Source organism: Aquila chrysaetos, chromosome Z, assembly GCF_900496995.4.
Source record: "Aquila chrysaetos chrysaetos chromosome Z, bAquChr1.4, whole genome shotgun sequence".
NCBI classification, from domain to species: Eukaryota; Metazoa; Chordata; class Aves; order Accipitriformes; family Accipitridae; genus Aquila; species Aquila chrysaetos.
The window spans coordinates 64574185-64718363 of NC_044030.1; the positions used below are offsets into that span (position 1 = coordinate 64574185).

At 39.1% G+C, this 144179-nt stretch overlaps 1 protein-coding gene and 1 long non-coding RNA gene across 7 annotated transcripts; one reads left to right on the forward strand and one right to left on the reverse strand.

Moving 5' to 3' along the window:
* Positions 1-7519: 7519 nt before the first annotated feature.
* On the reverse strand, positions 7520-92883 carry RNF180 (ring finger protein 180). 5 transcript variants are annotated; one of them, XM_030003994.2, is made up of 8 exons: positions 92148-92883; positions 85601-85748; positions 83225-83320; positions 78697-79647; positions 32149-32374; positions 27318-27443; positions 10594-10742; positions 7520-7869 (listed from the first exon to the last, which is right to left on the reverse strand). In XM_030003994.2, exons 2-8 carry the CDS (start codon positions 85700-85702, stop codon positions 7618-7620), a joined length of 1902 nt encoding a protein of 633 aa, XP_029859854.1. In that variant the 5' UTR covers positions 85703-85748; positions 92148-92883; the 3' UTR covers positions 7520-7617. The 5 variants fall into 5 exon arrangements, with proteins under 5 accessions (XP_029859854.1, XP_029859855.1, XP_029859853.1 ...); XM_030003995.1 differs by having other exon boundaries at positions 85601-85736; positions 92148-92187; XM_030003993.2 differs by lacking the exon at positions 92148-92883 and adding an exon at positions 86330-86974.
* LOC115336643 lies at positions 92821-104005 on the forward strand. 2 transcript variants are annotated; one of them, XR_005931551.1, is made up of 3 exons: positions 92821-92936; positions 96095-96216; positions 101573-104005. It is a non-coding gene; the product is annotated as an uncharacterized LOC115336643 (long non-coding RNA). The 2 variants fall into 2 exon arrangements; XR_003921854.1 differs by having other exon boundaries at positions 102334-104005.
* Positions 104006-144179: the final 40174 nt, after the last annotated feature.

Sequence of the window (144179 nt, forward strand, 5' to 3'; positions counted from 1 at the left end):
TGAAGCAACTTACTATCATCTGCACTATTGCAAGGTTTAGACATTTTCTCCTTTTCCTGCTGAGGGTACTTAGCTAAGCAGTATGTGGAGGCTAGTGGGAATCTTCCAGAAATCTCCTTACCAGTGGGTCACAGACAAATCCTGAAAAACTTTTAAAACTTCCTGTAAAGCAGTACATGCTAAACCAGCTTTTTTTTTAAGTCAATAAAGAATTTACTTAGTATCTACACAAGCCATGCATGTATAATTTGGCTGTCCTTTGATTTAAATTCTGATAATGGTAATGTAGTTACTGTTGCCAAAATATGTGTTAATCTGTTGGATTAACACTGTAATGCTTGCATTTAGATATCATCTTGTGCTTGTAAAACTGCCCTTCACTAGCGAAGCTCTAAGTGTCTTGCTCATTAAGCATTGTTGCTGCTGGACTCTGCATGGAAAATGGAAGTTCTGAAGAACTTGTTGTTAGAGATTAAAAATAATGGGAATTTGACCTGTAAATCACTCTGAAAATAAGGCACTTTAGGAATCACAGATAAGGAAAGATAAGGGTATCTCATGCTATTGTTACCATTACACTATATTCCTGTCTTAAGCAGAATTAAAGAAAAATACCAGTACAGCTTGGTAATTTAATGCCATTATGTCATTTTTTGTAGTTTAGAATTTAAGTCACAGTGTAGATGACAAATAACAATGAGTTTGGGAGCCTAGGTGAGTATAATACAAAACTATAAGACAATTTTGCAGGTCATGCAATTGCTGTTCATGTAAAATTGCACTATATGTATTGGAAAAATCATGACCATACAGCTAATTACTAACTTCTATGTTCATTTAATTCACAAGTCTTTAAAAAGATAAAAAGTGGGGTCCAGTTCTTTAAGATGGAACCAGATAGGGCTATAAATTGCCTGTAACATTAATTTCTTGAAACATTCGCTGCTTGATAAGATATAAAAGAAAATTAGCATATTCTTCCTCTCCTGATGTCTAATTCAAATTATTTCAGAACTAGTTTAACTTCTGACAGCTGAAATGCATACATTAGCTAGCTAGAGCCATCTGCAAGGCAAACACATTCTTACCTCATATGTTTCTAATCGGAATGTGTTGTCTTTCAGGCACCATCAGATGCCATGCTATGACTGGTAATGAATTCTGGAGTCATGTACATCCCCAAGGATTTATAATCTGCATGGATTAAGGACAGGTTTATGTGAATTTCAGTTATTTTCACACTTTGACTGTGAGTCTAAACAGTATTTCTTGGGTAGCAACCTAATTATACGAAGAGTTAATACTCCCAAACCAGAGATTATTTTAGGGAGATTGGGATTACACAGGATTCTTTGAAGTATTATTTTTCACTTTTCATTGAACAGGATGGTCATCTAGATTTTTATATCAATATCTAACATCCTTTATTTTATACAGGTAATACAGTGAGGTTACAGGAGATTTCCCTTGTGCTCAGTCTGAATTTCATTTTCCAGCTCAGAAACAGAGTACATTACATGATTAGCGTTTTAATAGTCTTTTTTTTTTTTTAATGACAGAGTAAAAAGGATTTTAAATAATTAATTTTTAATGCTTACATCAATATCAAATGACTTACCATGATCTTTTTATTGGTGGCATTTACTTTTTCTGCTTCATCGTCTTGTTTGAGGATAAAAGACTATGTGTGGAGTACATTTTAAGTGATTGCCTGATTACATTTTAATGCCTTACCGGAAATGTAGAAATATTTCAAATGAATGTTGAAAATGTTTGATGGAAAATGAAACAGATTAAGTTAAAACGATATCTAGTGAAAAGTCAGAATATAATTACTGCAGTTTTCTCATCCTAAAACCAAACTGCAAATTTAAAGAAGCCATCACTAATACAGTATCGTAGTGATACGTATCACTTGTATAACATCAATCTAGAAACCATGGGAACACTTTTATTTGCAAATTAGTATTGAGATGTTGAGGGTGTGAAGCTGAAGAAGTCTTTCCAAATTTTATAAAGTAGAACGGACATTAAAAAACGTGGCTGAGGGAAGGCAGCATTGCTGATGGGTGCCAGAGGAGTATCCGGTTAGTATATGCAGCAGTACTGAGGCCCAGAATATCTTTCAAACTCAACAAATACTTAGATAAGTACACACAGAATACTGATTGCTGCTACAATATTAAAGGAAGTGCTAACAGGTATATTTGAAATTTCAACTAATCCTGTGGGGCTTTTTTCAGTAGTAACATTTTTCATGTATCATGAGCAATCCTGAATGAAGGAGCATGCTTTCCTGTCCAAGGATTAATGTGTAAAGGCCTTATGCCTCTGAGAGCCCTCAGGAAACCAGGTCCAGGCAGGCTAAGCCAGGACCTTGAGGGCTTTCATCTTCACAGGTACGACGAGCAAATAGGTACATAACCCACACTTCTGACCCTGTTCTCATTTTCCACCAGCCTTGAACAAAGCTGAGGGAATAGTCAGCTGTTTTCTAGGCAGTGGTCAGTAAAATAGCTTTGTGCTGTTAACACTGACCTTCGTTTTTCTAGGCCAGGCTGAAAGGCATCCAGTACCTGCTACTGCTACCCAGTACTGCTATCCAGCAGTGGCTGCTTTGCTGTCCTTTGCTTATCTGCTACTTTACACCTTCATGTTTGGTTTCTTGCAAGAACCAACCATGCCCTGGCTCCTGGAATTCTTTATAGAGAACTTCTATACAGGGACCCAGAAGTCACTTTGAAAAGATCTTGGGGTTTTGTTTATATCTAGTGCTAGGAATTGTTTTGTGCACTTCTTTGGCAGGGTATATATTTTCCTTCTGTTTATGTTTGCCACAATTTTCATTAAAGGCTGTAAAATACAATAGGTCACAGATTCTTACCTGGGTACAAGTTCAGAGTTTCAGGGGGGATATGTCATGCCTCAGCTGACATCAACTGATTGAAATGGAAGAGCAGCCCCAAAGGGCAAAAAGTAATGAAAAATAATAGCACATCATCTTGTCCCCTTTGGGTAGAGTTCAGCAGTCACAGGTCAAGCAAAAGACCTTAAGAAAACTGGCAATATTCAAGAATGTTTTAATGAAGAAGAAAAGGAAAATCAACATCTGCCATCAGATGCCCTGGATAACTCCCAAGGCCTTGCATGGGACACCTGTGCATTAGAGGACAAAAGCTGACCCTAAAGTGCAAGTGCAGACTGTGTATCCAAATATGTAGAGAGTGCCCTGAGCAGCACTCGAAGGGCAAGGAAAGCCATTTGGTCTCCTACATAACTCTGTCCTGCTGAGGGTGAGCTCTGAGCTTTTTGTTCTACAGTGTCAAACTGCTGACTTGACCAGAAGCATTTCTCAGATCAAATTTGTCAGCTTATTCAGCACATTTTCTCCAGTGTGTATCAGAGATGAAGTTTGTCCTGCAGGATCTGTCTGTAGTAAAATAATTTTAGTGAAATCACAATACGAAATTACACATACCTTCAGTCTTCTTTTAGGAACATTATTTTTTTTAAAAATAAGAAATCACTCTGAAAAAATATAATCAAGTGAAAAGTGAAATTTTGTAAATTAAATATTACATTTTACAGTTAAACTTCCACAGCATAACACTGGAAAGTACTTTCAAATAGGATTACATTTTAATGCCTTACCGGAAAGGTAGAAATATTTCAACTGGAGAAAATGTTTCATGGAAAATTAAATAGATTATTATTAAGTTATTTTTAACTTAAATTATTTTCAACTAAGTTATTTTATTAAGTTCATTTTGACAGTATATATTTTCTGGGATTACATCACAGCAACAAAGAAATTGTAATATGTCTAAGACACTGGAGGTTTAGTTTGCTTTCAGTCATAGGGTAATCAAATATAAGTAAATATAAAATTTGAACTTGGTTGTGCCTCAAGAAATTCTGAAAACTCATTTCAGAAATTCCATCTGAACATGTTTTACAATAATGGAAAAAGTTTGTAACACAAAAATCCAGTTGCAGATACGTATGAGAAACTAAGTATTTACAATGATGGCTTCCATTGATTCTGCTGGGATCTGGATCACTACTGAAGTCCATCATAAATAGGTGTATTTAAGGTTTACCAGGCTTTGCCTTTCAATGCAAGAAATCCTAAAGAACCTATTTTGAAGAATGGTGATCGTCAGTTGTGCATCAGGTCCCTTTAGAAGGAAAGCCTCATGGGAATGCCAAACTGAGGCACCCAAAATTAGGAGGTGCTTTTGGAAATTTGAATTCAAACCTTCACCTACAAAAAGTCAGATTTCAGACTTTAAAATATTGTTTTGGGTTTCTGTGGCAGGGTTTTTGGTAGTGGGGGAGGGGCTGCAGGGGTGGCTCCTGTGAGAACCTGCTAGAAGCTTCCCTGGCTCCAAGCCAGATCTGCCGCTGGCCAGGGCCAAGCCCATCAGCGACAGCGGTAGTGCCTCTGGGAGAATGTATTTAAGAAGGGGAACCTGCAGTGGGGGAGGAGAATGGAATGTGAGAGAAACCCCTCTGCAGACAGCGAGGTCAGTGAGGAAGGAGGGGAGGAGGAGCGGGGCAGGAGGGGATGCCCCTGCAGCCCGTGGTGAGACGGCAGGCTGTCCCCCCCAGCCCATGGAGGGGAGCGGGGAGCAGATGCGCACCTGCAGCCTGGGGAGGACCCCACGCCGGAGGTGGGGGATGACCCTGAAGGTGGTTGTGACTCCATGGGAAAGTCTGTGCTGGAGCAGTCTGTGCCTGAAGGACTGCAGCCCACGGAAAGGACCCACGCTGGAGCAGTTTGTGGAGAACTGCAGCCTGTGGGAAGGACCCATGTTAGAGAAGTTTGTGAAGGACTGTCTCCCGTGGGAGGAACCCCATTCTGGAGCAGGGGAAGAGTGAGGAGTCCTCCCCCTGAGGAGGAAGGAGCGGCAGAGACAATGTGTGGCGAGCTGATCCCAACCCCCATCCCCTGTTCCCCTGCGCTGCTGACGGGAGGAGGTAGAGAGAACCGGGAGTGGAGTTGAGCCGGGAAGGTGGGAGGGGTGGGGCGAAGGTGTTTTAGGGTTTGGTTTTACATCTCATTACCCTTGTTTTGATTTGATTGGTAGTAAATGAAATTGATTTTGTTTTTTCCCCAAGTTGAGTATGCCTTTTGCCTGTGACCATAACTGGTGGTATTCCTCACTTTCCTTGTCTCAACCCATAAGCTTTTCTTTATATGTTCTCCTCATCCCACTGGGGCTGCAGGGGGGGAGTGAGCGAGTGGCTGTGTGGTGTTTTGTTACCGGCTGGGCTTAAACCACGACAAATTTAAATAATAATAGAAAGTTTAAATAATGTATTCTAAATATCTATTCCTGACAGTAAGATGACTTATACTGGAATAATACAACTAGATTTCTCGTGGTTCTTTTCTTGGTACTCTTCTGAACTTTACCATTAAAGGACTGCAACAACCACATATTATATTTCAGTAAGTAGGAGGAAAGATAACCCCTTCAAGTTTGAACTGGTACTCAAAAAGAGATCAGTTGTATTGACTCAAGAAACAAGTGAGAGAAAAAAAAATTATAATGAATTGTTCCAGCCAGAGAATTACAGATATGTGTAGAAAAGATCAGAAATGAACATAAATGTGGGCCAAGTTCTTCTAGCATTGTGTTATTAAGGGAAACCTTAATAGTTCTACTCAGAATTTCCTGCTTTATTTGCCCATTATTGAAGGATCCACTTTTTCTAGTCCTCAACCTGGTAAGTCTGGTGCGATGACTTCACAGAATCACTCGTATGAGAGATGCTCCAGTCCCTTAATCATCTTAGTGGGTCTTTGCTGGACCCTCTCTAGTAGCTCTGGATCTCTGTTGTACAGGGGAGTTCAGAAGTGGACATAGCACTCAAGGTGTGGCCTCACCAGCGCTGAGTGGAGGGGAAGGATCACCCCCCTTGACCTGCTGGCCACACTCTGCCTAACGCAGCCCAGGATACCATTAGCCTTCTTGATGCCAGGGTGCACTGCTGGCTCATATTCAACTTGGTGTCCACCAAGACCCCCAGGTTCTTTTCTGCAGAGCTGCTTTCCAGCTGGGTGAACCCCAGTATGTATTAGGGCAGGGGTCTGTTCCGAGGTGCACTACTTTGCACTTCTTGTTGAACTGCGTGAGGTTCCTTTCAGTCCATTTCTCCAGGCTGTTGAGGTCCCACTGGATGGCAGCACAACCCTCTGGTGTATCAGCCACTCCTCCCAGTTTTGTCCTCTGCAACCTGGGGAGGGTACACTCTACCCAATCATCAAGATCACTAATGAAGATAATGAACAGGACAGGACCCAGCTTTGTGTACCCAGGGATACACCACTAGTTATTTGCCTCCAGGTAGACTTTGTGCCACTGATCAAAACCCTCTGAGCTTGGCTGTTCAGCCAGTTTTAAATCCACCTCACTGTCTATTACTGTCTGTCTTAGTACTTTCTGCTAAATAAAGGGTATCTCTAAGGAGAGCTTGTTGTCTTGCTCCACATCTAGCCCAGAGCAATCCACAGCCTATCTTGCCTCCTTTGTCTCAGCATCTGCCTGGATGCGGGGCTGAACACCAGCAGAATGCTCTTGATGTCCTACCTTTGTCTTTCCCGTCTGCCTATGACTCCCCCTGTACAGACTTGGAATTCCCCAGAGGGGACTGTGCGTCCCACAGTTATGAAGTGGTCAGGATTGCCAAGGACAAACAAGCTGAAAACACATCAACAAAAGCAACACTACACAGCATCAAGAGAGTTACTTGTCACATGATAGCTACAATAGCTACTCTTCCTCCCAGAGGTTCATGTTGTCAGCACTACTTTCCTCTAAAAATGACAAGATAAACCTAAGCTCTGCTTCATCATCCTTTTCCATCTCAATATCAGTAACTGTGGTAATGTTGTTGTTGACATACAGTAAATATTTCAGGGGTGTATGCAGTGTACTGGTAAAGGCTTAACTTGGATCTCAGTTTCTGTGGGCAGGTACACAGCTGTGGAAGAATCTGTTGTGCTTCACAGTGGTGGCTCCCTGTACAGCTATTGCTTGGGAATTTTTTTATAAATTGTGTGAGAAAAGCAAGATGACTGGACCTTTGGCAGGTAGGAGAGCTACAAGCATACTCACTGCTAGGCAACAAACTCGTACACTTCTGAGTGTGCACAAAGTCCCTTTGCCTGTCAAAGCCAAACTTAGTATTGTCCTGGATTTCTGCTGCCTTCAACAGTTAATTGGTCTGGACTAACAGTACCAGCACTGAGTATTGTTCATTGTCAGAATGTGTTAAGATCCACAACTTGCCCCAGGGTGATTTCTGACAAAAGCTGACCATTTCCAGGAAAGTACTGAAACAAACAAAAGGCTGCTAGTATGAAAAGTTAATAATAGTAGTAAAAAATTCAACAAACCCTAGCTGCACCCTAAGCAGAAACATAATAGACAGGATAACAAACAAGGCATTGATTGAAAAAAATATTAAAATTTAGTACCACCAAGAAAAATCTAGTGAAATGACTGCAAAATACTACAAACAACTCAAATTTTATTGCAAACATTTTAATACTATTGTAGATAAGAAAGACAATCTTGCAGAGCAGGATCAGTTTAACCAGAAAATTGCTTACAAAGGACCCGCTCTTGCTCCCACAGTTATCAACAGCATTTTACAGGCAGACTTCAAGGAAAAACCAAATTTGAGCCTTTGAATTGTTACTGTATTTTTACAAAAGTATGTATCCCCAAAAAAGCAATAAAGGACAAAGAAAAGTACCTCTACTCTATGCGTTTTAGATGTTTTCCTACGGAGGATGTCTCTCAGAGTTGCAACAGTCTTCATTATGTACATTTGTAATCTTTTAAAACTAATTGTCCCCTGGAATTAATAACAACCAATAAGAAGAAAAACAATATAGCCCAAGAAACAGTTTATTGTTTAGGCCTTGAAGAAAGGTAGAGTTACACAGTTAGAAATGTCATACAAAATTGTCACTCCTACTAAATTTAAGAAAATGCAGCCACCCTCAGTCATCAATTCTTGCTGTAAATGTACAAAAGAGGCCAATATTACCTTGGATTTTTTACCCTCCTTTGTTGCATTTTTCAGAATAAGACCACGGTAACATGCTATTAAAAATGATGTAAGTAACTCTTTCTTATATAAATAGTATCTATATTATGTTTCTTATGTCTCAATATATTTTGGAATATTTATTTAAGGATATTGCTCTATCAGATACCCTGGTAAAATAATTTTAAATTACATTATTACGGGAATTTCAGATTATGTCAGCAAAGTTAAAGTAATTTTTTGATGATATCTTTTTATTTTAGTATTTTCTGAGACTGAAAGGTAGAAGCAATTTTGTCTTAACAGGTTGATCAGTCCCTCTCATTGCTGAGATAGGAGCAGTAAATTAATAAGATTACAGAGACAAAAATTGCAGTTAGAACCTATTTCTGGCATAGATAAGAAAAATGTTTAAAATTATTGGTAATGTTTGAGCATACAGACCTACACATCTGCATGTAGTAAACATGAGCCTATGACCTAAAAACCCTAGCTTTTAAAAGACTTGTTCGTATCAATATAGAGAGGGAAATTCACCAAGTGCTTTACTACAACCTTAAAGCTTTTAAAACGTTATGCCTAATGCCACCAGTAATAGAGCCAATCACCTTTAGGTAGAGACAAAGTAACTACATATACTGTAATTACAGCAAATGCATCTCTGTTGCAACCATGAGGTTGGTTATGGTGAATTTCAATTATTATAGCTCCTTAAATTTGCATAAAGATGGCAAAAGTTATTTAGTCCAATCAATGTAGTTAGACTTGTAACTTTTAATTCTACACATATATTCTCAAAGAGATTATTTTATGCAGCCTGTAAGAAAACTAAATATTAGTAGATGATTTACTGCTGTTTTTCAGATTAAGTGAAAGTTTCTGGTCCTGATCACTTTATAGCCTATAACAGACTGACCATGCTGGCCCTACTCCAGTAAAGAAGCACAAGCACACGCTTAATAAAACCCTGAATCCATTCCATTCCATTCCACCACATTTGGCAGATGGCACCTTCCACAACACATTTCTCCTTGTTCTCTGCTAGAACAGGGGAGTACACCACCTACTGAAAAACCACAGGTCTCCCACACAAATCCTGATACCAGAGGGACTACATACATATACTCACATACTTTTCTAGATGAAACCACAGTGTACTTTGCAGGGTCATGCCCTTAGAAATAAAACTTCCTTGTACCTTCCTGAAAAGTAAGCCTCTGAACTACCTTGTACCATTCTTCAGCACCTGATTCCCACAATAGTTTCTAATATCCTTCTTATAATTTAATAGAAGCTCTTTCACTTTAATTTGAAAATACCATGTAAAGCAGCATGTATGGAATGATCGCTGAACTGGCTGCAGTTTGGTACTGTAACTCAGCAATCTATATATAGAATAACTATAAAGTGCTTTAGAATTGTTTCATATGAAAGGTGCAAATAAATACTGTGTCCTCTTATGTGATCCCCCCGGAGACACATAGTCCTCGTGAGCCCACACTTGAGAGTATCCCCAAATTGTTACACCAATTTAATAATGACACTGTTTTCTTACACTGGAGAATGCTTCTATCTCCAGTATTTTCTGGGGTTAGTGTCTCACAGTGTCATAGCCAGCAGGCCTGCTGCTTGCCCTCCATTAGCTGTCTTGCTGGATGCAAACACACTCATCTGGATGGGTAAAGAAAGGTACAGTGCTACTCTGGGAATCTGCACAAAAATGGTCCCTTTAATGTGCAGAAGTTGGGGTTATTAGTTGGTTCATTCTGATTGCCATTTGCTGAAAAGATGAACTGTCAGCACACTGTGCAGTATCATTTCTCTTTTTGGTTAATAGGCTCAAAATTTCAGGCACTGAGTACAGCACATCTCCACAGTAGAATGCTGACAGGTCTATCAATTGTCAGAATTTTCCAGGATTTGGATTATACCATTGAAATAGCTCTGATGAATGTCTATATAATGCATGGTGCAGCACTGCAGTGCTTATAATCTCCCATTCCCCAAAGATCTCACTATAAATGGGAGGCATCTTTATTGCTTTTGTATATGAGGAGTCGAAGCACCAATGAGTGAGCAAAGTGTATCAACATAGACTCGAACCCCAAAATGACTCTGTGGGTCATATTCTGTTGTAGTACACAGAACTCCCCTAAGAACAAGCAGTATTCTATATTTCTAGAGAGTAATTATTTTATACATTAGGGGTAAATCCTGTTCCTACCAAAATCAAGGCAGAACCCGCACTGAATGAAGTATGATCTGGATTTCACATTGTATTTGGAACCAAACTCAAGTACTTTGTTACACACAGCAGAAGTATCAAATAGCCTCACAGCATGCTTGATGCAGTCTATTACAATTATGAATGATAAATGCAGTATCAAACAAACATTTTGCCTTCTTCAAGTTTTTTCTATTCACATTATTGTGGTTCGTGTAACTGCTGTTTTCTTTAACTGTGATTACTACAGACTAAAAAGGGAAAAAGAAATAACAAAGAAAACAGAACACAATAAATCCAATTACCCAGTTCACTGAATAAATGTAGATTATCACCATATCCATATCAAACCGCCATCCACGGCTATCATCCTCAAAGTCCATGTAGTCCATCCTGTGAGCAGCATGTGGGAAATGCCTCCTGGTTACAGTATCTGAGCGTCTTTGAAAACCTGCTGAAAAACAGACTAAGAGATAAAACTTTATAAAAGCAACCAGATCCACTAAAAAAAAAAAAAAAGTTAACCCTCCTTCCTCCAGTTATTTACAGGACAAATGGAAGCAGGAAATCTAACACCTCACTGCTAGGTTTCCTCACTTTGTTGGACAAGCAGCTCTCTGTGGACTTGATTTTGAAAGATTTAAGAGATAGCTCTGTCTTCCATGTCTGGAAAATAATATGTTTGTTTGTTTGGATTTGGCACTCTCTACTATAGTAAAGTAATGCTATCTGCTTATGTTATCCAGACCTATTAAACACCTCTCCTTTGGTGCCTTCTTCCACTGAATTTGATTCAGTGATCTAGAAGTGAAAGGCTCCATATACTGCAATTAATCTCTTGAGTAATTAATCTCTGGATTCCCTAAGTCTACTCATCTGAATTCTTCAGTAACAGACACATCTGTACATGTACACACATAGTTCAACAGCACAAATACATCTGAATTCCTATTTCTAGTATTTGAATTTTTTTTCAAAACACTCTTCTAAATAAATCCTGCTTGCTTTAGTATTATGTCTCTATATGATACATACCACGTTAAAATCCAATTTTTAAACTACTGTTTGTATGCTGATAATATGTTAAAAATATATAGGCAGATGCAAACACAGCCTTTCAAGTGGAAGTAAAAATCCTGTGACTCCAAGAATGGCCTGAGTGTGGGGTCCTGCCAAAAGGTCCTTCTTCTTCATTCCTCCCCTGACTTCACTATGTAGTAAGAGAAGTATTATAGGAGCATAGCTCTTGCATATGTCAAGATATGAGGTTAGAGAAGTGTCTGTGCAGCTGTGTTAGACAGCAGGTTATGGCACAGAAAGGAGGCTGGGGGCTGTGCTGCAAAGGCAGATCTGTCCCATTCTGATGAAGGACAAGGAGGGAATGCAGTCATACGGGTCTGGATTTTCATTCTGTTTTCAGGGAACTCTCAATCTTTACGACACATTCCTTGATTTTGGAAAACAGGTCTTTGCTGAGCTGCCCACAGTCTTCGCCTCTGCACTGACATCATCGCTTTTGGAGTCTCAAGGTGGGTAGGTAATGTACCCTTCAGTGTGCACCACCGCACACCAGTGTGCCTCAGTGTGCGTTCCTCAGTTTTAATCTACTACCATGCTGCCTTCTAATCCAGCTTAATTAAGCCTCCTTGAAGTTCCTCAGTCTTCTGTTTTTGACTAATATAAATAATAGTGTATTGGTGTTCATTTTAACATTCTTGGCCCTTATTCAAGGTAATTAAGAAATATATTTTTTTAAAGTGTCCTAATACAGAACTCTGCTGGAATTTCAATATTATTACTTTTCAGTGGTGGATATTGGCTGTTTCTTTGTATATTTTTTCTGAATTAATATTTTGCCCAGAACTTCTATAGCACAACTGCTTCCATGCCTTCCAAAGAAAAGTATTTTCTCTCTTTGGTATCCTTTCTAAGATGGTTCATCAGAGACCTTTTGACTCCAAATTACACAGGTAAACTGGTCCTCCTGTATTTGTTTAATGACTGCTTTATTTAGAAATTTGCCTAGACTACTGAGACACAGAAATACTTCCTTTGGAGAATCACTCATGCTTAGACATCATGACATCATTGCATTTCTTTTTAGGTTTTTATTTTTAATGACAATTTGGATCTGTTTGTCATGTACAGATACTAAGTTTCTAGATCTCTATACATCAGAATCTCTCTAACATTATTTATCTTATTTTGGAGACTATACATGAAACCTTCATGCTAGTCAAGAGAGTAATGAAGTTTTATGATGGTTTTCAGTGACTCCAAGTGGGCCAAGATTTGCCCCACAGCTAAATATGCTACACTCGCTCTAGGAAAAAAAAGTAAAAAATTCCAGGGATTTACTTTTAAAAAGTTTTAGATTGTAATACCAGAAAATTTTATGCAAGTGCATGAGCTAAACATCTGCTTAAAGATGCTGAAGATCTGTTTAAAGTGTGATATGGACCTCCTTGTTCTTTATGTTATGCTTTAGAGTATGTTAATTTAAAATTATGTTAATTTAAAACAGTATCTTTGATTACTGAAAAATAACATTAGTAATTCAGTAACAACATTTTGAAAAATGTTAGTCGTCTTTAAGTATCTTTCTGCCAAGATGTAATTTACTTGAAAAATGCTCATTTAAAAACTTACCCTAATTTCAAACCTGTATTTTCCCTTATTTCTTTTCTAACACTTTTAAAACATTACTGTCAAATAGAAACCTACATTTATGTTGTTATGTTCTACTTTTTAAATTTAATTTGCAATTGCATTAAATTTTACCACTAATGATACATCATCCACTTTGCCTTTTACACATGAATTTTAGTGTATATTATCCTCTCTGGAGTGACTTAGTCAAGACTGCTACTTGTGCTTTCTTTTTATTTATTTCTATACTTAAAGTAAATACAACACAAAATCCTAGAGGCTATTTTTGGATCAACAGGGATAATCAAGGAATTATGGAAACATGTAGCTACTTTAGTTTTGACTTGGTAGTTCTCACCTGCTAAAGGATTTGGACAAATATTATCCTTCATTTGTATGTCTGTGCAACTCACCTTAAGCAAACCTGCATTGAGTTTATCACAGATTATATTTTGCAATGGAATAATTCTACATTCAAGAACAGCAGTTTCAGTATAGGAAACTGGCTGTTCTCTAATTCTTCTTCCTATAGAAAACCACAGAAAAATTGTTGGTGCTGTATTAAAGGTATGTATACAATCAGGAACTGCTTACTATACACCATGCATAATCCCTGTGGCTTCCCTCAGTATGAGTAAAGTTATTGAAAGTTGACAGGCACTTATGTGGAATAGATTTCAATTCCATTGCTGAAATAGTCTGTTTTTTACCATCTGTAAATTGATTAAGCTTCAGCTGAAAATATCAATAGTACAACTATTATGTAAACTGAATTCTAGGACTTAACAGAGGCTAACAAAGAACAAGAACTGTTTCTTTTCCGTGAAGTATATTACCAAATAAACCTTGTGTACAGTACTGAAACCAAGGATCAGACTTAGAAACCTTGTATGATCATGCACAAAGGTTACTGTAGACTCTATCATCGATACTATGACTACTGTCTTTAATAAATTCTGACATGAAAAATACCTTCAGATGTCTCTCTCTCCAGCTAGAGTGGAAATAAGCCATGTTTCTGCATCTGATTCTAGCCATCTGCAGATAAAAACTGAGAGCTGTAGTGTTCCTCAAAAACTGTACAGCAACATGGAGTAGGGGCTTGAATTATGAAACAGAAGAGCCAAGGGAGCTTCAAATCACTTCTAATGTATTTGCTTCTTTTTTAAAAAGAAACCCTATCTTATCTGATGAATGCAGTCCCTAAATGACTTCTACATGGGCATGTATTTGTTAAAACATGTATTTTACTTAACTTTTTTTGTGCGTGCCTGTGTTGCTATACTCTGAACAAGAACTTCCACTCAGCCACATGAATATGCATGCACAATGCCAGCAGAGTCTGGCAGACTGTTAGTGGAAACCTGCTACTAGATAACAAAAACACTGTTGTGTGCAAATCACACTTTTATACCCACTAAAGCGTGCAAATCAAAAAGGACTTTCACCAGAGCATCAAGAGGCACATCTGTTGCATGTGTCCCTGCCAAAGTTTTTGCAACCTCCTATTGAGGTATTAACAACACTTAAAATAAGACTACAAACAATTTAAAATATTCTCCCAATTTTATAAATTGACTGACCTAATTTTGCTATGACTAAAGAATGTAAGATGGAAAATTTTACTCTAAAAATGTGCCCAAATGAATAATATGCAAGCTATTATAACCATTTACATTTTAAGTGCTCATGTAAAATTAAATTACCTAAGAACAAGTGTTATTAGCTAATCAGATGTACCGAGGTCATTTTGACACAGTCTCTTCTTTCTGATTATGAGCTGCAGCAGATAGATAGAGCTACTGAAAGACTGTAAGAAAAAAGCCAAGTACAGGCTGACACCTTCCCATACATGCCCTTGCCGCAACCAGCAGCTTAGGACCCCAGTGCTTTGGAAGCTGTGCTCAGAATAATGTGTTAAAATGGTATTAATAGGATTTTCTTTTCTTACATGTGTATGTGCATACTTTTGAACAAGATCTCATATTGCCTTCACTTACTTTGCTTTGTGTCCTTTGGTGGAATAGTCTTAGAGCAAGTAAATTGATTTCCTTTCAGGTGAAACTAAACCAGATTATGAGTTCTAAGAGCTCTGATGTGTTCCAGTAATATGCTTCAATCACTAATGGGCAGCCCTTGGTATTTGAAGTAAGTTGCCCCTGTTCCCTAAATGCAAATGTGGACATCTGGCCCTCTGTGTCAAATGTTTTGATCTATCTGTTATGGCTGATATAAATGCTAATGCAAGAATGCCTCAGAGAGGCAGCGAACAATCTTTCCTAAAACATCTTTACGCTATTCATAATTTTACAGGCCTCTTGTATCTGTCTTCTGTAAGATCCTTTCCAAATGAAAAACTTGTGAATTTCCTTTGTACAGAAAAGCTTCCATGCTTCAGATCATCCTTTCCACATTATGCTTCACCCTGCTTTATCCTTCTTTGAGATGATGTAATCTAAAATTATATGCAAAACTGGAGATGTGGGATCACCACAAATCTAGAAAATGACATAATGTTTTCCATTTTGTTATGATCCTAATAATTCCTGCTTACCTTTTGACTATGGCTGTGCATTGAATGTTTTCAGAAAACTAATCACAGTATTACCCAGTTCTCTTTTCTTAAGTGGCAATAGCTAATTTACAGCTCATCATAGTGAATATTATGTATTATGGAGATTGCATAGCCTCTGTGGGCAACTGCTCACCACTTAACTATCCTCACAGTGAAAGTGTTTTTCTTACTTGCTGTCTGAACCTCTCATATCCATTATCACTCATCCTCCTGCCATGCACCACTGTGAACAGCTAATCTGTCCTCTTGGTGGTCTCCTTATAGGTATGGTAAGGCTGCCTGGAGATCCTCCCCAAAGCCTACCCTTCTCCAGACTGAACAAGCCAGCTCCCTCAGCCCCTCCTCACAGGGCAGGTGCACCAGGCCCCTGAGCACCCTGATGTCCCTCTGCTAAACCTGCTCCAATTTACTGCCATCTTTCATGTATTGGGGGGGAAGGGGGGGTGCAAAACTGCAGTATTTTAGATATGCTCTGCTGACTAGCAGAGGATAAAAACCTCCCTCATCTACTGCTGTTCATAGATCACGCTCCTGTTCATAAAGCCCAGGATGCTGTTGGCCTTCATTGCTGCCAGGGCACATGGCCAGTTCATGTGCAGCTTGCCTTCCAGGATGCCCAAGTCCTTTCCAGAGGGCTGCACCCCAGGCTGTCAGTGCCCAACCTGTCTCATTGCCAGGGGCTCTTCCTTCCCAGGTGCAGGACTCAGCATTTGTCCTTGTTGAATTTCACAAATTTCCTTTCAGCACATTTCTCCAACGCATCTAGGTCTCTCTGAATGGCAGCGCTGCTGGTGAGTCTATCAAGCAGTCCTCCAATCTGTTGTCCTCTGCAGACCTGACGAGAGTGCATTCTCTTGCCTCCTCAAGGTCACAGATCAAGAGAACTGTTAGCTGTCAAGTTCATATTTACTATCATCAGTGAACTGAATAATTTAGTATCACTAATAAACTTTTTCAGGTGTATAAGCATCACTTCTCCAAACCACATATGAATGTTCTGAACTACGCAGACTGCTCTGGGATTCCAACAACAATCCAATGTAGTTTGCTAGATGCTATTTTACATCGTATTTTTCATCTTCTACCTTGGTCTGGTTTTCTTTTTACGTGCCCTACTGAAAGGGACTTATCTGCTGAAGCACCTGCTTTACTGTTTCAGCCCATTTCTCCAGTCTGTCTTGATCTCTCTGAATAGAAGCCCTGTCAGTGAGTCTACCAGCCGGTCCTCCAATTTGTGTCATTTGCAGACCTGATGACAATGTGGAGAAATGGGCCAAAATTTCCCAGCATTCTGTACTTTTTTCAAGGATACAGTGTTTTTATGCTGCCTTCACAAACAAGGTCTCATCCCAAACTTCTTGCATAAACACTAGCCTTCTCCCATATGCACATCACGCAGCATCATACTCTGGTTATGCTAATATAATAGCTAAATTGCAGGATTTCCCAGTTAAAATGAGCTATGAGATCTGTATTTCCAACAAAGAAAAAAGCATATATTGCTTGAGAGGTTTATGAGAGGATGGCACTTATCCTGTGTGAATGCCTGCAAGCATGTCCCATTGACTCCAGATCCCATGTCCCAAGCTCTCAGTCTCAAGCCCTCCACCAAACTCAAGTCCCCAAAGTGTCCAGTTCCTTCCCCAAACCAAGGCCACTCAACCCAACCACCATCCTTCTCAGATCCAGAGTTTCAGCTTTTCTCTTCCTCCTGCATGAAAAGCTTGAACCTCCCTACCCTCCTGCCTCAGATATTGCAGCTCCACACATCTATTGTCTCAGAAGTCAAAATCTCATTTTTTTTCTGGAGAGAGCCCTCAAATTCCAAACTCCTCTTGCCCCAGGATGCACACCAGAATCTCCAGCTTTCCTATGGTAAAACTTCTACCATCACCTTTAAAGGCCTTTCTCATTGCAAAGTCCAATCATCTTCCCAAACCTCCCTCGCTATCCTACTCCTACCTTCCTCTCACCTTCTCTCTGCTCTCTTTGAATATTTCTCCACTCTTGCCCTTGTGATTTCTCCTGTGGGCTCCCACTGGCTGCTAGCACCTTATAACCATGTGACAAAACTTATATGATGGCCTAAACATCTCTCCATTCCTTTTCCATCACCAAAATCCAAGTCCTACTTTCTGCTAGCAGTTGGGCTTTAGAAAACCTGGATGTAAAGTGTACTTAAACTGGACATAATCCTTACCTGAAACCATTTTTATATTCACTATGATGTCTGTCTTACTAGCTGTAAGACTTTTGCAGGGCTTTTGGTTTAAATGTAGAAATCTGTGACAGTCCCAGAAAGGTAAACTGTGTGTAAGTAGTTATTTGCACATGTATAAAATGTGATTTATTGAACTCACTGTGCATACAATACAGTGTCCTTCTGTACAGGAACAAATCAGCAGCATGCAGGCAATTTAGCAGGGAATACACAGTAACTGCTTTTCAAGATGTCGAAGAACATTCTCTACAAAGGGTCTAGAAAAGCAACCGATTACTGTGAAAATCTGAAAACGCCATGTCCTGAAGTGTTTCATATAGGACGCAAGATGTGTTTGCTCAAGGGGCACTCCTTTTTATAAGGCAGAATGGTTAGGAACCACTGTTCCCCACTCCTACAGCAAGCTTTTTGTTTTGTGACTTTCATAAGGCATTTGACATAAGAAAAAGAACAGCATGCTACAGACAAAACTATGCAGAAATCCCCAAATGTGGTAATGCCACTAACTGACATACACTTCATCTGTTGAAGCAAAATATTTATAAAAACTGCAGTCCTACAGAATCAACCACCAGGTAAATAATGCTTTTTGCTGATAGGTATCAGCCTAACTATTGGCACTTACATCTCTACTCTCTTAAAACTTTATAAATCCTACATGGATCTGGGAAGAGAATATACACAAATGAATCAGAAATCACTTAGCAATTATAAGAAGAAAAAAAACCCCAAAATAATTCATAGAAGTTCCTGCAGCAGTTACAGTTCTTACAAATATTTATTTCATATTGCTCTAACTTTACATATTATTTTCAAGATTACGAATATGATGATCTATTCCTTTTTTTTTTTTTTTTTTAGCTATTCTCTGACTTTTTCTACAGGGATACATAACCAAATTAAACTCAGGATTTAAGGCTATATAGTACACATCAATACATAAAAGCTGTACTTGAATTCAGCATTTCTTTGGGCTGTTTATTGTTAATCACTGCAATTAGCACCTTCAGGACAGAGAGGAGGCAACTTCTCATTTGAAGTTTTTTTCCTCTGTGAAATAGTGTAAATTTCATTCAATCATCATTACAAATATTTACACATGACAAAGAGATCTGACAGTTTTACTATGGATAGGAAATGAAGATGAGATTTTTTTCCCCATTCAAATACAGCTTACTGGATTTCAGTGAGGTTTATTTATAATTGAAGTTTTTTGCCTGTTCCTACCACTAGTTTGAATTCTAAGACATAAATATATGTCTGCCATAAATTAACAATGACATTCTGAATATTAAGTAAATAACCAAACAAAAGTGTGTGAAGGCAGTTACCTCTCACTATTTTATAGATTACTAATTCAGCTTTTACTGATTAAAACACAAACCATAAAGCTAGCTAGTATATCTTATCAAAGAACCAGGTTATTGGAAAAGAAAACAACAGAAACCCCTAAAAATGAATGGCAAAATCCATAAAGCTACATTAAATACATGCATACACATTTTACATTGAGTATTTTGCATAACTAACATTTTCCCTGATTTATTAAATATGAAATCTATTTACCAATTTTATGAGACATATTCAACTACTACTGTGCCCAGCCCCTCTCATAAATTCAAAGCAAAAAGAGAACAACTCATTTTTTCTATCTTGGGCTGTTTATTTCCCTGGAAGTAAAAGACTCAAGAAGAAAGAGGACTGTGGGAGGGCAGAATGAGCTTAGAAAACATACTCTGTCCAAACATCTGTGATTATTTTATAATTATCAATACTCATAAATACAAACTAATTGGCTAGTTTAAGTGCGGGGATGCATACTAAACCAGGAGTAATTAATCTCACATTTCACAAAGTAAAAGTCATTTGACTGTGGAAGCCATGAAGGAATTTTGACAGCCAGTCTGCAAGCAGGGTTTTTTTAAGTAACCAAGTGAATTATTTGTTTGCTTTTTCTTTCTTCCCCTAAACCATAACACACTAAGTATCAAACAGGCAGTACATCATGTAACAGCTTTTCAAAATTATTTATAGCAAAACCTACTCTCCTACTTTAAAACCACTTTATTTCAAAATTCAATTAAGGGTGATGAAATAAAAATAATATACAGTAATTGTAATGCATGTCCTTGTTTTTCAGACTGCAAACTAGCTTTGTGAATAAATGAAACATTGGTTTCTTTAACTGCCCTCCCCTTTACCACACCTGTTCTGACTGCAATCCATATAGTCTTGATGACTGATACTGAGAAATGAAGCTGCATGGTCTCCTTGAGAGAGCATATCATGGATCTAAATGCACAATTTGCACACATTCTAGACCATAAAATGTCTTCCTTTAATTTTAAAGGTAAGTTTTCTACATGTATATTGATGACATACATATTATAGTTACAGTAATTTTCATGCATTTGCCTTTAAGATGGGGATTTGTAATCACTTTTGTTCACATCTGCATGTAGATAAACTGTATCTTAACAGTGAATTTAACTTGTGGACAACTTCTCTCCTTGCCATGACAGTGCACACAACAACAACCAGGAAATCTCAAACAGCAACCGGAAGTATTTAACTTTTTGTGGTATGTGCATCAATAATCTATATGAAAAATTAATTTTAAAAAGTATTCAGAATATTCTGACTCTGTGAATTTTCTTATTATTTTTTAATCTATTTTCCATTTATCTTCCACTGTCTCTTCACTGTATCTCTTACTTACCATGGTCGTGAACCCTATTCATCAACACCTTCTTCTGTTGTTCCTACTTTTTATCACTGAACATTTCTACAAACCATGTTGCAAGTTTATGTTTTCTTTACATTTGTCATCTCCTCAGCTGATCAAATACTGTATTTCAGCTGTCAGCAACTCTTCCTAAATTATCGTCATAAAAGCCTTCACCCTTTTGTATCATATTGCTGTAATGGCATCACCTCCCTCTAGCTTCATTTTTCCCTACCATTCCTCCCTAACTGCTTACATCTCTTCAGGTTCCATTTATTCGGACTACTACCGTACAAAATATGTAGAGGCAAAGCTATTGATATTTATAGGTAGGCTTAACATAATAGCTCAGGATGACTGAATAAGTATAAAATAGCATTAAAAAGGATCTCATACCGATGCTTGTCTCTAGTGTGAATTCTACTTAGCATACTGCTCAATTCTCTTTAGATGCTTATTTCTTGACTTGCATGATTGCTAGATTTTGTTAAAAAAGTACTAATTTAATACTAAAGATCATTTAACAAAAACTTTGCAGAGTTTTGTTATACACTGCTGTCGACAAGCCTTTCAGTGCTTAAGGCTTTAATGTTTTAAGCCAATTTTAGTGGAACACTGTAAGATAACAGAGTAATGCAAATACTTTCTTAAAAATAAATTCATGAATTGGCTCTACTTGTCTTAAGACAGGGTCAGTCTGACAGGAAAGGTCAGAGGGAACACGCAAGATAGGCATGCCAGGGCCTCACCACACCCCTCTGTAAGACAAGGCTGTGTATATTGACACAAAGCATTTAGTTTATTTGCAAATCTAGCTGTCTGGCAACATGCCTCCTTTAATTCCTTCAGAGAAACTGGTGAATGACCTATCTTGGAGCCATGCCATTTTCTTCGAACAAATTCATATTCAGCTTTAGCTAATGTCAACCCCAGAAATTCCTACTTCCCATCTGAGCAAACAAAAGAAATATTAATTCCTCTGGAGAATGAAAAATACAAAGCACAAGAACATATCTTGACAAAGCTGGCATAGTTTTTCTGAACTGAAAAATTTCTGATGCTGACAGTACTTAACCAGTTTTTAGGAAGCTAACCAAGGTTTTAGGCAAAGAGCTGTCTGAAAAGCCTTCATATATGTTCAACAGAAAACTAAAAATAAATTTTCACAAAGAGAACTTACTTAAAAGGTTATCAAGAAAGAAACTATTTAAAATAATAATAAAAAATGTTTACACACTGTTAAAAAGTCCTTCCTTTAATCCTTCATTAAATGTGTAATGGTGGTTATCTCTGAATTTTTCTGACACAATTTCAAACATCCATCTTTATCTACTCAGCTAAGATATTCAACAAAAATCACCTGACTTTACTCTGCTGATTGTTCATCTCTTGCTTCTTTGCAAAGGTATGCTTAATCTGGCTCCGATCTAATAAAAATAAAATCACCTTTTCTTGCTTATTATTCTCACATGTCACTTTGAGTGCTTTCATGCTTCCTCTTCTGGCCTTCATCAGATTCAAATTTTAGCTTTTGTCTTCACTTTTAAGGGTCTCCAAAACTCTGCCTTGCCAAAAAAAATGTTGCCTCACTTTTTATAATTATGCTATGCAAGTACCATATTCCTCCAGAAATCTTAGCAGTTTCCTACCCAGTAAGTGCTCTAGGATGAAACTGAACTCACATTCATGTCCAAACTTTGGAATGGCATGATCTATCTGTGTCACTGGTACAGATCCATGAAACGGAAATCATGGGCACATTAGGTAGCACAAACAATGTACGTGTTCATCCTACTTTATTCTCTATTAACTCATTGATAGTGATGAAGCCACCTGATATCTCTACAGTCTATTCTCAGCCAAAAATTCTTCATTATTCTTACAGTAAATGGGATTTCTATGAAGTGTTGAATCAAAGGACTGAACACCAGGCAAACTTAATTTTCAAGGTAAGATTTGATTACACCAGCAGAGTTGAGACTCTTTAAGGGCTACTTCAGTACAATCTGCTCTCCTGTGCTGTGCATTTCAGTGCTAAATGGATTGGGGGAGTATGCTGGGGAAGCATGTCTGACCTAACCTTTACTAAACATCATTAGTTCACAGCTAATTAGGAATATAACCAATTTTACTGGTCATTGCTCAGTGGCCACAATCTATCCTTGTGCCATTCTATTTGGCATAGCTGGCAAGGATCATTCCCCACTTCCACTAAAATGCATAGAAAGATACTTGCTAACTCCTGCCAGTGATAAAGACAGAAGGCATCATTGCTTCCACCTGTTCACAGAGACCTGTCATAACATGAACTAGTCTCAGCAGAATCTTACACAACACATAAAAAATTAAGACCAAGAGATATTTTATGCTCTAAACAAATTCTGTGATGAAAGACTACAACTTCAAAAAGCTAGTAATTTGAAGTTTACCTAGGGTGGTTTAACTAGGATTATGTATTGTTCTCAATTGTCTTTAGAGGGCAAATAATAGATATTTATGTAATCTTATTTGATAAATACATGAACTCCTTTTATGATGCCTAAATTAAAACTGTCATGGAAGACACCACTGTCATCAAATTGTAGGATATCTCATAAGAACAGGCATACTAAGAGTAGACTAAAGGTCTTCCTATCCTATCATTCTTTCTCTGACACAGTCAAACAATGAGGAATTCGTGAATGGTGAGGAAAGAACCTAAGAACAGGGCAAGCATATTGCAGTACTTTCCTGGTATTCTCTCTCAGCTCGCAGGCACTTGCAGTTCAAGGATCTCTGCAGGCAAATGTGGTATCTTTGAGTTTAATACACTTTACTCCATTTTTCTTCCAAGAATCTGCCATAATTTGAACCCATGCTCTGGGATAATGATAATTTCATTTAATGTCCTCTAGTTCTTTTATTATGGTGAATAACAGCAGCCCCTTCACTTCTGCCATGGCTCTCATGATTTTAATTACATCTATCATTCTCCCTCTTTAGTCATCTCTTGTTTTGGCTGAAGCATTCTAGTCTATTTACTTATTCCTCATCAGGAAGTAATTTAAAACTGACATTCTTATGACATTCTTATTTATCTTCTCTGGACCCTTCCAGTTTACTACCTCCTTTTGTGATGAAAGGAAAACAATGTAAACATTACTGAAGATCACTCAGTACCATGACAGTCTTATGCCACTCCTTGCACTTGGCTTTCATTTTTATCATCCTGAATATTTCAGTACTGCAAGGAAATGTTATAACCTCCATTTCTAGCAACAAATATGCTAGATAGTACAAACTGTACCATATACCCATCTAGGACCAGAGTGCTAATGTCCCTCCAATGAGAAAGATGAATCATTTATTTCCATCCTTTGTTTGCTATCTTTTAACAACCTATTAATGGATGAGAGGCCTTTCCTTCTTATCCTGAACACAGCTACATTTTTTCAAGCACCTTCAGAAAACGACCTTCTTAAAAGACTTTTGGAATCTGTAAGCTGCAGGGTGAAAAGCACAATACCTCTAACTCCCCTACAAGTTCATTTGGGTCCCTGCAGTACAGCTGGGGGACCATGGCTGCATAAGAGTTCTAAAACGTTCTTAGTTCGTCTTACCAGCCAGTATGAACGCTTGGTTCCCTAAGCAGAACTAAACATGCCAATCTAACATCCATTCAGGGACATGTCAAGAAATATATGGGGAAAGGCTACAGTATGCTTTTTAGCCATGCCCATTCTATCACAATCCTTGCTGTTGCATAATTATAGCTATCAATATTCCTGGTACAGCAGTCTTATAATATCACTGTTAAATGGAAACAAGCAATCCTGATGACACATACAGATTAGATAGAATTTGATTCCCTTCAATGCACTGATGAACCAACAGAGGTGACTGAGCAACCATAATTTCTGAGAGGTATATCACTCTCCTACAACAGGCTAGCTCTGGATGCAGTCTTCAGGACTGGGAAAAGGCTATGAAATATCTTTTCCAATGGGACTGTGGCTCTGAAGAAGTCACTAAAGAATAGCCTCTGCAAAACAGCTTAAAAGATAAAGCTATTGATACTTACAGAATGCTTTGTACTAACACTGTTGGCAAAACAGCAGGGACAGAGAGTGGCAGTGCTAACAGGGCTGAAGCTTAAGACATCTCTGTGGCACTGACCTTTGTACTTTAAAGTTCCCCTTCCATTTTTTTTTTTTCTTTCAGATTCATTTCTGCTTGGTGAAGTGCCAAAGTGAAGGCTTGAAGGCTAGTCGGAGCACAGCTGCTCTGTGGAACCCAAAATGGAACCTTGGAATCAAGAAATCAGTCTTGTGTTTCTTACCAGTGAGCTGCTGGAGCTGAAAGGACTTGTGGGGAAGGAAAATGGGTGCAAGTGTTAGGGTCCAAGTGCTGACAAATCAGCAAAATGACAAAGTTGCCATCAGTGCAGCTGACCTAAGACACATTCAAACATCAGTGCCTGGATTCTGTGTTTTCTGTCTTGGTGTACTATAGGCATAACAGATGCTCAAAGACAACACTTCCTAGTAATGTGTGTCTCCTTGAGGCAGAAAATTCACTTACTATGAAGACTGTAGACTCTAAATGCATCTTGTGAGAAATGCATGTGTGCAAATTAGCTTTTTGTGATTCCACAAGCTATACTGAAGAATCTGATGGATCCTGGCTAAAAAAAGGAAAGCCTTCTGGTAAAGAAGCATTGCATGGTCCCACAACTGCAGTCATGAGTAGTATGACAAAGCAACAAACAACTTAAAACAAAGAAATGAGGAAGTAAGGAAATTAACTGAAAGAAAAAGTGCAGTAAGGAAGGATGGAATAATAGGACTTGGAAACAATAGCTCAATATAGGGATTATTCTGAGGGAGTTCTTATACTCCAGCTTTACTCTTTATAGCTAATATCAATGCTGTACCTTCTATTTTCAGTAACACCTATCTTGTTTCTCTTTTCAGTAGATCACAGCGTCAGAAACTTGAAAACCAGTATCACTTTTTTCTTCTTTTTAAACAGAGAAGTATGAACTTAAAACATAGTTGAGGTAATTTTATAGCTGTAAATTTTCACAGCTGTTAACATTCTTCCTTTATGGCATATCTAACTGAAATCATGGTAACAAGAATCTTGACTCAAGAAAGTAGATTTTAAAGTGTTGTACTCCAATTTTAAAGACAGAGAGATACAAAAATGTATCGACAGGTATTGTTAAAAGCTTTCACAACATTTCTTTTTTTTTTTTTTTAAATATGTAGGAAATTGCACACACTTTTCTCTAGAGAATGATTACATAAAAGGACATGGCAGATGTGACCTACTGAGGTGGTGGGAATTTCCACTGGTACTAGCAGGCATTGAAAACACTGTATCTTGCAATCCCTGACTGATGCAGAAGTCAATAGCTTTTTACTAAGTCACTAAACAGATGAGATCAGTAAAGAACTAGCACAGAAGAGAGTGACATGGCAGCAACACTGGTATTTAAGAAGGCAATGTTTCGGACAGCTGTGTGGTTCCGGTTTCCTATTGACTAGATCTAATCATGTTCCCATTCAGTGTGGGACTTTTAGGCTATCCTTTAGAGACAGGTAAATCCAGCATTCTGAATTACCTTTGTGGAATGGTATGCCCAATTTTCAGGTAGCACAATACTGAAGCTGTATGACGTCTCCAGATCTTCCTTTTATTTTCAATTATTTATATTTTGTACAAAGCTCAGCATGGTAGCTTCTCATATTTATGAAATACATAATCCATATGACACTATGGAACGTATATGAACTATGTCACATACATAAAGTAATGTATTAAAATAAACCAATAAGCTCAGCATCAACATCCGCACTACATTAGCTGCTGTTAGAGAGAAGAAATACTCATCTTTGTTTTTCCTCCCAACAGGAATACCAAAATGATCTACCAGTCCTCAAACTTCTTTAGTCTGCTCATTTTTGATAGGTAGGAGCATTTCTTGTTATTTTCAGTATCAAATCATGACCTTGTCTGACACAGTTTTATAAGTGGAGGATGAGAATGTATCAGATTTGACCTGTAGAAGGGCCTGGGTAGACTCACAAAAGGAATATAAAAAGTTTGTCCTGTTTTATTTTTTCAACATACTTTTAGCAGCAACCTATATTGTTCTTACAAACAGGAAAAATGTATCTGCCAGCTCTCTCAGCACTACAGAAAGTAACTACGTAAGTAAACATAGATGAGGCCTGGTGAAGAAAGACCATTAGACTGAAAACAGGGAAACATGGTTAAACAGTGAATCCCACATTTCAGTGGTCCAACTTAAATGTTTATCAGCTAACAACCAGTTAATAACCATGAAAAGGTTTAAGTGTTAAAGTAGCAACAAGAGGACTAAGCTTTCTTCCTATAATAAGCAGAAAACAAAGCTAAAAACACCCACACCCGCTACTCCACTTTGTATGTATAAAACAAGCAATACAGACAAATATATACGATATTATTCCAACTTTTTAATATGACTTCTTTCACAAAAGACTGATTCTGATTGTTTTTGGAGAGGTCTTTATTGACCACACTCAGAACTAGTAAATTTTTTCCCAGAGTAATTTTCTTTATCCCACTATGCAGACACAAATTTTTCCAAACAGGAAACTACATACAATTATCCTGATAATGCAAAAGGTACACAAACAAATTGTCTTTTTACAATTTGCAGTTTATCTTTAGATTCAGAGCACTGTGTATGAGTCACCCTGGAGAATTTAACTCAACTCTACTTCAATAAACATCCATCTCTGATTTCCTATGGCATGTATTAGCTAGAGACTTATTTTCAAATATTATATGCAAGACTGAGTGAAGTTTAAGGAAAAATGTAAAAACTTACCTTCAAAAACTCTGAAGGCTTTCTTGCAGCTTGGTAGAGGCCATTTTGCAGAATTTGATTTTTGAAAATTTTCTTTTAACTTCAAATATTCCGTAGGGAAAAAAGATTTGGTAGAGTTGTTCAGTTCTACAATAATTAATGAGAAAAGACGTATAGATCAATGCTGTAAATATAGCAGTAATTTGCATATGTTTATACTACAACATAAAATGCCTTATCTACTATGTAATCCTTGTTCTGATTATAACACCTCTTAAATTGTTTTAAAATCACATAAACCCAAGCGTTTCCAGATACAGCAAGAACAAGTCTTAAACATGCTGTTTTGATTCTGCTCCTCTGAAACAAAGCATTTAGGAAAGATGATGTCAAATTCTAGCAAAATGAAGTACATAATAAATCATCCTATTGAAATTATGATGACCTCTATGAATGAAAATTACATCTATCAAACTGACTGTGGTATTAATTCTCAGTTCATATTGTTTTTTGTTTAACACCATCACTCAGTAACAGTCAGTAATGCAAGGAGAGGGGAAGATTCTGAAAATTTTTTTGGAGATTTTTACAATGTGGATTAATAGGAATTAAGAACACATTTGTAGAATGATTAATGACACATTGCAAGAGTTGACATAACTTATTAATCTCAAGAAATCAGCTTTAAAACTAACCTATGCATAGTAATACAACAATGGAAAACAATTTAAAAATCACCATATTTTCCTACCACAGAAAAGAAATGATCTGCTGATAACAGAGTTGCCAAGCTATTAGTTAATGAGGCAAACTTCAACCCCCCCCCCCCCCCCTTTTGGCCCTTCAAACCACCATAGCTCCAGATAAATATTAGTAATAGCAGCTGCTACCATAATTCCTTCTGTACCTTAGAAGAAAGAAAGAAAAGGCCCTTCACAGATCTTTGAAAAGGCTTATGTATTATTACTTTACCTGGTTCACTGCAACTGTATATACTTTTTCAATAATCAATATTTTATGAAAGGATCAAATCTTTTTCTCTGGCAAATTTGAGAAAGCTTAGCTTTTTGTGAATAGAAAGAAGAAAAAATTCCAAATGTCCTTTCATTGCAGTAGTTTTTTCTATGTAAGAGGAAGGCATTAGCAGATTTCAAGCAAAAAATACATGCTGGTCTTATTCTAAAAATTATCTTGTATTTCACCATGTCAGAACGCAGGTGGAATAAGGCTACACAACACATGCAGAGTACAGAAATCTCTAAATCCTTCTACCTCATTATGTTAGGTGCACTACTGCACCCATAAACCTCTGTCACTGAAGGGAAAGAGGCCATTTTCTCTCCTAAAAGTAAAAGGAACAATCTGTGTATTTTTCACTAGCAGTTTTTCATTTTTATATAAGAGCTTTATATGCTACCAAACATATTTCGATTAAGTACTATTTGGATTCAGAGAAATAGCCTCTGATGAGACTCTGCTTGCCTCTCACAGCATCAACAGAGAGTATTTCAGTTTCCTTCTACAGGCCATACAAATTGACTCAGTTCTTTCAACTTTATTGTCCAAATTTAAACACTGAAACCTCTGGTGAGGCACCTAATTCCTGTTTTTCAGAAAAGGCAGTGGTGACAACTCTTAGTCACTTTTAGAAGGTTGCTTGGTTAGGCTTTTAATGAAAGATCCTTTCAGGCTGACCAGGCCACCTGTCTTTCTGTGAGTACGTGACCCTTTCCCTGCCACGGGCCTGGACCTCCTGTGCACAACTACTACACTGAATCTGTGTTTCTCCAAAGTGGTAGATTTATTGTACAGGAGTGCCAGATCTGGCCCTTCTTTGAAACAACATAAATGAAACTTTGTATGAATGGAAGTGTAGAAGCCAATCCCTGGCTCACTCTTTCCCCTGATAGGACAGGCATTTAAAAGACAGAGTTACCTGAACTGGGTTGCTGCAATCAGATCAAAAGCTATTGTCTTAGGTGTATCCTGGGCACCCTATCATCTGACCAGATGTGAGTTTACCCTGATGGGAGAAGGGCTTTTAAGAAAGCCTTTGAGAAAGACGGGAATGCATGGCAGACACCACCAGAGCAACCTATCTGGACTGGAACTCATTCTCAAGGGAACCAGTGGAAAAGGCTCACTTGATCAAGGCAACAGGCCAGTGGGTCAGATGTGGCTTTGTAGCTCTGGGTTAAGCACTCTTTTTCTTCATAATTGGTGGATAATTGACCTGTTAGCCTTCCTCTTTTTTTGACATGTTACATGCATCCTTCTGCTGCAGTTATGTTCAGTTTGTGAAACTGTACAAGCTAAAAAGTGAACTTCTGAATATATCCTGAAATGTTTTCTTTTTGAGATATCCTTGTAAAATAAAATGCAGTTATACAAAAGGAAAGCTGCAGAAAATATCCAGAATAAATTAGTGAGGGAAATAAGACATCCCAGCTGTAGCATTAGAGAAATATGTAAAGAAGACTAGCAACTGTGCTTTGCTGGCTGCACAAACCTATAACAGCAGTGACTTCAGCATAAGTTTTAAAAGGCTTAATAAATCTCCTGAGTAAAAAAAATATTTACTACCCTTTACATTGGTCTGGCACCATCCACCTTCCTTAATGTGCTGATTTTACTATATTCTCTAAGGATATTATATCATCATCAATATTTCTTGGTTGATTTAAAAGCTGCTTAATATGTTATGCACTGGGAAATTAAAAATTATTTTTCTTAAGTATAAGAAAACAAAGTAAATTTAGTGTATCTATTTTCAAACGTACTGCTAAGTCAAGCATATATTGCTATATACTGAAGAGCAAAATACAAATAGCTGCTGTAAGGCCATATGGATTTCTCTCATCTGAAGTTGTTAACACTAAACACATCTCATATACTGTTATGGCTCTCTATTTACAGTACATCCTCTATTTACACATTTATGACACTGTATTTACTCTTTGGCCACAGAAATCCTTTTCCTCAAAAAAACTACATATCTTTTTAATATTTTCACAGGATGGGTTAGGTTGGAAGGGATGTCTTGAGATCAACTAGTCCAACCCAGACTGCCTAAGGAGGGTCAGCTACAGCAGGTTGCCCAGGAGCGTGTCTTGTTGCGTTATGAGTGTCTCCACAGACAGACACTCTACAGCCCCTCTGGGCAACCTGTTTGGCCACCCTTACAGGAAAAAAAGTGTTTTCTTGTGTTCAGATGGGATTTCATGTGCCCACTGCCTCTTGTCCTGTCAGTGGGCACCACTGAGAACAGTCCGGCTCCCTCTTCTTCATTCCCTCCCATCAGGTATTTTTACACATTGTATGTTAAGTATGCAAAGGCTAGAAATAATCCTGGTAATATTTCACTTAAATGACAGTACTTTAAATGTGTTGAAAAGTTTTGCAAATACATTTTAGCAAGCATCTGTAGTCTCTCTTTGTGCTCGCCCAGTAGTATTTTACTGCAGCTAATCCTACACAGCTTTTTAAAAATTTAAACAGCCCTAAACCAACTAAAAGTAATTCTCTATTGGTGAAACACACTTCGTCTGTACATCAAATCCAAAGGAGCATCAAACATAAAGCAAATGAAATGAAAACAGCTTGAAACCTCTATACACCAGCCAGGCAGGGTGCTGAGAGTGCTCAGGCTGTAGCTTTCCATTCATTTTCACTGCTGTAGTGCTGACATAGTCAGTCCCTATCCCTGGCCACCAGCAGCTCCCCAGTGAACCATCCTGGGGCAGTTAGTTTGTCTGAAAAATATCTTCTTCCCACCCAAATGAGTTCTTATTTAGCTCCTGGTCTGCCATCAAATTATACAAAGTTGTGCCTATGCAGAGGAAGAGTCTGTGCACAATCAGAAATAGAAGCTGGGCAGCTCTGCAGATCAATGTGAAATCATACTTTAATCTGCATCCCCAACCTGTCATCATCACAGCACTCTCCCAGTTTAAAAAGGATCGCTGCAAGATCTCTGCAGCTCGCAAAAATAAACAAACACTCCTGCATGGCTGAGTCATTTCCATTACTTTGTGACCCGTCTACACACAGTTTTAAGTGCTGTAAAGGGCCTAGCTCCAGATATCATGGTGCAATTTTATCCATGGTGCTTGAATTTACCTTATTAAGCTCCAGGTGTAAAAGACTGACTCATGCTGTTGCAGGTATCCCATCTACAGCACTACTTACCCTCTTCTATCCCTGAACCCATTCTGACATCAAAAAGCCCTTACCCACCATGTTTTCCAACTGCTAAAAGTCAGGAACACTAGAGATGAGAGTGTAAGAGGCAGGAAGGGAGAATTTAAAAACACGATTAGTTAGGAGGATTCTATAGTTCTGCCACCCTTTATTTTCACTTATAGATAAATTAAAGCCATAAACCCAAGAAAAGAACTTTTTTTTGTGTGTGTCATTAAGTTAGTAATTCTAAAAATGCTCTTCTGGTAGGATATTTTGAGAAAATGTTTATTATGGTTGGAGTTTGTGATTATTTAGCAAGGGGAAACCAAAGAAATGCAAAATATCAGAACCTCACTTGAAAAATCAGAAAGTTTTAAAATATGCATCCAGAATAGTTTCTTGCCACTGAAAAAAGCCTGTGTGGAACAGTCCTAGGAAGAGTTAAATGCAAAGAAAACCTCACAGTGGAGTAACATTACCAAATTTTGCTCTGCATGCATTTTGGATGTGGCCCATTTCCTATTACTGTTTCTTTCTTTCTTCTTTTTATGATTATATTTGGTTAGCAGGGTTTTACTATACTTTTAACTACATATTTATTCAGGGCAGAAATTCAGAAAAATATTTGTAGCTTTCCTTCCTGTATTGTAAAAAACTTTCATTTTTATACCTGTTTGGAAAAAGACTCTGGCAATTGTAGCGCGACACAGTGGACATGGAGTGCTGGCTGGATTGTCTTTGGCAAGCATCCTTAAGCAAGGTTCACAAAAGATATGGTGGCATGGATAGCACATGTAAGGATTGAAATAAACATCCAGGCACACTGCACAGAGATAGCTTTCTTTATCTCCTCTGAGTTCACACTCATCATCTGTATGCAGGTTATCACTTGCAGTCTGCAAGAAGAAAAAGAAAAAGAAAACATCTTTTCACAGCTCAGCTCATAACTATTTTGGTTAAACCAGTTGGCAGGAAAGTGACTTTAAATAACTCTTAAGAAGTTGGTACACACTGGTGATAGTCTTAATTTTTAATACAGGTTACTTTTAACGAGATGATGAAACATAGTGATAAGACAGGAATGTCACAACAAGCACTCTGTGGGAAAGGAGAACAAAAATCATATAAGACAGTAAAAGAAGGAAATAACAAAACCAAAAAGGCTGAGTAAAACTGTACTATGATCAGATTTCTTCTTTTAAAATGAATTTTAACAATTTATTTGTAACTTTATTACCAAATATGTGGTTCCTTTGCCAAGAAGGGCAAAACAAAACAAAAATCTCTAAAAATAACCTGTGGATTGTTCCGCTTTTGAAAGGTAATTTGTGAAGGGCAGGTTTCAGCAAGAGTAATGATTCACAGTTTGAAAGAAGCCACAACCACAATGCAGAATCTAAACCTTAGGGTAGAAAGTCTAGGAATCCCTAACATCTTTGACTACTGCTTGTTTTTGCCAGCACGTATGCTCCAAATTTTTTTTGCATTGATATATTTGTAGGGGGACATAGTTGAACTTCTCAAATGGTGTACATGCCATATGAGTGTAACAACTTGTGTATACTGCCAAGTTCCTGCTTTGCTCTTGTAAGATGACTAAACCTTTCCATGTAATCTGAAGATCTTATACTAATGGCATCCAGGGTTTCTGGCTTAAAGAAAAAAATATTTTTTTTCATCTCCATGGGAGCGACACAAGAGACATTGACTTTGCTCTAGCTCCTCTATCCATCCTCTCTGTTTCACAGCTAACAGAGCCCAACATAGTCCAATATCCAAGAGCAAAGAACCAAGACAGAGAATTGTGTCAGATGCTGCAGGATGTCAAAACTCTTCTCTCATGCCCCTTGCTCTAAACTCCCAGTCCTTGCCTAATGATCTCAGTTTAAGTGTCTTAATTCTAAGCTGCCTTGTAGTATCAGTGACTTCTTGCAAGCATCGGTATCCATACTTAGTACCCTCAGGCCCCTTGCTCAACCACTGCTCTGTAGCTACCTCTTTGCTAGTCCTGCAATGCTAGTCCTCCAAGTCCTTCCAGACATCTGTTATTGACATTAAGCACACCCGTTGATTAATTTCTACCCAATAAACACTACACTGTGCTAGAGCGACTGCTTGATTTGCATCTAATTTGCATACCCACTAGCTGTATATTACACAGGCCGCTTTTGACACTCATAGGCCATGGCAGACAACCACTGCCTGATACTGGTATACCAAATACTAATGACAATTGTTATTTTGTGCCTACTGTAGAGATGGGAGTCTCTAAATCTGTTTCAGAGATGATTACATGTACGGTTTACTGGTTTGGACTTTTTTTGTCTCTCCTTATAGGCAATCCTCTTCTACCTGGGATACTGAACACTGCAAATAATGAATAAGCCCTAACAGTATGGGTACTGTGGAATGCATTTAAAAATACAGAGCAGAAGTATTTACCCATAATTTATCAGTTCTGGATAAGCACTTGTCCTGCCAGTCCAGCTCAGCCTTTGCATCACACTTTCCAGAATACCAGGTGCCAGGAGGGCTTATAAATTCTGGCCTGCTATGACACAAATGCATGGAGACAGTTCAGGTTTAGCACTGTGTCTACACGTAAGCCTTTGTGCAACCCTAAGCACCAATAACTGTGTGTGTCTTGTAGCACTTACCTCAGCACTTACAACTCTAGCTTGATTTTCTCCATGCCATACTTGAGATGCGCCCAGAAAACTTCAGTGTGTACTGAAATTTACTGCAGAGGCAACTAGACTGTACTGACAAGCAGCCAGTGTAGGTCTGGCTGGGACTAGCTTCTAGCATCTACAGAAGCTAGTCCCAGACAGTAACAACTGGGATTATTATTTCTAGCTCCATGCTGCAGGAAAGAGTGTTAGAGAAGCACTGTATTACAACTAATCAATAACACTGTTTAACCTAGACTGTCTCTACACTTACAGCACAGACAACCCGTACCGGAACAGAATGGCAAAAAGTAATTGAGAGTTGATTACAATTAGGTAATTTTATAATGAAGGAAGCCTCATAATACCATTTCTTTGACAAAAAGTGGAAAATATTTGTCACAGAAAGTGAGGAAAGTAGTCTGAACTTAATACATGACAGAGATGACTTCAGCAGAAATTAGGAAACACTAATACATTGTGACACTAACAATCGCCTCCAACCCAGCCATGTGGACTTGGCAGCGTTAGGTTAGTGGTTGGACTCAATGATCTTAAAGGTCTTTTCCAACCTAAATGATTCTATGTCAGGACAAAATCATAACTAAAAGCTAGCACAAAACCAAAAGATGGAGGGGGAGGGGGAAAGCAAGCTTTTGCTGACTGGTTTTGATGAGCACTGATCAGAAAGGAAATATACAACGTGTATAGACAACCTGCCTGTCTCGTTGGCTCAAGTTAAACATCTTGCATGAGCCAATTAAGTAAATGAGGGTGCTAGAGGCAAAATGGTTGAGGACTCAAGGGTAATGGTTGGTTCTGAGACAGGTTTGTAATCACAGTAAGGTGCACAGACAGGAGAATCTCAGAGCCAACTGCAATTAGAAAGAAGATGAAAATCATTCTAATGTGCAAACTAGACTCTAGTTAAGAGTAATTTGCTCAGTGGATCAGAGGAAGAGCTGTCTTTTCTACAGCTTTGCATCCCTTCTCAAAAGGCCTATCCAGGCACACAGCATCACTTAGTACTGCAAAGCTAAAATCAGAGCACTTCCTTATGCAAGAATCTAATGCACAATAATTTAAACAGGCATTATTTTTCCTTTGCAATTAAGCAGTGCCTCTATGTTCCAACTAGAGCCAGAGCTTCGGTGTTTGAGAGCTTTACAAGCATAAACCAGAGTGTTGCTCTTGCAGAATTATAGTACAGACAAAATTGAGAAAGGCCATGTAGACATTAAGGACAGTGATGGCAGTAAAAGATTGCCAAATACTAACAGGAAGACCTTGAAAGCAAAACTATTACTCCTAAGAAATGAAAGAAGGAAGAGCCTTCAGAAGTTTCCATCTTTGCAAGTCACTTGGGAACTGCTAATGCTGACTGTATCACCTGATGGTAATCCCTGATATTTCACTGGCTGGACAGCAGAAGGATGTTAACAACAAAAAAGAGAGGAACAGAGGATCAACTTCTGCTTGAAAAGCCTATAAAAAATGTTAACTAACAAGGAGTCTAACACAGTTTGGCTGGACTACATGAAAGTATTTGATTCAGTCCCACATTCAGAGAGAACACATGCACCAATGAATAACATGATATCTAATGTAAGATTTACCTGTAATCATGTGAAAGACCTAGAACTAGTGGACGCAGAAAAGATTCTATATGTATGCTACTAGTAAAAGGAGGTTCAGAGTTAAATCTGTGAGTATGATCAGAACAGTGATAGAACTAAATAAAGCACAGATAAGATTTGCCCCAAGATGCCAAACTATAAAAAAAAGCTTGCAAACTCTTCATTTTAAACTGACCAATTTAGAATGCTTTGTAAGCTCAAAAATGTCCACAGTTAAAGGGAATGATGACCAAGAAAAAAACCAGTTTTATACTTCATGTGATTATCTTGCAAAGTTAATTGCCTGAAATAAAACTTGGAAAAAATACATAAAACTGTATTTCATAGAAATATTAACCCTGCAAAAATTAATGATCAAAAGTGGAATTTTTTAAACAGCCTTGAACTTAAGTAAATATTAAAGTTTTCCATATATTTCACTTCTTAAACAGAAGAATGAAAGCTTAAGAATACCTGTCCATGCTTTGTCAATGCAAACACAACTCCAAGTTAATTAGTAGTTGGCATAATGCATAATAATTGTGCCAATAAATTGCCCTGAAATGACAGCAGAAGAAGAATCTAAATGTCTCATAGGGCTACATTCTTCTACTAACCAAGAGTTAAAATAGAAGAATGCCATGGACTCTCTTTGCCCATCTAAACTAAATTAATGTGAAAGCAGAGTCAGTGATAAGCCATTCAGCATGGACATGCCATTTTCAGGGGAGTGCTTTGCAGGGTTGTGGTACTAAGAATGAGAAATAATCTGTATAGTCTGGGATGGGAAGTGCTAAGCAGCACAGTGCTGTGCAGTATGGAGCACTAGAGAAACACCTAGCAGTGTGAGATGCTGGCCTGAGTAGTAATGTGCACTGTGAAATGGCTGGGCATTAAATAGCACAAGACAGTGAGAAAATCATGTAAGAGTGATGGAGAACCCTGTGGAATGGAGACTGGGGAAACAAGACAGATGCAGTATTTGTGTGTGGCCCACCAAATACATCCAAAAGTTCTCTTAAAATGAGAAAGGTTATTCATCCTTGCCATAAAACTGGATCCCATTCCAGACTGCACATGTAGCCTAACAGTGACTACATGCTCCACTGGACAATGATAATCTTTTTCAGTAATTCCATACTAAATGATACTGACATATGTGGTGATCAGAATACATATTCCATTAGATGTTACACAGACTGGTTAGGAGGGGAAAAAAGTTCTTTCTGTCCTTGTATGCTTAATGTAAAGGTGGATAAAACTGTAGTCTCTTTGCAGAGGCAACTCCTTCACTGTTCTCTTACATAAACAGTACCTCAAACAGTACCTCAAAAGGGGAACACTGGTGTGGGAGGCTCAAGGAGCCACATTTTCACCCTTACTAACCAGGAGGAAGACCTGATTTGCTGCACATTCACATACCTCACATTTTGAAAGAGTGCAGTATGCATATTCTCCTTTGTTCTCTTGGAAACTGCCTCTTGGTAATCTGTTCCATGCTATTCGTAAGCTGTACATAAATAAATCTACAATAATTTGCAGCTCTAAAATAGACTTCAAGCCTTCAGTTATGCTATATAATCAGAATCATACACCCCAGCTCTGAAAAAGTTTGAAAGAATGAATATAGACCCTGTTTTGTACAGAAATGGATCAAAAATAAATTAATACTTCTTGGTAGCTGCTGGGGAAAAAAAAATTGGTGGGTTTAGCCTGATTTCCAACAGAAATGCAGCTTACGGGAAAGCCACGTCTATCCATCTGTCAGGTCATCCCACAACAGCTTCTGAACCCGTTAGTCAATTGTAACCAAATCTGACTCAAGGGTTGTGACCTCAGACATACTGGCTTCCTGAAATTTCATAAAAATTGACACCTAGATTGAGTAGAGAGACTGAAATGAGTGCCATTGCTATGGGAAAGTCTGTAGGTGCTTTGTTGCCTTGAACAGAATTTATCTAGCCTAATTTCTGCAGACCAAATTGGTGACTTTTTATGGAGTTTCAAAAGCAAACTCAGAAAACAAATCCAAGTCCAATTTTAAAATGGAGGAAAAACCCTACCAAAAATCTTTACTAGCTAAACTAGCAGAAGTTCTTCCAAATCAGGCCATAAGTTCCAGCAGGGTTTGTATGCCTTTGAACACTCTATTTTGGTTGACTGGTATGATGAATGCAAAGGCCATCTTAAACTAAGCTTGAAACATATAAATCATAGTAGGGCAGAGATGCCAATACCCATGGCTTAAAGATCTGTACAAATCAATAATTCAGTCTGAACCTCCTGCATTCTAAATTTCTCCCCATACAACATTTCAGAAAAAAACAAATGCAAGCCAAAAACTTCAAAGCAGATCAAAGCAGCCTAAGCAGCTCTCTGGAGCTACCTACTGCCATGTCCTCTGTTCAGACCCTCTATGCTGCATTTGGGTTGGATCAGTTGCTCAAGGGGAAACAACTGAAGGACATTTTCTTCATTCTTCTAGAGAACTTTTGTTTAAAGCTAACAGTGGTTGGTAGGTTGGTTAGTTTGGTTTTTTTTAATTCTGTACCATTTAGAAGTAGCTTAGGCAGTGGAGCTGTTCATTTTCTGTGATTCAGTGCTTTGCAGACCAAGGCTTCTCAGGCAACTGCTGATAGGACACCTATACTTTTTGTATGTGGGGCTCTGAAGAGACAACAATAAATGAATGCTATAAACAATGAAAGTGAAAATCAGAATATCCTCAACAGATATTTACACTCTAACCTCTAGTTAGCCTCTTCCATGTTCCACAGAAAATAAATTACCTATCTTCCTGCTTCTCAGAGAAGATATGCTCCTTGACACTCTAATTCTCTTTCCCTCTCCGAGTTATCAAAGGTTGTTCTGAGGTCATGTTTATTCATGACAGCTACTGCTTTTCAGAACTGAAAAGACTTTTTGACTCTCCAAACTTTGTTTTTTTCACACTCTAGCAGTTTGCCTAATCAATATATTTTTTTCATATATTTCAAACAATCATATATTTGTTTAATCAAATATATGTACACACATTAACTTCTATCAATCTCGACCTGTTTCTATCTTTAGGTAATGACGGCTACAATAGTATTACTACAATCTTTTCTTAATCCTGAATGATGTCATAGTGAACAACACAGGCAAGTTAAATTTCTTATCTAGTTGAAGTTTACTGAATTATTCTGCATAAGTCATAGTTGAGAAAATTAAGTATCAGGTTTTTAATGTTTACTTTACTGAAACATTGCACATGCTACAAACAGAGTCAGGCCAATAACTTTTTGAGTTTATCATACTCCTGCCTAAGATAATTTTCCAGTCTATTATTTTAGTATCTGAGCACTTCACAAGTGCAACTCATCACAACCTGTCTGGTTAGCTAAATTTATTTTCTCTAACATGCATTAAAATTTCTTGTACTTGCCTACTGTGACTTTGTACCATTGCCAACCTACTCAGCTATGATAAACTCATGAAGTTCTGCACAGTGCTCTTTGGACTTGACTAGGTGGCTGCCTTTGCACAGATCACTGGTGACTCATTAGAAGGTCCAAGTCTGTTAGCCACAAATTAAAATGCATGCGGAAAAATTGGATAGCATACAGAAAACATACTAGATTACAACAGTGAGCCAACAGCTTGAAGATGAGATGCTCATAGAGAGCAAATGATGCTTGTTAGTTCTGAACCCTAATGTGTTGATCTGGCACTAGTACTGTTTTCTTTTGTTCAGATGCAATAATATACAGTTTGGAGGAAGGCTCAAAGGTGCTGACAAGGCTGTGCGTAGTCAACAAATCTTTGAGAACTGCTCTGAGTTCAATACTCTTGAGAAGAGTTAAAAGATGTGTTGTGCACCCTGAAATATAAACAAGCATTCTCATACACTGGCCTGGAAAAGTTAGCTTGAAGATATTGTTGAAGCATAAAGAAGGAAATAGGAAAGGAGACAATTTTTTTGGCCCCAGATGGAAACACTTGGGATAACTGGGAACTAGCAGCTGAGTGACTGACATGCATAGACACAGGGCCTTGCTTCAGTGCTTACAAACACTGTCTGGAGCAGCTGTACTGGAAGCTATTCCTTTTGACTACTAAGCAAGAAGCCAAGTGTCCAGAGCCAAGGAATTATGCATTTCATTTAACCCATGTGATGTTGCCCCTTTGATGAGGCCATTCACATCATCAGCAGAGCAAAGGCCTCACCAATGGAAGATGTAAGGAAATGAAAAACCTGCCAATTCTAGGGAGCCTTGTAGGGCCAAAAAATTCTTCAGGTATTGAATGCCAGGACACCTTCATAACCACAGGGTAAATGTGGATATAGAAAACCACTGGAAGAATAAAGCTTGTGCTTGCCCAAAGGAATTTCTTCTGTTGCTGCCTAGATAGACTGCTTTTAAAGGCTCTCCTGAAGTTCTGTACAGGTTGTTACTGAGATCTCTCCTATAATAACATACCCAAGTTTGAACACCTACAATTTAAAATTGACAATGAAAACCAGAGAGGGCACAATAAAAACATATAAAAGCCTAAAATACATCCTACAATACAAGGCATAGGAATTCCACCACCTTGATTTTTTAAAATCCACTATAAAAAGGAATAGTAAGGTGCCACATCTTACAGATGCAATTAACACTTCAAACTGAAAATAAGTCACAAATTTGAAGTGAGAACAGTAACAATTTAAATGGATTATCAATGTGATAAACTCTCCACCACTTATGGGCCACATATGTGGACTATTTTTTCCAAAAGAGCTAATCTCATGGCCTGTAAGTTAACGGAGCAGGTATAAGAAACAGCACAAAGCCTGCAGGAGGTCAGTTATTCAGTGTATAATTATTACAGCCCAGCTGCAGACAGAAGTTAACTAAGAGTACTAGCACTGAAATGGCTGCATTAATTCAGCATTCCACAGAACATAAAGCCCATCATTGTACATGGGCAGTTCACTGGAGTCTAAGTAGGTTCAGCCTGCATTTTTCTTCTCTGGAGAAGCAGTTATATTCAAAAAACACCAAGGCAATCTGACAATACCTGGCTTTCATAGACCTAAAACTATTACAAGGAAACAACAAAAAATCATGACTTACTCAGAATGAATTTAAAGTTTTACTTTAAAGGGTATATTTATTTAATCTGATTGTTCAAGGAACCATGTCCTTTTTACACACTTCATTAATTACCAAATCAATTAATGAACATTACTTAGAGCATTTTTTAAACTTCTGGTTAGAGATTCACTGAGAGTTACAGAACTGTAATAACCTCAGTAGCCTGCTAATGACAAACATTATTTAATTTTAGTTAAATGCATTGTTAATATGATTTCTTTTAAGTAAAAGGACAATTTGAGGATGTAACTAGAGTAGCTAAGAAAAATGAATTATAAAATGCCTTGATACATGGCAAGTTAACCAATTTGTCTCACTGAAATGTTTGTATTTCAGCAAATCTTTTATCTTACTTATGTCAGGTGATAAAGGCTTATTTTGTGGAAAAAGTGAAAAACAAAACTCAGAAAAACAGATAAAGGAGAAGAAAATGATCTAATATCTTTTCTTTTTATTCCTGTACACACTTCACAGAACTAGAATAATGACTATTTTATTGTATTACTGATTCATCCTGTTTTAATCAGGTTGAAACAGGCCAAACAGAACTGAGTATCCCTTGTGCTAGATATTGTACACAGGTATTATGCACATATTCCCTTTCTTTCCAAGCATCTTATATAACAGATTTCAGTTTCTTGTTATGATGGATTTGAAATTATTTAAGCATTTTTTGTTATGCAATTTGGTTAATCTCTGCAGTTCTTTCTATGGAGTAATTGAGCCTTTAAGCTTTTGGAATATACATCTAAACTGCCAGCTCTAGATATTATTACCCTCTTGGAAATTTCTCTTAGGAGAATCATATTTATTGTTTAAGGAACATCTGTAAACACAGCTTTTATGAAGATCTCTTGAAGATCATGGCACCTACTTCATTGACTTATCATAAAGTATTATTCCTATGAAAATAATTCAATTATCAAGAGGAATTCAGAGACAGGCCACTGGATTAAATATTACTCAAAGTACTTGAACCACAATCATCTTAATGCTTTAATATTTCTACCCAGCCCTAAACTAGTATGTAAGACGTAAATGCCATGTTACATGCCTATCGTCATTTTTATTTTGATTTTGTATTTAATAAAACACACACATTATTTATTCAGGCATTTAAGAAAATGATGTGAGCATTATAGCTAAGTTTGCCAATGAAGCTTCAAGCCAAAAATAAATATGCAGTTAGAGCACTGAGTCACAGATATTAGTGTCACTACACCTAACAATAAAGCAAATATTAATAATCATTCATCTTTATTGTAACCAGTATTTCAGACAAAGAGGAAGAAAATTCATTTGCAGAGGCCTGCATAAACTTCTATGAATCTCCTAGAGCCTTGATGCAATGCCTAAATAACAGATAAAAGGTTGTGTTGGCCCTTCTGGTGTGAATTCCATGCAGAGAAAACATTTGCTTTTTTTACAACTTATTTTTTTACAGAAATTGTAAGGAAATAAGGAGAGAATTGTTCCTTCTTTTGGTATTACACATCTCCTTTGCATTTTGGAAACTGAAATGATGTAGAACTGGCAGTAACACGTGTGCTAAACATACTGCTGAGGTTTACAGACATATTTGGACTATATTTGAATTATAGCCCAGAAGAAGTACACAAGCTGCAAGCACAAAGACTGCCTTCCGTTAGTTAGATCAAAGCAGTTGCTATCTACATATGAAGAGTCCTCCTCTCCAGTACAATGAGAGTACAACCGCTCTCTAGTACAATCTAGTAGTTGTTCTGGTACCTGGTAAAAAGACAGAGTCCTGTCAATTCACATACATGAAGAGCTAGAGAATCAATAAAATATTTCTGTTGAAATATTAATGTTATACTTGTAAAAAGAGTGTATCTTAATTATAACAAAGTGATTTGCAGCACTGAAATAACAGACAATTGTATGCATTTATTTCTCCATTCTACTTCTAGTACTCTGCTAGGGAAAATACTCGTATGTAACAAAATGTCTGTAAAAGAATGTCTGGAACAGTGCTGCTATATTTTGGCAGCTTTGCCTAAGTGTAGTCGTAGTATATCAAACAACACATCTGAAATTCTTCTTGTCATTCAGCATAAATCTAAAGCATATTACAGTGATGCATGACAATCTGAATTAACAGACAGGATACAAAAGGCCCTTTTGTGCAGATCACCTACTCTTATCATCAGAACAGGTCTCTTCCCCAGCACTATACAGCAGAAAGTGGAGTAGATGACAGGCGAATAGTGCTTGTCAGAGATGGAGGTCCACTCCTGAACAGCATTTACAAACTGTATAACTCAATGTATGTCCACTTCTGGAACACAACTTTATAAATAACACCAATCTACAGATTTTAAGTTTCCTACCAAAGCCTCATTGCTCCTGAGGTTTGCCAGGTCCAAGTGACAGTTCTCTCTGCTCATACAGTCTACAGCAACTGCATAGATTTGTCTGCTAAGTTATCAAAAGATCAACACAATGAGAGTTACAGTTTCTGGCTGCTAGATATGGTTATAGAAGACTTACTACTGTTTTGGACAGAAACATGGGTTTGCTGAACTTAACTCTCATCACAGGCTTTTTAAAAAATGTCTTTAAATAATTTTTACAAAAATTCCTTAGTAGTATTACGTAAGCATGACCTTCCTTTCAGTCATTAACTGTGGTGGCAACATGAACACTCAGATTTTATTAATACAATAATAACACAGGCTGGGGCAGAAGTGAGAAAGTTCTTGCCTTTTATTCATCAGATAGAAGAGAATTTAGGTAGGAACCATCCAAACTATGACTCAAAAGAGGTATTTAACCCAGATAAATTAACTGTGCCTCTATCTGTATTCACCTGGATGCACATTACGGTATGACCAGCCCTGACCCTTCAGCTGGGCACCTATCGAATGTGACATCCTCCTGTCTGGGCTGGGTGTGCACAGTATCCTTTTCATTGGGCTGGGACATGCCTACCTCTCACCCCAAAATCAAGATACAAACAGGACACCCCAGATTTATGAATCTGCAAGTACCCTCTGTTTCCACAATCGAGGCATAGTTTGCGACACATTACAGCAAAAGAAGGATTCACCTAGTGAGATGAATTGCTTTAAAATAAGTCGCCCTAAAATTAAGAACCTAAAACTATATTTAGACAATTAAATGATTGTTCCAGTTTTCCAAAGTGTCCTTATGTGGATGGAGCAACTGGGTGATCACCTTGCTCAGAACAATCGGGCCATCTATTTAAAGCATCTTGACCGAGTTTCTTAAACTCAATTTAATTATTGTTTACATAAATAAACTCCATCTCTAAACAGTGTTTAAAGTACAACATTCACTTACACTGAAGGAAAATGAAGACAAGCAAAGCGTTTCAAAGAAGAACGTGTCTGAGAAACTTAGGGGAAAGGTAATCAGATTTCATCACTGTTGGTTCATTTTTTATACCTAGTTAAGATCACTACTGAATAATTCTAACTTCATCAGAATTGAACCTTTGAGTTCACTTCTTACACAGTTCCAACATGACTTGCAAAAAATAAAATACAGTTTTTCCTTAAAATGCAACAAACAAATCACTGAAATACATAAATATATGGTTTTGCTTCAAAAAATCAGGAAAATTATGGTAGATTTTCTGTTACTACAAATTTGCAAGAAGTCCAAATCTGTTTGATTTCCTACAAAACTTTGTATTGCCTTTTTGGAGATTTTCTTTAAGTTGTAAATGACACTTTGAAAAGAAAAAATGACTTAAGGTTAAGGCTCTAGAAGTCATCAACAGCAAGAAACACCAAGATCTTTTTCTCCATTTTGGTTACATAGTTACTCTGACTCAGTAAAACTTGCAGTTCATGATCCATCTGTAGTAGATGGATTTTTAATGCAAAATTAAAAAAATAAACCACCAAAATACAAAATGTTTCAGATGTCTTCATGTAGCAATAGAAAAAAAAAGGCCCTTTTGTTTCTTTTCACGCAACCTTTGGAGAGTGACATTGAAATCAGATCCTGCGCCATTTAAAAAAAAAATCCAGGTGGATCTGCAGTAACAAAATGCAATCCAACTGTTCCATATATTGCTTTTCTGACAAATAATATCTAGATGCTCAATTTGATTAACCAATCTCTCCTCAACCCTTATTCTTTATGATATTTTATTAGAAAATTTATCAGAAATTTTATCATAAATTATGGTTCTGTGATGGTAGCTGTCAGCAATAAGCACTACATTCTTTCCTTGGTATTTTATTCAGTCATATCCAAAGTCATCCAAACTGTGCAAAAGCTTATTTTCCTCAAATTTAACCATTAGATGCCTCAGTCTGAAAGTGCTTAACATAGATGCCTTCAAAGGGGTCAGCTGTCAGTATATATGCTGATACCTAAATAAATCCTCTTTCCAGATACTTGATTTAAGCTGCTGTTATCCAGATCTTTTCTGTCTGATAAACAGAGCAGAAATTATTGCTTATTTTTTATTTCTCAGTATAAGTGAAAAATCTTGCATGCACACATGCCTGTTTCTGTAATAATAATTTCATATACACTTCTATAAATATTTCCTTTCATATGGAGCAAACTACATTCCTTGAACAGGTATTATAACATTCAGACTTCATTTTATGCACAACATGAATTTTCTGTGTTGTACAAGCAGCATATTGCATCCTACTTCATCTTCCCAAGAAGTTACTTATGAAGATGGTAGGCCATTTTAAATTTGAGGGTGGCAACACTTCCCGTGAGCCTTCCTACAAGAGCCTTGAGGGGTCTGAATAACGACCTCTGATGATTTCAGTCTTTCCTCTCTGCTATAGTTTAATACTGCAGATTTTCCTTCTAGTGAAGTCTCTCACAAAGGTTCTCAGAAACTGAATATGAAAATCCGTCGTTGCCACCCCCCCACCCCCCCCCAAAAAAAAAAAAATCAGAGAGTTTAAAGCTTTTCTTTGGAATGACAGGATGCTGAAATAGAAGATTCAAGCTGAACATCTGCTATTTCAAATTTCTCTGCCTGGATTGAAAAAGTAGGATGCAACTATTAATGTTGGTGCAACATACTCACCAACAGGAAAATTTAAGAATTACTGTGCTAAATAACTGACTATAAATAGGATTAGTAGCAAAAAGAAAGCAATCTCAAAGTAATCGGTAACTGTGTAAGAGAGAGCATACGAATAAAAAAAAATCACAGACCATTTACCCTTGACCATCACTTCTCAAACACCATTTCTTTTGCAGTAAGTTATTTAAAACATAAACCTTACAAAGGGTCTAGACGGTCCACAAATTGAAGCTCTCTGAATTTTAAACAGCAGACTGATGACAAGATCTTTTGACAAGCCCTGCCAGCTGTCCCCTTCTCTTGCACAGAAATCTCTTCACCTGTTAGCAGTGGGCTAGGCATGGTATGTGGCACCTCTTTAACTGGCATAAAGTTGTTATACACAGTTTTATTTATGATACACACGCTACTCTGCTAATTATGCCATAAGTTCCTGTTTAAGCAACAGGTTGCTACAAGACTAGAATTCTGGATTAAAAAAAAAAAATCAAAAGAACAGTGATGCTGGAAGATTTTCTTTTCTACTTGCATTGCTGATGAAATTTTATTACCAAAGGAAACAAGCACTTAACTACATTTGCACAGGGATTTAATGCAAAATTTCTTTTGTCTTCATGTAAGGGGAATATAGCCCTGTAGATGACAGAAGTTGCAGAAAAAGTTTTGCAAAGAATGAGCTGGCTGAAGAAATAACAAAACCTGTCTTCTGTTCAGCTTTTCAGGGTATTCTCATACAGGCAGTGTTTAGGAGGTAGAATTAGACTTCTCCTTGCTTAGGACATTTTGGACAGCAATCTTCCAGAGAAAGCCTCACTGCCAGTTACTAAGCTTGTAACATTACAGTTTCACTCTTGACAGGGTCCACTGCTACAAGCCCATGTTGACTGAATGTAATTTATCTTCTGTGACTCACAGGGTATGGGACAAGGGACCTGCCTCAAGACAGGCTCCCATGTCTCTCTCTTCAGAGGGCACGTGAGATGCAAAGACAAGTCAAGGGAAGGGTCACCATGGAGCACTGCTGTTGCAATGGTCAACAAAAAAAGATTACTTTTTTGGTGGGAGGGTGGAACTGAATTGGTCTTCTTGCTCTAACAAAATCAATCTACATTCTGATCAGCTGTGTAGGACACTGGAAACAAATGTTTCTTTTTTTTTTTTTTGAGAAAATGAACCTAGCAGTAAGTTATGGTTCTGCTACAATGGGTGTTCTTTCATTCAGGCGTATTTCGTGTCTTTCTTGTAACTTTTACATTCCTACTGCACACTAACCTGGAATTTCTCTTTCCATTATTAGAAAAATATAAAGCAGCAATATATTTCATTAACGCAGGGATCTGTACAGAAACGCTCTTTATGCTCTCATTTTCACCTATAAGTTGTTCTTGATAAAATAATGTCTTCATAAGAAGAAAATGTGCTTCAAACCTCGTGAATTGATTACACTGTAACAGAAACTTTATTACAGTATTTTAATCACATAATCTCCAGAAACTGAAGCTACTCCAACACATTCTGTTGTAACTGAAGAATTCCAATTTCTTGGTAATTTTATGTGGCAAATACATTTCATCTATGTTCATCTCCAAATAGAGCTCCAACTAACTTACTTCCTCCCATTTTGCTTACATGCAAAAATAATGAAAATTATAACACTTCCTTACAAAAAGAACAAAAATACTTTGGTAAATGACAGTGAGTAATAAAAGATCACCTATGAAAAGGTTAAAAAACCCTCAGTGGACAAATTCAGCTGTGAAATAGTGACAAAATCTATAGCTAATTCAATTGTCATAGAAGTGCTCATCAGCTTTTGCTGAAGCTATCATTCACATTGGTTAGGTCAGTCTTCTCGAAGGTCCTTTACAAGGGTGTTCAGGGGATCCCATTTCACTTACTGACCTCCCTAAGAGTTACAGAAAATTACAGTCAACTAGAACATACAGGGAACACAATTTTCTAATTAAGAATAAAGAAAGCAACAAATGTCAAGCACAGCTGTAGTGTCTGGATATCTGAAACTTCTTAAACAAGAACAAGAAGGAAATGCTCAAACATAATTCTAGCACTCCAAGAAAATACAGCTGACATAAAATAATAATAAATAGAATTTGAAAACAATTCTCATACTTCTGGCTGCAGCACTGAGCACACACAGATAGAGAATTAAAGCAAATAATTTTGATACTCAATTAACCAATTAGCCAGTATCTGGAGAATTCACTAGTCAAACAAAACCAGCAGCGAAATAAAGACTAAGTTAAAAAAAAAGTACACTTGGAATAATGGAATAAGCTTCACACTGGTTTTTTAATTACTGAATTTATTGGGAATATACTGCTTCAGTCAAACAGTACTTTTTTAGGGTCAATCAAAAAAATGATACTCAAATGTTAGGCTAACCTCTTATAGGAAGAAACCACTTCAAAGCCATGCTACATATGAACATTTTCCTAGTTAAGAAGCAGAGACAATGTCCATTGGGATTCTTCTCTAATTCCAAAAGCTTGCTGGCCCCTATCTTTCAAGACCCAAGAGGGTATGAAGGAAATAATAGGACAGAATTCATTTCTTTTATTGAACAACTGAAATACAATATAGGCTGAGACTACAGGAAACAAAGCAATTTAACTCCACCAAACAGCAAGTATAAATTCATAAAATGCAAAAAATCTTCTGTAATTATGACAATGCATTTTAAAGCCACGATACTTTTGGCACTTTGGTAAACAATAGGGTGAAATCAATGTCCCATTGAAGTCACCTGGACAGGTCTAGGATTTTGTTTTGCAGCATTAGATAAGAAAACTAAGCAGGCTAGTAGCAGTTTACTACAGCAATATAGCATGCATTCATTTAGAACTACTACACAAAAAAATTATATTTATAAATGTACAGGTTGTAGCTACTAATTTTGTGATATAAACAGAGGCACAGAGTAAGTCTTAGCAGTTATTTATCTTTCAACAAAAGCAATGTCACCATAAAATATTATTTGTGATCCTTAGATGCAGGCAAGATTCTTGTTTAAGGGTTAAAGTTTTTCAAAAAGTAGTCCAGAAAAAAACACCCAACCTTACACATGATCATCTTCTCATATCTAAAATGGATCTCAAGCTTTTGAATTTATCTTAGCACTGGTACACCTTATCTAAAAAGCTTAACTGCTCATGCAGCAAAACTGCCATATACATTCATTACAAGTCTCATACTTGGATCTACAGCAGTGAATACACTGCCCTATACTTCACACATTTGATCCAACTTAGATATATGACAAAATGAATACTCAGATGTGACTGTGGTAGCCAACATAGAGAAAAATTCATCATCAGTAGACAAGGCATCTCAAAACTTTCACTGCTGACAGCCTGAAAGTCCTTGCAAGACTGCCACTAAGAAGGTATAAAGAGATTGGAAATTTGTAGAAATATAAAGAAAACTATAACACACAGCTCACGATGTTTTCATGTGAAGCACAGTTCAAAATATACACAAGGAAAAAAGGAACATCAGAAAGAGTTATTTCAGACTCAATGCTCTAAATGATGCAAAATTAACTGCAAATTATTTTCGTGGCAAAGCACTGTATTCTAGTTTGATATCAGAATATATATCCCCTTTTTGAAAAATTCAATAGATTTCTAATACTGCCTGCTACTGTTAACATGTTATTTAAAGATGGTTTTATTTTTAATTACCGATACTGAGAGTAAGAAAAGACACTACTTCCTACTTTGCATCTAGTAAAACAGTGGAGGAAAAAAGGTGAAACTATCAAAATAATCTTGCTAGACTTCAGCAGAGGACAGATCTCGCAGAAGAGCATCCCACATAATTCAGGACTCTCAAGTGAGGTCTTGGAAACTTTCTAATGTTAGCTACTAATTTTAATTTCCTTAATGTGGGCAGCATCCTATGTCCTAGTTTAGCAGAACGGAAAAAGTCTTTTCTAATGAGGAAACATAACAGGCGAAAACAAAAGATCCAATACAGTGAAGCACACAAAGCAAACCAATGCCATTCATTTTGATTGTGCTGGGTTGGTTGACTCCTTAATTTAAGTTTGTAGCTGATAAACTATGATCATTTTTAGATCTATTATTTATGTCAGTTCTTCAGGCAAAAGGAGAGCATGTTTGGAGCAACAAAGCTCACTTTTACATTGTTCAAAGACCTGCCTATCTTAAAAAGAATAAAATTTGTTAGGCTACATACTTTTCATTTTATGGCTTTCACAGTGCATTCAATGGGAGGCTAGGACTTTATTTTGGGTCTTATAGAATGCAAGCTAAAGCCCTCAAGCAGAAGATCCAACATAAAGTCTTTGTGAAGGGTATGACCACCACAAATACTTAGAGTGCACATGACAAATTCAAATCCTCTAGCACCTAACATTTTGTACTAAAAAGAAGTTCTTAGCCCTCATTCTGCAGATAAACCTTCAAAAGTAATAAAATTTAACTGGTGGAGACAACCTGAAAGAAAAACTCAGTGATGCGAACTCTGCCCTTCTTAAGCCTGAGTGCAGTCTTAGCTCTGAAGTCCATCACTGTCAACTTTAGTCACTTAACCATGGATCACTTAAGGGATACACACGGTATGAAATGGCAATGGAACAGACTCAGCTGGGAACTGCAGATGCTGCTGGGAAGAAAATGCAGAGAAAAGTGTGAAGGAGTGTCAAAAAACTACCAATGAGAGCAACAAGAAAATTCTTTCACAGCAGTCCATATGGGGCTGTGCTTTGTATTTGTGGCCAAAACAGTGCTGATAATACACCAGTGTTTTGGCTATTGCTGAACAGTGCTTGCACAATGTCAATGCCTCCTTTCTTCCCACCATTGCAAGTAGGCTGGGGATGGGTTTGAGGTTGGGAGTGAATATAGCCAAGACAGCTGAACCATACCACAGGATGTTACACTTGGCCAGAAATCCTCAGGGAGATGAGGAGGAAGGTGGGACGTTTGTGATTATGACATTTCTCTGTGCAAACAACCATTACATATGCTGAGGGCCTGCTTCCCCTTCCCATGAAGTGGCTCAACATCTGCCTGCTGATAGGAAAGACTGAATAAATTCCTCTTTTTGCTTTGCTTGCACACACCGCTTTCATTTTCCCTACTAAACTGTCACTATGTCGATCCATGAGTCTTCTCACCTTCCTTCTATTTCCTCCCTGAAGCTACTGAGCAGAAATTACTAAATAAGTGTTTAACTGTTCTTCCAAAGACTCTATTTTGTCAGGAATAGACGCATACAGATCACAAAATAATTTTCTTAAAAACAAACAAACAAACAAAACAAAAAACAAGTCACCTGTTACATAATTGTGGAGAATAATTGTACAATTAAAGAATACAATAAACCATTACAAATTTTGCTGTGTACTATAGTAAGTGATGTACACAAGTTTTTAATAGTTCTTCAGCTTGCAATCACAGTGCATTCACACTGCTCCTTACATTGCTGTATGTAAACTTTGAGTTTCAACAGCTATTTTTTAAATGCCAGAAGAGACCACTTCATATTAAGCGCTTTAAAATAATATTTAAAAAGATCTTGTAAGAAGCCCAGACCAATACTAAAATGTAATAAAATCCAGTTAGATCTTACTCATATAATTTTTATACAAAATGATATCATAAGTCCCCCTGAATGCTGCTCTTAATTCAGTATCTCATAAGCATAATCATCCACCTTTAAAAATTACAAGAAATTGTGAAAACTATTTTTTTGCACAATATTTGCACAGCTGCAGTAGAAAACTACAGAGTTAAACTGTACTTCCACATTCAGGGAAAGGAAGACTGAAATGACATACTATCCATTACAAATGTAATTTTCTCAAGTGGTAGAAAGCAGCATGTGTTAACTCCTGAGTATAAAGAATGCTTTATTATTTCCAAGTATTTCTAAAATAATATTCAGAGTAGTTGAAACTATACATCAACTGAGTATTAGTTTGCTAAACAAAAATGAAGTCCATATAACATCTCACTTTATATGATGCGTGCTGCCATTTCAAAATATACAAGCTTACTAGGTAAGATTTTCATATGATCAATATAAAATGCCAGCATAAAGATGCCAACAGACAATATTCACATTAGCTTTTGAAAAGATTAGACAGTATCTAAGAAAGTTAATTAAAAATGCAAAATTAGTTTAATGTGCAAAATCAAAATATTACTTCTAAGTTATTATCAGTTCTAAAAAGGTCAGAGCATTTGATACTGACCCACACAACATCCTTGCCTCTAAAATTGAGAGATGTGGATTTGACAAATGGACCACTTGGTGGATAAGGAACAGGCTGGATGGTTGCATTCAAAGAGTTGTAGTCAATGGCTCGATGTGCAGGGGGAGACCAGTGACCAGTGGGGTCCCTCAGGGGTACATATTGGGACTAGTATTATTTCCTGTCTTTGTCAGGGACATGGTCTGTGGGATTCAGTGCATCCTCAGCAAGTCTGCAGATGACACCAAGCTGAGCACTGTAGTTGATACTCTAGAGGGAAGGGATGCCATCCAGAGGGACTCTGACAGGCTAGAGAGAGAGGGACAATGTGAACCTCATGAAGTTCAACAAGGCCAAGTACAAGGTCAGGGCAATCCCAGGCACAAATACAGGCTGGGCGATGAGTGGACTGAGAGCAGCCCTGCAAAGAAGGACTTGCGGGTACTGCTGGATGAAAAACTGAATATGAGCTGGCAATGTGTGCTCACAGCCCAGAAAGTCAATGCATTCTGCGCTGCATCAAAAGAAGTGTAACCAGCAGGTCGAGGGAGGTGATTCTGCCCCTCTACTCTGCGCTCATGAGACCCCACCTGAAGTACTGCGTTCAGCTCTGAGGCCCCCAGCATAAGAAAGATATGTACGTGCTCAAGTGAGTCCAGAGGAGGGCCACGAAGATGATCATGGGGCTGGAGCAGCTCTCCTATGAGGACAGGCTGAGAAAGTTGGGGTTGTTTGGCCTGGAGAAGAGAAGGCTCCAGGGAGACCTTATAGCAGCCTTCCAGTACTTAAAGGGGGCCTACAGGAAAGGTGGGGAGGGACTCTTTATTAGGGAGTGTAGTGATAGGACAAGGGGTAATAGCTTCAAACTGGAAGAGGGTAGATTTAGATTAGATACTAGGAAGAAATTCTTTACTGTGAGGGAGGTGAGACACTGGAGCAGGTTGCCCAGAGAGGCTGTGGACATCCCATCCCTGGACATGTTCAAGGCCGGGTTGGATAGGGCTCTGAGCAACCTAGTCTAGTTGAAGGTGTCCCTGCCCATGGCAGGGGGGTTGAAAATACATGATCTTTAAGGTCGCTTCAACCCAAACCATTCTATGATTCTATGAAATGATATTGTATCTCACACATGTGACAAGTGCTTAGAACCACTGCATTCTGAATACATATATTAATTATGCCAGAATTAGCTTACAGGTAGGGGAACAGAAAGTAATCAAGAACAGTTAACTAAAAAAAAATTATTTTTGCAGGAGGAATATATTAATTATGCCAGAATTAGCCTAGAGGTAGGGGAACAGATAATAATCAAGAACAGTTAACCAAAAAAAAATTATTTTTGCAGGAGGAACTGAGGTATATGGGAAAGGGGAGTATGACACTTCTTCCTTTATACCATTTCAGGTTTTGCATCCCAAATATCATCCCATATGCTCAGGCCATACTCATAGACATGCAATACCTACTCACAGTTTCATGCTGTAAAAATCACCACACTGGTATGCTGTAGCATATATAGCCACTTTGACCTGACAAAGGAGACATCCAAGACCTGATTACATCTTCAGACTACAGGGCCCCATCTGGGGACCTGATCCAAAGCCAAGTGATTTTCAGGATGGACACAACTAGTGTGCTCTGGGGAGAGTGTGCTCTAAGCAGAGTGACAGGACCAGGGCCACCAGGCTTCAGATCAGAGGATGACTCCTTGGCCCTCTTTCAGCAATTACAAATGTACCCAGTACGTCTAAGTGCCTGACCTAGATCTATTTGAACTAGCACAGGGTGGAAATACGATCTGCAGTGGCTAAAAGGTCTTAGAATTATACAAAATAGGACCAAAGGACTCTCTGGATCACTGAGCCCCATACTCTAAAATTGTGAGTAACGAGACAGGACGTCCACAAACTGCCTTCTCCACAGCCACAGATCTTAAACCCCATTCTAACATCCTGAAACAAGTTTTAGATTTGTACCAAAAGGCAAAAGCAAAAACAACAACGTAGCAAACTAAGAGGAAGGAAATCAATGACAGATAATATTGGGAAGGACACTATGAACTTGTCCAGAGGTCTGTGCTACATACCTGTTTTCACTAGTTCAACCTGTGTGAAAAATTTCTTCCTGGCACCAAATCTAGTCATTAGGTTACTCCTGAGAGTAACATCCTGAGATGACCCATGAACCCAGAAGCTAAGAAATTAATGCCAAAACATTTTGCCCACCTCATCTCTAGGTGTGGTAGATTTCCAATGTTTGGTGACTTGATAAGTGCTTAAGTGCAGTACAAACAAAAACTCAAATCTAATGGTATAAAAAAGAAATCTTTCTTACCTCTGCCATGGTAGGAATGACACTTTGAAAAGAAAGGACCTCAGACATTGCCTTTGCCAAAAGGTTTCTTTAGAATATGACTTTGCTCTTATTTTTCACAAAAAGAATGTTTAATTTTCTGTGTTTACAAGAAAAGCACATAATCTGATAATCTGAATGATACACTTTTCTAGCTCTGTATTTCAAAAGGACAATATTCCAGAAGTTTAAAAGGTGCACACACTAACTTGAAACAGATGCTGTGTCTCATTTTTCTCCTTACACTCATTTACAGAACAGATACCACCACTTAGCTCTTCACTTGTATCAGATGAGATTACAGGTCAAGATCCTAAACTTGAGGATAATAAAAAAAACCCCTTGATAATAAAACCCTCCCCCTCAACTATTTACTTCACAAAATGTGTAGCTGTACACATTATAATTGCCACATAGCAATCTAATATAGTTCCTTGTAATAAAGCTGGAATTCTTTTTAGGATCCAAAGGCTAACAAGATTCTTAAAACAACTATAAACTAACTTATTTCAGTTAAAAATTGGAACAATTTTTAAAAGGCATCAAGATATTCTGGTCAAAGATCCAGGAAAATTCTTCGGAGAACACAATAATTACCTCTACTCTCCCAGCTTTGAGCATACCCATTTTAACCTCAGTTTTCAGGATGGCAAGACAAATGTATGTTACCAACAGAAACTGTGTTTCTAGACAGCTACTGTAAAGTGTGAATCCATTTTACCCACCTTGACAAAGGTTATTTTCCAATTAGTTAAAGCTTCAAACAACACTACTTATTCCAAAGCAACTTCCAACAGTTAGCCAGCAAACAACTCATGTCTTAAAACCTGAAATCTATTACCTGAACTAGAGCCTCTTAAGTACTTCTGATTTTTATAAAAGACCATTTTCACAGAACTGTCCTTTTGTCAGGTATGTATTGTTAGTTTCATATTACGCTTTTTTTCGAGTATACTAATTTATGCATACTCAACATTAAATATTCATTAATATCTTTAAAATGCAGATAAAAGCTCTGTGAAAACATACATAATCTTTTATAACATAATCAATTAAAAACTATTTTACCTGCCAAAGGAAACTAAATTAATAATTCAGACTGCTCCGTAATACCACAACCAACACAGCAGCTTTTAACCCAACTGAGAAAAATACTTCATAAGATTATGATCTTTCAAATCAGAGATAACTTGTGGTTTGCACCAGGCATATACTTCCATATATACATTCGTATTTATACATGAAAGAAAATTCTTGCAATTGGGTAAAATGGTCATGTATGAAAACAAGAATACCCCAAATGCCCTGCAAAGCAAACATATTTAACCTTTTAAACCTGAAATTTAACCTTTTGTAACACTGTACCACTGGAAATATCTTGTGAAAAATCACTAGCCACTGACTGCTGCCATTCTGAAAACGGACTAATCTTGCATTCTGCACGGGCAACTATCTGTTTCTGGGACATCTGTTCTGGTTGTAATTAACTGTCATCAATGCAAAGACAGTTGGCTCTTTGCACAGTCATTTATATCTAGCAGGTCTCATCGGACAGATCCAGAATCACATGAAAGCTGATCTTAAACTTTCAGTGCCAGTTAGATAAATGAGCAGTCTAGCCACTTTCATACAGTGTGAAGGAATAAATTTAGCACATCAGAGACACTTCTGTGCAATGTTAGCTCAAATAGATCTATCTGCATGATGAACCCAGAAATGGGAATGTATGGTGAAGACACCTGAGTGACCCTGCCTGGATTCAGGTTGATACATACAGAAGGTCTCAGATGGTCCTGCATCATGCTCTTCTTGATGGTGCAAACCATGGAATTGAGTTGTATGTAGCCATCAGTGCATTTACACTAATTGTCCTGCAACGCTAGAGAGGACAGCAAAGGAACTCAGGAACACCTGCAGAATTCAGCTTGCTCCCCAAGACAGACACACTGAGTTCAGCACTAGCCAGGTGTCGTGGTTTAACCCCCAGCTGGCAACTAAGCTCCACACAGCTGCTCACTCACTCCCCTACGATGCGATGGGGGAGAGAATTAGAAGAGTAAAAGTGAGAAAACTTGTGGGTTGAGATAAAGACAGTTTAATAAATAAAGCAAAAGCCGTGCACGCAAGCAAAGCAAAACAAGGCATTCATTCACCACTTCTCGTCGGGAGGCAGGTGTTCAGCCATCTCCAGGAAAGCAGGGCTCCATCACCCATAACGGTTACTTGGGAAGACAAACACCATCATTCCCAATGTCCCCTCCTTCCTTCTTCTTCCCCCAGCTTTATATGCTGAGCTTGATGTCATATGGTCTGGAATATCCCTTTGGTCAGTTGGGGTCAGCTGTCCCGGCTGTGTCCCCTCCCAACTTCTTGTGCCCCCCCAGCCTCCTCGCTGGTGGGGTGGGGCGAGAAGCAGAAAAGGCCTTGACTCTGGGTAAGCACTGCTCAGCAGTGACAAAAACATCCCTGAATTATCAACACCGTTTCCAGCACAAATCCAGAACATAGCCCCAAACTAGCTACTGTGAAGAAAATCAAGTCTATCCCAGCCAAAACCAGCACATTCTCCACCCCTTATACCATACCATTTATGTCATGCTCAGGACCCGCACTATCCAGTACATCCTCATTAACCCCCACCACCTTTCTCACCTTTTGATACAATACACATGTCATTCCCCTAGTCTATGGATCACTCCTGTCAAATGTCTGTAAAATGTCCACAAATGTCCACTGAGTTCATTTTGTCTATGACTTTGGGCTCCATCTGTTACCGTGGTTACCCAGGACAGGAGAGGTGCTGTGTTACATGGAGTTACTGGGCACCAAAGCCAGCTCAGGCCAGGTCACTGCTGCACTTGCACTGCTTCTTGTAAGGCTTGTCCTCCATTGGTTCAGGCGGTTCCTGATATAGTAATTCCTATAACATGCAACTCAAATCCTGGGTTACAACAATTTAAAGGTATCTCCATTACAAACTCCACCTCTGGTGCCTTTGGACAAGACCATCAGGTTTAACATTATAATGAACTCCTCCCCTTGCCCCTGCTCCAGCTTGGACTTATTCACAGACTGCAGTCCCTTAGGGGTGTACCTGCTCCAAGTGGAGCCTTATCTACTGTGAAGAAAATTAGCTCCATCCCAGCCAAAACCAGCACACCACGCCATATCCATAATGATTATACGTGCAACAATCAAAGTGCCTTTTCAGCACGGTTGGAGAATCCATTTTACTTGGGTTTTTCATCATTTCCACCACTTGAAATATTCCAGGATTCCTAGTGTTCCAGATGAAGTACCTATGCTGTGCTCAGTATTCTCAAAGAAAAAACTGCCTTGAAAATGTGACAAGCTTAGCTTTGCATCAGATCAAATTTAAATTTGAATTAGCATGCCTAATCTATCTTACTTCACAGCCCCTGGTCTGTCAGTGTTTCAAGCCTCACCACAGCACGTCTCTTCTTCTCCCACAAGTCTCTCAAAACTTTTTCTCTCACTATAACCTCCTTGAACTGTCTAACCATTAGCACCATAGCACCTATTTCAGCCACACTAAGTAAAGAATACACTATTTATTCCTAATTTTGTTAACTAAATTTAGTTAGTCATGAGCTTCTTCATACGCAAATTCATACGCATGTTGCTGAGCATTTAATTTTATTTCTCCAATTTTTATTCCTTACTTCAGCTGATCTTCACCCTCCTAGTTGGCTGTTCTCTTCCGCTGAATCCTTACTGAAAGTAAACTGCATGCCCTTGAGGCAGGGATTATTGAGTTTACCTACACTGAAAAGCATCTTAACACTTCTGAAGTTCTCTCAAACAAATAAAGATGCTAGGATACTCTACCTTCTAAAGCTTTCATTGAAAACACTACAAATCACTTCTACAGAAAAACTACACACTAAACAAAATCTTGCTTACAAACCAACTGGTTTAGTATGAATTTAGCAACACTTAAAACAAAAGGTGTAGCAGTTTTTAGGGGGAGCTCTTACAGTTCTTATGCACTTAGGCACCATCACTGTGTATTTAGTGTGACTGCACACTGTACACTGGTATATTTCTACATTTAACTTCATTTCTGTCCTTCCAGAATGTGATGTCCTTTCTTCCAATTTGTGACTAGCAGAAGCAAGCTTACGTACCTCAAGAAGTAATATAATTTGTGGGCTACAAATCACCTGTGATTATGGCTATTGTTTAGATATAGAGCAGTCTTTTAAAAAAAAACACTACCAGAAAAAAGAATATGAAATAATTTTTATCAACTTTGGAAGGAATGTCTAATACGGTATGATGAAGCTAAGCTAAACCAAGTCCTCCTCATGGAGTGAATGAATCAAGCACAAGAATTAGCCTTAATATACTGGCAAACCTTTTACTTTCAGTCATGTAATTGTTGGTACCCACATATTTGGCATCATTATAATTTGGCATTATTGCTAGAGCAATATTTTATGGCAACTCTGCAGCATTGAAGTAAGTTTGCTGTACACCTTTTGCTAATTTATCAGTGCGCTTTCTGCAGTGGACAATGCTTTGGAAATCTTTTGTTCCTATGAAAAAAACAAAAGCAGGAAAAAAACTCTCATTGCTTGGTAGAATACAAGAGTACAGCATGCTACTATGCAACATAATTGCTATTAATGAGGTAGTGCAACAGCTAAAGCTATGCTAATATTCCCAGACCACATTCTCTTTTTCAGAGCATATTTTTCATTTTCAGAAATTCTGACATGGCTTTAAAAATTTTCTATAGAGATAAAATTAAAATAACACTGACTGAGATTCTCTAAAACATGGTTGGACATTTTTTCTGCTATCAAATGATAAAAATACAATAACTTCTGTAATTTCAGATTGTTTTCAAAAATAGTTGTAGAGAGTAGTAAATTGTAACTATGTTTATGATGTACTGCCACGTCCACTCAGGCTATATTTAGCACAAAAGTAAGGAGCCAAACATGAGAGTGAAAATCTGTCCTTCCTAGAATCAACTGAGGACTAAGTTTGACCTCAGGGTACATATCCAGACTTTCGTTATCCAATGTTACTAGCAGACAGGTCACCCAGGCACAGTTACTAGGTAGGGTCCTCCTATTCATTGCTCTTGCATTATTGGGTGGAAATTAAAACGTACCCCACAGAATTAGATATGTTAGTTTCTTAGGAAACACTGGAATCACCAGATACATAGTCTGCATTGTACTTCTGCTATTTGTTACCATGCCCATTTTTTAACCCAAGAATATGCTCAGTGCCTTGTGGGAAGAGGGCTGTACATAACTAGATGGGCAGGCTGTTCTTAGTGCCTAAGAAGAGCTCTGTAAAATGTTTGCTGTAAATTGCTTTTCATTACAGAAATGGAACAGACAGCTGGAACTGGGGTCTGAGATTTGCCCATACAGAATTAAGCAAATAAATATTTGTATTAATACCTCTTACAAAGTCCCCCACATAAATGGTACTGTGTAGTTACTGAAGGGGATCATAACTAAAAAAGAATCAACACATGCTTCTTTCCACAGTACCAGTCCTCCCCATCCCAGCCTCCCCAAATACTTTAAGATTTTGTATGTCACATAGGAGAACATATACTTCCAGAGTCCTTAATTTTTCAAATAAAATTTCAGATTCTGCTGCTGAAAAAGCAGTCCTTCTCAAAAAAACCCCTAAGCTTAGTAATTTCTATAGCAGTATAAAAATGCTATAGAGCCAAAATACAAACTCCCTGACTATACTGCAAAGCAATGTATCAGTGGACATGCTAGCTTAGAATAATTAATGATTTAAGTATGGATTATTAAATACATCAAATATGTAAGGCTACAAAAGCTCGAAAGCAGATACAAAAGTCCATCTTAAAAATTTATGACGATAAAGACGGATCAGTTTTTACATTCACATTATAGAGTCAGGGTATCAATACACTGTGATTATGCACTAGCCCTCAACTTAATTCCACTCGCAGCAAATCAGTTCTGGATAATGTCTCATACATCTCCACTGAGAATAATTGGCTGTGTTATAGCCATCATAAGAAACATCCATCAAGTGAAGATGATTTGCTGATAGGAAACAGTATGACTGCAAAACGACCAAAACTCTAACACCGCCACATTTTCTAGCAGGATTGTTAGACTATGAAACAAATGAATAGTTAGCAAACATATTAAGTATAAAGCCATGCTTTCATGCTATAGCTTAGCTGATCTATCAGCTAACATTTCTTTACCTCCAACCACACAGTTCTAACTGTACTCTTACGCTGTCTGCAGCAACCTACTGAACCCAGCATGAGCTGATGTGGCAGAAAAATCAACAGAGAACTATTTAGTTTTTGCCTTTTTTCCTCCTCTGAATTAGGTCACTATAGAGTCAGATGAGACGTGAAGTAGACAGTTGTGACGAGAATTATATCAGGATTCCTTTTCACCCACTGTAACATGAAACCACTGCCTACGTTGCCTACTCACACTATCACTTAAAATAAAAAGATAATTAGATACTGGCATATTTTGGCGCTGCCATGTGTTTCTGACTATGTTGGTATTTTGAACAAAGAACTGTGCAAATTGCCCAGAAAGTCATTCATAAAACTGTGTTGCAATAGCGTATCACTGACATGGTGAGTCATATACCTTTCTTGCTGCTCATGCCTGGCAAAAGCAAAACATTAATTCCTGAAAAGTTCTGGTTCACTCACAAATCCACTGTGCCAGTCCACCATTCTGACAAGCTGGCGTTCATCAGACAGCCTAAACAAAGTCACTAACAGGAACCCTGCAGAAGGGCACAAGATTCAGGATAGTGCAAGTATCATGCCTTTTGTTCTATCTTGTGCCAAAATTCTAGCTTCGTTAGTAAGCTTGTCAAAAGGACCATCCTGTAAAGTAGCAGGTACCTTGAACTCTGAGTAAGCTTCCAGAAGAACGTCGCACAGAAGATGCATCTTGCACCAACAGGCTCTAAATCAGGAAATGTGACCTACCGGCATTGATAAGAAGTTTGCACATCAGCACAAATTTTTGTTGAAACAAAATTTTGACAAAGCACTGGGTTTTTCTGAATAAATTTGACACTAAACACAAAAATTTCATAAACAAAAAAAAAGTTCAACATTATTGCTCTACACTAAACTAGGGGGGTTTCCTTAGAGAAATTCCTAAGATCATAGGAAAATACAGAGGATGTTCTTGGATAAACCATGGAAATGGCATAGAAACATAGAGCCAAGTGAATAAAAGATGCTCTCCATTCTGTGTTCCACCTCCCACCACAAGTTCCTGACCCCTTACTTCAACATCCACATAGAAGTGTGAATTGACAGGCACCGATCTTTGTCTCTATTTTCTACTTCTTAGATTTCACTTGTGTGTATGTTAGAAGTCATAGCCTCTGGAGAACCTGCTCCGCTTCACTCCACCCCCCTTTCTTCTTTATAGTCCAGCTTCAAAAGAAAGCACAGTAGAAGCAGGGGAGGTACATGCATTTGCACTCCAGATCCACTACCTTTGTTCTTCTTCCACCTCCAGCTGCAGTCCTATCCAACACAGCAGGAGCATGACAAGGGAAAGCTGAAGAAAAAACCCTGTATTTCCTCTACTTTCTTAGGCTAAGCGGTCTCACTCTTGGACTCAAGATTCACAGTTTGCCAGCAAATTTCCAGCTAGCTCTGTCTGTGCTGGGTCTCTTCCCTCTCCACAAAGGACCCCTTACAAACTAGTATCGGAGGCACAAAGGGTGCAGAAGGTGACATGTGAGCTACGTTTGGGCCATAGTGTTATGGATGCATGACTAACCAAATCCAACAGGTGTTAAAACTCAGATTTATTCTTCAGCAAAAGTTAGTTAGAAGTCCGGTAACATTTTATAAAACCACAGACTCAATGATGTAAAGAGAATTAATACTACATGGCTGACTTAAGAATCCCCAAGATTTAAAGTGATGGCTCAAAACGCGCGTATCACTCACCTAAAAGCTGAGGGCTCTCTCCCTCGAGGAGTTACCTCAGACGGTGCCCCGACCCGAGGGGGAGTCCCCGACTGCAGACCCGCTGCTCCGAGGAGGACTGCCAACGTGTCCTCCGGCAGGACCCCGTTTATACCCCTGTCGAATTTGACCTGTGGTCATTTAATTCTATTGGCCAGGAGGGTCACCTCGGTGTACCTGGCACATCTCGATGGGCCAGTTCAAATTTCAACCTGCGGCCTCCAGGGTTTCCTTCCCCTTCTCCCTTCCTGGAGCAGTTTCGTTTCCTGCTGGCAGGATGGGGGCGGGGGGGGGGGGGGGGGGGGGGGGGGGGGGGGGGGATGTACTGCCACACATAGTTTACCAGTTGAGGGGTCTTGCTACGGAAGGTTCAATACATATGGCACTAAACTGTACCATTTTAGTGCACATTTCATACATCATCTATATGGCTACGAAAATACTGACATTTTTTACAGTATCCATTTTGAGGTGTAAGAATTGTTTTCTTCGACTGTGCTCAAAATCCCACTTTCTGCCTGCTTTTCATGAAGAATTACTTGAACAACTGAACTCTACCTACAATAAATGATAAAAAGCATACTGCATGCAAAAACACAGTGAGTCTGTTCCCACAAAACATGCACACCCATATTTGAAAAATGACAGGCTGATGGAAGACAAGTAGGAAAAAAACTTGACTTAAAGCGCAAATAAGAAATTGAAGATAAGATGATGAGAAAACGCACAGGAGACTTCAAAAAAGCAAGCGCAGTGGTCCAAAGCCTTTTGATATGGTACCATGTGTAGTGCATTGAAGGGCAAAAAGAGACAAACTGCTGCCAAGAGCACAGGGGGAAGATTAGGTAGAGAAACTTAGGACAGATAGACAGATACTGTGAATCTCATCTAACCAGATCACTGGATTTCTTGAGATTCAAAATGCTGAACAAAATCTGCGTTAGAAGCAAGAGAAAAATATATCTTTGTAGCTGAAGGTGATGAAATAGTGGTATAAAGTGAAACAGAGAATTCATATAACAAGCTGTTAGAGATAAAATTCAGGAACATCTTCCACTGCTACTGCCCAACACAGGTTATACATAAGTTCAATCTAGAGAACATACGAACAACTGGGAGCCAATCGCAGCACTCTCACTCACCTCCTACCCCAGCTCTCCATTAAAAAGTGAGATTATATTTTACTAATAATGGATCAAGTTAATCCCAGGAGATCCTCACCACATTCTGTCCCCAACTGTGTGGGTCACATATTGTACTTTTCAGCATATGTCTCTAAAATTCAGTACTCCTCACACATTTGTATAAAAATAGTTTCAGTGCACTAGTCAATGCTACATTTATACTTAAGCTAAAAGGAGTTGGGATACTTTTAGAACAAAAGAAATCCATAACTCAGACATCCACACAGTGATTAATACCATTCTAAATATGGATATATTCCATAGATTAACAGATTTCAATCCAGAAAAATTCATCTAGTAGTAATTCTAATGCATTATTTATATCCTCCTAAACCAGCTTACTTTTAGAAACCAGATTGGTCTATTGCGCTGTGCTGCAGAGGGAAACAACAACATATTGCCACAGCAACTACAAAAATGGTGTTCTGCTTTTCAGTTTAGTAGTTCCCAGTTGATGAAATTTGAACATCCAGAAGAAATCCGCTTCTGTTCATTTTTTCTAATGAACAAAACCAAAATTCAGTTTGCTAGTATACCAAAATCAGTATTCCTCTTCACTGTAACATAACTAACGTTCTCACTTCAGTCTGGATTTTGGACCCACCACAAGGGGAGTACTACTTAACAGTATAAGCCATGTCATTATGCAGCCAAGAGGAATTACCAGGTCTGCCTGTATCTAATCTTCAATCTCTTTACATATCTTTTCATACAACCTTGCCTAGCTGAGCACCGAACCCACTTAACACCTGGAAAAAATGCAAATTAAAAAAAACATAGACAATTGTCTGCATGCAGTGCTACATTTTTTCTTTGCTGTTCTAGAATCCTACTTTTCCAACGTTGTCAATAAAACAAACAAGTAGTTCTCTCAAACACAGAAAATCTGCCAACTCTGCTGCTAACAGGGAAGAATATACTTAATAGTATCTGCTTCTGTAAGGTGCAAGATTAAGTCTCTGTGATCTTAACAGGTATAAGTATATTTAGTATGCATCAGACTTGAGGAATATAAGCAAATTATTCTGACTGAAGAACAGCAGGTCCTATCTAAGACATACTGCTTCTAGATGTGCCAGTGCTGGCAGGTCAGCTACCATAGGGCTTAGTTTCTACAGATTTTTGTTTTATGACTGGTATTTTTTCCTTTTGCAAAGTTCATGCACAGCATTTCCCACATTAGAGCACTTAAGAGTCTCCTATAATTATCTACCTTCACGAAATTTCCTAAATATGAGCAGTTACCTGAAGATAAAACTTACCACACCACAAATTGTGGCTGAAATGAATAAAGAAAGTAAAAAATATTGAGTAAACACACAAAAAGGAAAAAATGTAAGTTTGTTTCCATATGAATGACTGGTACCCAGTTTTTACCTTTTTCCACAATCTCAGGTGTAATGTTTTGTTCTAATCATACACACCTTTTTTTTTAACAACAAACCTTCTGCTATATCCAATTGGAAAACAGTCAGAATGCTCCTGAATCATCTACTCTTTCCAATTCAGAGAGCCCACTGAATGTAACACACCATACTGCAGGGTTTCTTTCACTGTTTAATGTTTTTCTTCCTTCACCATGACTGCAGTCAAGCTCTTTTTCATGTTTTAATGAATGTTCTTTGCTTTCTTTCTTATGAATTAAATAGCTTTCTATGACTTATTTTTTTAAACAGTGGATTGCTTTGCATGAAAATGAATATGACAATAATAGTGGAGTAAGCACACAGTTGGAGTTTTGTTTTTCCAGTAAAGTGCATTTCAGAGTTGCACTGTAATTCTAGCTGTCCTCTTCCTAAGACATACTAATTTTAATCTGCAAAGGGAAGTTAAGATATTCTAAACTAGATTTATTTGAATCTTCTATTTTTACTTTTTAAAAAAGTCCATCAATTGTTTTTTCTTAATTTTTTGTTAGACATTTCTTCATTTTCTATAGAGCTTTTACCAAATTATGAATTAAAATTTTTGCATTTATGGAAGAATTAAAGCATTATCTTTCTTGACCAGATGCTTCCTCTCAGTCTCCCTTAGCTAAGATCACATTTCAGTTCTCAAGCTGTTAGCTAATTATTTGCAATTTGCTTCAGACTCTGTATTACCAGTGCACTTTAGCAAAAAGTCTAAATCACAATCAAAACTCAAAATGGCTTTTAAAAGCTACTGAACAAAATATAAATGAAATAGATAATGCCATTAAAAGTTGGGAGAAGCATCAAATTATTTATTTCTTTGAGTCGTGTTCCTATGTATCGGGTTTGCACGGCAAGACTTTGGTAGCGGGGGGGGCAGTTACACGGGTGGCTTCTGCAAGCAGCTGCTAGAAGCTTCCCCTATAAAGCCAACACCAGCCACCTCCAAGTCAGACCCACTGCTGGCCAAGGCCGAGCCCATCAGCGACAGTGGCAGTGCCTCTGGGATAACACATTTAAGAAGGGGGAAAAAAGCAGCAATTGCAGCTGGGAGAGAAGAGTGAGAATATGTGAGAAACAACTCTGCAGAGACCAAGGTCAGTGAAGAAGGAGAGGGAGGAGGTGCTCCAGATGCTGGAGCAGAGATTCCACTGCAGCCTGTGGGGAAGACCATGGTGAGGCAGGTTGTCCCCCTGCAGTCCATGTTGGTCCACAGTGGAGCAGATATCCACCTGCAGCCTGTGGAGGACCCCATGCCGGAGCAGGTGGGTGCCCGAAGGGGGCTGTGACCCCATGGCAAGCCCATGCTGGAGCAGGTTTTCTGGCAGGACCTGTGTCTTCGCAGGGGACCTACGCCGGAGCAGTCTGTGCCTGAAGGACTGCAGCCCGTGGAAGGGACCCACGCTGGAGCAGCTCGTGAAGGACTGCAGCCTGTGGGAAGGACCCCCATTGGAGGAGTTCATGAAGGACTATCTCCCATGGGAGGGACCCCATGCTGGAGCAGGGGAAGAGTGTGAGGAGGAAGGATTGGCAGAGACAACGTGTGATGAACTGACTGCAACCCCCATTCCCCATCCCCCTGCGCTGCTGGTGGGAAGGAAGTAGAGAAAACTGGGAGTGGAGTTGAGCCGGGAAGGAGGAAGGGGTGGGGGGAAGGTACTTTAAGATTTGGTTTTATTTATCATTACCCTACTCTGATTTGATTGGTAATAAATTAACCTAATTTCCCCAAGTTGAGTCTGTTTTGCCCATGACAATAATTGGTGAGTGATCCTTCCCTGTCCTTATCTTGACCCATGACCCTTTCATTATACTTTCTCCCCCTCTTCAGCTGAGGAGCGGAGTGATAGAGCAGCTTGGTGGGCATCTGGCATCCAGCCAGGGTCAACCCACTGCATCATCTCCCTTGGCAGACAGTCCTGAAGGGCAAAGGGGTCCAGGAGGGATGGACATTCTTTAAGAAGGAAATCTTAATGGCTCAGGACCAGGCTATTCCCATGGGCCACAAGATGAACCGCCAAGGAAGATGACCGGCCTGGCTGAACAGGGAGCTTTTGCTAGGACTCAAGAAAAAAAGGAGAGTTTATCATCTCTGGAAGAAAGGGCAGGCAACTCAGGAGGAGTACAGGGATCTTGTTAGGTCATGCAGAGAGAAAATTGGAACGGCAAAAGCTCAGTTAGAACTCAGTCTGGCCACTATTGTAAGAGACAACAAAAAATGTTTTTACAAATATGTTAACAATAAAAAGAGAGCCAAGGAGAATATCTATCATTTAATGGATACAGAAGAGAACATAGCCTTTTCCTCATCGCTGGTGGCAGAGGTACTTAATGCTTTCTTTGCCTGAGTCTTTAATAGTGAGACCAGTTATCCTCAGGGTACTCTGCCCCCTGAGCTGGAAGGCAAGGACGAAGAGCAGAATATACCCCCCCTTAATCCAGGAGGAAATAGTTAGTGACCTACTACGCCGTGTGGACACTCACAAATCTATGGGACCAGACAGGATCCATCCAAGAGTACTGAGGGAACTGGCAGAGGTGCTTGCAAAGCCGCTCTCCACCACCTACCAGCAATCCTGGTCAATGGGGGAGGTCCCAGACGACTGGAGGCTTGCCAATGTGATGCCCATTTACAAGAAGGGTTGGAGGGAGGATCTGTGGAACTACAGGCCTGTTAGCTTGACCTCGGTACCAGGGAAGATTATGGAACAGTTCGTCTTGAGAGCGCTCATATGGCATATGCAGGACAACCAAGGGATCAGGCGCAGCCAGCCTGGGTTCATGAAAGGCAGGTCCTTCTTGACCAACCTGATCTCCTTCTATGACCAGGTGACCCGCCTAGTGGATGAGGGGAAGGCTGTGGATGTTGTCTGCCTGGACTTCAGCAAGGCCTTTGACACTGTCTCTCATGGCATACTCCTTGAGAAGCTGCCATCTCATGGCTTGGACAAGTGTACTCTTCGCTGGGCGAAAAACTGGATGGATGGGCGAGCCCAAAGGGTTGTGGTGAATGGAGTTAAATCCAGTTGGCAGCAGGTCACAAGTGTTGTTCCCCAGGGCTCAGTTTTGGGGCCAGTTCTCTTTAATATCTTTATCAATGATCTGGACGAGGGGATCAAGTGCACCCTCAGTAAGTTCGCAGATGACACCAAGTTGGGAGGGAAGGCTGATCTGCTCGAGGGTAGGAAAGCTCTACAGAAGGATCTGGACAGGCTGGATCGATGGGCTGAGGCCAATTGTATGAGGTTCAACAAGGCCAAGTACTGGGTCCTGCACTCGGGTCATAACAACCCCATGCAGCGCTACAGGCTTGGGGAAGAGTGGCTGGAAAGCTGCCCAGCAGAGAAAGACCTGGGGGTGCTGGTCGACAGCCGGCTGAATATGAGCCAGCAGTGTGCCCAGGTGGCCAAGAAGGCCAACGGCATCCTGGCCTGTATCAGAAATAGTGTGGCCAGCAGGAGCAGGGAAGTGATCGTCACCCTGTACTGGGCACTGGTGAGGCCGCACCTCCAGTACTGTGTTCAGTTTTGGGCCCCTCGCTACAGGAAAGACATTGAGGTGCTGGAGCGTGTCCAGAGAAGGGCAACCAGGCTGGTGAAGGGCCTGGAGCACAAGTCTTATGAGGAGCGGCTGAGGGAGCTGGGGTTGTTTAGCCTGGAGAAGAGGAGGCTGAGGGGAGACCTTATCGCTCTCCACAACTGCCTGAAAGGAGGCTGTAGTGAGGTGGGTGCTGGTCTCTTCTGTCAGGTGGCTGGAGATAGGACAAGAGGAAATGGCCTCAAGCTGCGGCAGGGGAGGTTTAGGCTGGGTATTAGAAGAAATTTCTTTACTGAAAGGGTTGTCAGGTATTGGAACAGGCTCCCCAGGGAAGTGGTTGAGTCACCACCCCTGGAGGTATTAAAAAAGTGCGTAGACAAGGCACTGCGGAACATGGTTTAGTGGGCATGGATGATGGTTGGACTCGATCTTGAAGGTCTCTTCCAATCTAAATGATTCTATGATTCCATGATTCTATCATAACACAAATACGTGTTTGATTCTACATACTTTTACTAATCACACAAAAGTGATTAGTAAAAGTAGTACAAGCTCTCCTCACTGTATACAAAGAAGAAAATGAAATATACAAAATATGAGAATAAGATCAGTTAAAATTTTTCAACTTTTTGAGCTACAAAAGATTTAGATTTGATTCACCTTTTGTCAAACTGCTGGATTTCTTTTATAAGGACTATGGGGAGGAAGCTTTACTTAATGAACATGACTATGTTTGTTTCTGACCGACAGCACTTTCAAAAATGTGAGATCATTACTGAATCAGAATATTTCTTTTCTTCGTGTTCACTACATCCAAACGTTTTCTTGTTCATACTCTCCAGTCTTTAGAACCACATCAAATCTCCTAATGCTCAAATGAAAGGTGAAATAATTTTAATTAGAAACTTCATTGCAAATTACTAAGAATGGGAACTGACAGATTTCTAACATCTTCACAAAAACCAGATACACTCTTGAAAGAAAATTAAAAAAGAAAAAACCCCACACATTCCATCCCCCATAATTCTACATTGTATTAAACATGAAGCATGTTATTAGCTAAGTCACCTATAAAGGAAACCTTTTCCTTCTGATGCACAATCATTTTAATTTAGGTGTTGATATAAAGCATTAGGGAAGCACATGATAGCAGAAGAAGCACTGTACCAAATAAAATCTTAGCAATAGCTAGCTTTAAAAAATATATGTTGTCACAGCTTCAGCCATAAGGGTGTTAGATCATCACACAGAAAACTTTTGTTTTCTTTAACTTAAAGGTTGTCCTAGTTTCAGCTGGGATAGAGTTAACTGTCTTCCTAGTAGCTGGTACGGTGCTATGTTTTGAGTTCAGTATGAGAAGAATGTTGATAACACTGATGTTTTCAGTTGCTGCTAGTAGTGTTTAGACTAATGTCAAGGATTTTTCAGCTTCTCATGCCCAGCCAGCGAGAAAGCTGGAGGGGCACAAGAAGTTGGCACAGGACACAGCCAGGGCACCTGACCCAAACTGGCCAACAGGGTATTCCATACCATATGACGTCCCATCTAGTATAGGAACTGGGAAGTGGGGGCGGGGAATCGCCGCTCGGGGGACTAGCTGGGTGCCGGTCGGCGGGTGGTGAGCAATTGCACTGCGCATCATTTGTACATTCCAATCCTTTCATTATTGCTGTTGTCATTTTATTAGTGTTATCATTATCATTATCCGTTTCTTCTTTTCTGTTCTATTAAACTGTTCTTATCTCAACCCGTGGGTTTTGCTTCTTTTTCCCGATTTTCTCCCCCATCCCACTGGGTGGGGGGGGAGTGAGTGAGCGGCTGCGTGGTGCTTAGTTGCTGGCTGGGGTTAAACCACGACAAAGGTATAAGCTTGTACTTTGGATGTGAAAAAGATGTTCATACGCCCAAAAGATTGGCAACTTCTTCAGCTGTAACAGTAGATGCTATCCTTCCTTACATTTAATTCTGAAATGAAGTTACCATACAACAGCTCTTCAGTATTTTGCACTACTACATATAATAATTAATTTCACTAATTTGCTACTTTAATTTGCTACAATAAGTTTGTACAAAATCTATTCTGTTCTATTCTGTACGTGTGACATCTTTTTGATGCATACAGTGACTTCTACTTCTCAGTCACTGCCTGAGAAACCTAAAATAGTTGAAGAAATGTAAAGAAAAAAATTCTTTTCAGATAGCATTATTTTGTCCCAAATGCAGATGTGAGAAAAAAAACGCATAGAAGTTGGATACCATAAAATTTAAAGGGGAGTCATGGCTGCGAAACATTCATAAATACATTGACCACTACAAAGCATGAAGAAATACTTCTTTAAAAAAACAGGTGGGCAGCTTTAATTCTCCCAGATGTTAGGAATATTGTTTTTCCTGGGGAAAAAAAAAAAAAAAAAATTAATTTGAAGAACCAAGCCCTGCACTCTACTTAAATCTCCGTGCAAGCAGCATTTAATTTACCTCAGTTTATATGTATTCAGAGAGTTTACTACCATGAAAACCAATTAAAAATATAAAACTTACTCAAATTCTTAGTCACTAAGATAGTAATGATTTGTAGAAGTAAAGGACTACAGGCCTGAGGCACAAAATTCTATAACAATACATTCTTTTCTCATGTAAAGTCTCATCTTAAACTCTCTCCTTACTGTGTGTTTGATGTGGTCCTTCTGGTAATACACAGTAAATCTCATAAACATGGAAGTACTCTTGTATTCTTGTTCATACCATTGTTGAACTTCGATTTTTATCCATCATGAGTCATCTTATACAATTGCAATTTACTCTGCTCTTCACTCTATCTGTGTAATAAGAATCCACACTGAAATTACGGGATGCACCTAACTGCACATCATTGCAACCTATCTCCAGGAACGGGTCATTGTCCTTCTTAGCTGAGGGACAGCAAGTCTCATAAACTGTTATGATCTAAGTTGTCTGTGGGCTTCTAGAAAAACTAAAATAATAGTTTCTAATACTTACAGTTTATACATGAAAAAAACATACAGTATTTCTATAGTTCTAGGCTGTTCATCAGTATTTTCTTGGAATAGCAATCAATATAACCTTGGAACAGCAGCAATGCTCCGTATGTTAGTTATTAAAAAACTCCACTTTTTTGGCAGACAGTCAATAATAAAATACATAACGCACTTCACTGGGCTTAGTTTCCTTCCTGTTTTGCTTTTGTCCAGCAAGATACAATGTCTGTGAGGATGGATAAGGATCTTACAGGTGGCATGGCACATTACCCCAGCTGTTGATCCTTAGGGTTGTAGCACTACCAGTACAACATTACTATTTCAGGTAGAGGTGGCTGCATTTGGAGACTGTCTGTGTCTCTTCAGAAAAACTACACATTACCAAGGATGCTGGAAGAGCACAAAAAGGTCAGTGAAAACCATTGCCTCTTCTTAGCATACTAACCACCAAAGGTGGCCTGACACATGAAGTAGCAGATGATCCCGTCTTTTGCAAGATGGACACTTAATGCACAACAGCTCGTGGACTTCTGCTATGCTGAGATTATTCTATAGTATCTGTACATTCTGAAAGTATCTTACAGACAAGCAGTTTATTCATATATATTTCACTTAAATGAAGGAATATATTCACAGCACAGCCAGCTATTTTGGTCTTCAGTAAAGATATGACAGTGTAGCTACATTATATTCTAGTCTATATATTCTAGCTTCAAGATGATCATAAAAAATTTTAGAGTATATATAGATATACTGAGACAATCCTGATATGTTGTATTTATCCAGTAGCTCCCTGAGTAATTTTCCCTCCTCTCCAACACGAATGAAGTATTAAGTAGTTTATAACACAATCCATGAGAGAAGGCAAGCGGAGTTTCTTCCTGACAAACCCCTGGCAAATTTGCAAGGCTGTTTATCCCACTGGTTATTATTAATACCAAACTGTGTAAAAGACATACCAAACAGTAGAAGAACTCAGGTCAGACAATGCCCTCAAAAGCTGTAATCACAAATAACAGCATGAAAAGACTGCAGCTAAAAGTAATTAAACTCTGAAGTGTTGGGGTTTAAAGGCTTGCAAGAGGAGCTCCAGATGCACCTCAGAAAACAATAGCTTTCTCATGCTATTTCCCTCAGATACAACTTCCACAGAAACCACAACTGCGATTTAGCAAAGGTAAATCATGCATTTGGGCATGAATCCATCATTCTTAACACTTTCTTGTTAATCCAGTTTATAATCAGTGACAGAATTAATCTCCTAATTACAAAAGTCACCATGAAGTGACAATATTTACAACCAAAGCAAAAGCAAAGATAGACAAGGTTTGCCTCAGAAGCTCCTCATGCCCAAATTTCTCCGCTCCTTGTATCAGCTAGTTAAAAAAGATACTGCTTCTTACTTGTAACCCTATAGCCCTGTAATGTGGTATTGTTCCTGCTAGAACAGCCACAAGCTTTGTACTGAACCTTGCAAGGCCTCAGGGCTGAGGCTGGCCATGTTTGCTCTGCCTGCACTTCCCTTGCCCTGCCTGCTGCTTGGTTTTACCTGGTTTAGCTGTGAGAGCAATTTCTCTAACTGACCAGATGTCCGCGACTAACTTGTTTTACTTGTGTTATCTTCATATGGTACAACCACCGACAGCGGTTATTGCATGCAGAATGATATATTTACAACTCTAATATAATGATGTAGTGTAAAGAGCTACAGGCTGGCTAAAGATAGCAAAGGCCTTGAGAAATGGAGACCCAGGACGCAACACAGAGGAGTACAGGCATGGGATCACATGAGATGGGGCACTGGGTTGGCACTGGAGACCACAACAGCTTTGAGTAAATTCCCAGGGGTCCGTTAAAGAAATGCAGACTTGGTTTTAAGGGTAACAAATAGAACAAAGAAACTGTATCTTAGATACATAAAAGGCACTACATAAGGTACTTTGGATGTAGAATGAAGCTGCAGACCTGTGAAGAAAGAGCAAAGGTATAAAAGTGTGTTAACAAACACACAAAAACAATCTCAAGTGGATTCTGGGGTAAAGAAAAAGAAACCATCAACATGAACATCATACTCCTCCCAGTGAAGGACTGCAGATGCTGGCAAGCCACGGTAACACCTGCCTGCCCCCGACCCCAGACTGCTGCCAGCCCACAGACCCCGAGGCACGACGCCATAGGCAGAACATCAGGAAACGGGGAGGAACAAGTGAGTGCACATAACAGTCTCAATGGCAATATTATTCTTTCTTTTTTCTTTAACAATTAAATCTGGACTAACAATAATCACACTTTTAAGATTTCATTTACAGGAAGAATAAATTCTTGGTTTTATATACACAACGTGTGTTTCTTCTTTGCCCATAAACAAGATGTGAGTTAAGACTCTGCAGCTATGCTGCCCAATGGCTCTTAAACCATTAATGCTGTAGCACCATCAGCACAGCAATACTATTTCAGAAAGAGTAAATCGTAAATGTGTCAGGCTAGGGACTGTGAAGTCTGCAACTGCATGTTAACACAGAAGCACTTCAGTCTTCTTTATCTCAAAGTTTATTGTGCTTTAAACGTAAGTTCAACCAGTTAAGCATATAACTTAAAAATTGCTATGTGATTTTGAGAACTTATCCAGAGCAGAACACTGAAAGCAGAGTTTCCACCTTTACCAAGTTGGAAAGGTTTATCTTAATATTTGATCTTCATTTCTCTTAGTCACTCAAGGAAGTGAATGAGAAAGCTGGTGCGGATACAGTATGAGCTGCACAGAGTCAAAATGCTCTCCCACTATTGCATCCCTCAATCTTAATTCTGGGGATTCACAGCTGGTCAAGTCACTGCACCTAAATATTACTTCATATTAAATCCACTATCTTTTAACACAGATCTCATGGTATGAGATTAGGACTGCCCCCTTTCCCCTGTGTTTTCTCTTTCCTTACTTTAAGCAACTTCTCCAGGGCCTCATATTTCCCTAACAAAGGTCACAACTGAGACCTTGTAGTTACTGCTTGCCTCCTCCAGCTGTGATTTCATTTCACTTCCTTCTCTTCCTGCTTTACTTTGGTACTAACACTAAATAATGCTTTTAGTCCCCCAACAGCCAGCTGAGGAATCCATAAGCAGCCTGAGGATAATTCTTGTTATGAGTATCATCACAGAAAGAGTAACTGAAATCCAAGTACATAAATGCACGATGAGACACCTGAAGGATTTACAGTTTAAATACAAACATGACAGTGCAAGAAAAAGAATTGTAAACCAATGTACACATGAGAAAGAGACAAGCATAAATTAAGTGAACTAAGGTCCCAAGTTAAACCTTTGAAGCCTAGTGCCTTCACTACAAGACTGTCAGTTGCTAGAGTATGGACTTGAAAACTCAAGGCTGCAGGGCAAGATAACAGCACCTGACACTGTGGATAAACAATGCAGTATCTCACCCACCTGTTTACCCTGAGTGCAGATTAACACTGGGAGCATGAAAGCAAACTCACTTCATGGAAACTGACTACTAGCTACCTTTGTAAGACAAAACTTTCAGGTTTTAAAAAATATACAAAAGAACTGGTGATATGTCAAGTTATAAAATAAGGCAAAGAGGCCAATAGTATTTTTTCCGATGGATGAGGATCATTTCCAAGAGGATACTGTAGTTTTGAAGCTGGCTACATAGTCTTCCTCTGTGTAAAATGATTGTGAAGAGAAATAAAATAAAATTGGAGGAGCCACATATGGTATTTCTGTCTGAGATCTTTCAGAAAATTATTACAAGCTTCAGACATTAGCAAACAATGCAAACATGTAACCAGATATACACAAAAGGGAATTTATAACAGAAATACTTCATCTTCTTAGCTATAGCAACAATAACAAGAACCGTTATTAATACTTGCAATTCCTAGACTTAAGTAGTTATTATCACATCCTAACAATATACCAGAAACCTAAAAATCCCCCATGAACACAAACGTGTGCGCACACACACACAAAATTCAAGTATACCCCTCACAGGCATTACGAGCTTTGCCGTGTAGAGCAGACAGAGGAAGGTTGGGTCCCTCTGCTGTTAGCAGGCTAGCTCAGTCCCGCACCTTCACCACAGAGCCTGCATCAGAGCAGGCCTCCGGGCGGGGGGGCAAGTGCAGGTCAGGAGCTCACAGAATCGCTCCTATTTACAATCCAAGGTTTATACACTTTAACTTAATAATAGAGTGCATTCTGCCATGACACGACGTTTATGGGCACATTTTGGCTTACTGCAAGACAGAAAAAACTTTTTACAGATACAGTTATCACAATTCAAAATAAACTTAGATAAGCAGTCTATGCATTCACAAAGAAATTCCAAAGTCTGAACAGGTCTGCTCTCTCGGACTGCTCTCCAGAATAGCTTTAATTAAAGATAAAAATGAGATGCACAGTACCTTTAACACAGAGAGCTTAGAAGAGACTCACCTCACACCAGGGTTCTGCTGCACTGAAGTACTTCTTAAAAGAGCACTTAAATGAAATACTTACATTGTCATTTATCAAAACTCTCACTCCATCTACTCAGAGGTTTATGCTTTCTTCCCTTTGTGAAGTTTTACTATCTGATTGCATAAGCATATGCGGTAAGTATGCTGGAAATCATGGTTACTAAGTACCACAGATCAGCTTCCTGTTGTAAGTACCACTGTAACAAAATGCACATTTTTGCAAGGAGGGGTGCCAGAATGCTGAAGAAAAAAATGGCAGGTGGAACTTGCAAGAAAAGGGAGGATACCTAGACTGGCACACGAGAGGGGAGCAGCCACAAGGAGGAGTGTGTGGCACAGGAGCATCCCCTTTTGTGACATGTCAGACTGTTAGGAGGATATTATTTTCTAGCTCCACATTTTCCTGGGAGGATACCAGAGCAATGGGAAACACAGCTGCACTAGCCACACATGCTGCTTAACACTGAGTCTGAGAAGTAGGCCCATTTAAATATTCCATGCCACGATCACAGACTTTCACGTTAACCAAGGTTAACGAATCAATACAAGACCAAAATATCTTCCCCTCAAAACTACTATTTGAAACCAGATCATTTATTTTACATACTTATTTTTTAATTTTTTGCACTTTGTAAACCATATGCTTACTGATTAGACATACCAGATTTATCAACTGTACATCATTTGCCATATGAAACTTAAAAATAATGTAGGAATTCATTAAGTATGGTTTAAAAAGAAGAAGATCTGAAAGTGTGTTTTTCTTTCTTAGCTATCACAAATTTGGAAAACTTGTACAACACTTTATTCTTGAAAGTAACATCTAACACAGATTAAAGTGGCTGGAGAGACTGCAGATGACATGACTGTGCAAACGCTCCTATATACTGTGCTTTTGCATCATCATTTCATTTAACAGAAACAATGAGGCCTGGAACTTTTAAAGCCATTTTAGGGACTCGGACACCTAAGAATTTTTAGAGTTGTTTTCTAATAAGTGTTCAATATTAAGACATCCAGATCTTGGAAAGTTTCTTTACACTCAGTTTCAGAGACGCATTTTACAAAATAAGAACAAGTTTTCAAAATATCACAATGCCAATTTAAATGTTTCTTTAAACAAAACAAAAAACCTTCCCAAAGATGAAAGAATATATGGATGCCATACTGAGAAGTCTCATGATATGTCCCAGACCCATCACATTTTCAAGCTGGTTCTTATATTTAATTGAGAGAGACAGCCTCTATGTATCTCCCTCTCAAACCTAAATTCACTGCTCTGCTTCAATTCTGTACTATACTCTAAAGGCTATGTTAACTGCATGTAGGAAAGAGTTTGAAGTCACTTAGTGTGTGAGAGGAGTGGAACTGTACAAGGACAACTGAATACTACGGATAATAATCATTTAGGTACAAAGGGCTAATGAAAGATCCATATATGAACTATTGGTCCTATATATCCCATTGCATTAAATGTAAACCAATGAAAACTATGTGGCATCTAACCCAAGCACAGTCCATTCAAATAAGCTTAGTATTTCTCAGTAAGGCATAAATATTAAATTAGACTTGACTATTATAAAATGTAAACCAATCACATTAAAAAAAAATAATCCATGAAATAAGACTTACATGAGCTTTACAGGTCACTACACTTCATCTGTGGAATATTCTAAGATTATCACAGTGACACACCTACCCAAAGCGGGAGTGATTTCTTGAGTAGATACTATTTCTCTGATGAGAGTTAGTATGTTTGCTCTTGCTTGGCCACACAGTATTTTGTATCAGGAACTTTATGATGAGAAATTTTCTTTTAAAGGCATACATTATCATTAGTCTTTCTACTGAATTTCAGATCAAAAAAACCCTGTGTTATTCATCTTAAGACATCTTCCTGGTCTTTCTCCCCCTACCCCACCAAAAATTGCATGACCATCTATGGTCTTTAATTCTGTTCTGCTTTAGATGGTTTGAAGAAGGAAACCATGGTTTTATAATTGATAAGCATATGTAACATTTCTGTCAGATTTGAAGACAAAATATTTACCTACTAAAGACGAATATTTTAAATAGCAACAATCAATTTTTACTCAAAGAAAAAAGATTTGTGTTACAATAAATAATAAATGCAAACATCTTTTAAAACATAAAACTTTCTTAACTGTAAAATTAACTTAAAATGTCATTACTTAAAAGTTAGGAAATCCTGAAATGCTAGGGTTTCTCATTCAGAAGATCTGAATGTTTAGTTTTCCTTTAATCACACTGATTAAATTTTATGCCCACTTCAAATTTGTTATTACATCACAAAATAAGAAGGCCAACAGAAAGTAGTTTTTACCCACCAAGGTTTGATTTTACACAGAAAAAAACTGATGGGTTGAATTAGAAAAACTACATGTAGGAAGAGGCCATAAATCCTTGTTTGCAGGATAGCTGACTCTAGACAGTACCACGTTAAACCAGTATTAAGAGACAGCATCAAAAAAAAGTCAGAATGACTTATAAAAGCAAGGCAAACTTTAAAAAAAAAAGTAGCATAATTAATTTTAAACACCTACTTGCTTCTGTAGCCACCGTTGTCGCCGCCTTTGTTTTCTCCTCAAGCTTTTCAACTTGTTTCTTTCTCTCTTACTCAGCTTTTGGTTGAAGGAAATACTTGTAGGCTGCACAAGACCAACAGGTGTGATGTATTTTTCCTCTTCTACAACACTTGTAGGTGAAGAAAGGTTCATCACAAAAGGTGACCCATCAGCAATGGCACTCCCAGAAGATTGTCCAGTAGCTTCAAAATCACACTCACTTTCTGCTTCTCTATGTACTAATGTGGTAAAGGAAGTAACTCGAAACCTTTTTTGTAGTTTGTCAGCACTGGAACTATATAGGTCCTGAAAAGAACTACCATCTTTCCTATTGGACTCTAATTGCAAGCCACTTTGTGCGTAAGCAGGTGGATTTCCATTTTGGCCACGGTAAATTGTTCCCATACTGCAAGTTTCATGTAACACAGGTGACAAAACAAGTCTCTCTCTGATATTTAAATCCAAACTATGTGATCTTCTGTGAAAAGGTTTTACAGTGCATGCACCATTCATAGGATAGGAAGCAGAAAGATTTGGGTTTGGATTTAATGTCTTTAAGGGAACTTTTTTACTTTTCACCTCAAATCTGGGAGCTCTTACTTCCAGACAAAGTGCTTCTGTTAATCTTCCAGTGCCATTGTTATTTCTGGCCATGTATGAAAGCCCTTGATTTTTGATTTCCAAAGCTGCAGTTACCACTTCATGGCAGGTATCCTTGCCAAAACCAGACTGAATTTTGAGGAGAGGTAAGTGTTTTGCTGATGATTTTGCCAATTTAACAGAGAAAGCTGGCTGATAGTCAGTCTGACTTTTGCAGAAATGTATATTTACTACCTGTCCACAGGAACATTTTGTGTTGCAAACAAAGTTAAAGCCCCCTAAACAGGCCTCGCAGAACGGACAGTGCAGTTTTCCAATTGTCCACTGTGTCTATTAAGAAAAGAAGAAAACACCCAACACATTAATTGTAAATAAATGATTAAGAAATCATTACTAGAGTTACTTTTCTCCTTTAATAAAAGGGTCTACTTTTTGTTTTTCGAACACAATAAAAGGGACTTCACAGCAGAAAGAAAATCCACTGTAAATAATGTTCTGGACAAAACTCTGCTTGCTGCAGTGATAACTAATTCTAAGAAATCTAGAACACACATTTCAAAATGTAGGGGCTTTGAAATATGTTTAAAATTTGTCCATAGATAGAATAATGCTGCAATACTAATGAAAACATTAGATACTTTAAAGCAGTGAAATCAATTTACCATGTTAATCTGGAATTGGCAAGCACACTTTCTCAGCTGAGTCTTCTGAGTGCTGATACATTTCTTGCATACTAAGTAGAGTGGAAGGAGATTTCTTACAAAGAGAATATAGCTTTTTACTTTGCTTTCCCTATGAAAGCTTGAAATGGTGCTTGTATTTTGGTGTATGTAGTATTACAACACAATCTGTGTGCAGATACCATGACAAATCCTTAATAGTCTATCTATACGTAGACAGTTATTTTCATTATTTGTAATTCTATGAATTTCATTTCAATACCAAAGGCACTTTTTCAAAAGAAAATATGTATCAAAGATCTATAAAATCCTACACATTTGCACAACTATTAGTGTTTTCAGTAAATATATTCATCTGTCAGCAGAAACATTCTTGAGGATTAAAGTTATGCAAGTATTTGTAGGATCAAAGCCCAGATGAGAAACATTATCAACTCCAGTCACACATTACTCACTAGTGTGCCTAAAGTGGAGTTGAGCCATGAATACAGAAGCTGCCCAACACTTCTAGTTAAAGCATTGCTTTCAGTTGCAAATGTCTTTCAAGGTAGTTTGGGAAAATGATTCCATGGCTGATGCTTCAGAAAGTTTCAGTAAAACAAATTTTGCAGTTTCAGAAAAAAAACTTGTGTGGAAAAAAGCTTATTTTTCACATGCAATGCTAGAAAAAGTTCTGGAAACACTTCTTCGAGAAACGTACTCCTGCCTTGTGGGTTAAAACCTCAAGATTTCACAAAGTATCAAAGATGTGCCTTTCATTGTGCCTATGAGAATCTGTGTAAATTTGGACACGTTTTTTAGCTTACAGAAAAAAAAAAAATCCCTGTTTACATATGCCCAAAGGCTTTCAAATCCCTGAAAATACCTTGAACATGCACAGTCTTTCTCAGTTTATAAGGCTGACCAATGTGTGCATATGCCGTTCACAAATAAGGATTAAGCTGGTTCAGAGATTTAGTGTAAGTCTCCCACACTCCATTTCCCAGATGCAATGGGCTAGGCACTAAAATTCAGGGAAAAGCAGTTTCTAGTGCCTTTAGTGAGTATTTCTGGCATTCAGGGACTATGGAATAGTAATGTGGATCTCCAAATAGAGAGGAGTGACTCATGAAGGTTAGGGAAGAAGGCTAGGAGCCTGGCAAAAATGGGAATGCAAGAGACAGCAGGGAAGAAAAAGGACATCTCTATGTCCTACGTGCGCAGAGACTGGGAGATAAGGTGCAGTACAAGGGAGTCTAGGACTGATTTAGCGTGAGTTTGGCAACGGACTGTGGAAGCATTGACTCAGTAAAAGAAGTAACAGCCTACTAGTGGAGGAGGTGGTAGGGGGAAAATCAGCAAGATCTGAAAAGGAGCTGAGGGTACACAGATGATGGGCTGCTTAAGAGGAAAAACTGGGAAGGGTTAGCCAAAGAAGCTAAAACAAGTGAAGAGTTATGGGGAAAAGAAAATGCAGGTCAATGAAGGTCACTAGCAGCACTAGCTAGATTTATAATTATTGAAGATTATCTATACACTAATGTGTGCATGAAACCCAATGAGATTGGTTAAGAATAGGGACAGATGGCAAAAAAGAACTGGCTGGGAAGCAGTGGGTTTTTACAGCCTGCAAATAGACTTTGTGCTTATGTAAAATGATTTAGCCTTTGATTCAGGAGTCATACAAGAGAAAATAACACATGATCACAAAATTATTCAGAGCCCAAGAGGATCTGGGGATAAGTCAGAATTGTTTAAAAACCCCCACACATTTATCCATAAACCCACAGGATCTTTCCAGAGAACTCAGAAGTGAATGAGGCAAGAGTTCCCAGGATATTAAAGGACAATATGAACACTAAAATATTGAAGGTGTTCATAGAGAACTGCATTCTCTGTCTCTGCCATCAGCGGAGCATTGCTCCTTTGCAATCTTGAGCAAGTATGTTAAACCTTCTTTGAGGAGCCTATGGGGTTTTGTATTTCCCAGGCCTCCAACCTGACTCTCTAGGCTTTCAAATGCAGAAGGCTGGACATTTACAGCTACAGGTAAAAAGAATAATATTAGTATCAATATTAAATCCAATTTTACTGAAATAATGTTAACATGCAAAGTACTGTAAAAAACTGCATCCTTATGATCAGGCATTCAAGATTAGATAATTCTGTCAAATGGGAAATACCTCATCACCCCTAATTTTCACACACCCCCCCAAGATTAATGTTTCTGAAACAGATACACTATTTTGTCATGCCCTACTGAAGTATAAGAGATCATTAATTTTTAAAAATGTTTAATTAATGTTTAACAAAATAAAACAGAGTGAAACAATGAAGGCAGATGAAACATTTTCTCAATTTTTGAATGCTTAGTTTTACAGTCATAACATTTTTTTTTTTGTGTATCATTTTGAGGGTGGATTTGCTTAGATCAGAAGTTACTTGCGTTATAGTAAAACTTAGGACACTGAAGTCTAAGCAGAAAGGAATGCAGATACCATTTGCCTCTCAAAATCAAAGGCTCATCAGAGAAAAACTGTAGGGCAAAAGAAAAGCACTGTTTCTGCTTATTGTATCTATGCAACAACATTAACTTCTAGACCTAAAATAACTCAAAGAAAACATTCAACTGAAGCAATCAGTACAAGAAAGTTATGAGATGGTTTGTAATTTCAAATGGGGTGTTAAAACTCAAAAGCAGGGACACTGGCTTGTCATCAGACCTTTGAATTTGCAGGAAGGAAACTACTTTCTATTCATATGACACAACAGCACATTAAATTTAAAGGGCATCACATCATATTCCAACAACTGATCTCTTAACAAACCCCCAGTCCAGTCTTATGGAGAAACACGCTTCTTACTGTCACTGTCAACATATGCATTAGTACTGCAAGACACAATGATCAAGACAAACCAAAACCCAAAGCCTAGATAACAAATATAATTTTAAGCATTGACAAAATATGCAGAGGTACCCATGACAGTTATTTGGACAAACACAAATACATTCATCTATAAATGGGCAGGAACACAATTTATCACTTGCAGATTTTGTGCATACAAAAAAAAAAAAACATTTAAGAGGGAAAAAAGCCCATGTAAGTGGTAATGATAGAAGTTACTGAGAAAAATTCACTCAAAAGGTCTCTGTAATAGACATGGGCCTTGGAGAAAAAGCGCCCTTGAAATATGTTCTCCTTACTTCACATTTTGAACAATAAAGATGCAAACAAAAAAAGATCTACCTTTTCAATGACACATTTCACCCACTCTGGAATAGCTTCTAAGTTCACATGCCATACATTGCAAGACTCCTGAGCAGCAGCTGAAGGTTGTGATGTCTGTTAAAAAAAGAATTATTGTATTGATATTCAACATTAATGTAAGCTTTTTTGTTTGAATATAGCCAGAAGTCAGCTTCCCAAATTCAGTAAATATTTTATTAACAAATGATAAAGCTCAAAGATGTAGGTACATTCTTTAAGCAAAAAATCAGGTAGATGCTGTCAATAATTCTCTACTACTGAATCTAAGGACATTGGACAGACTCCACTATGGAGATGGAGGTGTTTGGAGATGGGTTTGTTTTGTTTACAAGAACAGAAAGTATGCAACTGATGATCTTCTACGTATATTCAGAAATTTATTTCAGAAGCACTATCAGCTGGCACAATTTTACTGTAAAGATAGGAAAATTTAAGATCTAGTTTATAAGACGACTGTGGTTAGTACTGCACAACTATGCCACAAACAGTTTTAAATTCATTTTCTAATGCTTGTTAGAACAACTAGAAGAGAAACTAGGGACCCTTAGCAACTTTTGAGTTTTTACTGCAATGACGTGACCAACTGAAGAGAAAACAAAATCTAAAAAACTGTAGCATTTCACTAACTGATACTAAAATAAAAACAATTAACTAACTATGTTTTAGCACAGAAGTGATACAAGTGTAATTAAATCTTGTAATACGGTTTAGAATGTCAGTAAAGTTATAAAGATGGCTAAAAATACAAGGAAACTCTGGTGAGTGTTAAAGTCTTAAAATCAGTTGTTAAAATTTATGAATATGGAAAACCACTGACTCCTATGTTGTGAAACCCATGGGAATAAAAGTTTCATTATGCTGAAAATTGGAAGTGGGGCTATACACAGAAGCGAGAAGGTTTTAGAAATTCTCCAAATAATAATAGCAGACAGACAGATCCATTTGCCATGTCTATGCTTCCTCCTATCTGTGGAGAGTACCTGTACTTCAGCTTGGATACAATTCTGATTGAAAGTGTTTATACTGCATTCCTAAGTTCAACATTTGGTTTTAAGACTTGTTCTAAGATTTTTCTCTTTTACTCATATTTCATCTATGTCTTTGACTGAAGGTCTAAAATTCATCAGGGAAAGCCAACATACTGAAAACATTACTCTTCTCATCATAATACAATCTTTGCCTCCCAATGTCTTGGGAAGTAGTGTTAAATTATGGGTTTTTACCTGCTATCTACATAATTAGAGATGGAGCTATGTCAGTCTTGTGCACAATGATGGTGGATCTCTACTAGCAATTAAAAGCTCCACAGGGGCATGGACGAAGATACTCCCTTCTTTTCACTACATTTTTTTCCATGAAATGAGTTGAAATTGCCCGCCCCCCGCCCCGCAAATGCTTCAAACCATGCACAAAATAAAACTCCTCAAGTATAAAGCATGAAAAATATTCCAGAACCTCAAGCTCTGTAAGCGGAGTGATTAAAATGGGTTTCACTAATAATACTAATTATATCAGGTTCTTAAAAAATAACAACTTTATTTCTACCTCTATTGGTTATACCCTCCTCCATGGCAAAAAGAACGTTGTTGCACTTCTAGTGCGCTAATAAAAAATATCAACACCTTCGTTTCTATTTGCTTTTTCGCTTTGATTCAAGATCACAGGATGTAAGCACAGTCTTCTTGGCATATCTGGAAAGACTCTAACTCTTTATGATTACTAACTGCCATTATAAAGCTGCAGGAAATACTCTGTCATTCTTCTATGCTGTATGATTATTTTTCTGTTTATTTTAATAAAGATGATGTAAATTACAAAGTGGTATTTTTAGCCTTGCAGGGCATCCCCCTCTTAGGGCAGGCTAATCTTCTGAACTATTTTTGTGCACAGCCTATCCCGTACTTTTTCAAAATGAAAAGCAAAATTTTCTGATGTAGGAATATTTGACACACAGTTAACTACTGCAGTGGAAATTAGTGTCAGTATTTAAAACACACAGTAGAAAGAAACAGTTCTTTATTAAGAGATATTTAAAGAAAAAATGACTTCATTAAAACTGTCAAAAACAGAAGCCATTTTTATATGAAAAATGGTAACACTGTATACTCTACACAAGCTCGTAGTCAAATGTATCATGAATACCAGCCTTTATGTCAAAGAACATAAAGGTGATCATTGCCTACTTGGCTTCACTAGCATTACTGCTTACATTATTCTCTATGGAATTGTCCATATTTTAGTACTTATATCCATAGGAGATTAATTACTAAGGGAGGGCAAGTCCAATACTTCTCCTTTATTTAAAACCAATGGCACTGGAAAAAGTTACAAACTCCCTCCAGATGCTATACTTACTTTGGATGGTTCTTTTCCATGACATTTTGCAAGGCAAACAGAATTTGCTATATATTTTCTACATCTCCAGCAAAGTAGAACATCAGCCTCTTGGTTACTCATTTCAACTTGTGATTCTTCAGCTCTGTATGACTATCTGTAAAAACCACTAAACATACAATTCAGTCACCTGTTGAAACCACATATGCTTTCCTCTTGCAACCCAGAAGTTTATCAGTAGTCTCTTCACTATAGAGGAGACTAATACTTTATTTACAAACATACTCTGATCTTGTATAGCATGCCACCTGGACTTTTTAAATAGCAGAGCAAAACAGTTGTTTTTATTTCCAGGTTGCATACAGAACTGGAAAACAACAACAAAAACAAAACATATAAAAAAAATAAACCAACTTCCTCAATGTTTAGACAAAAGACAAGAGAACTGCAGTTTTCCCAGAATATGTCTGTAGAAATAAGTCACCACTATCCTACATGTTAAACACACACACACATATATATATGTGATGCCACAGAACAAAAATGAATGCTGACGTAAAACCAAAGAAGACAAAGACTGTTTTCTCAATGTGCCTCTGGAGGCTTGCTCCCTTAAATTACTTTGTGTGGGAGGATCAGTACCACTGGTGCAACAGAGTTTTTCACAGACCTGAATCGACCTCCTTGTAAAACAGAGACCTAAACTACGACAACCAGAAGGACAAGACAAATATTTTTCTCTCCTTGTACCTTGCTGTGTTCTGATGTCTCTCTGGTCTTCTCTAACCTGTTTCCAAAGCCTTCTCTTTTCACCGTGCTTTCTCCAAAGGTCCTCCAACTCTTCTTTCTACCTGCTTCTGGTTTTACCCCCTTGTGCTAGTTACATGAAAAAAAAAAAAGAAAATCTTTTACATCTACACACTCAACTCAAGCACTATGCTAGGGTTATGCCTACTCAAAGTGCTAAAGTGCACAGCGTTTACTGACAGGGAAGCTGGGGCATAAAACTTAAAACCAGTGTTAAAAGAATCTCTGTTCTTCCACAGTCCAAACATCTGATTTTGCCATTATTTCAACAATTTAATTTTTATTTAGTTTTCACTAACTAAAGAAACTCTGAGGTCCTCAGTATAAGCTGCCTGAAGACCAGTTTGGCTTATTAAGCAATACAGACTTCTGCATTTTGCCCATTTTCCCCATTTCTACCTTTCCCTTTTCTGCCTTGCCTTCTGAATTAATCAAAGACTATGAAACACACACACACAGAGGTTATCCATTATTTTTCATTTATATCTGATGTCTTCTTTCAGCAGATTTCCTACTTTTTCTACATATGTAAAGATTCTGAAATACAGTTTGACAAGGAAGAACAGAAACAACATGTGCGTACATTAGGCTCCTGTATTGGCTTTGTGTGGCAAGGTTTTGGTAGCAGGCGGGGGGGGTTACAGGGGTGGCTTCTGTAAGAAGCTGCTGGAAGCTTCCCCTGTGTTCAAGAGAGAGCCAATACCAGCCGGCTCTAAGACGGACCCGCCGCCGGCCAAGGCCAAGCCAATCAGCGATAGTGGTAACGCCTCTGTGATAATATTTTTAAGAAAGGAAAAAAAAGTTGGGACAGATGGAAAATGGCAGCCGGAGAGAGGAGTGAGAATATGTAAGAGAAACAACCCTGCAGACACCAAGGTCAGTGAAGAAGGAGGGGGAAGAGATGCTCCAGGCGCCAAAGCAGAGATTCCCCTGCAGCCCGTGGGGAAGACCATGGTGAGGCAGGCTGTCCCCCTGGAGCCCACGGAGGTCCACGGTGGAGCAGCGCTATGAGGGCTGCTATGGGGAGTATTAACTCCATCTCAGCCAGACCCAATACAACTCCTAGCTCAAGTGTACATGCAGCTTTTAATAACCAGATCCACACTAAGCTTAGAAAGTGAAATTAAGGCAAACGTTAAAACTTTTCTTGCAATGTCACAATAAATTAAAATGAATTTTTGTTAAGATTCCATTAACGTAAGTTAAGATGGCCAAGCAAAAGATCATGGAAGAGACACAGAAAAGGCAGAATTGACACTGGAAACCTTTCTTGTTCATGACAAAAACGTGATGATTCAAACGCCTTGACTTGAGCAGGATCACTCTCAAGTTTTTATTAAACGCGCTATGCTACTTTCTGTACCAGACACATTGCGAAACTGGAATGTATAAAAATGCTGGACTTCTCTATGAATGACTTTTTTTTTTTAAATAAAAAAGGAAGTTCAGGCTCTGAAAGCTTTTTACAAGCAGTGTGTATCACTCTGCTCTGGTAAGTGCAGCATTAGACTTCACAGGGTATTGAAAGAATGATTACCAGTTATTAATTTGTTTGTATCACTCAAACACCTCAAAGCTGTTCTAATTAATTTATTCTTCACAATTTCATAGCAATTCTAGAATTAATTTAATCTTACAACAGCTCAGTGAGAACCTCATACCTAAGTCCAACCAGGAAGGACTGAAAGACGGACTGAAAGACTTTTGCATAAGGCTAGCTCAGATGTGCTTTTCAGGTACAGCCATATCCCTCCCCATCTACTAAAATACATTATTGAAATGTACTACAGTTAGTGATACACATTTTGCACACCTTATATGCTGTATCTGTGTATTCAATCGGTATATATTTAAGTCTCTCTACACATTCTGTTCCCCTTATTCTAATTGTTACAGAAAAAGCTGTTTTGCTATCTTGAACAGCTGCTTCATTTGAGGCTGATGATGCTTACTGGAGCGGGGTATGAAATAATTGGTGACAGACCTCTGAACCAACAGATAAAGGGAGGGATAAATGCACTTGCTGTATTTAAAAGACGAGGTTCAAGTCATGCAAACAAAGGCTGTCTAAGGATCACTGGCATTTGAAGTGATGCACACATCCCCCTCACCTGAACAATATCTAGCAAGCAAGCAAGCAAGCACTCCTTTACTGCAATATAAAAGCTCTATTTTTTTTATGATTTATACACTTTAAAAGTTCCTTCTTAGTTCTGCATATACCTTTCATTTAAAAATACACTTTCATAAGAGAAATGAATGTATAATGTATGTAATAACCCAGAGAGCACAGGTTTTATGTAACCAAGAATGCTGATAGTGAACTACATGGAAAAAACTACCTCAAAATGCAAAAACTTTTTAAGACTCTGTTATAACAGGCTGAAGTGTTCTTCTGGCCTAGCAGAATTTAAAAATGAAAATTCCTGTAGGTCTGTTAAAATTCTGCATGTACGTGCCTTTTGCAGTTCTAACCGAGGACAGAAGAAACGCTACAAATGCACTCTAACACATTGCAGAGGTTTCTACATGTATCATGCTAGAAAACAGCAAGTGACATGTTTGATTTGTCACATCAGCATTCATTTTTATTTTGATTTGCACCTAACTTCAAGTGGAACTCAAAGCATATAAACACAGGATTTTGAAACGTTTTTATAATTAAATGCAGGTAAACCTTACTGTTCTGGATATATTTTGATAAGTTTTTATTTATCTTCCTTTGCATATAAAACTAGTAAAAGGCATCTTGGCCTCACCTTGCTTTGTCTTTCAGCAAAAAATGCCAACATAAAGTTAAAAGATTCCAATCTGGCACTCAGAAACTAGATAGTATCACTCTCAGTGGGCCTTTTCAGCTTGGCACTGGGCCATGTTTCTTGTGGCTGTACTGCTTTCAGATCAGTTGCTTTGTGTGAGCTCATGTTTTCCTCCAAAATAGCATGTAGACACATTCGAGTGTTACAAGGCCTATGCTCCTCCATGGCTCTTGTTTTATGTCCTTCAAACATTTTTCTAATGATTCAGTCCCCCAAATAACAGGAGCAGAGGGTCCTAAGACTTCCTTCCCAAGGCAGAGTCTCAGTTCCCTTTCTTGAAAACCGTTTGTCTAACCTTCTCTTACAGACCTTTGATGGAGATTTCACAGCCTTCCCAAACTATTTAATTACCTTTTTATCTTCTCTTACTTTAACTTTTCCCCTAACATCTAACCTGAATTTTCTTGCAATTTCTCTTATTTGCTGTGAATACAGAAAACAAAACGGCTCCTTTTGTTCCATGCAAGAACATTTTACACCTTTAAATACTCATTACATATGAGCCCCCCTTCAAACTTGCCTTTGGGCTAAATAAATCCAGTTCTTTCCATCTTTCCTCACAGACCATGCTTTCTTGATCTCCAACTGTCACTGCTATTTCGTGAACTCTTTCAAATGGGTCAGCTATTCTTGCACAGCAGTATTCAAATCTGGATGCAGAAGTCAAACTGAAGTTTTATCAGCACTGAGTAGACTGGACAGATAATATAAATTTTCAAGGAAAAAAAAAGAACAGACAATGCCTTACTAGGGTGGTAACTAACACAAAATTCACTACATCCGTTTGAAAATGTTGTTTCTTATATTTATAAGGGCAGAAAACACAGGAAGATTAAATAACTACTCCCCAGCAGCAAACAATTTTTAAGTAATTTCAGCACGAGATCCTTAAGATTTTCAGATTCATACATGCTCATCAATATATTAAGGGAAAAGGAAACAGGAATCGTATTTTTTTTCCCTCCTCCCACTCTATCTGGAAAACCTGTGAGCAACACCACAGAAAGCTAGTGGAACTACTCACAAAGAAATCAACAAAAAATAGGTAAAGGATCAAGCATCAGACATAGCAGCCAGAGAAATGGTACAGCGCTGATCCGCTTCCTGTTTATTCATCACTCCTTGAACGGGACACTTTCCCTTCTGGCATCCTCTCACTAGTAGTAAGTCTCCTTTGATCGTTATATCTAAGTTTCTCATACAATCTGAATTGTATAAGGTATTAAGCTTTGGCCATTTCTTCTTCAAAAAGATTGCTAGAAAATATGAAGTAAAATCCCAAGAAAAAATTCTCAAATGTTCAAAGAGAAGAACTAAACACAAAAACCTAATTTTCTGTTGAAAACCTGGTCTAGAATTTCTTTCCAACTAACCTGCCCCTCATCCCCAAATGCATAAAGATAAGAAAACAAGTACAGCAGGACAAGTGGTTCGCAACACTTTTTTGTTCAAAAGTCACTTGTGATCCCTTCAGATCATTGCAGCCATGAAGATTACAATAATAATTAGGTAGCACTGAGAAATTAGGGCACAGAAACTTGAGCACTAGTTACTAGGAGTCTTGAAAAAATATTAGATGAGTGGAGGCTTTGAAGTGGAGGCTTGACCGAGAAAAGCTAGATGAGCTGTCCTAGACAACAAGTGTCCATACCAGAAGTTCCTGCTCCCAGAAAGGGAGGAACCAAGACTTTGCTGGACAGAGAAACAATCACGGAAGGCATTCAGGTACACATAAAAACTTGCTGCCAGCTTCTGATCTCCAGAGTATTTCTGCTTAAAGAGACACTTTTAAAAGCACACTTAACCAGTGCTTCTCAATAAAGTAGCACTTAGATGAGAAGACAGAAAAGAAAGTTTAGAGGACTGCCTCCAGGCTGCCAGAGAAGCAAAGATGTGTGAAGAGTTGTGCCATCCACTTCTGCGCCAACTCCTGCTCCATTATGAACTGTTCCACCAGTTCAGCTATTGCTGTGTGATCAGCTTCCATGTCACGGGCCACTGGCTGATGAGAGGGTGGCCCGCGTGCGATATTCTTTCTCTTGTAGCAAGAGTAGCCCATGTAATTAAAAGGCAGTTAACACCAAAGTGGGAAAGAATGTTACTTGCAGCATATTACTTAACTTCGTAAAAAATCCTACTGCATGCTGAAGTCAACAGGTCTACCAGATATAGCAAGAGAACATGGAGTGTGCGAGTCGCTCTGACAGGCAACGGTCCTGACAGGTCAATGGAAAACCATGAATCTGCGTGTAATCTCTTTCTTGCATGAGATCCCACAGACCAGCACCGCCCGTTTCATGCTCTTGCATGTACAAACATCAGCTGCTGCACAAAGTAAGAGACGAAACCAGCAGAAAGACGGTGCCCTCGTCCCAGCGTAACACGAGCTCCTGACCGCAAGCCGCCGGGCAGCACAGCCGCAGCAGCTGCCCCCGGCCGCCCCGCCGGTTCGCGGAAATCTCCGGCGCCCGCCCAGGCCCCGCCGCCGCAGGGCAGCAGCGCCCGTGCGAGCCCGCCCGGCGGCCGAGTGCCGACCACCGCCCGGCCGCGCCGCCGGCTAGGGCGGGAGAGGGCCGCGGCGGGCCGGGCAGCCGCCCCCAGAGCGGGGCAGAGGAGAGCGGGGCAGGGAGAGCGGGGCGGGCAGCCCCGCGCTGCCCCGCACGCCGGTGGGCTCCCGGGACACTTCGGGTGCTGAGAGCCGGCGGCGGTGGCGGCACCGCCAACTTAACTCCGAAGAGAAGGCGGAGCCGTTGCCGCCGCCGCGCTTCGGCGCCCCCTCAGTAAAGCGCTGGGCTCGCCCAGCTCCAGGCAGGTGTCCGCACCTCCCGCGTTCACGTCGCGCCCCCAACGCCTCGCTGCCCGGCGGCCCCCCAGCCCAGGGCCCGGATCGGCCCAACGGGCGCCTCCCTCCGCCCCCCCCCCGCCGGCCCCGCTCAACTTACCCGGCCGCGCCGTGCGAGGCTGAGAGGAGGCGGCGACGCCACCGGGGCGAGCGGGCGGGCGGGGAAGGGGTTGCGCAGCAGCAGCTGCTCGCGCGAACGGGAAGAGAGGGGAGACAAACGGCGGCGGAAAGCGCTCGGCTAGCGCGGCGCCTGCCCGGCCGGGCCGGCCGTGGAAGTCACCCGGGGACGGGCCAGTTCTCTCTGGCGGCCGCTGCGTCCGTCGTCCCCGCGGGAGGCCGGGCCCATCGCCGTCTCCGGGGCCGGCCGTGCGGTCGCCGGGGAAGAGGGCAGCGGCCGCGCCAGCCTGCGCCGTGCCGCGGCCAGAGGGTGGCACGTCCTCTCGTCTCCTGACTGGCAGAGATGGAGCCGGGGTGGGATCAGCCCCGGCGGCAAGCCGGGACTTAGCGGGGAACGGAATCAAAACTTTTCAGTAAAAACTGGGACAAAGAAATACGTGCCCCCAGGCCTGAGGAACAAGCCCCCGACCCAGAGAGCTTACCGTCAAAGAGCGGGGCCAGGGACAGGAGAGGGACCGACAAGTGCCGGCGAGCAATCACATCCTGGGCAGGGTGTCCTCAGTAGCCCCTGACTGTTCTAATAGGCAGCAAGAGCGAAGAGGAAGCTTTCCATTTAACTGGAATCCGGGGGGGGGGGGGGGGGGGGGAATGAAGTAAACTTGTGCACCTTTGCTGCAAATGGTGCAGGGCTCTGTGGGAGAAAAGGCAGGCGTACCGCCCTGAGGGCTGCGGGCGACAGAGGGTAGAGCGCAGCACGGCGGGCCCCTTGCCGGTGAGCGTCCCGACCTCAGGAGTGAATAAACGCTGGTAAACTGGAGGGGCTGTGTTTCCACCGCAGTAGTGTTTTGGCCTTTTGTGATGATACCCTGACTCGAGCAGGAGCTACCGCGTGCTTGTAGCTGACCGTCTGCTAATAATAGTTGCTCCGCTTCAGACGCCGGGAGGGACCAGAGTTATTAGAGCAGCGTGAATGTAAGGAAGGCTAGAAGACTGCTGAGGGAAAAAAAATTAAGAGTCTGCCCACTTTTTGGCTTGTCGAGGTGGTTTGATACACTGAAACCTCCATTTCACTGTTTCTTCTACATTTATTATATGTAATTTCTGTCATTTTTCTTGCATTTCGATGTACATACCCTGCAGGTCAAGACAAGGTTTTGTTACCAGGTAGCTATTCTGGACGATGTAGGACTCGCCATAAGATTTGGGCTGTCATGGATGCAGACGTGCACTGCCACCATTTTTTTTTTTTTCAATGCTCTCATTTACCTGAATTTTTTGCTAATTTTTGCTCTTTGCTATGCTGTTATTATTCTAACAGACTGCCTTGTAACAGTAGAATTATTTAGTCTGTTGTTTCTTGGGAGAGAGTACAGGTTTATTCAGTTCCTGCTATTTAGAGTCCTATTCATTTGAAAAGTTTTCAACCCACAGTGTGATACAAATATTTTAAATAACAATATAACAACATGCATTCAGAAAGCCTTACATTTTTCAGTAATTACAGCTAACTAAATTACTTTATACTTGTTTGTGCTTAAACACTATAATTGGATGTGGTGGCTTTTTTAAAAAAAACAACACACAAATTACTCTGTGCTATGATGAAATATTTTCCTGTCTTACTGTTTCCCCACTCTATGGTTAGAAAAGCTGTTGTTTTTATTTTTGAGGAGAGGATTGTTTTAGGGTCTTTTTAGTGATTATTACATTTGGTAAGATGTTGTGCTAATTGCTACTTTTTCTTGCTTAATGCAGACCCAGTAAAGAAGGTCTACATAAAGGAGTTCACAAGTAGGATGCTCATGATAATTAAATTCTATTTTGCTCTCCCAGAGTTGTACAGTAATTTCATGTAGAAGAGACAGACTGTTATTTTGAAATAATTTCTATTGTGGTACAGTATGCTCAAATTTAAACTGAAAGGACTGTTTAGAAAAAGCACTATTTGTCAGTCATAAAGAGTTGCAGGTTATAAGGCATTTTCTAGCAAATGTAACTGGTAAAGGCATATAGAAGCAAGTGAAATAGGGAGATGAATGGAGGAAATAAAATGCAGGTTAAAATTACTAGCTGCTAATTTAAGGCTTCACCTTCTGACATAAAAGAATATTGAAATTATTAGGGGAGAGAGCTCTTACTCTTTTAAAATTTTGTCGTCTCATTTGCTTCCGCTTAAGTAAGATGTAGGGTTGGACTATTTGAATTTAATGGCATCCCATGCTTAAGGAGAAATAGCAGTGAAGATGGCACTGGGGGAAAGAAGTGAAAGGCACTGTATGGCTCATGTCACAGCAACAGCAAATAGAATGAGGAAAAATAAAATCTTGCTTCTGGCTATAAAGTTTTATTTTGAGAATTTTGTTCAGCATATTTGATTCTAAGGGAGGGGTGTGTGCCATTCAGCTGTGTGGTTATCTGTATTGTCTTATAGAGAGTGTTTTTCTGTCACAGGATGAGGACAGGGCAGCTGGCCTGTGCAAGGTTAAAAGTGGGTAGAGTGGTCACTAAGAAGGTTAATGGATATTGCTTGTCCTGTGGCTTTGGGATACATGACAGCCAGGTCCAGAAGTTCATTCTAAGGCAGAATATATATAAAGTGATTTTTACTGGGATAGCCCCTTGAGTCTATGGTGAGTGGTCAGAGGATCAGTGCCAGACTGACACAAAGTAAATCAGAAACCAGAGAGTATTTTTGACTCGCTGTTCTGAGACAAGGATAGTATAGTGGGAAGACTATATTGAAGGCTGTATGCAGTGCATCACTGAACACTGAAACACACTGCAGTGGTGTAGTGATTTGTGCACAGACACTGGCACATACTGTTTTCATGTCCATGGCACATGGATAGTATATCCAGTTCACAGGTGCTCTGTGAACACTTTTAACAAGTGGCGGTGTATTCCAATAGCCACAGCAGGGTTGCGTTGTTTTCCTTGCCAATAGTGTTGATGAAGCTGGAAAAAATAATCCTTAGCTGCCTAGGAAAATGAATGATCTGACTTTCACTCCTGTAGAGTTCCTTTCTTTACCAAAATACATTTTCTCCAACAGAAGAAATTACATTTTCTCCAGATAGTCATTAGTGTGCTAATGACTACCCTAGGCATTAACCCAGTTCTGTAATCCCTGGTCTTTTGACCCATTAGGCTGTCCCCATCAGCTGGGGTCATCTCCAAGACCTGCATATCTATTATTTGATCATCTGTACTGCAGGGAAGTATCTTAGAAAATGGCCAGAGAGGGAGCATTTGGAGAAATGGTTGAGGAAATGGAAGCTGTTGGGTAGAATTTTTGGGACTTGATACTGAGCACAGGAGGAAATTCATTGTTGCCATTACCTGTTTTTTTAATAAGCAGCTTGCATACTTGAACAGCACTGTATTAGGAGAAATCCAGTGAGCGATACTGGCCTGTTTCACCCTTCACTATAGGATTCATTGTTGGAAAAACTTTGGTAACACTAGGCATTACAATAACCATAAACATAACATTTCACTCTATGGAGACTATAATCTTTTTGCATTTTCTTGTCTTTTCAAACATACACCCTGTATTTCAATTTAACTTATCTTTGGAGGGCTTTTCCTATCACAAAGTAAATTGTAAGAAAATGACATTTCTTCCCCTTTCCCTTGAAGGTAATGGTTTATATTTGCAGTTAAGGTTCCAAATCTGATTTGTAAAGCTCGTCATACTCCTATAAGAAATCTAAAGCCTATACAGAATATCCATCTGTTAACGCATCATTTCTTTCCTTTTGCTTCTTTTTGAAAAACAATCAGATCAGTGTAAAATTGCTGTGTATGGTCATAGGCTGTATTAGAGCTAGGGAAAAGATTTTTTAAGTCACTTAGGACTAGCTCTAATAAAGTAATTCTTAATACTGTTTTCTTATCTTGTGGTCGCTTGTTCCCTGGAATGGAATCCAGAACTATGTTAAACTCAGGGATCCTCTCTGTGCTTCAGAATCCTTCTGACCAAGGAATCCTGCTGTCTTGAGGTAGGATAAAAGAAAATGCCGTAAAGAAGACACGTTCTGCAAATGAGTAAGGTGGGTGAAGTTTATTAGATGTATTATATTTATCACCTGTTCGTAACTAGTTCCTGGAAGTGAAAGTAGTTGTACAGAAAAGAGACCTAAGGTGTCACTTCTCTCTCCAACTTGCTTATTCATTCCACATTTCCCATAACTTGGGAGAATATACTAGTTACCCAGCTAAAGATAAAAACATGTTTTCTTTTTCTCAATGGTGGCAGAGCTTCGAAGAATTTGTGATCTGTGGGACTATAAGGCATGGAAAAGATCATGCCTGTCCTCAAATAATTGTAGAACTCACATGAGAAAGGGAATTACAGGGATCTGCAAGGAGCAATTTAAGTGTTTTACACTAAACAGACATGTACAATTACATTAACAACCTTTTTTTTTTGTTTTGTTTTGTACTATTTTATATTTAGTTCGGGTAAATAATAAGGATATTACAGTTAACCCACTAATTGTAAATTTTGACCAGGGCTTTTGATTAAGTTGATTCAGTTTAGATTAAATGGAAAGACAAACAAAAGTATGTCTTCAAGTAAAGTGCTTGACTTAAAAGAGCGAGCTTAGATAAGCTAATGAAACTGCAGTGATAAGTCAACCAGTCTGAACTGCTCATGAATTTGAATGGAGAGAATATCTGAAATTGAAGTTAAATTTATTTAAAATACCAAGAATTTATATCTGATCAAGGAGAAGACTTTCAGAAATAATGCCAGACCTAAATGGATAGTTACTTAAAGAAAGATTTTAGAAACACATGAACACAAGCAATAGAAAAGAACAGAAAGGAATTAAAAAATACTGATCAGCAAATAAAGTTAATTCTTAGAATGTAGAGCAGGAATAAAAACTGTTTAAATTGAAGCTGAATTAGAACTTGCAAAGAATATTAATAAAGAACTTTACAACCTTGGCTATTAGAGAAGTGGAAAATGAATGAGATTCAGGTGAATAATGTGCAAGGTTATGCACTTGGAGACTGCTGACAAGAATTTCTGCTATCAGCTGAGGACTCATCAAAGGGAAGCAATAAAGAGGAGAAGTATTGGAGTATACTAATTGGTCACAGGATATCTGTGCATTGACAGTGTGATGCAGCTCTGAAAAGGCAAATTGTGACCTAGACTGTGGGTGTATTTCCAACACATACAGGGGAATAGCAATGCTCTGGTAATTCTTTATTTGAAATAATACAGATAGTTGTAATAATCCATTTTTCAAGAAAGAAATTGGGGCTAGAGTAGGCACAAAGAAGTAATACTAAAGTGATCAAAATGGATAGAGCCTGCCACGGGAAGACAAAAAGAGCTTTGCTTACTCAGTTCAGCAAAACAAATGCTGAGAAAAGTTTCTGTTGGTAGGTCATCAGTGAGGAAATAAAATATGATGAAAGTCTTATATAGCCTAGAATATGGATGTAAAAAAAGTAAGTATGAATTGGCCATTAAGAAATTTAGAGTGGAAATTGAAAAGTCATAGTTGTTCCACCAGGGAGATTACTGGAAGAGCTTCCTAAGAAAAGTATTGGAGAAAAACACTAACCAACTTGAAGTACAGCTGTATGGTGCAAAGCTTACAGCAGTTGGTGGTGGGAGTTGAAGATCTGGAAGGTTCTTTCCAGCCCTCTCTTACTAAACTCCCAGCTGTTTGTTTAGGTTTTTTTTAATCTTACGTTTTCTGGGAAAAGGAGATTATCCTTGGTAATTTGCTGCCTTGTGACTGAGTGTGTTTCTGTGTGCTTAGTCCTGATTTTCCTGTCTCATGAGAGACACTGCCTTGTCAGTGCTTAATATGTATATAAAAATAAAATTTCCTAAGAAGTGTAAAAATACCTTTTATAGCCTTCAGAAAGGATATAAAGGAGGTCTTTTTTTTTCAATGCTGCTGTCATTCAAACATTCTGAACAGCTCTGCATAGAATTCCTCTTTGGTGAAGTTTTAGCTTTCATAAGACTCCAGCATCATCTGCTGTTTTACCGTTGTCTAAATTAAATCTTCACAAATATTTTTTTATTCCAGTGTTATATAGTTTATGAGAGCAGCCTGAAATTAATTCCCTTTCTAGAATTATCAATTTCACTTTTTCAGTAATTATTGGTAGAAAGCAGTGAAAGTTACTTTCACCCATTAGTGCTAATGCCTGTATCTAACAGGCTTGTTCTTAGTCTGAGACACAAACAAATTATCTTGTTAAATTGAAAATTGTTTTTAGTGTATAGGATCATTAAATCAGTTCAGGTTTTAAGCAGTGTTTTTCGTTTATATAAAGGTATGTATGGCTGATATATTTAATCTTATATTTTACAAATATTAAATAGAGAGGAAGTAGAGAGAATAAGCAACTTGTCTGACTGCTGAAGAAAATAATGTAATCAGTTTTTCATTTTAGAAGGCACCCTAGGTTAAGGTATCTCATTCTCCTTGAGAACAGATCAAAATATTAATTTAATAAGACCTGTTTAAGTGGATGTATACTGTGAACAAGGTGCTTTTGCATAAATAATGATTTACACAGATTTTGCAGTTGTATTAAACTCTTTTTTATTTTCTATTAATGACATTCTGAACTCTTTAGCCTGTTAAATTGCTGGAATTTATCAGCTAAAAAACTTGGTATATAATAAATCAATGGGTAATAAATTAATCTCTAAATTACTTAGGCGTTAGCTTGTTTACGTACACATTCCAGTTTAAGTTATGTAATTAAAATGTTCAATTATGAAAAACTTACTTGTCTTGCGCTCAGAGGATGATATGCTCATTCAGATATTAATTTCAGTTGAGGACATAAATAATTTTGAGGTAATTTCTAGCTTTATTTTTTGGAAAATTGTGTTAATTTCTTATATTTCATGATTTCTGAGGTGAGAATTGTGTTCTGACAAATGCTATGTTGTGCTTGATATTTGCAATTTGATGGCATAACAAAAGCAAAACAGAGGACTTTGAAGCTTTATTTTTCTAACGTGATACTGTGTTCAAATACTCTTTTGTTGTAGTCGGAAGAACCTCCTACACTTATGTCTGATTATGCATAATATTTTTACTATTACTGAAATATGATGCCTATGAATTCTCCTGCCAGATCTCAGAGATCCAAAATTCTCTTCTTATCATATAGTCATCTAAAATATGTAATATAATATGATGCTACCCTCAACAATGTTTTCACTTCATTTATCTCTTACCAGATTCTATATAAATGGATTGTTACCTCACTGCTTTTGCCATGGAAGCCCTTCTGTAATCCTTAAATGTAAACTTTGGTTTATCCCAACAAAGGGACCTGTTAAAGTGACTATTTCGGTTGCCAAAACTAAGTACTGATAGGCTGAAAGGAAACTCCCTGCTTTAGTGAGGTGATTCAGGGCAGCTGTGTGCCTCCCAGAGTCAGTGAAGAGTGAGATTCCTTAAAGGGTGATTCTCTATTGCAGCACTGAGCCGGGTGCCGCCAGAGCTAGTGAGTAAGAACGTACACCCATGTAAGTAATCATGATGCTGAACTCTCTTTAGGTAGAAGCACTGACGGTACAAACTAGTAGAGCAGTTGGTTTTATGGCCTTTGACATGGTTTAGTCACATCCCCACTTCAGGCTTAAGCCACAGCAGACTTAAGGACAAAGCTATGTGCCCACAGTTTCTGAGCAAGACACTAGGCTTAAACATTTAGAAAATTTTGTAGTTCATAATGCGTACATTATAAACTGCAGGCACTTTAAGAGATGCTTGGCCGTGGAAAGCTGGTATTCTCAGTCTTTTTTATGATTTTGATACAAGGCTTGATTGAGATACCCACACATATGTCTTCAGTGCTACTTAAAATGCTCATGTATTTATGATACCAGCAGATATGACAATGGCCCTCTGGAGCAGCAGCTGGACGCCAGGTTCAGACTGTGAGGGCATCTCAAATGGCTCTAGGAGCTTATTTATTGGCAGCTGAAAGGAGTCTTAATATTCCATTGAAGTGTATCTGAGATGCCCCAAAAGTAGCTGTTCTTATTTGCCCAAGTATTTCAGCTTTCAAGGATGGTGAGCAGGAAAAGAAAGATGGAGAAATCCTTTCTGGGCATCAGTTTCCTGTAATGAACAACTCTCTGCAAATCTCTAAAAGTGAGATTTGTGCTTCTGCCATATCCAGGGCATTTTCTGTGCAAACTCTGTCTTTGCTTTTGAGCTTCCTAACATGGCTTCTTACATAGTAAAGATTACTGATGGCTTCTTCTCATCTGTCATGTTTCAGCTATGTCATCTCTAGACAACTTCTGCTTGCAATCAAACATGTTCAAGCCATGGAAGAGTGGCTAGTTTCTAAGTTCAAGGGATATGGGAATGATTACATTTTTCATCTGCCTCCATGTACCTTATGGTGTTGTTTAGCCTTATGCATGAATTGAAAAATATGGTAGTATCATGTTGTACTCTGCACTCTTTGACAGCTACTTCTCAGTAGTTCTGTAGGATCTCACTAGGTAGGTAGTGTAGGAGCTACACATAAATGTAGCATTTTAGATTTTCCTTAATACAAAAAGTATTCCTTCAAGAAACCCACTTTATGCTTCACTTTTTGAAAACTGAAAAAATTGTGAAATAGTTATTTTGAGATTTCCTATACTAGTTGCTGGCACTTGTCTTACCCTTACACATTATAAGGAAATACCTCACTGTAATTAAGCTCCCTTGGAATTCTCCACCTCTCTGTAATTGGTGTAAAAAAAGGTTGTGGTGGTCTTGTCCACCATGGTGAGAAAGTCCCATATTCCTGCAAAATATAGCTCCAGGCAGAGCCTGAAGACATAAGAACAACTAGAAATGAAAGTATCTTCATTCCTACGCATGCTTCATTAGATTTTCTGCAAGGGATTGGCTTGAGACTTACCAGGTAGTTTTATCCCTTTGAAAACTTTATCTGCTTAGGTCAGTATAACTTAGAACGTCCTTGCTGATTAAAATGTACAGCCAACTGTAGGTATAGTTCTCAACAGGGAGTGGGGTGCAGGATGCATGGCTCAAAAAGAGTGCTTTTGAAAGTCATTCTCTCACACTGGGATTTCTACTGGTGTCTTCATCAGTGCCCTTCTGAGTAAGGGGTTGGTGGTGCTGTTAGTGCCTTTTCATTGATTGCACCAAAGCTTTCCTTCTGCTCAGTCTCCATTTAACTCACCAAATGTGAATAGAAAACTTCAACTAGAAACAAACCTTTTAAACTCTTTCATTTTCATAAGACCTGACGTGTTTTGGGTGCAATGGATGAAAAACAAGCCATCTTTTATATGTTGTGTGATATACCACTTTCTAGAAATAGTTAATGTGGGGCTGTTCAGGTTAGTGAGACCTTTTAGAGTTAAATAACCTTCTGACTCAGCTCTGCCAGAGATGAACGCCATGGCCAGAGTGACCTGATGAGCCTCTGGGAGGACACAGCCAAGGCCTTGGTGACTGGTGTGAAACACTGATGACAAGCAGAAGACACAAGGTAAGGGGAAAGAGTGGAAAGTGGCATTGTAGTAGCCCCAGATGTGTGTACAGAGGCACAAGTGCCCGTGCCAGCCAGAGTACTACCCCTGTGAGTACTGTAGGAGCAGACAGCCCACCGTGACATCACCAGGTGGTAGATGGTAACATCACTGAGTGATGGACTTTGAGCACACAGCCCTCACTGCTTATATTCGGGCACCGGCAGAGGCTGGCCCAGCCTGGCTCATACCTGGACTCCTGCTGAGCATGCCTGCAAGGTCTGGAGGGTTGAGCATGGCTTTCTTCTGATGCTGGCTTGTGCTTTGGGGGCTGCCATCGGCAGGTGTCGGTGACTGTCCCTGGAGCCGTCACCTGCATTGTCCCCAGCCCTGCCTGCTTCAGGCAGCTGGGCACCACAGGGTGTGCTCGCAGCAGCGGAGGTAAGCTATGCAGGGAAACATCCCCCCGGGGTGGCCATGAGGCAGGCTGTGGGGCTTGGGAAGGTCCTGCCCCACAGACAGACCCTGACCCTAGCTGGGTGGGGAGTGCTTGGGAAACACCCAAACTGCGGGGGACCAGGAGGGTCTCCTTCCTGAGGGACCTGGACATTTCTTCCTCCCCTTCCCTCCCTGGGACAGCGAATGACCATGGCCTGTCTCCATTTTGCAGCATGTGACACCTGCTGCTGTGGTGGCAGCGAGGGGGAGTAGCTCCTTGTCCTCAGCTCTCCCCATCCTGCTGCAACAAGCAGACATGGCTGCGGACACAGAGTGGAGCTGCCCCATCTGCCGCGATGCTCAAGATGCTGTAGCTTATGTGACCTGTCTCCACCAGTTCTGCCTGGGATGATTGTGCAGTAGGCAAAGAAGAAACCAGGGTGCCCCCTGTGGAATGATTGCTTGTGGTAACTTATTGATATGTCCCCTTCTTAAGGGAAGGTGAACCTCCAGGGTGGAATGCGGTGGATATACACGAAATCTGTTCCGTAATAATTCCCTAAGCAACATAGCCTGCAACCTTAGATCATCGCTGACTTCTGGGATCAGTTGACGGGTTGAACCTCTCTTCCCTCCCATAGGGACACCTGTTCGGCAAAATTCGAACCCTCAGTTATACTGAGTGCTTCCCTGGGAAACTTAGAAATATCTATAGAGTTTTTCCACAATTTAGTGTGCTTGTAGTCAACTGTATTATTATTTGCGCATGCTTTGCAGGCAGTGTCTTTATCACTGGCAATCCAAAAGAACCTGTACTCCTGTTGCTTTAATAAACTGTACTGTTCATTAATCTAGCCGTGATAGTTTGTTGAATGTGACCAAACTCCTTAAGTCTGGCAATTCTAGTGTGCTGAACATGTCTACATTGAAAGTACAGTGCACTATTAGTGCATCTGTAATCGTGACAGTTCAATATATTGAATGACTGGACTTACAGTGCTGAATTGGGCATCACTCAGAATCTTAAGCCTAGCCGCCCCCAGCCCCTCTGGTATCTGAGGACAAGCTGGAATGCAAGGGGGTTTATTTTCTGCCAAACTTTGTTACGCTTTAACACAACAGAAAATTGGCGTAGTTGGCAAGATTGCCATGGATAAACTGCTGCAAAAATATAACTGTGCCCCTTTCCAGGCTGGGAAGGAGTGGGCTCAAAAGTTTTGGAAGTGTGAAGAGAAAGTAGTAGAATACATTGAGCAGTGTCAGGCTGTGCAAAGGAAAGGTGTCATTTGTGCAGTTTTAGGAGCCTGTTTATCTTGAGCTCAGCAAGAAGCTAAGGAAGCCCCTGCTCTCAAACAAATTTCTGATGTAGAATATACAGCTTTAAGATCAGAAAATGAAGTCATCATTGGCCTTTGAAAGGGAGGCAGGAGAAAAACTAGCTGATAAGCTTGTGAGTGAGAATAATCATCTTAAACAACTATTGGAAGGGGTGAATAGGCTATTAGATAAGACCTGAATATTCTATAGCAAGTATATTACAAATATTGCTTTCCAAAATCTATGCTTAAATTACTGTTGTGAACTTTATTCGACTGTGAATGAATCTCAGGCTGCTGTTATACTCATAATATCTTTAGATATAAACCATTGACCAAGTCTGAGACTAGGAGCTGATCTAGTCGCACCTAGATTCTGACAGGAGTTTAGAAAGCAAGGGGGTCTTCTCTGAACCTCTTGACTCAATGGGAGGGTCTCCCCTACCTTTCTCTAACTCAATTTTTCTCTGTATGTTTCTCTTTTACCCTATTGCATGTTCGGTCTCTGTATACATAATTTTAGTTTGATTCTAACTTAATTTTCCTTTGTATGTTCCATCCATGTATTAAATAATAGAGTGAACCTTGCCATTGTATCATGTGAAGTTGTGCTTTTATAAATTCCTGATAAATCAGTTTTGCTAATACCCTTAAAGGTGATTCTTTAAGTGATCCAGGATGGCAAGTAGTATCACTGATTACTTACAAAGCATTGAATAAGTTTGAGCCCTAAATTTTCAGAGGAATGGGCTTGTGATAACTGGCATGATTGGAAATCTGTTGAAGAACAGCTAAAACTGGCCAGGGCCAATATAAAAGTTGGAGGAAAGAGTTGAAATGATGCTTATGTAAGCTTCCCATCCCCCTGACATCATGCAAATTAGGAAACTAATTTTATCCCCTGAAGAATGGGATGGAAACATATGGGGTGACCCCGATGATAGCTATGCAAGGGGAAATAACCCTCTGTCTCCTTTAGATTCCCCTGAATGTGAGGCCAGGCCCATTATAAAAACAGAAGGAACCACTGGACCTCGGGGTGGAGCAGGAGATTGTACCTGAAAAACACCGTTTGATCCAATTCAGATGGACAATTTGTAAGAATGTTATGGTTGTAAGCCAGGCAAGACTGAAACTGAATTGGTCAAAGATTTTGCAAAGACTCATAAATCTGTACGGCATTTGCAATTGTATAACGCCACCTACCACTTGAATAATAGATGGAGCAGAGATGGCTGCCCCAAAATTAAAGCCTTTTGTGTATCTGCTAATGCAGCTGCCCTGGAAGTTCATACCAAGCCAGGAGAATGTCCTACAGGATTTTACACTGGACAGCTCGTACTGGTGAAAATGCCTCAGACTGGAACAGTACCAATGATACTAACTACACCTACAAATCCCTATGCATAGGAAGCCAGAGATTGCTTAGAAAAGCTACACCGGATTAGCATCCAGGGAATCTCACCTTCCTTTTAACCCTGCTGGTTGACTACGACCAAGCATATTTTCTTCCCTTTTTTGTGTTCACAGGAATCCTGAATGAATTGCGTGTGGATGTAGAGACCCAGGTTTTTAGGCCATACCCAGGGAGAAAATACAAATTAGCTGCCGGGTAAATAATGGAACCAAGTTTAGACTGCTGGCTTAATTTCACCTTCACCAAACCTGTAATTGCATATTGTATTTGGGGTTATAAGACACCGAACTGCTATTGGAATTTATAATTAATGCACAAAATATATGGAATACATACCACAAAGGGGTGGCCGTGGATCCATGCCTACACTGATTATAATGGATCCACGCCAAGTTTGTCTGTAGTGGCGTTATGAAACAATTTTACCTTTTCCAAGCAAAAACGGGTCATAAAAGATGAAGGCAGAGATCAACAAATTCTGTCACTGATAGGAAAAGGCGGAGACACCGTCTCAATAGGATGCCAAACTGAAAACAGAACTGAATGTGTAACAGGCTCACAAATTACTGTAGAATATGCTGGAAATAAGCTCAGAATATAAGCCTAGCCGCCCCCAGCTCCTCTGGTATCTGAAGACAAGCTGGAATGCAAGGGGGTTTATTTTCTGCCAAACTTTGTTATGCATTAACACAACAGCCCCTTTGCAGGCAGGCTGTCAACACCATCCTTTACTCTGTGTGGTCAGAGGACAATTTTCTGGAGCTGGCTGTCCAACACCCCTCAGATCCATCGGTTGCTGGCCACCAGGACAAGCAGGGGGCTGTGGGGTCAGTGCCCGGGACTTATGGGGCTGGCTTCCAGCCCAAGGTCTGGGCAGGCCTTTTCTGGGACTGCTCAGAGATCCTCCAGCCCGTGCTGCCCTGGCTGAACCAGGTGCTGTATGGGGCCCACTGGTGGGAGGCAGTTGTGGCACAGGGCACTGTCATAGTAAATCTGTGCTGCTGTGGGCTGGATGAGGAGGCCTTGGTGCAGGATCTGCAGCCCTTCCTGCAGCACCAGACAGTGACGTTTGTGTGCCAGCTCATCAACGTTGCTGGAGACCAGTGCAGCGAGATCCTCCAGCAGCTGGGCCTCCGGGACTCCTATGCTGCTGAGCAGGAGGAGGAGAGCCCCATGGCTACCCCTGGTTCTGCTGTCTCCCTCGGGGGGGACTCCTGCCCCCACCCCCAGGGAGCAGGAGGAGCTGCTCGAGGAGCTGGGGCTGGTGGTAGCAGATCCCTCCGCTGCTGGCCAGGGCAGGGATGGCTCCCTTGGTGGCCCTGGCACCCCGAAAAAGGAGGGCCTGCTGGTCCCAGGCCTCTTCAGCCCACAAAAGGCCATGTGTCTGGCAACACTAGGGTGCCCCAGAAGCCAGCGAAACCAGGGCTGGCCCAGCAGCTGGGGCATGCGATGGCCTCCAAGGGGACTTGGAGGCACTTGTTAGTAATTGAATTATAAAAGAAAAAAATAAAACTGTGAAAACTGCAGGAAAAGTCTTAGTCTGTCATTGCAAACAGTGCAGCTGGTATTGCTATCACCCTACCTGTGATGCTTTCTCCTCCTTCTCCTGGTGCTGTGCACACCTTCCATCTCATGTGTCTGCTGCAGCCTGAGGTCAGTGGGGCTGCTCTGGTGGCAGGGGGTACAGCCGTGCCGCCCTTTGCCAGGGTGGAGAGGTCTCCAGGTCCAGCCTGTGCCCCATTGCTCATTAGCCCAGACCTCGCCTCCTCCATGCTTCACTCTCTGCCCTGACATCCTGAGGCTTGGCTCTCCTGCCAGCCTTCGCTGCTCGCTACGACCTCAGTATAGTTGCACCCAATACCTACTTCTGCACAGAAACACATCTTCGTGCTGGTCTCTGTGTAAAACCGTCGTTGTACCCTACCGAGGTGAGCAAGAGTGCAATGAAGCGCATTGCCACCTGGTCAGCAGAGAAAGTGCTGTGGCAGCTGAGCCGGGTGAAAGCCCAGCTCCAGGCTGGCCAGGTCACATCCTGGCAGAGCAAGCCTGAGCAGCCTCAGCTGGGAGGCCTTGCGCACTCCATGCAGAGCCTGTGCCCTGCTACTGGCAATGGCCATGTGCTGTTCTTGGGCTATGGGACTCAAGGGTTGGGGTGCAGAAGCATGTGGATGGGAGGCAGGGTGGGACTCAGGTCCTGGGAGGAGCAAAGGCACAATCCCCTCTACTTTGATCTCCCTGGCAGAAGGTGGGAATGCCTTGAACCAAATTCTTCGTCAGGGATGCACTGGCTCTACTGAAGGTGTTCCTTCACTGGAAACATCTTCCTAGTATGATATGTTACAAGCAGTTTGGGGAGGGCTGTGTGGAGCCCTGGTGCAGATGCACTTTGCAGTGCATGAAGAGAGAGCATTGCTAGCCAGGGACTTGGCAGGAGCTTCCGAACACATGGGAACCCACAGCAACTGCAATCACTCCACACTGTCTTCTCATCTCCCCAGTCTTTGCAAGTGTGTGTGTGCTCTTTTCTGGGAGAGATCTGCTGTTTCCATCTTGGTTTTCAAAACTGATGCCTGCAGAAATTACAGGCAGAATTTACATGCCTGGGGGTTCGTTCTCATGTGACAGTGGAAAAACTGCACAGTTCACGAAAGCGATGGTAGTTGAACTGTACCATTGTCTGGTCTGTTCCTTGTGCCATCCCCCCAAAGGCCTTATATCTCCCCTGCCTGCCTTCTCATCAGGAGTGAGAGCACAGGGACACTGTCCTCCCCACTTCAGAGCTATCGACTATTACATTGTTTCTGGAAGAAGGTGTCAAAAATCCACATTTAGATCAATAAAACTAACTGCTGTTTTGAAACCCAAGTCATTAAGTGGCCAAGTATGTCAGGATGTAGCTGGGAATAACATGAGCTCTTTCCTGGGAGGCTTATACCCAGAGACAACTTCCAGCAGTTGCAAAGGTGATGCAGAACTTGTGATGCATTTTGATACCATACATAACTTTCCTCTTTTATGTATACAATAAAAAATATGCCCGTGAATTGAATCATGAAACTTAAATTATGCTGAGGTTATGAACTTTGCTTAGTGTCAAAATTTGAGACACTGAAAAAAATGAGTAATTTTCAGACACTGAAAAAATAGCTGCTGTTAATAGTGGGGAAAAGATCTGCAGATAAAAATAATTCCACAGAAGATAATGAGAATGTGATCATGCAGCACACTGTTCTTCTGTAAGATAACAGTTGTCTGCAGGTAAGTTTTATTTCCATCTGCCTTCACTCCCCTGACTGCTGGTTGCTTTGCCAAACCCAGACTTAAAGATACTCAGCATCCTGATGTTAAACAGCTTTCATTAGCCCAGTAGAGTTGACTGTTCCTATGCATCATTTAAGTTCCGCGCTGTGATAAATGTGCTTTCCTGTCAGTCTCTCAGGATGCAGGTACTGTTGAATAAGCCCAAAATAAATAGTAGCCAGTAATAATGATTTAAACATAAGACTTTACAAATACAAAAAAAAAAAGGTCAGGATTTATAGCGAGCTGATCAGGTGATGAATATTTGACACTCTTCAGCAGAATCTTTAAAAGATATGAGGTAGAAAAGCCACAGCATACTTAATTTCAAGAAACCTTTCCTGTCTTTCATACCATTCTGTATGAAACTTGATCTAATTATCATGATTACCATAAAATAAATAAATTGAAGAAATGGAAAGGAGGAATAAAAGGAAAAGAAGGAAAAGGAGAGGGTAAAGGAAAGGGAGAAGGAGGAGGGGAAGGAAAAAGGAAAAAAGAAAAAGAAAACAATTCCTGCAATGTCTATACATGGTAGTAATCCATATTCTCACATCCTGGTATTGTCCCAAAAACTTGAGTCTATTACCCAGTGTGCGTCGCCCAATTTACACACAGAGTCGAGGTATTTTCTTTTATTATGAAAATGCACAGATACAGGTGCATGACACAAACCAGCGCACTGTCAGTACAAACTGACAGTTATTTATACACAAAATTAGTCAGCTAGTACATATTCATTGTTATTCTATTAAACGATTGGTTAAAATTCTTCGCCTATCATGTAAATAACTATGCATGCCTGCTACTATTTTTGAGACCTTTAATTCCTTAACCTTTTGGGTCGGTGGGTTTCTTGAGTGGGTGGTCCTTGAGTTGGTGGCTGTGATCTTCCCCTGACAGAATTACCTTTCCTCTAGTTTCACTTAAATTTGGCAACACTAAGCGGTCCTTCATGGACCTTTAACAAAGCAGACTATCATTCAGTTTGGAGTTCTGTTCTTAGACAGCAATATCCTGGTTTACAATGCCAAAGTATTGTTAGGGTAAAATGAACTAAGTTAATCTTGTTGATATCACTGGCATATAAAATGTTTTTGTATGTGTTTTGTAAGGGGACAAGGAACAATTTTTTTAACTTTGACAGATGGAAACTACTACAGAGAGATGAACTTTGGTACAAAACAAACATCCAGGCACTCTAGCTTCCCTAGCAAATTACTGTATTTCTCAAACCTTAATAACCGAAAGATGCTCATTATTTAAAAAAATAGTCTTAGCTTTTACATTTGGATTTTCTACTAGAAAAAAGAGGATTTAAACTCAGAGCCTTGTTTATGACAAATCTGTATTTCTAAAAAAGATTTTTCTTTTCACAATAATCAGCCAAAGACCTTAATGAATTCTACCATAGGAAAACAAATCCATTAGCACATCTGGTAACAACGGATGAGGAGAAGGCTGAGGTACTCAACAAATTTTTTCCCTCAGCCTTCATTGGCAACTCTTCCCACACCTCTCAAGTGGATGGACTGCGAGACAGGGACTGGTGGAGCAAAGTCCGTCCCGCTGTAAGAGAAGGTCAGGTTTGTGACCACCTGAGGAACCTGAACATACATAAGTCTATGGGACCTGAGGAGGTGCATCCCAGAGTCCTGAGGGAATTGGCTGATGTAGTTGCCCAGCCACTCTCCATGATATTTGAAAAGTCACGGCAGTCAGGTGAAGTCCCTGGTGACTGGAAAAAGGAAAGCACTGCACCGATTTTCAAAAGGGGTGGAAAGGAGGACTGTGGGAACTACCAATCTGTCAGCCTCACCACTGTGCCTGGGAAGATCATGGACCAGATCCTCCTAGAAGCTATATTAAGCCACATGGAGGACAGGGACGTGATTTGAGACAGCCAGCATGGCTTCACCAAGGGCAAGCCTTGCCTGACCAATCTGGTGGCCTTCTGTGATGGAGTGACTACATCAGGGGACAAGGGAAGAGCCATGGATGTCATCCATCTGGACTTCTGTAAGGCCTTTCATAAGGTCCCCCACAACATCCTTCTCTAAATTGGAGAGGTATGGATTCGGTGAATGAGGAATTGGTAGGGTGGTCACATCCAGAGAGTGGTGGTCACATCCAGAGCATAGTGGTCAATGGCTCAATGTCCAGGTGGAGATCCGTGATGAGTTCTGTCCCTCAGGGGTCCGTATTGTGACCACTACTGTTTAATATCTTCATCAGTGACATAGACAGTGGGATCAAGTGCACCCTCAGCAAGTTTGCACATGACACCAACCTGAGTGGTGTGGTTGACACACCTGAGGGACGGGATGCCATCCAGAGGGACCTGGACAAGCTTGAGAAATGGGCCCATGTGAACCTCAGGAGGTTCAACAAGGCCAAGTGCAAGGTCCTGCACCTGGGTCAGGGCAACCCCTGGTATCAAAACATGCTGGGGGATGAAGGGATTGAGAGCAGCCCTGCAGAGAAGGACTTGGGGGTGCTGGTGGACATGAGCTGGCAATGTGCACTTGCAGCCCAGAAAGCCAACCATATCCTGGGCTGCATCAAAAGAAGCATGGCCAGCAGGTTGAGGGAGGTGATTCTGCACCTCTACTCCACTTTGGTAAGACCCCACCTGGAGTACTGCGTCCAGCTCTGGAGTCCTCAGTACAGGAAAGACATGGACCTGTTGGAGCGGGTCCAGAGGAGGGCCACAAAAATGATCAGAGGGATGGAACACCTCTCCTGTGAGGACGGGCTGAGAGAGTTGGGGTTGTTCAGCCTGGAGAAGAGAAGGCTCCGGGGGAACCTTATTGTGGCCTTTCAGTACTTAAAGGAGGCTTATGAGAAAGATGGGAGACTTTTTAGTAGGGCCTGTTGTGACAGGACAAGGAGTAATGGTTTTAGATGAAAAGAGGGTAGATTTAGATTAGATAGAAGGAAGAAATTTTTTACGACGAGGGTGGTGAAACACTGGAATAGGTTGCCCAGAGAGGTGGTAGATGCCCCCTCCCTAGAAACACTCAAGGTCAGGTTGAATGGGGCTCTCAGCAACTTGATCTAGTTGAAGATGTCTGTGCTTATTGCAGGGGGGTTGGACTAGGAGACCTTTAAAGGTCCTACCAACCCAAAACATTCTATGTTTCTATGATCTTAGACAGATTAAATGCCTCCAGAAATATCTGAGTTCATAAATACCAGGTACAAATAAAAGGTGGGAAACTGAGTCTTTTCTAATTAAGAATTTGAATTTATTAAAATTATCAAGTTAAAAGAAGAATTGTTCATTCACACAGAAAGCATCAGAGGTTAGTGTGGCAGGTACACCTGCCCCAAGAAAGACTGAAACTTCTCAACTGCTGGGAGGAAAGGGTTAAACCAGAAGATGCGGTTTGGTGTTTGAGCCGCCCAGCCCTAGGTGATCTAGTCACATACACAGAGTGCCTCAAGTCAGGCACCCCAGCTACCTGACCCCGCCAGAAACGCCTGATCCAACACCTTGGTTAAGAGAAGTTCAGACATGGCAAAAATAACATGAAACACAAAATCTTTACAACATAATCTTTACAATCAACGTGATCTGTACACTCTTTGTAACAGTACATGCAACTCACACTTAACGACATCCACTCAGATGGTCCACTCACATTATTCAAACTGAAGATCCTCGGGGCAGGTGTAGTGACTTTTTTTGGTGTATCTTCAGGGATGAGCGTGACAGAGACTGGATCTGTGACTGGAACTCTTAAATGATGCTACTATATAACAGTGGCAATGCAATATACAGTTGTCATGTAATCATAATATATTAAATGGCAGTCTTCAGCCAATGGTTTGTCCTTTGATCCATGATGCCACTGTTTCAGAATGTGCCAAATACTTGCTACAGCACCTCTTTTTCTCTGCTGCAGGAATCTAAGATCTGTGATTGTGTATGTTTCAGGTTTTGTTTTGATGCACTTTTTTTTCCATTTGGTTAGTATTATTAGTATTAATGACATATAAGAAACAATATTTGTTGATTTCTGTATTAAAAGTGTTATACTTTACAAGGGAGCCTGTGGTTCCTCATGCTAAGTACAGCATGGCAAAATCATTGTAGATTAATATGCAATGTAAATAACAAGGATTGTAAGAAGCTGGTCTTTAATTTTAATAATGAGTAGTAAAATCTTCCTATACTTCCACAAAGATATTTAATTCTTCTTACCCATTGTAAGGTGAGGTAAAGTAATAAGAGCTGTTGTAGTTTGCTGCAACAGTCTCTATCCAGTTAATGGGGCTATAGAAAAGCATGTAGTAACATTTTACTGTCCCTTAAAGCTGACTTCTTAAAAGCTCAATTCTTCATTAATAAAAAGGAGAAAGAAAATGGGTTTGTATTATATTGAAAACAGGGATTCATTTAAAACATTGGGAAAAATTATGTCTTTTAAGCATCTAAGCAGATGGCAAAAAGAATCTAAATAATGTCAGAAAGTCGTCTGTGCTCTGCATGTTCTCACAGCCAGGCAACATTCCCAGGAGAAGCTAGGTGATGGGTCAAAGAATCACATTCCCCACCTGGAGTACTGCCTATGTCAGGTTGGCAGTGAGAGCCTGCTTGGGCTAATATTTGGAGAGCTCCAGAACAGCTGGAGAGATTTGTGGACTAGAGTTCTCCCTCCTAGGCACACACTTCCCCTTCAGTTTTCTGTTCCTGATTAGTCACTGTGTGTAGGCAGCACATCTGTCACTGCTCTGGAGGCTTCTGAATGATCCTGGGCATCTCCTGAAGCAACCCACCTGTGGTGCAGCATTAAAATGTTACATCACTGACCAAAAGAGCTAAAGATACTATTTCTGCATCCAAAGGAAGGAACAACTAGATGTCATTAGCAGACTCATGCCCATAACCATGTTTGCACGTTGTCTAACCTGAGAAATCAGATGTGTGCTTTGGCCTCTTTTTAATGTAACATTTTTTAAATGAAGTAAAAATGTTAGGAAAATTGTATTTTCAGCTTTCCATAATCTTCCAAGGTGTTGAATTGTCAATGATCACAAACAGTACTGCCGTGTTCTAAACTGATGGTTCTGCAGTTATGATCCTACACTACACAGGATATGTACATTTCTGACACTGCCTTGTAGAAGGTGCATGCTTGGGGTAGCCACAGAATCCAGCTCTAGGTATCTGCCTTTGTTTTTTTGTATTTTCCATGTTTCTCCTAACTGCATTTTTTAATGCACTTTTTGATACCTGCTTAGCCTGTGTATTTTTTCTGTAATAATAGTTTGAAAACATTTTATTTGTCCCCTTTGCAATCTTTTGTATCTCTTATCTTGTCAAGGTACTAATATTCTTGTGTTCTGGATTTTAGCTACCCTTTTGTATTTGCATTTAGGTGTATTTTTTTAACTGGCACTGCTTTTCTTCTTTGATTTGTTTACCAAGTATCTCCTGTTCCCATTAAACCTCTCTCCCTCTTAATTTTCTGACCTCAGCAGAAACATGCGGACCACATCTCTTGCTCCATATAAAAATATGTATGAGAGTGCTTTATGTAAGGCAAAAGTACTGACTGTGCTTCCGGATAGTGGGCCACCAAGCAGACAGGAAAAGATAGAACGGCAGAGCAGATCCATCTGGTAGATGCTGGGTTGGGATTGTAAAAGCAAGAGGCTCCAAGGACCAGCAGAGGGAGTGATTTCCCCAGCCAGTGCCCCTCCGTTAGGGATGCACTGACTCCAGCCCCAGAGCACGAGTGCCCGCAGAGGCACAAGCATAAAGCTTGTGAGGAGGTGTGTAACAAAAAGAGACGGCTAAAGCAAAATATGTAAACTACCTCAACAGAAAGCACTATCTTGAAATGGCTGCAATTCTTATATTAGTAAAAAATTGGAGGAACTTAGGAGGTAAGAACACAGAAATAATGGTTAGCTGGCTGGAAGTGTGAGATGTTACTGAGGAAATCATTTTAATTAATGGTGGTGACATTTATCTTCACGATTGCTACAAATCAAGTATTGATGAAGGGAGATTAAGTCTTTAATAGGGAAATTTATTTCATTACTGGAACATGTAATTTTTCATATCAGCTCATTAGTGTAAACTGAAATGATGCATCTTGCTGAAATGCTTATTGGTTAACAAAAATTTCACCATGAACTATGGAAGTGATGTAAACAAATGATGAAAACAAACAACTCATAAAAGCTGACCTATGTAATGAGTAATTAATTCACTGGTAGTGCCTAGAACATTATGAATCTCATTTTGATCACTATGTTCTGAGCAAGTAACAAGGTAAAAATCTCTGGATGTTTTTTCAGAATGCCTGTTCTTAATGATTCCAAAGATTTTCCTGAAGTACATTCCTGGGAATGAATGGGAAAGGCAGGTTGACTTATCCATGAGCTGTCAGCATTTTGCAAGCAGTCATTGATCTCTAGGTGTAATAAGCTCTAAGAAAGGTGCGGACTGTGCTGAAGTATTTAGCTATTGGTTTCCCTCAGTTTTTACTGGAAACAGAGAAGGGTGAATAGAGACGAGATACAAAGTGGACTGACCTGAATGACAGCCCAGCAATTAAACTGACCCAAAACTGCTTGCGATTATGTTTGGTATCCTCCCTTCCTTCCATAATTTACTGAAATTAATTTTCAGTTCTATTAAAAATAGGGCTGCTGGGCAACAGCCCTTTTGTGCCTCTAGATTAGAAACAAAATTAATGGGCTTAGTTATTATGAGCTAAAGAATAATTACTCAAACTAATTGTGGGGAGGTAAGTGTCAGGATTCAACAAAAAGTCAATATTAGGAACAATACCATTCAATGTGCCTTGTTAATGATTCAAATAACATTTTAATTTATGGATTGGCAATGTTCTAGGATGCCATTTTAGATCAAAGCACAATATAGAAGGAAATTATAGAATAGTGTGTAGTTTTCAAAAAGCATACTGTAACAAAGTCTATTAACAATAGGCAATACTAAATCACAACCTAAAACATACCCAGTGGAGTTCTGGGTAGGTAATCCAATCTATAATATGTACAGATTGGTTGAAACTTGGTTGAAGTAAGGATACTTACTGTTGTTGATCTTTAGGTCATGCCAAATGCTAAAGTAATATTTAGCTAGACTGTTGTCATTGGGATGGGTAGTGAAATGGTATTTTTCTTTGTTGAGGGGGGGGTACTTTGTTTTGACAGCATTTTCTCAATATATCAAAACCGTATTATAAACTGTACACATAAATTACTCATTTAACATATGGAAATACTTCTGGAATTCAATACAAGGAAGATCAAACCCCCCAGGAAATCCCTCTGAAAATTATCAACATTGCTTCATTACTTACTATATATTTGCTCAGCACCTGCCATAATAGAACTCAGCACAGCTTTGGTCCTTAGGAGCTACTTTAAGGACATCTTGTAGTAACATTCAAAGGAAGAATACACTAACATCTTGCTCACCATAATTAATCGCAAAATATTATAGTAATTTCACAGTAGCCACAGCTGAGGGAGGGAAACCTATTGTGCTTGGTACCATATTGAGCCAGAATGCTTCTCCTACAAATCCCATCTCAAGCTGGGAACCATCAATGACCAAAATCCTACAGGTGTTGTCATCTAATAAAATAGAAGCATTAAGTCAAATGATGGGCAGCTGTGACCCTTGTTTTAACAGTGTGTTGTAGTCTGAAAATAAAGCTTAGAATTAGCTGTTTGATAACATCAGCCAAATTTGTATTCTCCTCAGAAAGGGAGGTCATACCAGGTAATGTTTTAATCTTAATTTCTTTTCTTGACTAGAAAAAATGTAATTCAGATCTTAACAGAGAATTAAAATTTGAAAAGATAAGGAGATTGAAGTTGTTAGCAGTGAAAAACATTAAAACTGAAGTATTAAGGGATGGCAAAGACTGCATGCACTGGCACTCTCAAAAGAACATGAAGATTAACGTAAAGATTTCTGTGTTATGTCATTGAGTCTGGTCAACATGTAACATCCACAAGATCAAACTTAAATATTGGCAGAGAGATGACTGGTGAGTGACCTACTAGCTATTTTTTGCTCTAGCTGCTGTGATTATTTTAATATATAATTAAGGAAGCCAATTCTTTTGAACTGTTTATATAGATATGGGGATCGAAAGACACAATATTATATTAAATATATGAAGGAGTATTTCTGACAGACTGAGTGTTTGGAAGCATTTTGCCAACAAGTGTCACTTGTAGGATTTTTTTTTTCAATTTGAGACAGTTCCTTCTATTTGGGGGGAACAGGTCTCTAGGGAGGGTTAATAGCTTATCTTTGATGTGATCAGAAAAAAATCAAGGGGTGTTTCAGAAGGCTGACCTTCTTTAAAAAAAGGCATCATCAGACTCCAGACAACATCCCAGTATCATGATATAAATGCTTAAGTATTTGCGAGAACAAGACCAAGAAACTTTATTCAGACATGTTGCTATACTTACTTACTTCATCTTTACCCACAGCAGTATTTTCATCAATGATAGGAATTTTCACCGATTTAGGGGCATCAAAAAGCATCTTCTATATGTACCACCCCAAGGTTAATTAACTTTTAGATAACTGTCTAATGAAATCTCTTTTTTAATATATCAATGACACTTTAATCTTGTATGTTAACTCCCACCACTGTCTCACCATCTAACTGTCTCCAAAATAACCTCCAAAATACAGAGTTCACCTGGTATTATTTGTATTCTGAAGATATTTTTTCGAAGGAAAATAATGCATGGTGGAAGAGACCGCTAATGCAAATTGACTAAAAAGCATATATTCAACTTATTGTATGTTTTTGAAAGGACATCAGGTTTGCAATAACAGAACAGTCAAAATGACTGGCACATTTTTTTCTGTGATTTTTCTAGGAATTAATAATTTATCATTTGGTAGATACTTTTGGCAGGCTTCAAAAGAGATTGGAACCTACTGAAAGAAATGGGGAAACATAGTATTTATAATTAGATCTTCCCAAGAGCAACTACTACTAGTAAAAATATGTGGTTTTGTTTGGCAGAGGTGTTATTCCCCCATTACTCTTCCCCAAAGAGCATTCCTTGCTCTGGCATATATTGTTCCAGACATTCACCTGGAGTATCTTTGGTGCATTCATTGTTTCTGTAGTCACGATTTTATATTTAGTATAATTAGCTGTCAGCTCACTACCAGTATTTACCTTGAAAAGGACTTGTAGTAGCTTAAAAAGATGAAAGTGGACGTTATTGCTTGTTTTCCATGTTGACTTACAAACTTTATTTATCACCCAGGAGCCCGCTGGTTAGTAGGAGTGTCATGAGGTAGCAATGTATTTGCCAAAGTACAGTAATTGCGTAGTTTCTAAAGCTCTAAGGGAGCAATGTTTAAGAAAGTGAGGTCCAATATTTGAAAGAAATAATGAATGTATGAATATATGCTTAATAAACATTTGTGCGCATACAGATATCAGTTAATTACTTTCCAATGCAAAGACGTGGTGAGGGTTGGCACTCAGGTTTCTCTTTTTCATAACTGGTTCAGAAAGTCATTTATCCCCTCTCCTAGATCAGGCAGGATCTTTCACTCAGTATACTCTCCAGGTCACATTGGAGTGATTTTCTACAGGCTATTAAAGGTCCTGACTTGCTCTGCACTATAGAGGAATATGGCCTGAGAATCAAGAGTGGTCCAGTCAAAGCAGCATTGAGTTAAGAACTGGTATTTACCAGGCTAAATTTAGCTTCTGTTGAGCTGTGTGACTGTGGCTAGACTGTCAAAGGTTCCTGAGCTAGCTTCTTTAAAGTTAGCATGAGGATTGCTAGTACTGGTGTGGAATGGTGCTGAGTATAAGCAGACATGTATACTCCAGGGTTTCTCAAGCATCATTGCAGTAGGCTTTCACTGTGAAATGTGGATTCCACTTCTGTTATTGTAATTTGTTTAAAACTTTTATTTATAAGTGCCTTGATAGGAGATGAAGTGAACTTTAGGTGAGGCCTCGTGTTTCTGAGTGATTTTTGTCAGAATTTACCCTGTGGCATGGCAAGTGCTTTCAGGTGTTATACTTCAAAAATAAAAGAAACTTGAAGAATAACCCTTCTTTTGGCACCTCTTGGTATCTAGTGTGTCTCTTTATTTTAAATACAAACTGTAATGTGTGCCAGTAATGGATGCTCCTGGTGGAGATTTACTGACTCTTATTGGCTCTGCCAGGTTTAATGTGTAAAGTACATACCAATTTGAGTGGGCTGTGATTGCCCTCTCCAGCATGTCTGGCTTAACTTCAGTGTTTATATCACTCTAAACAAGCAGAACAAATAAATTCAAAACTCTTTGATTATTAGTTGTCCTAGGCTGTCCAAAAGTCACAGATTTTTCTCTGAATAGAAAAAGACCATGATGAGACATCAATAATGTGCAATAAACCTCTTTCATTCCAGAATATTGATGGGGGAAAAAACCCCAAGCAGATTCTTGGAAAGGTGGATTCCCCTTTTCCTCAACCAAACTACACCGAATGAAAATCAGGAAAGATGATGGTTTTTATGGGTTGGCCTAGGACACTTTATAGCTCAACACAGGTAGCACCAAAACCATAGTTGTTTTTTAAGGGCTAGATCCTGGCCATCCTTTTCCTCATTATAAAGGTATGCAGGAGAACACTGAACCATAGGGTGTGAAACAGAGCCTCTTCTCAAACTTGTAGAAAATATACTGAAATCACAGATCTCTTCTGGGCTGCTTTTATTGCAAAAATATTTCTGACTTTTGGTGAGGTATACTGATTCTCTTTCTTATGCTGCAACCTAGTGACAGGCCCTTACTTCTTCAGGGAAACAAAGGTACATTTGACTTCATCTTTGGCTAATGTTTTTATCTTTTGGCTGCTCCTCTCCCATCTGTTGAAGTCAATAACCTGAAATGAAGAAAAAGACAGATAAGAAGGGGTTGAGGGGATGGAAGAAGAATAGGAATACTAGTACTGCAGCTTGGGATGAAGAGACACTGAGGAGACACCTGTCTAGCAGTCCACCCAAGAAGGCTTCCAGAAGTTGCCAGCTGCCTTATGGATTTGCATGTGTAGCTAAATGCTAATACTAATGCTAGTTAATGGTAATTTAGTATGAATGTTCTTAAAAGCTTATGGTGGCCTTTAACCTCTTCTTTGGAGAATTCAAATCCCAGAGTACAGCACATGAAAAACTAGATAACTAAATCAATATGATAATTTTTTTCATATAATTTTAACTTTTGATCTGGTACCATCTTTACATTAAGGATGATTGCACTGCTTATTGCTCTTTTGGAACCTGACTTGGATTCATTACACTGAGCCTTAATCCTTCCTGCATTCAAATAGAGTTCTATCAGTAATCAAAACAGAAGGATGGTAAAATAGAAGCAGCACATATGGTAATAAGTCCCATGAAAACAACACAGACTGTAGCATAAATCTACCATCTGCTCTAAGATTTACAGACTCCCTTTTTGCTTACTAGGTGACAAACAGATAGATTACCCACCCTGTTAGCCCCCGCTGAAAGGGATTTTTCCGCTGTCTAATAATAAAATTAGCTGGGCTGAAATTTGCGTTGTACCCAGGCTTGCCCATCTGAACCTCCTCAGTGTATGGAAGAAGCCTAAGGTGTTAGTTCTAGAAAACAATCTCCCGTCCTGCAAACAGAGGTGTTACTCAAGAGTCGCTGTAACAGCTAGTGGTTTCTCAAAGCATGATGAAAGGGAGGGGCAAAAGTTGCTACTAATAAGGCAAATCAGCTGTAAACCCACATTTACAATTTAGAAAGGCAACAGAATGAGAGCACAGCACTGTCTTCTTTAGCTAATAGTTCACCTTGCCATGGCTGTTTTTTGCAACAGGGATGTCTGCACAGTGGGGCCCTTTTGTTCCAGGTGTTATCCAGCAAATTAACTTAGTTTCTTCTACGTATAAGTAAGATTCATCTCTGTACAAAAAGAGGTCAGTTCAGTGCTTTGTACCTTCCAAAACTTCAGTTAAAAGTCCTTACTTTTGAGCTGGAGTTTCATGAAGCAGAGCAAGACTGGAAGGAAGCTATTTTCCACCTCTTCAGAAGTGGCAGCGATTTGCTTGCCTTTCACAGAAGACTGCTCTGTACCCATGCATTTGCTGCTGGGACTGCTGGAAACATGTGGAAAAATCTCAGTTTCTGTAGAAGGAATCTGAATCGGTATTTCCAAAGCTTAACTCTTCTGTTTCTACCCTCTGCTAACTGTGATCAATTAACTGGAGGACAGGAGTCCCCAGTGGTGAGCAAGTACAATGGTGTAACCTCTACGCTGCCTCGAGTTCTGGAACTGGCAGTTCTGCTCTTAGAGAGACATAATACCCTCAAACCCTAATGCTTTATCGTTCCCCTGGAATATCCTTTCAGATTAATTTTTCACCTCTGAATATGATGTCATTAACAGTATTGGTATTTCAAATGTCTACATTTGACTCCAGAGTTAAGACCTCAGACATAAATGGTGCACTTCAACTCTTTTCTCTGAACTCTTGTTCCACATCACTGATCTGCATTCTCATTTGGATCACACATAGGTTTCAAACACTGAGCCACAGCTGCAGATAGAGGAAGTAGAATCTGAAAGGCCCAATCTGCAAAACTGCTAAGCACACAAAATTTAAGCAAGTCCTGATAGAAATCTCTGAATCTCAGAAAACATAGAGAAATTTGTTCACCTTCAGTAAGAAAACAAACAAAAAAACCCCCCAAAACAAAATGGAAAAGAGACAGAGTGAAGGTTTAGGTACTATGTAAAATTTTAAGAGATATTAAAATGCACAGATAGACCATTGATCTGTTTGGTTGAATTGGATTTCCATAACATTTTAAGCTTGTCTTTCTTAGAGTGTTTTCTCATTGGTTGAGAAGTCTTGTATACTTCCAAACCGAAAGCATCTTAAGTAAGACAGTATTTTATTTGTTCTTCTGCCTCCTTGAAGGTTTCTGCTAGAAAGCTCATTTGTTCTACTTTTTCCTTGTTTGAGAATTCTCAGGCTCATATGAAAATAAGAGACACTCTAGAAGGTGGATGGGAATAAAAACTTTCCATTCTGAGTACATCCTTTTCACCTCTAAGTTGGTTTTTTTGTTTGTTTTTGTTTTTGTTTTTTTTTTTAAATGCAGCTTTAGCAGTAATGTCCCAATGCTTTTAATTTTTAGATAAGCAGCAAGGGCATGGGTCATAAAGACATACTTAAGTCAATTAGCCTTCTCAATATCAGCCATTTTCTTTTGGTCAGAATTTCTTTGAGAATTCAGGATGCTTCAAATTAGGCTTTTTTCCTCTTCTGTCTTCTGCAAATTTTGAGGAAATTCTGGAGAACTTTTGCTGCATCAGGGACTGGCTGGCTCTCTGGAACTCTCAACAAGTGTGAATAGGAATGTTGGAAAAAAACTCTTGATACTGCTTATCATGTAGCTATTATTATTGTTACACAGAAATGGTGCGAAATTGCTCATGCAAGGGTTGAACTTACATATGTCACTTTCTTACAGAGAAAAACAATAAGCAATTCCATTTTTCTTTCAGAGTGATGACTACCTAATGCATTCCTTGTCTTAATGATTGTTACTTTCTTACAGGAAGTAGATGTAGCCTTTATACTTCATGTACGCAGACACTTGCATCACTGTCTAGATCATACCAATACTTAACCAAGCAAACTACCTCAAACAGTTCTAAGGGGCAAAGAACCTCACCGTTATCATTAATTGTCTTTTCAAAACCCACTAGTAAATTGAACAGTGTAAGGGAATGCTCCTGAGCACTGAAATTCAATTGTACATGCTGTGAAATTTTTAGTGTGGTTCCTAGTACATTTTTTGCCCATGCGAGCTTGCACTGTTCCAAACAATTTCCAAGTCCAGTTTGTGATACACTATGGATCGTTTCCACTAGCCAGTTTGTATGTGCCCATGCTGCTTTAGAGGCTGAGATAATTTAGTAAAGTGGAAGTGAGCTGTTCTCTCCTGGTTGGCATCAGCAACTGGTACACAGGCATACTTAACTGAACTTACGGTATATCAAGTAACATGAGAGACTACATCATTTTGTTCGTTGGCATAATGAAGGACTAATAAAAATCTCACTTTGTAAGGTTCACTTATTCCCCTTTTCAGAGTAGCCATCCAGAATGACCTTGGCTCCTTGACATCTGGCTGAGCATCTTAAGACCAGCTGACACATGAATCTGCTTACCTCTTTCCCTCAAATCTGAACCAGAAGTGATGATGCTCTTTGTAACAAAATCTTTGCATACTAATGCACGGAAAGTGTTGCCAGCTCTCAGTCACAGGATTTACTAGTGTGAAAGCATTGATCCTGCTTCTTAAAATGCATCTGTGAATGCATTTTCTCACTCCAACTAGGCAATAAAAAACAAGCTAAAAAGTGCAAATGCACAGTAAAAATCACAGACAATATACATTATTGCGGGAAACTTCGTTAGGCATCATGAGATAAAAGAGAAATCCCAAAGACATAAACCAGGCAGAGTACAAGCTATGTTTCTGAATATCGCTCTAAACCAGGTGCCTGTTCTGTGTGTAGCCATCCAGTTTAGGCCAACTAGTACAGATGCTAAAAATGCAGACTACTCTGACTTAAGGTCTGAGAAGATAATTTAGCTTTACTTGAAAACAATTGTTAATACAGTCATGTAGCTGAATGAAAATAATTAACTCATATTCTCAAGGGCAATTTCCTACTTGTTTAAATATAAAGATATCAAAGAAACTCTTGAACACATAGAAGGCAAGAGATTTAATTGTTAATCACACCTGTCTAAGTTAAATAGATTCTGCAGAAGTCTGGGATAAGTAGTCAAACATCTCATGTCCTCACTAGTTATGGAAATGGAATTCCCTCTTTAAGACCAATTGAATCTATTTTGCCTCAAATCCTAAATGGCACTGAAGTACTGACTGAAGTATTGAGTTTCATATCATAATTGCTAATTGTTAAGGCATCCTTTACCCATTATCCTGATGTCAAAGAGCCAAGTAATGAAGGTACAGAATCAAGAGTAGCCGAAAGATTCTTGTCACAAATGTGGGAAAATCTAGAAGTATTTCTGAATAGTATTTCTTACTCTTGTCTGGAAAACAGTTTTGACGGCTTCAGCAATTTCAGGGATTATGTGTTTGAAGATTTCAGTTTCAAAGTTCTCTTTCCTTCCCTGTAAAGGTCATTAATATAAGGTATAAACAAATCTTGAATGGGGATTGCATATTAGGGTAGTGTCTGTCTGTTGACGGTATCTGTGTTAGCTTTTAAGCCGTTTAATATTTTTAAAGCAGTGCATATTTCCTTCATGCACCTTATAACTAAAGTCATGCTAAAATTGCATAGGGATGAGATATTAAAACCAGCTGTGCAATACAATTAGTTACTTGTGGATTTGATAGAAGGGGAGGCAAAAATGCCATGATTCTTCTGACTCCAAGTCATATATTCCACAAATTATAATAAATACCTCAGAAAAAGTGTACAGCCACTTTTGTTGAACAAACAGCCTTGGTTTTTCCACAGCTGCTCTTGCAATCTTTTCTCAGTTGTATCTTTTAATCATTCCCAGGCTAGTGTACCCTGAATAGAAGCTAAGAGCAAAAGCAGTTGCAGTCACAGATAGAAAAAGAATTCTGAGACTTGGAACATAAGGACAGCTCTGTTGCTCCTTCTCCTCATGTAAAGTGTGCTGTATAGCTCTGGAGAGATGCGCAGGAAGCTGACGGATCACCACAGGTTCAAAGCATTAGTAAGAAATGTGAGAAGCCCCAGACCAAGAACTTTCAGTCTGAACGTACAGAAAAGACTGTGGATCAGGAAAGGGAATGCAATATGTAATCACAAATGCTAATTTCTGTATACGGCTGTAGGATTATGAATTATAATAAGAAGGCTAGCAAGTTTGTCTGGTGATTTTCACTAAACTCTTGACAGCTGAGCTTGGTCATTATGGCTTTTTTGTTACTGACATCCATGGGAGTCAGCCTGTATATATGGTCTACAAAGTCTAATAAAAACAAAAGCAAACATCCTTCTTTGCTTTTTAAATAAAGAAACACTAGTTTAGCAGAATCCTAATAATTGCATACTCCACTGTCATACAGAGCAGCAAGAAGAGCAGGCCTTTAACAACAGTAGTATTTTGATGACTCTCTTGGAGTCGAGCTGTGACTTAGTATATGAATTCTGATATTTTTTATTTTTTTATTTCTGATTTCCAGAGTGGGCCTTTCAAGCAGTTAAATCAAGGCACTACATTATGGCCACAAACCAAGCTGAGCAATAGAGATACAGGCAAAACATTCTTAGGAGGACACTCTTTGGAATAACAATAAACTGGATTTTGTATTACAGCCTTGACTTGGAACTATCTCTCTCATCTAACAACTCCTTTGAAGGTCAGATTTACTAGTGACGTCGCAGGTAAAAAAGAAATCCCTTCTCACCAGTTTGCTTACAGTCCCAGTGTGTTGGCATTGAAGTGCCCTTTTTGTTATTCCACCTAAGAGATTATCTGTGATGACCAGAGCTCATATTTTCCAAACGTTCCATCAATGTTGCTAATTTCTGACAAGTAACTGTGAAGGACTTAGAAAAGTATTGTAGAATGAAACAAATAATTTGAAGAATAATCTATAGGTGATGTAACTGGCAAAAATGGCAACCATCCAAAATGAAAAATGAGAAACTATCAACAAGATGTCTACATCAGTTACTTATAAATGCTCCCCTGTATCAATCCCAACTTATTTTTTAATAGGAAAAACAAGAGGTAGTTGCTTCATTGTTAAACATGTTCAGCTTTCTCCTCTTCATCCTCATCTGATGGAGTTTTGCTCCTTTTTCTGCTTCTGTAGTTTTCACCTGCTCTCATGGTAAAGAGCTATAGACAATAAAGTAGGCAGCTCTTTTGGACTTTGAACATCATTCATTTCTCCTAGCTGAGTTAGAGATTTTGATTCCACATGTTTTCTTCATACTATTTTAATATCAAGTTCCTGCAAGTATAGTAAACATAATTATACAATTAATATTTGTGATTCAATGCATGAAAATTCTATTTCAGTAGTGGATTAGTTGTCACAGAACCACAGAATTGCAGAATGGCTGAGGTTGGAAGGGACCTCTGGAAGTTGCCCTGTCCAACCTCATTGCTCAGGCAGGGTCACCTAGAGCTGGTTGCTGTGGATCATGTCCAGACAGCTTTTGAATAGAATCATAGAATCATTTAGATTCGAAAAGATCCTTAAGATCATCAAGTCCAACCGTAAACATAATGCTGCCAAGTCCACCACTAAATCATGTCCTGAAGTGCCACATCTATATATCTTTTAAATATCTCCAGGGATGGTGACTCAACCACTTCCCTGGGCAGCCTGTTCCAATGCTTGATAACCCTTTTGATGAAGAAATTTTTCCCAATATCCAATCTAAACATTCCCTGGCACAACTTGAGGCCATTTCCTCTTGTCCTATCACTAGTTACTTGATAGAAGAGACCAGCACCCACCTCACTACAACCTCCTTTCAGGTAGTGGTGGGGAGCAATAAGGTCTCCCCTCAGCCTCCTTTTCTCCAGGCTAAACAGCCCCAGCTCCCTCAGCTGCTCCTCATAAGACTTGTGCTCCAGGCCCTTCACCAGCCTGGTTGCCCTTCTCTGGACACGCTCCAGCACCTCAACGTCTTTCTTGCAGTGAGGGGCCCAAAACTGAACACAGTATTCGAGGTGGGGCCTCAATATCTGCAAGAAGGGAGACTCCACAACCTTTCTGGGAAACCTATGCAAGTTTCCAGTCACCCTCACAGTAAAAAAGTATTTCCTGATGTTCAAAAGGAGCATCCTATATTTCTGTTTGTGCATGTTGCCTCTTGTCCTGTCACTGGGCACCACTGGAAGGAGTCTCCATCCTCTTTGCACCCTCCTTTCAGATATTTATATACATTGATAAGATCACCCCTGAGCCTTCTCCATTCCAGGCTGAACAGTCCCATTGTCATTGTAAGTGATCACACACTTAGGATCATGAGGACATGTCATACAAATGAGTATTTTTCACCTTTGCTGTTTTCTGAAAATTGTTTTCTTATGACACGTTTAATTAAAGGAGTGCAAGTTTGTAGAGAAGACATTTATGTGTGGGATTTTTGACCGCATTGATTAATCTGCTCTCTACTGATTTCAGTGTGAGTTACTACAAATGATCTTTCCCTTTTCAAGAAATTACAGAATAAAATTTGCACTTCTCACAATAAAAATAAATAATCTATGATTATTTTCTTTTCAAAATTTTCTTTGCAACAATGTGATTGAACTCAGAAAAATAAAAATAAACAAAAATCTGATTTAATATGCTCTTGAGTCCTCAAATATATGTTATGAGAGTCCTGCTCGATATCATAATTCAGCAGAACCTCCACTGGCTGGAGTAATTTTTTAAGTTAGACAGCCTATGCATGCCAGTTCAAGTGTGTAGAGAACTGCATAATTTTTCCATCTGCTTTGCCAAAGTTCACATTGCCATGCAAATATCCGATAACAATTGTAAAATATATTATTTTTGTTGGTAGAGTCCACTGTGTTCAATGCACTGTTATTTCAAACATCACAATGAGTTCTTGATCAGGGAAATGTCTATAAAAATATCCTAGTTATTTCTGTATTATCTGTTTATTTTTACCTTTTTCTTTTTCCTCTATCTTTATGTGCAGACACAACTGGGATCAGAAAAATAAAAATGTATTCTTTTCTTCCAGTATTCAGTAAAGATGTAGTTCTGCATAGGTCACATTTGACTGATAAGTAGTTAAATCCTTCTTTCACCTCTATAGCTGAGCAGCTCTGTTGCACTAATAGACACAGGGGAGACTTACTAGCCTTTTCTTTATCTCACATTTTTTTATACTTCAGTGAACATGACCCTGTACAACAAGGGCAGAATTTAGATCTCAAACTAATAAAATTGGTGGGTTGTACACATCAGACACTGAAGGAGCTATGTTCTTTTATAAGTATTGAATCAATACGAAATGGTAATGTTATCAATTAATATGTATAATAAAATTGAAATAACCACGGAGCTGCTAAATTGCTGTGTACAGCCCCCATCAGTTAATATTTAAAATAAGGAAACAATAACTAGACATGATTTAGGGTTTAGGAACTAACTACTAGACAATGGGGCTTTATGTTTATGTCAGAAAAGGTAATGGACTGTAGTCTAGTCAATAAACCTTGAAGAACTGCTTGTAACAGCCAAGATTAGGGAATAAGGAGGCAAAAGGTAATTCCTACAGGGGGAGATCACAACCACCGACTCATTGACCACCTACTCAAATGATACCACCTACTCAAAAGAAGACAGTGAAGGAAGAAGACAGAGTCTGCGCACTAATTTACATGAGGGGCAAAGAAGAAAGAACCAATCATTAAGGAAAATAACAATTAATATGTATTAGTTACGTGTATAAATGTGAGAATTTTTGAGACAAGGATGTGCTGTCTTGAGACAGGCACCCATTCATGCACATGAATGAAATTAATTTGAAAATACCTTGACTCTGTGTGTTATTGGCTTGCACACCTGGTAAATGAATCCTGTTTGTAGGACAACAGTAAAAGACTACAGTCTGTGGTCCACTACAGTAGTTTTCTTCCAGTAATTTTCTTCTTTCTTTCTGCAAAGCTGTCCTGAAAGAAGACTTAGCTTTTGAAGGTTTCAGTTGTGTTGGTACCATGCTCCACCAGGCCCTTGCATGGAGCCTAGTTAAGGCACTGAGTATTGATTCTAGATTGAAAAGTGGTGCCAGTGCTGGGTAGAGGGTATACTAGGCTGCATGGAGACACTTTCTTTAATCCCCATATGTGAAAAATGAGAAAACCCCCCCCCCCAAACTGATTGGAGGACTAAGAAACAAAAAAATAGTTTCACAGTGCTTAGAGGTCACCTAAACTAAAGAACATGTCTTGTGGGAACAGGAGACACATTAGAACATAATCATCCTGCTTCTACACAGAACTCCAAATATATATAATGTGAATTTTTAAATAATCTGGGTTTTTTACTTTTAAAAAGTAGTAACATGCTTTAAGCCCACAGGTTGCTGTTTTAACAGTCCTGTGCTTAAGCCACACTTCATTAACAGCCATAAAGAAATACCCAAATTAAGAGAAAAGTATTTTTCCCAGCTGAGATGGGGTAATGCTACAGCCAGACTGAGATATCTGGATGAAGAAAACTGTTGAAGATGACTTTTGTGAGGATCTTTACTGAATATTGAAAACAATGATGAATATTTACATCACTTGTCTCTTTGGCAAGATGTATAAGTGAAATAAAAATTGCTGAATTTGTCTCTTCCACTAAAAAGACTATGAAATTATGAGAGGATTGTCACATCATCTATTCAAGTTTCCACTCTTTACAAATAGTTTTGAGGGATTTTCCTCTTCTTGATGTATCAACCTGTTCTACTCAATAGAATTTATTAGAATAGGTTCTGATAGAATTTCCTCTGTTAGTGAACTGGTCATTCTGTCTTTGGACACTTGTCTTCAAGAAGATGCAAAAGATGCCCGAGAGAGAGCCAGCATCCAAAGTTCTGCAGTTGAAACTATTTCTTGATTCCATGAACAGGGGATTTTCCACATATAGGAGATAATTTAGCAATGCATTTTCCAGGTTAGGTGTATCAGTGGACATGATATACAAGTTGCTGTCTCCTGAAAATTATAACCTATATAATTTGTCTATAAAAATATTGACCTTTCCTGCCAACTGACTTAGATAACATTGCATAGTCTTGTCTATATGCTTGCATATGTATTTCAATTTCCTCTTCGTGCTTATCCCTTCAAACAATTGAGTCACGATTCCTTAGCTTGCACTGCAGCAACCTTGATTCTTCCAGTTACAAAAGTTTGCCATTTTGTCCTTGTGTGTTGAACAGGAGGCAGCCTTTACAAACTGAGATCTCTTTGGGTTGCCCACATATGTAAAATGTTGCAGTAAGGTAAACTGAAGCAGCCCATACAGAGCAGTCCAAAGGCCTAACAAAAATATGCGTGACCTATTTTTATTATTGTTTGACTGAATTAACTTGAGTCAGTAAGTTACCTGTGTAAGATAGACATAAACAAGAGTTAAACTAATTTAAGTGTCTCTGCAATAATGGCTTTTTTATAGTTTGGTGAGCAGTAGGGGAAAATCTGAAAATGCTTGTCTTCAGGGGCTCAGAAAACAGGAGGCAAGTAAACATGATTTTTACTTTGGCTTTGGAAATGCAATCTTAGGGCTACATGGCAGTAGTTCACAGGAGCAAAGTATTTTCCAATGAAAATTGTTGTCCTTGTTATTTTGCAATCCCGTACCTAAAGATTACATGGTTACATTTAAAGTTCAGAGTTAAAAATAAGATTTCCCTGTGCTGGTGACATAGGCTGCACTCTGATAAACCATATAAATCACAGCTTATCTTGACACTTACAGATTACCAGTTAAGTTTTGTGCAATTCATCTAAAACACCTGTAACAAACTATTTTATTATTGTAATGGTCTTTGATAGAATAGGATCACGGGGTATTTTTATATTGATTCTCTATGTACGTCTACCTCCAGGTAAAGCTGGGATTTTTTGTTTGGTTTTTATACATGGTAACTAATATCTTTAAAATAGCATTTAAAAAATCTAGCACAGACATATTGTATTTTGAATGTATTAGGTAGTTAAGATAAACTCTTATCTCAAGAATTTGATTCGTCAAGAGTTCCTTTTGACAAAATCTAATATATTAGATTATAATTTGCCTTCAAAAAGTAACAGTTTTAAGACGTGTTAGCCAGCACCCTAATAAAGAAGCACAACCACTGACTGTTGTGCTCTGAGGTGGTTGTTTCATGCTTTCTTTGCTCTGACGTAAATGCTCCATTTCCCTACCTGCAGCGACTTGTTCCTAGTCCCTTTCTTGTGCAGATCTTAGTGTTGAGATGAGTGAGCTGGGCCTGGGAAGTGATCCAGCTGGAAACAGCAAAAACCCCAAATAGCTTAAAAGATTAATTTTCAGCTGGATCAGTTTCCTGTTCTGATTCATCAAGTGACCGAACAAATGTTCATGTGTGCTGTGAATGTGCTGATGAGGGTTATGTGGATGATGTAAATCACTTCCTTCAGTAGCAACCTGCATTTATGTTGGCAATAAGGTAATATGAAACCACATTCTAAATGCACCCAGCAATGGTCTTAGCCAGCAATGACAGACATCTGGTTCCACAGACAATTTTTTAGAAGTGATCTTAGTTACATCTTATCTTAAAATACTTTCAAGATTGTTCAGTAGATCTAAAATGATAATGTCTTAAGCAAATCCACCTGAATTATAGCCAGTCATAGCAAAGTTTTCACAGAATGATAACAACTGCATTGCAGTTGCTGAGCTTGAAAGATACTCAGGAAAGAAAACCAGGGTATGAGAATACTGAAAATGCTGTACATGGCTACACATAATAATTTGTAAAGATTTCATTTGTCATAGACAGGGACAAATTTTAAGTGTAGCAGTGCTAAACAATATTTATTCTTCTGGTTTTTAGGTTTCCTTATGAACAAGTGCTAATAGTCATTTGAAGCATGCCTTCTACCTAGCTTCAGAAAAAAAACAGAATTTCTACATTGTGATATCTGAAGTGTTGTACAGTTCTGCATAACGTTTAGCACAATAGGCAAAAGAAGGAATTCTTTGCATTTCATGATGAATTTGAGATCAGATTTTGATGATAATTATTAATGATCTTTCTACAGCAACTTTTATTTATTCGAAGGGGAAAAAAAAAAAAAGGTATTGAAATCTATCAGTGTTGGAAAGGTAATCATTCCCTTTCTTCTATAAGCAGGAAAATCTGAAATCCAGAAAATGACGTTGTTCAAACTTACCCACTCCTTCAAAGGCTGCTGATGGAATTCATGTTCTGCTGAGTATCAGCTACTGCATTACCCTTAAGATCGTATTTTACTGTATTGGGGAACTTCAGGTGGTTACAGAAAAGAGAATTTACACCTTTCTTCTCTTCCTGGTAAATCTGTGCTTTAATCAGACACAGCTTAATTCAAACTTAATTCACTTTAGTGGCTTGAGGCTTGCTCCCCACTACGTAAGTGTAAACCTGGTCTTAGGCAGGTATAACTAGGGCAAGTGTATGAGATCCTATGCTCAGGGGCAGTTCCTGCCCATTCGCTACACTAACAAGATGTGGGTGGGAGATGGTTTGTTCATTATAAGCTTTTATGAGAAAATTTGCCAGACTTTATTTCTCTTCAGAAAAAGAGATTACTTTATATTTGAAATTAATTGAGAATTTTTTTTTCATGCTGCATGCAAGAGCTGTATGGTAAAGTCACCAAATGCTATGTTTAGCACTTAAAAATAATTACACTGGATTTGCTGTTTCACTGATGTTTCGGCTTTTCTTGGCATTTTGGGACCTGCTTAACAAGAAACAGGAGCAGCCCAGAGCTTTATCCTGTGGTACATATAGCATGAGACACACCACCAGAGTCTGCAAATCACATGAGCATTATATAATGTGACGAAAGTGGATTTGTCCATAAAAGGAAGAGATTTTCTCTTTGCCTATTCCCTCTTTAGCTTCCCCTCCCTGTTCTCTGTGGGTCTGCAGCGTTTCTATTACTTTTTTATAACACTGTGGAATATGACACAGATGATTCAGCCTTGCCGGATGTGTTTGATCTTCTTGTCCAATATAAACACCACGCACTGATTCTCAAAGCAATCACTGCCATAGTGAGTACAAGAGCTCCTAGAAAGATTGTATCTGCTTTCCCTGACTTATTCCCAGCTCCCCTTGGAGGTGAAATTATAAAAAATGGCATCCTGATGCTGCCCTTACATTACAGTAGGTTTTTTACATAATTATAAGTTGTAACAACTAGGAAAATTGGTCAGTTAGCAAATAGAGCTTTGGTGCTGTGGTGGGTTGACCCTGGCTGGATGCCAGGTGCCCACCAAAGCCATTCTAACACTTCCCCTCCTCCTCAGCTGGGCAGGGGAGAGAAAATATAATGAAAGGCTCATGGGTCAAGATAAGGACAGGGAGAGATCACTCACCAATTACTGTCATGGGCAAAACAGACTCGACTTGGGGAAATTAGTTTAATATATTATCAATCCAATCAGAGTAGGGTCATGAGAAATAAAACCAAATCTTAAAAACACCTTCCCCCCACCCCTTCCTCCTTTCTGGCTCAACTCCACTCCTGATTTTCTCTTCCTCTTCCCCACCAGCAGTGCAGGGGGATGGGCAATGGGGGTTGTGGTCAGTTCATCACACATTGTCTCTGCTGCTCCTTCCTCCTGAGGGGGAGGACTCCTCACTCTTCCCCTGCTCCAGCGTGGGGTCCCTCCCACAGGAGACAGTCCTCCATGAACTTCTCCAATGTGAGTCCTTCCCATAGGCTGCAGTTCTTCACGAACTGCTCCAGTGTGGGTCCTTTCCACGGGCTGCAGTCCTTCAGGCACAGACTGCTCCAGTGTGGGTTCCCCACGGGGTCACAAGTTCTGCCAGAAAACCTGCTCTGTGGGCTCCTGTCTCCACAGATCCAGAGGTCCTGCCAGGAGCCTGCTGCAGCGCGGGGTTCCTACGGGGTCACAGCCTCTTTCAGGCATCCACCTGCTCTGGCGTGGGGTGCTCCACAGGCTGCAGGTGGATATCTGCTCCACCGTGGACCTCCGTGGGCTCCAGGGGGACAGCCTGCCTCACCATGGTCTTCCCCATGGGCTGCAGGGGAATCTCTGCTCCGGTGCCTGGAGCACCTCCTCCCGCTCCTTCTTCACTGACCTGAGTGTCTGCAGGGTTGTTTCTCTCACATATTCTCACTCCTTTCTCTCGCTGCTGTTGCCATTGTGTAGGGGTTTTTTTTCCCTTTCTTAAATACATTATCCCAGAGGCGCTACCACTATCGCTGGTGGGCTCGGCCTTGGCCAGCAGCTGGTCCGTCTTGGGGCCGACTGGTATTGGCTCTGTCGGACATGGGGGAAGCTTCTAGCAGCTTCTCACAGAAGCCACCCCTGTAACCCCCCTGCTACCAAAACTTCGCCATGCAAACCCAATACAGGTTTTTTCAGTAAATGTTAGCATCTCTCTGGAGGTTTTCTGTAAAACACTTTTTCCAGATTCAGTTTTTTTGCAAGGTAGATTGCTCTTGGTAGATACCACTTTTGATATGTTTTCTTTTAAAACAGTTAAGTATCTTGAGCAATAGATTGTCAGTGGAACTTTTCTGGATGAAAAAGTGAAAAGCAAATATTTAAATAGAATAGAATAGAAATATAAAATCTCTGCAAGTTTGGCTAAGGAAAATATGTTAGTTGTGTTATCCTCACACTATTATGTGATTTGTTTTCAAGTATACTCAGCCTCTGAGTTTCAACATCTTCATCTAGCTATTAAGAAAAAGATGTTCTTAATACCCCTCAATCTGCTTGCAAGTCCCAAACTGAGAAGCTGTTTTCTAGTACGTGTGAAATCTGAGGTATAAAAAAAGAATAAAATCTTGCAATACTAGAATTTTTTTATTTCCTGGTTTTATAGAAGACAGTGACCTTTCTGCTAGCTTTTGTTATGTATTCAACTCTCTGGGCACATTTAAACTCCTCCTATTTCTTTTTTTAAAAAGTTTACATCAAGTTAACTTATCCTAATGTCAGATTCTTTTTGCTTTTTCAGAAGTAACATTTATGGGGGAAATATTAACAGAACTTGATGGAAAAATGATGGCACCACAGAGGTTTTTAATAATCATACAAGAACATACAATTATTTGAAAAAAATCCTTTCGGAGGGATATCTTTCTTGAGTACAAATCATAGCTTGTTTGAGAAATTTCTGCAATCTGATTTTCTAATTTATTCCTTGATTTCATCACTTTTGCATTGCATAGGACTTTCCCAGGGAGCTTGCTGTTACTCTAAGCAACTCCTGGCATCATGAATCACCATGGACAACTGAATATTGAAAAACTGTTTTTTATTACAAGAGATAAGAATTTGTTGGATCTAGAAGACTGTGCAAATTTAGCCAGGCTTGATGCCAAGGTCAGGATTTTTTGTCTTTTCCTTAAGCCAAAACAGAAAATATATAACTTTTTTGGAGATATTGTGGACTCTGTATTTTCTAACTGTCTAGATAGTCAGGTTATGTATACACAGAAAACTCTCTTCATACAGAACTGTGCTACAGTATGTTTGTTATAGGGCTTTATGAGCAAGAAAATGGACCAATACCTTTTGTGGAATAAGTTGATTTAGATTTACCAAATTGTACTTGTCTAAAGGTGACTGGGTTTTGAGGGTAACAAAACTGTGGTAAATGTTTAAAGCAGAAACACTGGGGAAAATTTTCCACAGTTGTGGTAGCAAAGCAGAGGGAAATCAAAAGAAAGATCTCTTTTCAAAGGACAACCCAATCTTGCTCTGTAATTTTATGATTCTCTGCCAGTGAACAGCATAGGAAAGATCAGGTTGGATAAAATAGAGGTGAAGAAAACAACAACATATATCAGCCATGAATTTCAATCAAGTAAAGGAAAAATGTGCATAATCACATTTCTGTTAATGCATATGAGAATTCTGTAATGATGGGAAAGTTTACTCAGCTGTGATCTAAAGAGAATAAAATTTGGTACTGTGGATACAGATAAAAGTGTGAAGATGTGTGGACACATATTTAGCTAACATCGGTCGCAAGAGCATTCCAGAGGCCTTTAGAAGACCTTGAACAGAATAAACAAGAAGACTAAAAAAGAAAGATGCCAATTAGAAAAACACAGGTGTGTATTCCACGATAAAGGGAACTTGGCACAAAGAACCTCAATTCGGCAGTTTATCTTGACCAATTAGACTGAGACAAGTTTCGCGTGTTTTAATTGGTATAACCAATTATGTCTTATGTTTATGCACGTGTACAGAGTTAGTATAACCAATCATATTTTATGCTTGTGCGCGTGTACAGTGACTTTGCAGAATATGTGACTATAAGTATGTGTGTGTTTTAACAATAAAGTGTCGTCTGTTGTCTGCTCCCAAGATAATAGGTGTCCGTCTACTTCAATCTCCTCAAAGATGCATAATATTTTCATTGCTAGGACTATAAGCAAGTCCTACTTTGAGCAGAAAGTACTTAGTTATTTTCACCGCTGAGAACTGTGTACAGAGGAAATGTGACTGTTCATTTTTTTAATGTCCTTTTTATATTTTGTTCTCTAATTTTATCTGTGCTTAACCGTCCAAGTTTCAGTGCAGTTTACTGTGTTTTCTGTCTGTTCTTTCAGGCTTTGGGAAAATATTTCTTGTATATATTTAACTGAGATCTCTGTCCTTCTTTATGACAGACCCTTGCCATCTCATGTACTGGTGGCATAGAAATTTACTTGTTAGCATTTGCTGATGTTACAGAATCTACTGAGTTCAGTGGCAAACATTGAGAGGGAGGTCTCTTGACTGAAAGGAAAACAGACCCTGAAGTTCTCACGGGAAGAGTAGGTGAAATGGATTAGCATGCAGGCATTAACTTACTTCTCAGATCACAGATAATACTCAAAGTTTTGTTCCTAGAAGACTATGCCACAAATATGCTTGTGTAGTCATTGTGAATGAGAAAACTGACAACTATGTTTGGGCTTTCAAAGTGAGTTACATTTCTTGAGCTATAATTGTGTAAGGTTGACCATATGACTGTGGTAAATGTCAAAATCAAGGATGCAAGGAGAAGACTGAAAGAACATAGCGGTCCAGGGGTAGAAAGGGGAGAGATGGCAAGCATCTTCCCACAGATTAAATAATTTAGTTTGAACTGGTTTGATTAAACATGGAATTAGCACCTATGATGACAGGACTTTTTCTGAAAGAGCCATGTCACATGTGTCTGCTCCTCAGAACAGATACTAAAGAGAAGACACACAGGGTGGCATCTCTGGAAGTTATTTAACCCATCTAAAATCCTCAGACACACTCTCTGGAAGGAAAAAATAGCTGTTCAACGGGAGTGGGTATGGCCTGTAAGATTCATACTTAGACTGTCGCGTAAAGATATGCCGGAGTTAGCAGATTCATTCTGAATTTACACCTGACAAACGTTAATGACCAGGGGAAGGATTCCCCCCATAGGCCAAAGCTACTGCCAACTCACTGTACTGCCATTTGGATTATCTATGGCACATGGGAACAGGCCTTGGGAAAATGCTAATAACACAAGTAGAGATCTGTGAACGAACGAGTCCTGCCAAACATATGGGCCCAACGCTCCTGAAGGAGCTACAATCCATCAGTGGCATCAGCATGGTCTTTGGGATCCTGCCTACACAAACAGAGTGGCTGCCCTGTTTTTAAGGACAACACACTGCATATGGTACAGATCTACTGAGAAGGAAAAAGGAGCAGTATAAGGGATTTCTCCTCCCCTATTAATGGCATTGATTTCTAACAAGCTTCAGGATCACAAATGGAAAGAGAGTTTTATTTTTATGTTGTATGTCTGGCTGTGTGTTTACTGTGTCTCTGGCTGTATAAAGTCTTATAGTTTTGAGAAGCTGTACTTGCCTTATTCTTTCTGGTATTCTGTTGAGTCAGAAAAACATGGACAAACAATGAGACAAAGAAATCTTTGGTATTGTATCTAATAGGTTTATTTGCCTTAAGTTTCAATCTTGACTAATTATTTTATTATTTTAGTGATTTCATGCAGATACAGATGGTTCCAGTAGAAAGTGAATCATCACTGAACATGATTTCCATTGCAGAGACTATTGCATGATGGCTGAATAGATCTGTTTTAAAGAATACAAACTCCCCGCCATGTGATGCATGGCATGCAGCTGCATATTATTTTTATATATAAATATAAATACTGGAGGGAGACTTGTAAAAGATTAGACGCCTGTAAAAGACATTGCTGACAGCCTTTAAGTGTTGCATAGCAGGAGTGATTCACAGCGTTTAGGCAGTCAGAAATTACAAACTCTGAGTGTCATTTTCCTATTCACATTTAAGAAGTGGTGAAATAGAATCTCCTTCTTCATTGTTACATTTTACATGAAGATTAGGCCTTTAAAAGAGTAATTCTCTATTACCCTGCATGATGTGATATGCATCAAAGCAAAAGGAACGTAAGATACTGTCATCTGATCTTGGCAGCATTTTAGCATTTGCTATGTATTACTGTAAAGTGGAGAATTTTATAGGTAATAAAGGAGGAAATCATCCACAAGAAGAGAAACAGGTTCTGTATAGTACAGACTTAATGTGTCTGAGGTGGTTAAGATTATATGTTTACCTTTGTAATATTTGAGCACAAGACTGTACATTCTTCTCTGTTACACTGGGCATGTATGACTTATGCAGCATAAAGACAAAACATAAGGTGTAAAAACTTGCATTCATCCTTTTAGCATCAGCAGAACGCAGAAGTCCTTAGAGAGATAGTGTTTTAAGCTTTCACCAATTGGCCTATCTTGGAGGTGAGGCAAAACTTGGGTGCTGCTAATGTTCAAACTACTTTTGCAGAAGATGTGCATATATATATATATATGGATTTTTCAGCAAATCCACTGCTAACCAAAGTCCTAATCTAATGGCTCCATACAGCTGAATGGCGTAGTAGTCTTGAGCAAGTTGTCACAGTTGACTTCCTTTGGGCATTTTGAGATGTGTGTTGTCAGAGCAAAACCAGAAAGCTTACTGCCATAACCTTGCTGCCTAGCTCCTTGGTATCACTGCTGCCTCTAAAGCAAACCCACCTGATCACTCATGAATCAACTCCATTTTCATTCAGCCTATCAAATTAAGCCTCACTTCACACAACTGCAAGCAGGTGGACATGAGAAATATTGCCTATGTCAGACACCACACCGGAGCACCTTACCTATCAATCATGTGATTGTTCAGCTAATTTCTGGCATAATGCATAAGTAACACACAGACTAGAGATCTATTACCTTTTGGCTGGAATCACCTGTAATTGCTTGAGATAGGGGATAATATAATTTCTTCTCTTACTTAATTTCTTTTCTTCCAACACATGATCCTGAATGAATCTGATACTATTCTGAATTGGTGGCTGGAGACTTATCTAGGAGGAACCAACAGATAATTAGAAAAAAACTAGTAGGAGGTGTTTGCTAATATGTTATATCAGAGAACTAATGGGAATAACAATACTATTGAAGAAGATGAAAATACCTTAGGGAACAGAAATTGCTAAATAGCAAGTAAAAACTGTTTAGATTTGCATATTTAGTAGTCATAACCATGCATGGCAGAAGTAAGTGTACAAAGGCAGGTGTAAAAAAGCCTCTGTTAGTTTGGAAATTGGGAATACTTAAATATAGAACAGAATTCAGCTGTTCTTATGTTCCTGAGGAGGCCTGAATGAATGCAAAGAACTGTCAGTGGGGTCTTAGAGTGACCATTTCAAGAAATATGTGAAAGAAAGTAATTAGCAAAAGAAACTTTATTGAAATCAGAATTGCAAAGTGACCTGCTGTGGAGAAAAAAATTGGGTAACACTAAAAGGGAGAAACATGGCTGCATGGGCTATTTTTTAATGGACAAGCAAGCACAGGTGTATAAGGACAAAATTAAAAAGACTAAACTTAAGAGTAAGTGACACAAAAACCTGTCAAGGAACAGACATTCTTCTGTAAAAGAAAGGAACATTCTGTAAAGGGGAGTGGTGGTTAAATAATTGTGGGTGCAGAAAAGGATGAAACATTCTCTCAAAGAGGCATTTATTACTACTACTTGGTTAATGAACTTTTCTTTACAAGGGTAAACAGACCATAACAAAAAGGAAAATAAAGTATGTGTATATGCTGTATGATTACAGGTTGCAAGGGCTGGTGAAACTCCGTTTGGTTTGTTGAAGAAATCCTGAGCAACCTTGGAATCAGTAGAGATTATCACTTCAAATCTGGAAAGGATAAGGCAAATATGGCACATATCTTGAAAAGGAGCAGGGAAGGACTTGGAGAATTATAGGTGTGTCGACCTGATGTCAGTATCGGTTAAAGTGCTAGAACAATCAATTTTGTGAGCATCTGTAAGAAAACAATGCCAATTAAAGTATCCAGTGTAGATTTGTCAACATCAAATAGTGGAAGCCAGTGTAATTTCCTCTTCTGGTAGGAGAACCAGTCTAGTAAATGAGGGAGAAGCAGCTTATACGATATACTGGCTTCAGTAAGACTTTTGTCACTGTCCTGCATGACATTATCATTTGTAAACTACGGAAATATGGTCCAGATGAAATATAGTAATCCAGTGGGGAAACACAATGCAATTCTCAATGATGTCCTCTCAATCTGGGAGGTCATTTCAGAACTACTGCATAAGTCTGTCTAGGGCATACTTCTGTTCAAGAATTTCATTAATGGCTTGGATGGTGAAATAAAGAACATACTGAGAAAGTCTGCAGATATCACTGGACTACAGTGGGTTTTAAATACTTTGGAGGAAAGACAGGAGGACTGGAATTCAGAGTGTTTGTACTATAATGAAGAGTTCAAATTCAAAAGAGCATTCCTTTTGTGAATCACATCCATAAAACAAATGCAAATAATATTCCCTTTATTTGTATATATTCTGTTTTTAAAGGTTAGTTATTTCTTTAAATTTATATCAGAAGTGTATAGACACTAGGGGAAAATACCTTAATAAGCATTCAGTGATCTTTGCAGAATTGGGTGACTCTGGAATTCACTGCACCAAACCCCACAAAATGACAGCGGAAGTGTACATATTTTCTGAGGAATACATAAGATTTTCATAATTCATTGAGCAACCAATGTGATTAGAAGCTATTTTTACTTAACCCAGAGAAACAAACCAGGCCAGATAGATTAAATAAACTGTGGTGAACATTTAGGAACAAACAGTCAAGCATAATCATGTATAAGATACATTGGGAAAATTCACAAAATTGGGTACTCTGACGGGAGATACTAATGGAACACCATGGGAGAACTGATAAAGTCCACTATTACAGAACAACAGTGAAATAGCAAATTTAAAAGAATAGCTAATGTCATATTGTACACAACAGGGCATATTTTTAATGCTAGGGAGAAGATTCATAAACACACCATCAGGATGTCTAAACTGGCAACACCAGTTTGTACGTATGGAGAATAATTTATCACAGCAAAACAAGATATTCCTGATATCTGTTTTTCCTCTGTGGTTTTTCTCTGTGGAAAAGGACTCCTGAAATGGACTGTGAACTTCACCCCAGCTGTGTTTGGTATTGCAGGCTGTTGACTCCTTTTTTGCTCTCCCTGTGGAGCTGCATTAGTTTTTTGGAAATCTATCACTGGAGACTCAGACACATCTGACCATCTGCTGTTTGCTGTGAAATGGAGGAGTACAGTCTGCAGTGGTGTTTCATGAGGTGTGACTCCAGAGCTTTTCATTATAATAAATGGGGATGGGGGTATCCCTTTAATATTTCTAATTGGTTTTTTTGTTTGTTTTGTTTTCTGGGGTGATGGGATGAGATACTGGTGGAACCTTATGTACTTTCTTTATTGTAAATCATTAGATTAGTAGAATCCTTCGTCTAGTCTTCCTGTGAGGGCTGTGAAGAGAGTAATTTGAGACTGGGAAAGCTGTGTGGACAGAAACCTTCATTCAACCACTGTGTGACACTCCTCTTTCATGAATAATGTGAACAAGAGTTATCAGAAAAAGATTGCAGATTTTTTTATCACCGGATAAAATCTGTTATTTAAAATAGTTCTAAGAGAGGGTAAAAGAGTGGAGCAAAACGTTGTCCTGCTTACACAATCCCTAACTCAAAGAAAGGTTCTACTTTATTACACCCAATCTGTACTTGAGGAGGCAAAGGAGTGGATATTGGAAGTATATGGACATGTGAGAAGAGGTGATATTTGACTTGACTGCCACCCTGCAGTCCTAAACTCTGTACAATGGGAGCTTTTTCCAGCTTTTGCTGAAATTCATATCAGATATCAGAGTTAGAAAAATGATGAGATAATTGTACCACTGGCACATCTTAATGGCTGTTGTTGTAAACTGTCTCACTCCAGAGGCCATAGTTTCACAGTCATCAATACCAAATTAACACATTAATGAAGCATTAATTTATAAGAAATTGATCCAAATCAAGCATGCAGTTTATGGCTGCGTTTATGTTGCCTTAGCTGGAGCACACTGTGAAATTCATGGCTGGTTTTATGCCAAAAGCCAGATACAGGAGGTCAGATGATACTTGTCTCATGGTACAAAGTCAGCCCATCAAAACATGTGTGAAAACATCTCAAGTTGCAATGAATTTGTGCTGGATTAGTGCTTTTGTGTTGTGTGGTGGTAGTGATTTTGATCTGGTACTGGAAGCTCTAAAGCCAGACTCAGTGTGTCATGGAATTACAGACTGATGGCATAGTCGCAGTTACTTTCCCAGGTATATCCCAGCTGGTATAAAAAATTTCCCTCTGCTTTGCCTGTGGATGCATGTTCTCGTTTCTACATTGCAGCTTGTCATCACCTCACTTCTGGCAGTGCCAGAATGCATGAGCTGTGCTGCACCCTGGGCCTTTGGAAGGAAGTTTCCACCAAAATGTTGTTGCTTGTTTATTCTTTTTAGACTGGCTGATCTCAGTGATTCAGTGATTGTTTTCAGTGGGACTTCACTAAGCTGTGCAAAAACAGCTAAGGAGTGATGCGTTGTGGCATGAGGTAGGAATGAGTAGTCAGAGACAGGAGTCACTTAGGTTAGCTTTGTCACTCAGGGAAATGTGCATAGAATGTCACCCACAATAAAACTAAGAAGGTCTTCTGGACAAAACAAAAAGCTTTCATCTGGGAGGAGGGAGCAAAACCATACATGATAGCTAAAATCACCATGGAAAGAAAAAAGAAAGGTGCAGTGTTACACACTACTGACTCTGCAGCCAAGTCCTTGGCTTTGTCCTGAGCCTACCAGTTCTCAAGTTGTCTCAAATGGCCAGTACTCTGCAGCTGACCCAAAAGCCTCTGCTTTGCATGGAATCAGCATAAATGAATTACTGAACATTAAAGATTTTCTTTTTAAATGTTTGGAGAAGTGCTGTGTATTAAATATGCATTTATCATACCCAGCCAGTGTGAATATCATTTACAAGTGATGATAGCATCACAGACTGGAAAAGGCTTTGTTAAGGCTGAAAATATACTATGTCTTAATTTTCCTTGAAAAGAAAAAGTGCTTTTAATGTTTTTATTTTCAAAATGCATGAGTGCTTTAGTTTTCAAACAATGAATCAGGGGAAGCAGCTGAGTGCTTATGAACAGGTGTAGAAATATCTCCAAAACTGCTAGTGATGATGACTCTTAAATGGAGTTCCACAAACTTTTAAATGTGCCACATTACAAAAATGTGCCACAAACTTTTAAAGAGTTTTTCCAAAGTGGGAGAGATGATTACTCTGAATGTTACTACAATCCTTTCATTTTTTTCTTTTAAATATCCTGCAGCTAAAAACTCCCTTCTCTGGCTGTAAAGAAAAAAAAATTAAGGAGTATAGTTGCTGCAAGTTAGAACTGCAAGCTGGAATGAGACTAGTTCAACCGGGATGTTAAGCGTGGGCTTTAACAATGAAGGTGTAAAATGTTGGAACACAATATCAAAGTCTTTTTTTTTAATGATTGAATGCCTTCAAATCAGAATTGGATAGTAAATTGGATAAGTGTAGGGGTAATTGGCAGAAATAAAATGGCCTGTGCCACGTAGAAGACCAGCCTAAATGATCAGAAATTCCTTTGGGACTTAATTTTATCAATCTGTGGAAAAATTCTTCCTTTACTACTGCCAAACCTGCCCTTTCACTAGCTGAGGATCCTGCATAACCAGCTGTTGTACATTTTCTCATTTTATGCGTATTGCTAACTTGAGCAATATCCCATTTCAGCAATCCTATGCCAAAGGCTAGTAACTGCAGCCTAGTTAGGTGACAACACCAAACAAACTGTACAGAAGAAAATCTGGGTGTGGAAGGAAACTCGATTAACAAAATTTAGAATTGTATGAAATTTGTATCTGTTTAGATAAAGGACCAGTCCTTTCTCTTCTAGAGTCTGGGCAGTTTATCACAGAAGATTCTTGAAATGTGCGATTGTAACTCTTCTGATTTGCACATATGTGTGTGTGAGATCAGATATCAAATTATAAGTGTAACAATACATCTGAATTCTGTGACTACAGCTACTGCAGTAGTTTACAGCTTCCCAAATTGCTAAGCAGTAGCACAAACTTGCCCATGCACTGAAATATCTCCCCTTGTAGTGCACGAGCTTTCCTGGGGATGTCTTCAGTTCTGGCCATTTGTCACTTTCAGTCAATTCCTGTGCCTTCTCTGGGACTGTTACTAAAAGACATACTGCATGCAACTACCATCTTCTGGGTGCTAAGAGAGTTTGTTAGCATAGCTGTGGGCCTTTTCACACATTTCACCTCAGTGCCCAAGAGCATTCCCATTTAATTGATTAGGACAGACAGTGTGAGCTGCCTGCCTTGGTCTTTACTGTATGTGGTTGCAGAACCGGGTGCTGTCAATGGCTGATGCTCCCCAAACTGTTTAAATTATTAATAGAAAATAATATCTGAAGTGGTAATTAAATATATTAAAATGCCTACTTGTTCTGTTACTACTTTCTTTCCATTAGGGAAACATTTTCAAATGTGCCCAGTGTTAGCCTAACCTTTTTCCCCTGATGTCCTTGAAATTCCCAGCCCATAAATATCCAGCATCTACAAAAATGTGTGTTTTACTTCACATCAAGTGTGACCCCATATCTTAGAGCAATAAATAGTGGATATGAGTATCTAAAAATTGATCAGGCATATTTCTGTCTAATTTCTGGACATTTATCAAAACAATTCTGGCTTGCTGAGTGAAGGTGATCCTGGAGAGTACACTTACATGTGAACTTGCT

What these genes read in the sequence shown, in the direction of transcription:
- RNF180 (XM_030003994.2), bottom strand. Translation starts at nt 85,702, where the DNA reads ATGAGTAACCAAGAGGCTGATGTTCTACTTTGCTGGAGATGTAGAAAA. An exon ending in TGAAATGTGTCATTGAAAAG is followed by an intron (nt 79,648 to 83,224) that starts GTAGATCTTTTT and finishes TTTTCTTAATAG; the next exon opens with ACACAGTGGACAATTGGAAA. An exon ending in AACGGTGGCTACAGAAGCAA is followed by an intron (nt 32,375 to 78,696) that starts GTAGGTGTTTAA and finishes TTCTTCTTGCAG; the next exon opens with ACTGCAAGTGATAACCTGCA.